This window comes from Limanda limanda, chromosome 6 (genome assembly GCF_963576545.1).
Source record: "Limanda limanda chromosome 6, fLimLim1.1, whole genome shotgun sequence".
Lineage (NCBI taxonomy): Eukaryota > Metazoa > Chordata > Actinopteri > Pleuronectiformes > Pleuronectidae > Limanda > Limanda limanda.
In genome coordinates this window covers 12,569,219-12,713,397 of record NC_083641.1, presented here as the reverse complement: position 1 = coordinate 12,713,397, position 144,179 = coordinate 12,569,219, and the positions used below count along the sequence as shown (strand labels likewise).

The window sequence follows — 144,179 nt, the reverse complement described above, 5'->3', positions numbered from 1 at the left end:
ATATTCACCATTTACTACATGGGCCACTTCAAGTTCACGTCCAGATTACATCTTGCCTAGAGCACCACATGTTTGCTAAACAAAGGTTCACATTTTATATTGGGATATTTGGGCTCCAACTGCTATTTTACAAGTGGGCAACTTTAGGCTCACATGCATTTTGCACAGACGTGTCGCATCATTGCCTGAAGTTGCCGACATTTGTCAGCTTTCTGGGAAGACATCATGAAAACATACAACCCAATGACACTCATATAGAGGAAGGGCTGTCTGTTCAAAGGTTTCTAAAAGTTTTTTTTCAGTATGTAGTAATATTGCTACCACTGGAGGCTGAAAGGTTGAGGCTGTTGACAACACGTGGCTTCTCCTCTTACTGTTCGAGACAAGGCAGTCTTGATTGAAGCCCCATCTGGTCCAGGTGTACTAAAGAGAGGATTATCTTCTCCAGGAGCAGAGCAAAGATCTTGGCAAACAATTACGTATAATCTCCATGCTCTTGCCATCATCACCTGGTTTATTACCAGTTGAGAGGACTTTAACTGCAGATTTTACTCCTGTTTACAAAACATGTCTCCAGTTTCTCCTTTTCTTTAATCTTTATGCTGGTAAGATATAAATCGCAAAACTATGTCCTTGTTATTGACGTGGCATTCAGTCTGGTACAAATTGGAGTTAATTATATCGCTTGGGCAAAAGTTTATTCATTTTTAATTTGAGTAGCATTTCTCCAGAATTCAGTCATGAGATTTAGAATTTTGTTTAGGATTTTTTTTTTTTTTACCCAAATGGAATACTCAGTATCCACCCTCTGCATTCAGCTTTAAAAGCTTTCCCTACTAGTTAAACACTGAACTGAAGTATGCATATACAGTCAGTCAAAACACATCCAGACAGACAAATAGTTGGGCGAGTACCCAGCATGCAACAGACAGAGCTACTTGATATCGTTTCCTCCCTGACTTCATTAAAAGGTCGTCTGTTGTACAAAGTGGGTGTAACGCTTTTTTGTCTTCAGTGTGTCTTTTACTCTGAAGTTACATTCATTGAGAAGAGGACACGATCATCATCCATTACTTTATATTTTAATGGGCAAGAAAACATTAGAAAATAAGAATTTAAATTTGAATCAATTCATGTATAATTCAGATTCAAACTAAGTTTACAAAGACAACATAAAACAGTCATTTGGTTTTGGAATGGGCTGTTCTCATGTCGTATGTTCGTGTTCTGAAGCTCCTTCTGAATTATTCCTTGTCAATTGTGAGTCCTCCTCAAACAGTTCTACAATATAGCATCACTTTTTATTGTTGTGTGCTGGGCGCTGTGTGCAGTGATTTTATAGTCTATGACACACACCTACCTGGTTTATCTGCAGTTAAGACTTTATAGTCAAACATATTTTGTCAAAACACACTGAAATTACTTGATAAATGTTCATGTAGGTGGCTTTTATAAAGGTTTGAATGATTTACATAACTGCTGTTATTCTCTCATACACTGCACGTCGCTATTGTAGAAATATGTTAAGCAACCAATACAATGTTCGAACCCTTTTGTGTTTTAGTAAAAGGAGAATAAAATAATGCAACAACATTCTCTGTGGTTTGATAAATACCAGGTTGTTTCAGAATCTTCTCCTGTTTTACTGTTGATGCTGCATATTCTCATCATGCTCACTGTTTATCAGCTGCAACGTCGGTTTCCATGTCAACAACAGTATGTCGACACACTTCACATCCCAACACAGGCTCCAAAACATCATCAGCCCCAGGTTTTAGAAACATAGTTCATGCCACAAAACTGTGGTTAATACACATGCACTGGTGTGCTTGACAACATGCTGACAGGAAAATTACTTCTTGCCTTCTCAGTGATCTGCGCTACAATGTCGAAACAAAGTAAAGTAAGGCAAAGTGTTTTGGACAAAAGGCGAGAGAAGGTCAAGAGCCCGAGTGTTTGCCTCTCTTCTTCTCAGTGTGTGTCCCGTGTCTTTGCTATATGGAGAACAGATCAGATAATCTCTTCCACTGGCTCCTCTCCTGTTTCTCACATTATCATCCATTATCCCTCCATCTCTCCACTCCTCCTTTCAGTCCCTTTGTCATCTGTGCCCGACTCTGCCTTCCGTCTGCCTGTCTTAGGAAAACTCACCTCACTGTCTGCAGCACAAAAACATCTCTTATGTGCTCTCCTGCTCTGTCTCCTTTATATGCACACCTATTTACTACTTTACTCTCTTACTGTCTCTCTCCCTCTCTCTCTCTCTCACACACACACACACACACTCTCACACAAACACACAAAAGTACATGCATCTCTCCCTCGATGCCTCTCTGTAGGAAACAGTGCACAGGAATGGGTGTGTGGGGTGTGGAAGGAGGTAAAATAGCTTTTCAGAGATGTCAGGGACATCCTGTTACACACATACAGACACACACAATGAGGATGTTGGCTGGACAATGGATAGGTCTCGGGGGTGTTAGTGTGGAAAGGGGCCCTTCCATACCTTACCATCCACTCCCTATACACAGTATTGGCTGTTCCGTAGTTAAAGCATTTATTTCTAACCTGCAGTTCTGTTTGTTGAGTTCTTTCAACATGCTGTCTGTAGTGTTTTGATAACATCGATTCTGCTAGATAAAGTATTTATTTCACTGTAACATGACTTCAGGTCCATCTGACATTGATCAGGGCAACAGAGAAGCAGACTTCTTCTACAGACGGAATATGTGAGCGTGTCTGTGAATCCAGGGCAGGTGTGTGAGTGTGTGAAAGAGTCTTTGTGCGCTCGGCGTGGGGAAGTAAAGCAGAGACAGAGTCAGAAGGATGGGGTGAAAAGTTTAGAGAGTGAGCACAAGAAAAAGAACATGGATGGAAAAGAAAAAGAGAAAATACTGAGATCCATCTATAATGAATAAAGTTCAGTTCTTACAGTATTCTGTCCAACCACATCGGATATGTTGTATGTTGTTCCTTCTTTTGTTTTACTCCACTTGATTGATGCACAATCCCATGTCCCATGATCCTTAGTGCCAGATGAGTAAATGTAAATAAGCGACTTTAAGACAGGCTTATTTTCTCTAGCCAAGTTGGGAAAGACCCTTTTCTGCCTCTGATTGGCTCAACCTGACGTTCTTTTCCGTAACCCGACCAACCCTAACCAATCATCCTTCTTCTCAGCTAAACCAAACCTGACAGAAGGCCGGATAGGGCCAACTGCTCTCATAAACAGACAGACCAATGGGTCTGGAATCCATCAGTATGTTTTTCATTTCCAGGGGATGTCACCAAATGTCGAAGAGCAAAACAACAACTAATGAGTGCAAGAAAACGTGTGAGTGCAGAGCAACAAGAAAGCTAATCGATCTAAAATCGGACAAAACACTCACACAGTCAAAACGAGAACAGACAACACACAGGAGGGAAAAGGGAAGTGGCAGGAATAGATGAGGAAAACAGGGAGGATAATTTAATCAACGCATTTCTATTCTCTCTGGGTCATCGTTTTCAATGATTAATAAATACAACTATACCATAGAATGGAGGAGAGGAATTAATGTAGTCTTGGATAATGACTGTTGGTTTGTTTCAGAACGTTTCAGTGGGGTTTCTCATGCACTTGAGATTGAAAAATTGGCATCTAAGGCTGTCATGGGGGGGAGAGTCCAGGGGATGAGTCGGTGGCAAGTGATGGACTTTCACACACAGGCAGACACGTGAAAGAAGTGTCCTGTATGAGAGAGTGAGAGAGCGATTTCAAGTATTTACTTTGTATCCAAAGTGTATTTCTTGTCTGTAGTCTCAGTCCTCCACACACTGCTTTTTTTCAATGTTCACAGTTTTGGCTCAAGGCTCAGAGATAAGAGTGGAAACTTGGGGCAAGAGTCGTCCAAGAACAAACTTCTTCAAACACGTGATTGTGAGGTTTCGTCACGTTTATTCAAAAACCTCCACTGTGTACAAAGGTGACAGCGTGGAGATGAATGAAAGCCGGGGAGCAAGGGATGGAGAGAACACAGAGAAGAGGAGGGGACGAGCGACAGAGAGAGAGAAGGAGTGGTGCCCGGTGCTATTGTCCTGTCTGTCAGTCGCCGGAGGGAGAGAACAAAGAAAACTTGTGGTCTGTGGCGGATCACATGTCCGTCTCACTCGCCCTGACTCTTTGCTCCGTTATTCACTCACACACTCGGGCCTCAGTACATTCACTGTGGGAGATGTGTGACTCCATTTCATTTGCCCCCCCCACCATCTCACACACATCCTCCCCAACTAACAGTCTTTACTCCCTCCGGATTCGCAAAAGGTGCTGCTGGAGCAGGATGGAGAGTGGAGGGAGGAAGAGGAAGAGGAGACCCCTGACTACCCCTCAGGTGAGGAGGTCGCTGCAAGGCCAGCTCACCCCACACCTGTCTAATGGCGCCAGGGAGGGGGGGATTGAGAGGGACGGGGGTGTGACACACCTGTCCCCAGGGGAAGTCGCCGTCAGAGGAATGAGCAACGAGCTGAAAAGACAATGGTTGGGGGGGGGGGGACGGTAGAGGAACACACTTGTCCCCTGACCTTTGAGGAGATGAGAAAAACTGTCTTTTTTTGGATTGTGGAGATTAACAGGAGTAAGACACCTGGTTGATGGCAGAACTGATGAGTTGTGGGAAACACGTTGAACTGAATAGTAATAGTTCATGTGAAAATGTCTCATGATATCATCTTTTTGTTTGTGCTCTCCCGCCAACCACGGAGCTGCTGCTACAAATTGACACGGCCGGCACCAAGTAATTACAAGATGGCTTTTGTAATTAACTGGCCAGCCAGTCAGACAGCAGGGACAGATTTATATTAGCTCATTGTTATGGGAACAAATCACACACTGGACTACTGCTAATTCTCATGACATAATGAAACATTCTCTGTCAGCCGCTACACAACCTATTGACTTGTTTGAATGGAAATCCCCATTTGTGTGGCTCGACAATCCAACTCTTGCAGGGGTCATAGGGGTCTTCTCTTCTCTGCTCTGTTCCTCTCCTCTCTTCTCACTCTGTGCGACAGGCTTTAAAAAAAATCTCTGTGGTAAGATTTTCCTCTGTAAATTTAGGGGAACATTTCTTTCTTTCAGAGACAGTCCTATAAAAACAGGCTTCTTGGTTCTCTCTCTCTTTTCTCTCTTTCTCTGTCTGTTTGCATTCTCCATGTTTTAAGTTGGCTCTAATAAAGACAATAAAGATAGAGATTAAAAATGCTGACATTTTCAGTTTATTTAGAACCCAGCACACTTTGGAAAGTGACATCTACCAGCCCAAAATGTTGCAGATTCAAGGATAACACCAATGCAACATCCCTTCAGAAACACAGCCATGGTGTGTGTGAGCTGTTTGAGGATTACTACTTTCCTATCTAGTCTTTCTTTGAGCATCAGAGCGGGTCTTTGTCATGTTAATCCAGTAATTCCTGGCACTCTATTAGCATGCCTGGATCAGAGCCTACACACAGGGATACCAACCTCTGAGTTGATTAGTCGGGCCTCTTGTTCAGCTGGTATTACATGTGTTTGATAAGAAAAGCTCCTGCGTTGCAAAAACTGCAGTGTGTGTGTGTGAGTGTGTGTGTGTTTTGTGTGTGTGTGTGTGTGTGTGTGTGTGTGTGTGTGTGTATCCGATCTGTGGCAGACGTAGAACCCGCACATGGTGCATCTGTCGTACTCTTCTCTTCTTCACCAGACCTATTCACACCTCTCAGTTACTGCCTTTGTCCCCTTTTTATTTGAAACACCTGTAGAATTTCCAAAATTTATTAATGAAACTGCATAAAACCAAAGTCATCAAATACCTTTCAAGGTCCATTCCCATTTTCACACTTCAAGGGCCATGGTAAATTATTCAATACAAACACGACACTTACCTTTACGAAGATGGCTAGAACTGCTTTTATTTGGCAAGACATCTGATGTCAGATGGTAGTGATGATGCTGATGCTGCCAGTTGGTTTTAGCCAAAACAATATGCTAAAAAAAATCCTCACTAAGCATGGTTAGCAAAAACAGTAATTAAAGGTTCAGTGTGTAAGATCAGGGTGAAACGGATCTATTGACAGAAATTGAATATAAAATAATCCTAGTGATGTTTTCACTGGTGTGTTTCATCTAATTTGAAGACATTGTTGTTTTCTTTACCCTAGAATGAGCTCTTTACATTTAAGGCCACCATGTTTTTTACATTACCCCAGACTGGACAAACTAAACTTTTACTTCAATGACCACTGAAGGCTGCCACAGGAAGGGGAGGGTGAGGGGTATTCAGCTGCAACATGCAACTTCAACTTTAGATGTCACTAAATTCTACACACTTTAACCTGCCTGTGATGCCTTGTTTCCACATAGCTCTGTGTCTGTTTGAGAGTCAACCTGAAGTGTATTGATTCCTATGGCCCCCTCCGTGTTCTCTGATGTGTTTCCTCCCATCTGATATTTTTCAGTTCGGAGTAAGCCTTGTTGAAAAAATTGACGTTAACCTCTCCTGGATTTCTACGGACTTTGCACTTGGAGGTTTGTCGAATGAAGTCCGCAGAAACAACGCAGCGTCTCACTCTGGCATTTGCGTTCACATGCAGTTCCTCCAGAGAACATATGGAGGATCTGCAGAGGCCAGTGCATGTCTGAAAACAGCTTATGTCTTTGTGGTCAATGTCTTTCATATCCCATTTCCTCTTTTCCTTCTCTTTGAAAACTCATGTTGTTAATGTTGTATTATCTCAGCTTTCCTCCCAACCTCGTTGTTCACCTCTAATTTCAGAAATTCTGTTTGTTGCTTTTTTATATGAGTTGAAAAGAGGAAGGATCTAGTTACAGATACATGAAATCCATTCAAAACAACACATTACCCTGTGTGTAGGATATAAAAGCTGCTTCCGTTTTATCTCGTTTATGAAGGGATGGATTGAATTTCAAAAACCCGATTTATCCCTGTGATCTATTCTTGATGATGTGATAATGAATTGCTCACCCTCACATTTGTCTATTCACACCAGACTATTAGTCAAATACTTTGTCACTGCCATTCATGCAGAACCCAGAGGATACCAAACCTCCTACAACTCTAGATATGGGTAAAACTTGCTGCCAAATTATTTGCATAGTCAACAGGAGTCTATGCAAACAACCACTTTTATAAATATTTATTTTCCTTATTTGAACAGTTAACATTATTGCTCTACTAAAGACTCCTAATAAACTTACTACTAATCCTATAGCTACTATAGTGACCTATGTTTATCCTCTCATGAAACAGCTAAGTAGTGTCGGACCTTTTTTTAATCCAGGATTTAAGCAAATTCACAGAACAATGGTTTGTTGCTCACAAAACTTGTTTTTCTCACAAAATCACTTTTCACGTTTGTCCATCGTAACTTCTTTATGTTGCTCTTTAGCATAAGTTTAGTTTTTGGTTGTTGACAAAAATGTCTTATATAGTTTCAAACTTCATCCCAGTTTGTCACAGAAATATGCAGGGAAAATAAATGTCCTGCTCCATCTCCCCACCCCATCAATACTGAAGATAGAAACTCCCAAAGTGCACAGGGTCAGTCGGTCTCTATCTTATTTATACTGTGCGTGTCTGAGTGTGTGGGCAGGAATTCAGTGCATGAAAAAAATCTAAAATGACTCAACCAAACCAAACTGACTCACTTCAGTTGTGTGTGTGTCTGTGTGTGTGTATGCGTATGTGTGTGTGTGTGTGTGTGTGTGTGTGTGTGCATATACAGGGAGTATTAATGTCCCAATTATTTCTGCTGGGAATTATTAGGCCTGTGGTGAGATTGAAGGAATCCATGGGTCATAGGTTACAACACAATACTCTTCTACAACCACCCCCAACCACACACATACACACACGCACACACACACACACACACACACACACACACACACACACACACACACACACACACACACACACACACACACACACACACACACACACACACAGACACACACACACACACAAACACACACCTATGCAAACATTCCTTAACCTAATAACTGAAGGGTTTGTCTCTACAAAACACTCACCACTACTCTCAGGATCGAAGAGTGGCTACTGTACACAAGCTGGCCTATGGTGATGCTGCATAAGGTTTGCACACAGGGAACATACCTACAGTACTCACATAAGTTCACACACAATGTAATAACCCACACCATTGAGTGCAGTGTTGTGATGAAGCTGTTATTACGGCAGTTGTAGCTCATAATAAAGCAGGTTCTACTCCTCAGTTTGAAATATGAAGGTGTGCATGTATGTGTGTGTGTGTGTGTGTGTGTGCACCTACAAGTGTGCATAAGCCAAAAGAGAAGTGAAGTCATGGTTGTCATGACTGATGTCACGGTTGTATTGGGAGCGGTGCTGAGTTCCCTTCCTGCCGATGTTAGAAAGCATCTCAAAGTGTTTTGTCCTCTAATCTCAGGGCTATTAGGAACCATTCAAGGCCACAAAGGTACCAAAAAAAAAACCTTGGCCTCCATGGAGACGAGTTAAAAATAAAATCCGTGTTGACTAAGGAGCAGCAGCGTCGCTCTTACGCAGGTAGTCCTCAAGCCCTGTGTGTGGAGTTGTAAATTACATCTCTTCCACTTTAAACAGAGCGTCTGTTCACACATAACTCATGTCTGTCAAACGTTAGACGCTGACGCTTGATTCCACCAGGTGTTGACGAGGCACGGCCTGTTTTGTAGACATGACACAATGGTTTGTCTGCCTGGCGTCCTCGAGGTTAAGAAGCAGTGGAGGAGTGTGTGAAAACTGTTGAAAAGACGGTTATATTGTGGATTTTATTATTGCTGTAATATCTAAAAATGAAATCGTCTAAGAATAAAGCTGTGCAGATGCAGTAAATTTGCCTAGTTTTAATGTCTTTTTGACGTTTTGAAGTATATCTATTGTGCAATGGAGAATTTTTGTTTCCGCTTTATCGACTGTCAATGACGTTGCTGCAGAGAGTCAGACTGGGGCTCGATGGGCTCTCTCAAAACAGGATCGTTACCAGGCTCTGGCTGCACATTACACTTTCAGTTTGCCAGTCGAATTCAAGGCGTCCTGAGTTTGAAACTCTATATTACGTTGCCATGCCAAATATTGAGCGTCTTTCCTCTCCGTGCAGCATTTGGATGAGTTTCCAGAGTTAAGTCATGATGATGTGACTGTGGAGTGAGAGCGTTTGAGGGGAGAAGTGTGAACATGTCCAGTCACACACCAGCGGTAAGATTCAAAGACGGAGGGTTAGAAAATAACAGCTCGGTTTGTTTGGCAAACGGAAACAGCCGTTGCTAGGATGAACACAGAGGCGGGTATTCCTCGCTCATACAGAGGGAACAGCGAGACATAATAAACTGTGTCATAAACACTGCCAGTATATATATATATATATGTGGTTGTGATTTTCATGGTTAACACATCAGACAGAAAAATGTGTCTGACTGAAAAATGATGGGTTACCAAGAATATGGAAGGACGGAAGGACTCATTAAAGCAACTGGCTGTCTGGTAATTACACCTTCTGAAGATATTTGTAGTATCAAATATTCCCTGTGGGCTTGAGTAGTGACTATTTAAAGATGGTAGATTATTATATGAATAAACAACTTTTATACGAATGTGGAACTGCAATACAGAATCTGTCATACTGTTTGTCTCGAGCTGGTCATTTTCTAAAAATACTTTCAGACATCCAATTAACTCAAGATATTCTTCTGACATTTTCCAGAGGGGCTGTGAGTTAGAGCGTAAATGTTCAAGTCAGTTGCTGTGGACGTTTTCCAGAGTTTTTCCTGCCAGTTCCCTTGTAAAACTGAAATATAGTACATGAGAGAATACAGCGGGATTATGTGAACGTTTCAGGATGCAGATGCCCAAGAAGATTTCAACTTGGAAACACAGGATTCAAGAGTTTTTGACAATAAGGGCCGATGCTGGTGTTGATGTGCCGTAAACAAAATGTTGTTCGAGCCACAAAAGACATTATGTCCTGCCTATTGATTACTCGTGAATGTGAAAGTTTGGAGAAAGTCTGGACCATATTGTGCTGACAATTTCCAGAGTTCATGTCTGAAAATGGCTTAAGAAGGAAACAAAAGTAAAAAGTCTCCTTGAATTCAATCAAACAGCCCAAAATGACACACCCATACGTATCACTCTTCTAAATGTGTCAGATGTTTAATCATCAGGATCCATGAATTGTTTGCAAGAAGAAAAAGAATCTTGCAACATTAGAGAAAGTAATGAATACAATTCTTGGATCTGCCCCTATAGATCTGTACCAAACAATTTCCTTCTCTTTTTCAATTAATGAAATCAAGATATGTGTTTGTTCTAATATGACAGCATTGGTGCTGCCCCCTTTCAAAGACATCACTACGTGGTATCCAGGGTTTTCAGATATTGGCTCAGCCTGATTTGAACATGTTAAAAAACAAAAAAAAGTTGTTGTAAAGTAGAACAAGAGACAAAGAAACAGACGTGAAAAAGATGCTCTCTCGTCTGGCGTCACAAGGACGACTTCAACTTCTGTTTATTGTGGTGCAGTGGATCAGCGGAGGCAGCCTTTATCCCTGTCTGTGATTGGCTGAGCTCAGAGGCTCACCTGGCCAAGGTGTGAAAGATGAGAGGCTTTTAATGGATTACATTTCACTCACACACATTAATATGTCAGTTATTACCAACAGCATTAGAGATGAACCAAGGCTATAAAACCGAATATTTACACTCCACACAGTACACACACACACACACACACACACACACGAGCATGCACGCACACACACACACACACACACACACACACACACACACACACACACACGCACACACATTTTCCTGCACAGCCTGAGGGAAGGAGGGGGAGGAGGGGACAGGAGCCTCTCATACTTCACCTGCAGCTTTATACCCCCCCCCCCCCCCCCCAAACACACACACTTCTCCTCAATGCATCCCTCTCTTGTTCCTCCTCCTCTCCCTCGTTGTATCTCTCTTTTGGCTCTGAGCAGTTGTCGCTCTGCACGTCACATAAGAAAGGAGGTGAAGGGTTAGTAATATAATACCTGAAAGTTAATACAGGTGTAGGTCATGGTAGTTTATCATGTGTCTGTCATCCACAGGCTGGTGGAGGAAAAGAAAGCCTCTTGCAATAAATCTCATTTCGATTTTGCTTGAAACGTTTCAAATTGTATGCATGTTACATTCCATGTTACCTGGTATATAATAATGTATTACCATAAAATGTTTATTTCTACATTTTAAGATCAAAATGATTCTGGTTTATAACAACATATTGCAGCTTTGGACATTGATTGTGTTGTGCAGAGTAAGTTCAAAGATCTGGGCGACATTGCAACACCTTAGGATGACCAACTAAACCAAGTTTATTTAAAGATAAAATTGAAAGCAATGCACCCATTGTTATAATTCCTCTGTGCCTTATGGCGATTGAAGGATGATGGTTCCCTTCTCCTGCGTTATGCTAAGCTAAGATAACTGGGTCCGTCTGTAGCTTTAGCTGTATATTTAAAATGCAAGCACTAGAGAAATGTCTCGGGATCCCCCAGGAAGAGCTGGGAAACCTGGCTAGGGAGAGGGACATCTGGGAGACCCCAGTTTGCTGGCCACCTGAGCCCAGAAGCAAATGGATGGATGGTAAAGCGGTATCGATCTTATCTTTTAAGTCTTAGGGGTAAAAAAATGTGATGGATTTATACAACAGTTTAAGTTTTTATTTGACTTGTATTTTCTCTGTTTAAAAACTGTATGGCGGTCTAACTGCTGGTGGTCTTTTCCCTGTCTGACTTCTGTCTCAGTGATGTGGCTACGTCATTGCCAGATCTGTGCTATAATACACTGGAAGTAGATTTTAATGTCATGACATCATAAGCTGACATGTTACACAAGTGGAGGCTGATACTGTTGCAGTGCCCTGGGTGACTTTTCAATGGATCATAGCTTATTCAGATTTATTGCTACCGATGCTTTGCGGTATCCCAATAAGGCCTTATGTTAAATCTGACATCTGGACTCTGGGCTGAGAGAGACTGAAGGCTGCAAACAAAAGGAGACAAAAAGAAACAGACAGAGGGACTTCAACGGGCAGCTACTTGTTTGATCACCTAAAGGAACGGTGCTTCAAAAATGAAGCAAAAGAATGTGTGTATGGGATAAAAGCAGAGGGAGGAAGAATAAAAGAAAGTGAAGGAGAAAAAGAAAGAAATTGATAGAGGTAGGGAAAGATGAGAGGAGCGGAGAGTCATCTGTGGTTCCCATGGTTCAGAGAATGAGCTGCTTGTGCTCGCATGGTTGAATGTGTGTGTGTGTGTGTGTGTGTGTGTGTGTGAGTGTGAGTGTGAGTGTGAGTGTGTGTGTGTGTGTGTGTGTGTGTGTGTGAGTGTGAGTGTGTGTGTGTGTGTGTGTGTGTGTGTGTGTGTGTGTGTGTGTGTGTGTGTGTGTGTGTGTGTGTGTGTGTCATTAGAGTCCCCCACAGCGCTGAGACCAAAGGGGTCTCACCGTGACACCTATTATCCCCCCGAAACATGACACACCACCAGGGAGAGGGACAGAAGGAGGGACGGGGGGGCAGCCCGCATTTCACTTGTTTCTCCCTCCGTTTGTTTGTCCGTGTGTGCGCCTGCACATGTGTGAGTGTGTGAGTGTGAATGTTATTGCATTGAGTAGCATATGTTGTGTGAGTTAATGTGCACACACACACACACACACACACACTTTAGTGTATAGAGTGTACCTTGTCCCTGTGCAGGAACTCCCTGAGTGCATTTTCCTGTGGTAAAAGGTTAAATGTAGCAGATCGCTGCTCTGTGCCAGGTGTTTACCTTGGCCACACTTCTAAGTCCCTGATACATTGAGCAGAATCCGTGGGTAAATAGTGTAAAAGTCTGGGGGGATGTGATTTGTATGAGGAGTGAGAATAGTTTAAAGAAAGGAAGCAGGTTCCTAAATCTTTTTTTTATGAGCTACTCTCACATGATTGTCCAAAAGTCAATAAACCTTTGTGCTAAAGTCCTTATTTGTGCATTCGTTTAAAAAATCCAGGATAGAAAAGTAGATTTACATCCACAGCGGAGCATAAGTGCCAAAGATTTCAAGTATAAACTCTATGCACTGAAGACTCATATTTTTTAACTGTGCAATCCCCATATCTGTCTGTGCAGTTCAATGGCCCATGTACAATCCATTTCGCTGTATATGATCTCACACAACAATATACATGTTTTTTATGTCATAATATTGTGGCCTTTTCTTATTAAATACAACTTTATTCTTGTATTATTATAACTTTATTCTTGTTATTAAATCTGTATATAGCCCGTATCTATAACTATTTAACGATATTTTATATAATTCTCAGATTAGGTTAAGTCTTCCTCAAATTATAATCAAATAATAAGCCCTTATCTAAAAGCATTAAGTGCAATTTGCTCTGGAGTTTCATCTAAATGTCTGAATGAGAATGGTAAATAAGTGAGACAGGGAGAGCAGGTTGTTTTGTGCCTGAAAACAGTCGGCGTAGTTTATGGCCGAGTTGGTATAGAAGTTATCAAGAGGTGGGAGTGGACGGTGCACAGGGTGTCAGGCTGCTGGAGGGCCGGATAAAGGAAATGTGTGTGTGTGTGTGTGTGAGTGAGTGTTTGGGCGAGGCGGGTGTATGGTTGATATAAGTGGGAGCTGTTTGCTGGGGGGTCGACTTGAGACATTTTAAACCCTGGCTCCTCTCTTTCTATAGGCCTTATCAGGTTTCCTAAAGGCTGCCAGCGATGAAGAACTACAGAGCCAAAAGGAGATGGAGGGCACAAGTCGCGGCCGGGGTGTAGAGTGGTCGCAGGGTTGGGACTGAAGGCGGGGGGGGGAGTGGGTGTGGTGGGGGACGGGGAAAAGAAAGAATAAGAGAGTTCGAGGGGGTGGAAGCAGAGATGGTGGAGGAAAATAAGTTTGGAGAAAGAGGGATAAGTATGGATGATAAGGTTAAAGAAGGGCAAATGAAGAAGTCAAGAAATGAAGTGGGAAAACAGAAGCATAGAAGAAGGAATGGAGAGGAAAGAGGGAGATATAAAAACTCCGAGGCACATGTCTGAAAGTCAAAGTAGCCCCCGTCTTTCTTTCTGTGGGAGCCGTCAAAATAATGGATTGTCACGCTAAATGGCCGGATACAAGAGGGCAAAGGGGTTGCCTGGGCGGGTGAGTCAAGAGGGAGGGGGGGTAATTGTAGAAGGCGAGGGGGAGGAGGAAGGCAGTTTGGATAGACGAGGGGGAGGCGGACAGACTGACGAGTCGGGTACGCTTCCAAGTCAATTCATTCCCTATTAAGGAGCGGCGCCAAAAACAACATGAAAGGCCGATTATCATTCTGATTGTGAGATCAGGTTTTCAACAGTTTTGGTTTTCCAGCTGCCTGGTCCCTTTTTGTTTTTTTTTTGAGAGATGACTTTTAGAAACACAGCGGTCGCCCACAGAAACCTCACACTGACCTGCCCAGGGACTGGTATAAAATAGGTTTGTTCGTGACGTATTTTTGATATTTGACAAAGCATTTTCATCGGTTTTGGCTCCTTTACCTGGGTCACACATCCTCATTATTCAACTGGACTTAGAGCTTTTATAAATAGCATAAGTGGGGACACAAGGTATTTGAAAAACACCAGGACGACCTTTGGTTTCTGTCAAAATTCTGGACAGTTGCTTTGTTCACATGAACATAATTTGGCCGACCTTTTTAATATTTCTGAACGTATGAAAATGTGTCTTGGCTGTTGCAGTGTTTTGAGCAGATTTTTCCTGGCCCAGTAGCATGCAGGTCATTTTTGGGATTTACAAAGCTTCTGGTAAAGCTTTAGAGTGTAAAACAAGGACAAGCCACACACACACACACAAATTATAAAACAAGGACAAGCCACAAACACACACACACACACACACACACACACACACACACACACACACACACACACACACACATACACACACGCACACAAACACATATACATGCTCTCCACATCATTGGGAAAACAAATCTGTATTAAATCAACAGATTCTGCCTCCTTCATATCTTTAACTGTCTGTTTAGTTTGCATTTCTATTATATTTTTTCACAGTGTGTTCTGTTTCTGGTTCTTTTGGAACTTCTGTTTGCCAGTCAGAATTAGATCCTGCCCAGAGGCGTTGCACCAGGATAAGCAAAGCAGACAAATGTTTGGGGGCCCAGAGCTGAGAGGGGACCCCCAAAAAGGGCGGAGTACGTTGGTCCACAAAAGTTAGTTTTGGTTTCACATTGCAGTTTTGAGAGCACAACAAAGAATTTGTATGACATTTGTTCTTCCTGTCCTCATTACACCTATACTTGGCATCGATTGGTTTGTAGATCGCCGTGTGTCTTACTATTAATTATGTGTATGCACGGTATGCACAAATCATTTGAAGATTGGAATGATGTGGCTTGGTATTGTGTGTTTCTTGGGTGTTGGTTTGGTTCAATGTAAGCCCCCCCCCACCCCAGGTCCCATTTGCCTGGAGCACCCCAAAATCCTTTGAAACACTCCTGCCCACAATAACACAAGAAATGGTAGTTAGAAATTGCACCGTTCAAATACTACTCTTCTAGTGGATAGTTTTGAATGTAGGTCAACCTATCAAAACAAAAAAATCATTGTAAGCAGCTATTATTTTGTAAAAGGAGTTTTTTTTGGTCAATCATGCATGGTTTTTGTGAATAAAGTCAGTTTATGTTCACACAAACTGTTTTGCTGGAAGCTGTATGTGGATCATCAGAAGAAAAGAAGAAATCTCACCCCTTTCTCTTCTCTGCCTCCATCTCCCTGGAAAGGCTCTGAATCAATATGGCTCTTCGATGTATATTTGATGTATCTCTAGACATTGCTCGTGTTATTCCTTCTGACAATACAGGATCAATAACTGACAACATATTCATGGCCTCAAGGAGAGACAGGCGCTCCCAGGTTGGGTGTGTGCATGTTTATCGGTTCATCCAGAGAGAGAGAGAGAGCAAGAAGAAAAGAAATTCAGTATTTAAAATACAGTAAAGATACACTATATGAGAACCATTGTGTAAAACACGCATAAAATATAGATATTAAAGTTGCTGTAACTATACTGTTACTTATCCAGCTGTGTATAAATACAAAACAGAGATATTTTTGAATTATTTTGTCCAAGGTGAGCGAATGGAGTCGTTCATAATCACCCAACATCTGATTTAGTGGAAAGGTATGCAGTTCATATTTTTCATTTCCCCAACCTCCTCTCACACGTGAAAAGAATGAAAACAAAAGAGGAAACCTGTGGAAAGGAGGGAAAAATACAGTAGAAATAACACGGTAAAATGAAGTAATGGAAAAGTGTACATGCTTAAATGTATTTCCAAATTGGTTATGAGCTTAAAAAAACATGATGTCCGACCAACTGGCTGCAGTTTAACAAGAGCTGCTTCTTGTGGAAGACGTCATAACGTCGGACGTCATAACATCGACAGACCATCGCTGAAGTTAGAAATGTTGACTTTTCGGATAATTCATTTAATTATCTCTTCTTTCTGTCCAAAGTCAATGCACAAATGGTGATATCAGTCTGGTGAGGCTTGTGCTGCAGAGCCACGGCACACCCAATATGAACAGGTCCATTGTCTTAGAACAATAACCTTTTGATGGAGCTGTTTTTGTTGCAGCGATGGACATTATAAAGCGATTTCTAAACGTTAGAGCATGTAAACCCTTTCAAGTAATAACACAAATATGAGCAGAATATGTCTCCTCTCTCCCTCTATGGATCCCAGTTCTAATGTCATGTGACACTGCTTTTCCTTCATTTGTCTCACAATATGCATTCACAAAATACCAAAGCCCACAGCTACAACCAACATGTCATACATTACCATCAGTGAAATCTCATCTTGCATCTAAGCGCATTAACTATCTTCAGATGTTGAATATTTAGCAATCTATTATTTTTTGGAGATGTGTTTATGTTCACAGGTGTGGGGGGAGGTTTCTTACACGAGCAACCCGCATGTCAAATTCAGAGACAGAAATTGTCAATATTTCCCATTGTCTCGTTAAAATTCTCAGTTTCCATTCCGCTCTCCCTCCCCATCCTCAGGTCTTCTGACTCCCCCTGCTCCGCTTGCATGTAACATGGATTTACACCCAGTCTCTTGTGAGTGTGTGTGCTCAGCGTTTGTGTTTTCCTCCAGCCCTCAAACATGTGAACGTCTTCATGCATCTGTGCTGTTCTCTGGTTTGTGCAAAAATGACGGTGAGCCTGGCCTTGTCCCTTTGGATGACGTACTTTAACAATGACTCTTCTGCTTCCAGAGGCTTGTCTCACTGGAAATGTCGGGAGACTCGGCCAAGCATGCGCTGCGTCCCCCCCCCGGTGCTCTGTTCGGCTCCGCTCTGAGAAAGATGAGATGTTGCAATACCTTGAGAATGGATTGATGGCGCCTGAGGGCCTCTCTGTGATTTGAAATGCAACCAAACATGGTGTCTGTGCAAGATTTCAAACAAAGATACTCTTCTTTTTCCCTTGGCATTTATTCAAGCAAGCGTTGACTTTTCTCCAGAGCAGACCGCAGTCCTCGTCAAGCAAAGATTATCGCTAACAAAATCTATGTTTGGATGACACCCTGAAAAGAACAATCCAGGGAAGGAGCGTTAATCTAATGAGAGCTTTTCCTTCACTTCCCATAGTCCGGGTGTTGCACATGGTTTCTTTTGAGAATTGTCTTGCATTGCACAGATGTATAACGCTAGCAGTTAGTGAGAATGTAATGATTTAAACAAAGTAGAAGACAAGTTGCATGGATGAAAAGTGGAGAGACAACTTTTTAGACCCACACTGAGAGAGTGAGTAAAAAAGTATCAGGCTTGTGGTGCTGCAGGAAAGATGTGTTAAAAAAGGTTTGTCCTTGCAGCCATGTCGAAATCAGCTCCATGTAAACATATCTGTCTGTCCGACCAGACATTCCATCATCTTTTTATATTCACTAACGCGGCTTTCAGACAAGCAATGTCTGAGTGAGAGCCTCAGGACTTTCTGCAGTCTGCCCCCCCGGCAGGAGATCCTCCACAGGATTCACCATGAGAGGGTGGGCATGTTGATGACTCTACTAACACGCAACAGGCGCAAAAATGAAAAGACCAAAAGAAAACATATATCTCAGAGCAGATCCGTACACGTAGAATGTAGATGTTAAGGGAGATTTTGGTGATTAGGGCCAACGCCGGTGTTGTTGTGTTGTAAACAAACACATGTCGGCAGAATTTATGTGTTACATCCTGCGACTGAACCCCTCGCCTGAACGCTTCTGAGATTTCTGTGTCTGAGCAGAGAATCTCCTGCTGCGTTATTCATGTGTGAAAGGCAAAGTCTGGACCCAATTCTGACACATTGTGGTGTGTATTATTTTGGAGCCCACACCTGTTGGACAAGTCTTAAAGTGTGTGTCTACGTGTGAGCGTGTGTTGCGTGTGTCACACATTTGCATGGGCAAGTCTTAAAGTGTGTGTGTGTGTGTGTCACACATTTGCACATGAACACATTCAGACAGTGAATGCAAGCAGTGGCAAACAAAGGTACGTGTGCAAATGCATTAGTGCAGTCATGCAAACACAGGCTTGTGCACTGCAAACAAGTGCAGATTCCCCTGTCAGTCCGTTGGGCAAGCACTCTCCCTCCGTCTCTCCCTGGACCCATGGACACATTGACACACACACACACACACACACACACACACACACACACACACACACGTAGGGAGGGAGGGTCTGTGCCAGTCTCGTCCTCTCTGGTCTATTTCTGAGGCGACGAGAAAATGATCAAAGCTATGTGACCAGACTCCAGGAATGACCTTCTAAGTGTCTCAGGTGTCTCTTATTACAAACACGCAAACACACACATATATTTATACACACACTTTTATTTACACAGTTACAGATGTACACACACAGCACAGGCTGATATAAAGGTTGTTGCTCTGATAAACAACATTTCTCTGAACTGTTTTCAAGTGTCTCTGCATTAAAGCCACATCAGCCTCCTCAATTCCAAGATAAATTTAAGTGGAGGTTGCTGTTGGGGCCGATTGGTGTCAAGTATCTTAGCTTCTACAGCAGTTCAGCCAATTTTGCTTAACGTCTTTTTCGGTTGCAAATTGTGTCCCCTTCATCTCCAGCTCTTCATACACACAGTAACACACTAAAGCACGTAAAATGTTCCCCTCCCTTCACCTCCTTCTACATAAAATAAGAGGATGGATGTCACACAGCTGGGATATGTCCACAAACACATGCAGTCACCAACATTATATATTATATACAGTAAAAATTATAATATTTACTGTATCAATTAAAATGTGTGATAGGAGTTTTTCTCAAATATAAAACTGCCAGTCTGACCAACTGTCCCCAAAACAACTAAACCTATGTTATAACTTGTATACATAGATTATACAAAATGTTTTCAATAATCTTCAAACCAAGAGAAATCCCCGGTATTATAAAAAAATAATGGGACATTTTAAATTGAAACAAATCCAATGGACCCATGGGTTTGTCCATCTCTGCGACAACTTGACTGAAGAGAAAAACATTTAGCCACTCAGTTTTCCTTTGTTTCTATTGGTCTCTCGTAATGGATCACAGTTATTTGTTGTTGTTTGCTGCGTAACCTGATTTATACATTAGCTCATCTTTGAACATGATTGGCTCCTGATTCACATCAGGTAGACAGCAACTCTCATGATTCCGAGCTGCTTCACGATGCCACCACGGGTCTTTTGCTTTTGTTTTGATCTGAGAGACCCCTAGTGGCCGAAGGAAAAACCAACAAATACCCAGTTTAAACCAGATATATATTTTCCATTATTGAACAGTGAAAATCTCTAATATATCAATAGTCACATTAACATTGCACATGAAGAGAAAAGCTAACAAGCTAACTGTAATTCATCTGCAGTTATCTTCTGCAGTGGGATAGAAAAAGACACAGTAGCCAGTGTAAAACGTTAACGTCCACTCTTGCTCATCGCACAGTGGAAAACTTAGCAAGGGGTGAAGAGTTGTAGCAAACATCATGTCTTAAGGCTCCATTATGCTACTCCGTAGGCTACTCCGTTACGGACTGACGAACGGACAAATCGGACGGACACTTTTTCATTCATAGTTGTCCGTGAAAACAATTCACCCCCAGAACAGTAGATGGCGCAACGGAAGACAAGCTTGGAGAAGCCTACCTCATGAGTAATCAGAAGAAGTCCACGCTGTTTATTTACTTACTGCCCACTTCCCTCACACACAGTGTAGGCTACGATGGCAACTAAATAAAATAATGTGACAACCAGCAGGTCAAAATGCTGATGTAATCGTTTCTTAGCGCAGTGGTTCCGTGGTCTTGTTTCCCAACTGTGTTGCTAATCCCACAGCTTGAAGCTGCTTGAGGCTACATGTAGCTTGAAGCTACACGGAGCTAACTAGCTCCCCTCCCAGCTTCCATACACAGTCAGCAGGGACTCCCGACACTAACTACTACTATCCAGTGTTTGCTTCTAACCTGACGGTATTATAGAAACAGTGTCATGATAGAAGTGGAATTAAAGTCGTGACAGCGGGTTAGCATGGTTTCTAGCCCGCTAGCTCAGTTTTGAAAGCTCGTTATAACCGTATGTGACCATGCACACATGCCGTCAGTGCTCTATCGAGCCATGGTCGGCCAGACAACTCTGCTGGCTTAACACACACGTCACATTAATCGTAGAATCGTAGGCTAGTTGTGTTTGTGTTTATTGTGATAGAGAAAGAAGCAGGAAGTTTGAGGTCCGGAAATGTGAAATCCGGAAATGATGTCATACGGAAATTATGTTGTTAGCGGACCAATCACAGGCAAGGGCTGTCCGTAGGCTATCCGAAATATCCACGGATAGTTAGAAAAATCAGAGGTGCACGAAAAGCTCTCCGAGGCAGTCCACAACGGATAGGGCGTTTTTTCTAAAACTGAGAAGTATAAAGGAGCCTTTAGTGTGATGTCACTGTTGGTCTCCCACAACACCCATTACAAATACCTCCGATAGTCTTTGATGTTCAGCCCCGAAACACGACGCTGCCAGCCGTCTGCAGCCAAGTGGGCTCCTCAGCCGCCAATCCCTCACACTGGTCTCTGTTCCTCCCGTCGCACCCCCCCAACCCCCCCCCCCCCCCCCCCACCCTCACACGATCCTCCCACGGGACAGTGGGCCGGCGGTATGATCACCTGTCTGAGCGTCTCAGGCGACAGATCGATGTCGGCCTTGTGGTTTTCCCGCACAGACGTATACACAGCGTAGATATCCAGATGCAGCAGTGAATACAAAACATTGTGTGTTCTTCTCTCAGTGTATAATGTGTGCGTGTGCAAAAGTAAAGGTCACATCTTAAGCAGTTCTATAAATATTTAAAACGAGATGTGGCTCTAGTCAATGTTCCGCTCATGCACACACACACACACACACACACACACACACACACACACACACACACACACACACACACACACACACACACACACACACACAGCTTTAGATATGGAGTCACAGCTGAGTGGAAGAGGCCTTGGCCAATGAGCTGTTTTTGGTGTATCACCATTTCAGAGAGGTGTTAATAGTTCCATTGGGCTGCCGGCCAACACTCATCTCGGTCTCCATGTATCTCTCTCCCGATTTGTTTCAAGCTGTTCCAAGTGTCTGCTGATGACTTCTGGCTGAAACTAACCAGGACCACACATCTACGCCGAAAGTGTTTTCATCTTCTAACCAGGAGAAATATTGATGCCCGTGATGCAAACTCCTACAGCCCACACTCGATTCCAAAAGCTTCACCATCACTTATTGAGAAAAAAACACAGAAATGTCTCTCTCTCTTCGCTAGTTATTCCCTCCCTTATCTTTTTGGTTTATCTCCCTTTCCCCCCTCTGGTGTGCTGCTGCTCCTCTCCCAATCTCAGGCGTCAGGTCATGGGGTCAGGAAGCAGAGAGGTGATAAATGCTTCCAGGTCAACTCTCCTGTCTCTGGGGATCAGGTGGAGGGTTTTCTGCAGTGACAGCAACAACATGATAACTCAGCTGCAGCACCACAGCTGAACTTCCCTGACCTGGTGGGTCCCCCTCCCCGGCTCCGCTCCGTGAGTTTCAGTTTTTGTTTCTACAAAAGACTTCTACCAGAATCCAAACAAAGGGGGCCTCTCTGCCAGGGCCCCGGCTCGGCCCTGTCCCCTCGCCCTTTGTTTTTTTTGCTTCTTTTTTCTCTTCCTTGTGTTTCATGTTGGTCCCAGCTCTGTCTCTCTGTGTGTTGGTGTGTGTACTCCTCTTCCGCCGCCTCACCTGCACAACTACAATTGATCAGCTAATCAGGGACGATGGTTACATTGACAGCAATGGGCCAGTATTCGCCTGATTAAGGCACAATAGTAAGTGAAAAAGACACTGCCATGTAGTTTCTCATTGCATAAACAGATTATATGTCTAATGTCTTATTCAGAATTGGGTAAATTGTCAGATTATTGCTGTCCATGTAAACTCAGTCAGTATCTTATGCCTCTGCAGTGCAACGGTATAGCGGAGGAAGTTAAAAAATATCATCTGTGAAAAAATATCTTTAGTCTGTCTTCAATCCAGGTTTCACCATTGTTTTTGGTTTGGATTGATTCCAATGACATTTCGTTTTTTGTTCAATGTTATTACAGAAAATTGACAAAATACCGTAGAATTTTAGCAATTTTGAATGAGGAATAATCATTTTGATTACACACACACACACACACACACACACACACACACACACACACACACACACACACACACAGAGAGAGACAAGCACACAGACACGTGTTTGTCCGATTCAGAGACAGTGAATTGCCTGCTGTTATTTTAAAAACGTTAACAGCCCAATCTCCCTCATGCTGATCAGCTCCCCTCTCCCGCTGTGAATCAATGCCTTGTCCTCCGGCTCCACGCACTAAATCTAATCTAGTTGACTTTCATAACTAGCATAATCAGATTATAAATCCCTTGGTCTGGGCGCCACACAGAACAGTGTGGCAGAGGTCACTCAACGCTCGCTGAGAAATGCCGCAGGACTGTGCTCTGGCTGAAAGAGTCCTGAGTTTAGCAGGAGAATGTAAAACTGGAAAAGGAAACAGTCTGCGTTAGACTCTTCATAATTATTACATCTCCTCTATTTGGCTCCTGACTTGTTTGTCAAGATTTTAATTTGTACATTCAATCTGGAAACAAATAGTAAGCTGGAGGCAGAATTCTACAACTCAACAACAAGGGTTTCTATTCAATTCTGTAGAATGTTTATGACGTCCGCAGAGGAGGGGATGTTTTCACCCCCGTTTGTTGGTTTGTTAGATTGTAAGCAACTTCATGCATCAACTACCTAATGGATTACCATGACACTTGGTTGAAGGATTTGATATGGATCAGGGAAGAACCCATTCAATTTGGCTGCGTATCCAGATCAGGGTGCAGATCCAGGAATCTTTTTTTCATTGATTTCCCAGGAAATAATTCATGTGTGCAATTTAGTACAACTTCGCAGATTTAATGGGGACTGTTGGGCCTTGGCCTTTGAGTGCGATTTTCTGTGACTCTTTGTGTAAATTGTTAAATCTAGTGCAGCAGTTCGTATAAAACTTCCCACAATAAAATGTAAATAAAAATGTTGTCTCATCACCTGGATTTTTTCAGGGAAATGTTTCAATGTGGTATTTTTACACATGTATAAACTGGAACATGCAATGAACAGATCTATAAAATAATCTTATTTGAGCCATATAAAGTATGAGATTTGATTAGACTATCGGCAGTATTGATTAAAAAAAACAAGGAGATCCTCATAGCAATGGTGTAAAAGTGTTTTATTTCAAAGGTTTGATGGAAAAAAATGATTTCTTTGTGTTGCATGCGGCCCAAACAGCTTCAGTACTTTTCAACTGGTTCATGCGGAGCAACTGAAAAAATTGCGTTTTATTGTTTTTCTATGGAGTCCGTTGCTTTCTTTGATAGACATCCAAATACCTTGAGTATACCATGGCCAATATACACCCCACTACACTGCTCTCTGCTCTGATGTGTGTATATTCAGTGGTAACTTTTAGCGTCAAGATTTCCTAATAGTAGCTCTATCTCATGCTGAACTTACACACCTCATATCTTTTTTCCAGCACCACAAATTGTCCAGTGTTTATGTTTGACCTGAGTCTGACATGTGGTGTGTTTCTCTTAGAGCCACCAGAGGAAAGTCCTCCCCGGTTTGTTTGGGTTAGGCGGCAGAGGAATGAGGGGAGGGAGGACAGAGAGATGGAGGGGTGGTGGGAGGTGAGGGGAGGGGGGGATGACAGGGGCAAGGGGGGTGTGAGTAATCTGGGACAATGCACTGTGAATTTTAAAGAGGGGAGCAGAAAAAGGCGAGGGAGAAGGGGAGTGGAGGCTCGGAAGAGAGAAAGGCGAAAGGGAGGGTACGGGATGGGAGAAAGGTGGCAGAGGGAGAGGAAGGGAGGGCCGCGTAAGGGGGGGGCGAGGGAGCCAAAAGGGTAAGATAATTAGATGGAGGAGAGGGGCGGAATAAAAGGGGGATGGAGGAAGGAGTGACAGAAGGAAAGTGCAGGAGACGGGGTGAGTCTGTGCAATGAGGGAATAAAAGGGTGAAGGAGGTAAAGGAGAGAAAGATGGGGAGGAAAGAGGTTGGGTGGGGTGGGAGCTCGAGGAGGTGGAGGAGGCCAGGGACCTTGGGGGGGGGGGGTTCGCATTCCTGGAGTGCAACCAGCCTGGTGCTGCTCGGCTGCCCAGTGTAAACACAGGGCAGAGAGGTGGACTGACGGCCCGTCACTGGGACTCTGGAGACAGAGAGAAAGCAAGTGAGCAAGAGAGGCGGGAGGTTCTGTTGAAAGAGTAAAACACGTGAAGAAGAGCACAAGATATAGGGAGAAAGAAGAAGAGCTGGAGAGAAAGACACATTGCCGTAACATGTTTAATGGACAGCCCGTAGAATCATGAGAGCAAACAGCCTTACATCCCCTCTCCTCCCCATCTTACTTTTCATCTGCAGATCTCACCTCTCGTCTCTTGCTCTTATTTCTCTTCTCTTTTCAGGTTTTCTCGGTCTCCTCCTGGCAGGCGACCACACAGATCAGAGAGCAGTGTGTATCTGTGCACTCACATTGCTTTGAGTTATTCACTAAATGCACAACCATTGTTTCATTCCCCTGGAAAGGGAGCAACAGGCCCGGATCTAGACTACTCAGATTCAGGGGAAAGTTAGAAATTTGGGGTTGACACCTTTTCACACAGAGGACATAGTGATGAGCGTTTTTTCAAAGTTTTGAAGAACGCGTCACAATATTAAAGATCAATATTCTTATCTTGAAACAATTTCAGATCATTCAAATTAAGATTTTTTTTTTAACCCAGCCCTTTGTCCAACAAGCAAAACAGAAATATGGAAGATATGCTGGGGAGAATGAAATAAACATGACTGGCAGATTCAGATAGCACAGAATTAAGTTGACCAATTGGGTGGGCATTACCCACTTCTAGATCCGGGAGTGTTCGAAAATGAAGCCAGCTCATGGATAACTGCGATCATACTCATGGATACTTCACTTTAAAATAATAAGTGTACACTGCTCAACTCCAACTGCTATGCCAATCAACCATTGCAGGAGATTTGTCTTCACTCTGTAGTGCTAGAGCGACATCTAGGGGCAGTTTGACTGCACTGCGACTGCAACATGTGCATATCAATCTGTGGGGTGATTTTGTGAAATGGACTTTGTACTTTGTATTTTGTAAAATGAGGGATTGAATAAAACAACAGCAAAATAAGAGTTTAATAAGATCTAAAAAAAACCATAATTTATAGTGATAACAAACAAGAGGAGGAATAGAAAGCATGTTGACATATGCAAGGAACAAGCTGATGTAGTGGAAGACATCAGTGGAGAGTGGAGTTTACATTTTTTGTTCCATGATTTAGTATAGCAAAGAGGTAAGACAAGACATACACATTGCTACTTCCTATTCTTTTTGTGACCGGAAGTAATGAATCTATGTTTTATTTTATGCTACTGAATATTCTTTTTTTTCTGCTGATGTTTTTTTATTTTACCTTTAAAAAACGTTCAAACTAAACTAGAATGTTGAATTTAAGCTGTATCTATTAACCTGCACCAAGGACATTATATTACATTAGATATGTTTGCACTGATAAAGAGCGGATCCAGGATTTTTCTTTCACTTTTTCTTCCATTGGGAGATAGTTTTTCTTTTGTCCTCTCAAATCTCATGTAAAATGTCTAATCCAGTAGCAATTAAAGTTTAAGGAATCTCCTTAATTTGTAGTAAAAGTTTGCATAATTCTTCCAACTACATAATAAACATCAAATTACAGTTTTATTTTATTTTGCATTTCAAAGTATATACAGTTTTATCAATATAATGCCAAACAAAACAAAACAAAGTTACAACAGCCTCCAGAGAAAAGTGTTTCGTACAGATTTGAGAAATGAGAGCAACCATTTGAGACCAGTCAGTACTTTGTAGGAAGGAGGAATAACAAAAATGGTATCTGTACTTTTTTCTTCAATATTAAATTAAATTAATCACATGAAAACAATCGGCTGAGAAAAATAGTTGAGTTTTGAAATATACCGTTATTTAAATAATGAGGGCTACGGTAATTTAATTTATATTCAACATTGCACATTAAATAGGAATTCTCCAATACTTGAATGTCCTGCGCTTTGAGTGGTCATCAAGACTAGAAAAAAAGCTATAATACTAACCATTTAGCATTTACTGCACCATTGAAAACTTTAAACTGAAAATGCAGAAAATAAATTAATGTGCAACGAGTTTTCAAATTTAATACATTTGTTCCCCAGGTTTTGCTACAAATCATTTCTGAAGGACAAAGCAAATTAAAGAGTAAAATACAAATGAGGTTATTGATAGCTTAGCAGGAGTAACATTTCTACTGACAACATTAAATAAAAAATCCTATTTAAAAGGGGGAAAGGAAAGGGATTTTAAAGTGCTGTAGAAACAATTCTATACCCTGAAAATAATAAAATAAATAAAAAGATGTCAGTGTAACATTCAAACAGACCTTATACAAACTCTCTACTGCTTTAAGTTTAACTGCTTACATTGCTGGGAAGTGTATCCTTCAACGACTCACCACATACACATCATAAAAGTCTTTTTTGGGAACATAGCTATTATAAGTTGAATAACACACTGTGAAATGACACTACTTATGAATAGTTCCCTGGTCCAGTTCCCTTCAGCCACAGCCTAGTAGCCACTGGTCATTTCTGGCTGGTGCGTAGACAATCAGTCACAAATGTGAATGAAAATTTCAGTGACACAGAGTCCCAGCATTAGATTCTGAGATGACGTCTTTGCTCCGTAAACTTCTTCATCCTTCAATCGAAGACCCAAACAAACTCAAAATGGTCATTTCTCTAATACTTGCAGGTTTTTTGACTCCCTGGAGAAAATCAAAAAGAAGGAAGATACAAGAGAGTCAGTGTTCAGTGGTGACAAGATGGTAGTGATAAAAATGTGACACATGTACAGTCCAAGTAGTATTATTGAAGTACTTGAAGTATAATATACATCCACTTACTCCTCATTTTCTTTTTTTTCCCGATCTTGTCATAGAAACCAGAAAAGAAACGGTTATGAGTTGTTGCATATAATTATACAGCTGCAGTGGAAAACATAGAAGTGTCCCTCACCTGTTTGTCTTTTCTTGTGTCGACACCACAGTGCAGCTCCTACCGACAGTGAGAGTAACACTGCACAGACAGCAACTACTATTATGATAGGATTGTGAGAGTTAGGCTCAACCTCTGGTTTACCTTTGGATGAGAACAAACATAAGTTAGATGGGACAGTTTGAAGAATTATACTTCACTGATTTTCAGAAGAAAAATTGTTAGTTCTTTTCCCTCTATTTTTTTCTTTCCATCTTTATATACAGTTTATGGGAGCCCATAAACTGTTTATAAAGATGGCCGACGCATCTCCACGTCCCCCTCTATCTAGACATAAAGCCCAATTATCCCAGAGACGAGCGCTGCCATCTTGCCCATTTGGAGCCAGAGACTGTACAGTAGCAATCAGAGATGTAACCACAGCATCGAGGTCCTGTCGCTACACATGCTCTACCAATCATGAGTTAAACTCAGTTGTCAATCCTGATGTTTTAGATCATTCTCATAGCATCCAATAATTAATTGAAGCTAAACTTAATGGAAAATGGAAATCTGGACATGCATCTATGTTTTAACAACTAACTAAAATTAACATCTTTATAAAAAAATAGTTTGACATGTACTTCGACTTTTTGTTTGGTCCATGTCCTATCCACTAACATGGAGAATGTGTAGTTTATGACCGAAATTGTGATCAGTTACCAGGTTGTGAACAAGAAGCTTTGGCCTCACTGTTAGGGAGCTGTCATGTTGTCCATCTTTACATACAGACAAGTGAATCCGCAGCCCTAAACCAGTTTGTCACTACTGAAGATGTAAACAACAAATATTACTGAATCCATTAAAGGGGTAAATGACCCTCAAAATTTGTTCCGTTAAACCCTAGTAAGCTTTTACAGCAGCAGGTCTGGACAAGGCCGGAATCTTTAAATGTCCATTACTAAAATGTAAGTGTTATGCTGCAGCATTTTTAGTTGTGCTTGGGATTACATTTGTCCAATACTTTAGAAGTTTTACGAGTGTATATAGGCAACTGGAGCTTTCACCTACGTCTTCAGCAGAACTGAAGAAAGCTTGAATGAGGTGAAAACGTCTTAAAGAAACACAAGTGTCTTCAAGAAACGAGTCAGATGAAAAGAAATCAGGGAAACAATGCCAAGCGTGGCCATGATGTTATGACTGTACATTTATGATAGAGATCTTAGTTGAGTGTGTAAGCTATGTAGATGATTCTGATAAACCAAATATTGAACAAAATATCTGTGATGATTCCCAGCCATCCAGGTCATGGTATTTTCAGTCCTTGTATAAGTGTACAAAGGAAACTAAACTTGCTTGTGTTTCTTTAAGTCTAGTTTGTGTTTCTTGAAGCTATTTTCACCTCTCGTCCAAAAGGCCTGAGCTCTGCTGAAGCAGAAGGTGAAACGTCATCAAGAGGACAGTGGCAGAAAGTATAAAACAGACTCTGGTGAAGAAACCATCAGGGCTCATCCTGTCGGTACTCACGATCACACACTGGGAACCAGTCAGAGGTAACGTTGCCCACAGAGCAGCTGAGATTCCTGATCTCTCTGTGGGAGCAGTTGAAGTACACAGTGCTGGTGCTGCTGACCAACATCGTGCTTGGACTGGGCACCTGAGTGTTGTTTACAACGTTCAACAGCTGACTGTGGTTATTTCTAGACCCATGTATTTTCCACGTCACGTTGTTGCCTGGGTACCCGCCGTAGAAAGCACATGTCACCGAACAACCGGCAGCATCACAGGACTGTGTCACATTGGGTTTGCTGTAGGAGGCTAGAGGAAACGGACGCAAAGAGAAAGTGATCACTGATGGTCGTCTCTTTCCATTTCTGAAACTACTGCCACTATGCACCTTGCACGCTCTCAATGATCATCAGCAACAACAATATTGAGACAGTGATGGAAAGGTACAGGGACATTATTCATTTGTAAGAATTTTACTTTATGAATTTAAAGTGTAATGACAATGTGGCTTACATATACATTAACTTCGTAAGATAGATATGGATAATACACAGACGGGTGGAAGGGGATCTGATGTCATCCGTGTACAGTAAACTAAAAATACAACCTGTAAATAAAAGCAAACACTGGAAGAACAAAATTAAATCAAGATTTAACACGTGGTGTAAATAATGTCCTGTTGACTCAGCAGACTTTGTCATGTGTCATCATTGTCACTGTTGTAAACGCAGCAGTGCAAACTTCTGTGATTGGAAGCTTTACAACTACACCTCACTTCTGATGTCAGAAACTAGTGAGAAAGCGTCTAATCTAAGTGCTTTTTCATCATTGTGTTGTAAGGTGTCAGAGATCAAAAGCCATAAGAGCCTAAACTATATAATTAAATGTTAAATGTAACACACTCATACCTGTGACATTGAGTTGGATGGAACTAGCCTTGATGACCTGATCATTATTGTACTGAATGAGGCATGTATACATCCCAGTGTGCGAGATGTTCAACCTGTACATGTGCACATGTGTCCTTTTGCGATCCAGTCTTGTGTTCTGCCATTTGTGCAAATCCATGTCTCTTTCTCCATAGTAGCCGTTCACGAACTCTTCATGACGTTGAACATAGAATAAACTAATTGTCCTTTTATCATCAACGGGGCATTGAAAGGTCACATTTCCACCAACCTCCCCACTGAGTTGAATGGTTTTATCACTCTCTGAAAAAAAAAAAGATCGGCACAAAAAAACGGTCAGAGCATACTGGGAAACAGAATGAAATAGAGAAATGAATAGTGCTGGTGCACGAAGAGAGAGAATTTTAGACTACTGAGAATCACAGAGAAATTGTTTTTCACGAGAGGTCTACTTCAAGGTATGAACATCCACAGCTCGGGCTGTGAAGGTCAAGGGGGTTTCCTTAACACTTTTTGAGAGCTCCTGTTTATGAGCTCTTGTGTCAGACTAATCTCAGTTCCTCTTTAGTCTTGCTGCCCTTTTCTTTCTGTGTAGAATGCATCACTATCAACCTCCCTTTTTCATGTTCCATGTTACGCATGGAAAGATGTTTTCCTTTTCATTTCCTCACCTTTGACGTCAGTGTTTAGACAATCCACCAACACCGGAGAACAGTGTTTTTTCTCAAGCTAGATAGATAACAGGAATTGTAGACAACTTGTTTTATCTCAGCTTTCTTTTAGACTGAAATAAGTTTGAAGAGGGCAGTGAGACTGTGACAGCTAAAAACTGGAAACATGAGGAAACAGCTAGCCTGGTGAGCAGCAGCACCTCATAATACTCACAATTATGATACATTTGTCAATTATTTATCCATGTGCTTCCAGGCATATTACATATCTGTAATCTATTTATCAACGACTGATCTAGTGCATTTTCTAAATCAGGTGCCATAAAGGGGCCAAAATTTACACAGAGGGGACAATTATATGTCGCATAATTTTTGATTCAGTAAAGTGCACAATTGAGTCGTTCCTTGTTTACTGCTAGCTTCATAGCTTCGAGGAAGACACACATCAGTGAATATATTTTGAAAATTGTTCCTTTTTCTAACACATTGTGGACTTCAAAAAGCTGACACAAATTCAGAACAAATTGTTATAAGTTATAATCATGACACTATGAGAATTGTTCTAGAAAGCAGTCCTGATATATGTGGGGGTAAGAGCTCATTTTCTTTTTGTAATTATCTTTTTCTTATTTTCATGATTAGAGAGCCATGTTAGATCACCTATATGTTTTTTGTATGTTTTTGTGTGTGGCTGTGGTCACCCTGGTGCCGTTTTTCTACTCAAGTTGACAAATATCTACTTTTTTTTTTTTTTTTTTTATTCTTTGGAAGCCATTTTTATGTTATGCTAAAAAAAGATATTGAAAGGACAGAGCTACTTCAGGGGCCCGCCCACCCATGGATCAGACCATGATTTCTATGGTTTCCTTGTAAAACAGAAATATAGACATGTTGCTGCTACTCTGATTCATATGATATGATAAGTGCTCACCTGTGAGAGAAAAGGTCACAGTCAAAGCCAGAGCCAGCAGCAGGAGGGAAGGCCCTCGGTTTCTTGGAAGACAAAGGAAACGTAAACACGGTTACCCTGGTAACACTGGGACATGACAGAAACACATTGAGGTACAGACGATAAACTGCATGTGACAGCACAAGCTACATGTTTTGGCTCTGTGCCCAGAGATAATAGTTCTCCAGTGATTCATTCCTGAATCTGACCAGACCTCTGTCACCAGCTCAAGATCATTCTTTTTAAAGGTGGCGCTTCTTCAGGGACATAAACTTACATGAACATAGTTTCACTTACAATCAGTTCAGACTCGTAAATACTGAATGGATCTAAATAAAAAATTGGGGGGGGGGGGGGGGGGGGGCTGTGTTTATAGACCCTATCATGAATGATAGATTACTTTATTGCCATGCCCATATCACTGATTTTTCTTGTAATGGAAATATAAAAGAATTTTTGAACACAAGGGTTGGACACAAGGTCGTGTGGTTGAGACCACATATTTCTTTGATGCTTATTTAGCTGGTTCTCACAGGGTGAAAACATTGCCAGATCCTGACATAGTGAGTCACACCATTGCAATGACTTCTACTGACAATTCTAATAAGACATATGACGTAATGAAAAACCGCATGGTTACTTACGAAAGAGAACATTTGGTGCTACTGGGTGCCTGTTGAAAAGACAAAGAAGTTAATGGTTTCATTTAAGTCAAAATCCTATAAATCGACCAAAAAGAAACTATATCTTTAACCATAGTCTCATTTCTCTCCCAACCATCACCACAGCTACTTATTCTTTTTTTATATTTACATACCATGGGAATTGTAAATGAAAGTGTTTGTGTAATCTTTAACAAGCACTGGCTCTCCACAGTACGTCCTGGGTGTTATAGGTTCCATGTCCTGACAGAACACTCCCAAAACGTACAAAACATTTATGGAAAGTCCCTCTGCCAGTTTCTGGTAACATGCACAGATACTGGGAAATCCACTGTCTTAGAGTGTACCTTCCAGACTTCTATGATTTTGCACCAGGGGCTGAAAATGTCAGTTAGTTTCTGCAAGTATTTGTATTTATGTTAGTCTGTAAAAACCACATGTACCACAAGGAGAGACATCATAGGGTTGATTTGCTTGTTTTAAATTGACTATTATATCTAAAACGGTTCATGGTTTTTTGCTCACTGCTGAACGTGACCAACAAGGAAATCCCACAGGGAATTCCCAGGGGCCATCATTAACATCATTAGCACAATGTATCATATCTTCTAAAGTAATATACTCTGAACTCAACTATTATGATACATATATACAAATGCCCCTTATTGTCATTATTTTCATTTTAACAACCAGTCTGACACTCCCGGGTTTATGTCTCTCCTTCACCCCCCTCTCCTTTCTCTTTATTTCTGGAAATGTTTGCTCTCGTTTATCATTAAGTCAACAGTTGCAGCAGTGATCATGAGACAGTCAATGAGATAAGGAGAGTCCTTTATGATGTAATGTGATTTGTTAAGTGAAATAACTATAGTAAATAATACTACTATCTCAAGGCAACAAGTACATACCTATTATTATGATTTTGTTGCTGTTGAACTGAGCTTTAAAACCAGATACCACAACTACATTTTTAATTCACACTCAACCCACATGAGCTTCAGGTCTTTTTTATGTGGTGGCATTTCATGTGGGTAAAATCTTATGGGTGAAACTGTTTGAACTGAAGAGGAGACAGACGTCGGTTGAGCTGCTGTTGCTACACAGCTCAAGATTTACTCATCACGTGTTGTCTTTCTATTTCCTTTCTCATATTGAGTGATGTCAGAGCCAAAAAATGATTTACCACAATGGTGAGATTACGATTACAGTTAGATATATCTGAGATATCTTGAAATATATGTTTCCTTACATCTAACCACATGTTCTCTTGTACACCAGAGAGCGCATATTGGCTCAGATTATTTGTACATTTGATAAACCAGATAATCTTTTAGTGATCAAGGGGATTTCCTCATATTTGCAAGGGTATTAGTTTACTAAAACTTGTTTAATTGTTCTGCTTAAGGATATAATCTAGCAATAGGAACAAAGGAACACTTGTGAAGCACTTGAAACCGCACTGTCTAGGAATTTATTCAATTTGTTTACACACACTCACACACACTCACACACAAACACACACACACACACACACACACACACACACACACACACACACACACACACACACACACACACACATACACACTCATGGGCCATTGCTCAATGGAGCAAGAGAGATTCTCTGTCAGATCAGTATGGCTTTGTCAACTAAAGGATAGCCTTAATCATGGAAATACAAGTAACTGTTCAGACAAATAACACAAGAGAAAAGAAAGTCAAACTCTCCTACCATGCGTGCTGCTTTGCCGGCTTCCTGAATGCGAATGAAAATAAAAAGAACACTTCCTCAAGCTTGTACGTGTAGGCTAGGGCGGGGCATCGCACACGCGTCATAGGCACAGTTAGTTTTTTTTTATCAGGGCTTAATAACCTGAGCATTGTCACAGTGTATGTAACTTATTTTGCTGAGATCAAACTTGTTGACCTGTGTACTCCACAGAATTATGTGGTTTTGTTAGTGTGTCTGTCTGTCTCTTTCTGTCTGCGGGCATGTGTGTGTATGTGTGTGAAAGATTTGCATTTGTGTCTTCACTATGGGTGATCTCACACACAATATGAAACCCCTGTGTCAACTCAGACTCATCAGCACATACGCAACTGGAAGTGATCCCATTCATTTACCATGACAGAAACGATACAGTCGCATCCCTATTTCTATTTGTATAGATCCTATATTCTGCTGTATGTTGTTGTTTTGAAATCATGTATTTACATTTGTATGACTCACTAAGACAGTTCAGAGTTAACCATAGTTTAATGACCCCATCACATATATAAGCCACAAGACAGGACACACCCTCTTGCTATGAGTAAAATGTTCATCACTAGTTCAAATTTGGCCTTTAGATATGACAAGTCTTTTACTAAAAGCTTACAACTGTCACAAACAGATGAGCAAATCCGTTTGATCATTTTTAAAAGTTGCTTTAAATAAAGCAGAGCAGGGAAAAGAGGAACTAGTGAATTTCCTTCTCGGAAAATAAACCTTTCAAAGACTGGTTATGCAATCAGTAAAGTGATACATGATATTTCGTTGTAGGTTCTTAAATGGCCTGTGAATGTCATCACTAGGAGCAACCTTAGGTGGTAGATTGCAGAACTGGGAGGTATCATTTAAGACTGCATGAAAATGTGAGATCACACAACATGCAGTTTAACCATCAGCACCATATCAATGACCATGTCGAGACCTGGTATTAACATTCGATCACAAATGGTCAGCGCTAGGTTTCGGTGTGAACGCATCCAAACGCCTCCTGAGATCCTATCACTCAGACTATATTGCGTGAATGCCAATGGAACCCGAGCCACATATGAAGGACCTCCTATGCTCCTATACTCAGCTATCGTCCTCTGTCCCACTGCACTATGAATCAAACCCATTTTTACAGTTTGCATTTTATATATGGGTATAAGAGCTATACAGAATCTCTAGTCTAATGCATTGAGATTTGATTTGTAATTTCATGTTTGCTTTGGCATTAATAAAGTCTTACACCATGAACTGAAGTGTGTCCTTTGGATGATTCACAGTCCATGTGAGGCACTAGTAGCCTAGGGAGATTCTCATTTCAGGCCATGACTCCTCCTTAAGTTTTTTTTTTCCAACTGTCACTGTACTCTCTCTTTTCCACTGAAGTCAAGAAAAGGTGTTGTGACCATGCAGAAGTAGCCTGGATGGTTCAGTATTGCACAACCAGCTGGTTAAAAAGAAAGGGAACAGCCTGGATGGATCAACCTCAGCCTCTGACACGAACAAAGACATGAATAAATCTCTACTGCATGTGACTGTTGTGTGAGGTTATGACGAGCATGAATCAAATACTTTGGCTTTGTGGGGGAAGTGCTTACTACTGGCAGCAACAGAATTGAAGGAAAGTTGTGTAATTAAGGATTTCCAGCGAGTTTCGATGGGTGTCCCTGATAAATTTGAGAAAACTGCCCAGAAAGTAAAGCTTTCTCGTCATGTGACTTTGTCTCATTCATTCATATTGAAATTTAGACTGTCACAGCTCTTTCTATTATACCAGTGTAGCTGATGTGCTTCCGAATTATTAGATTGCAAATGTTACCAGTAATAATATTTATGTGCAATTAAAGTTAAATAGCTTGGTCCCGTTATGTGATGAAGGGAAAGCTTTATTCTTCTAAAGGGGGGATTTACTTCAACCTAAAGGGAGTTGTGTACCTCACCAGAATAGGCTACAGAGAGGTTGTGTGAGTGTGTGTGTGAGAGGCCAGAGTTTTCGACCTAGAAACATTTTTAAGATCCAGAAAAACTACACAAGGAATTAAAACTGAACAGCTTGCATATTTTCCTCAAAACATATTTTTCAGTGTTATGTAAAATTACAGGCTGACCTACACACAGCCATCTGGGCAGTATGTGGGAGGAGAGGCTATGAAACCATATTTCCAGTAACAATGTCTAAAACAGTTCATAAACAAATCAGTTCTCATCATTCGGAGGGATTAGGAAATTCAAGAATCTAATTTTAACGCCTTCCAGCCAGGTGTCTTCTTTAACTTCTTGTCTGAATTGTGCTGCCCTATTGACCCTTGGGTTAGAGGACTATGTGAGGTCCTGTATCCTTCTGCACGTCTGCAGCTGCTGTCTGTCACAATGCTATTCACACTCGAGGACCTGGATTGAGTTGCCAATATAATAAGTTTGAGTGTGTGTTTTGCCCCAGAAATGGGCTTGTAACCAACTGAAAGTTCAAGAGTTATGAGGAGAAATAAAGCAAATGGCAAAGTGGCAGTTTGGAGAAATAGACTCCAGAAAGTATTCAGACCCATTCACTTTTTACAAAGTTTGTTGAGTTGTAGATTTTGTCTAAAGAGGATACAATTGTTATTTTGATCCACCTATCTGGTCTATGCCGAATAAATGTTTTTAAAAATGTTATAAATGGTGGTGCTGCATGAAGCTATGCAGCTGTGAAGAGATCCTAATAGGAACTGGATTAAGGGTCTGAATATATATTTGTCATTACGAGGTGTCAGATTTTTAGATTTTTAGGTCGGGATAAATGTGGACACATTATTTTCACTGTGTGAACGAGAATAAGTCACAGGGCCCCATATGAAGGACAACCTCCTCAGCCTTCGCCCTCTGACCCACTTCAGTTTCACAATGAACCACACACATTATGATGTTTCTCGGTAACCATACATTGACTGTCACATTTCGAGAAATGGAACTCAATATACGCATGAAGTGAATCACTGCTTCAGTGGTTTTTCAAAGCTTTGAAATAGAATAAGCACGATTTTGTAAACAGGGCCTGGTTAGTCAAAACACTACACACAATTAGCACAACCACAAACCCAACTAGCAGAACACCTCAGATATTTGCAAAATTAAACACTCATTTACCGAAACCATATTTTGTTAACGAACATGTGTGTTTCATATGACCTAATTCTGTTTGAACCAGTAACACACTGCGGTTGCTAACCTAAAACACTTTCAGCAATTCTTCTTCTCAGTGATTAGAGTGCTGTAAGTGAAGAACACAGAGAAAGTGCAAATAAACAATAAATTCACCAAACACTACACAAGAACAATGTCTCAGCAAATATCAGACAAACAGACGATTCTGCATCCAGTACAGGTTTCAATGACAGATTTCATTGTATATCTGCTAAGATCTGGCTGAACTCTAAGTCCAGCCTCCCTCAGCGTCCATCCGTGGTTCAGGACGTGGTCAACTGTTGCGCAAATTTCATTTGATAAATTTTGTCCTCTTTTTCTTTGAGCACGTTCTCCTGCTTCCGGTCTCCCTCTTCCTCTTCCTCTACCTCCACTTCGGCCTCTACCTCTGGCATGGCCTCTGCCTCTTCCTCCTTCTCCTCCTCCTCCGTGGATTCCCCCTCTCACCCTCACTCTTCGTCTTCTTCTGACTCCTTCCATTTTGGTTGAAGACAGGTGAACTCACCTGCTGCATTGTTATAGTGCTGATTGGTGTGTCTACAATTAAGCAGTCATGTGTTTGCGCACCCGATGGCTCTGTTGAACCAATGGGCTCATGGGGGGGGGGCATTTGACAGTCAGTGCTTTAGAAATTGCAAGGAAGTGATGTCTTGATATACTTCTGTGACTAATGTAAACAACATGTATACATGTTATTGTTGTGCATTTGATAATAAACACTTGAAACTTGAAGTGTGTTTAGTGTTTTTCAAAGCACTGTATTTGTTTTGCAAAAATTGTGAGTCTGACCTTGTGCTTATAGAGGTGCAAATCTGGGCCCATGTTAATCTGGGCCCATGTTTTGCTCCTTGAGTGTCAGGTTTTGATAATTGTGTAATATTTTGATTTGAGTGTTTACGCAATAGGAAAAGGTGCAGGTTGCTCCTCTGGCCTCTGAAAGGCTCTGCGTTGAGTAAATGGCGTAGATGGCTAAATCTGCCGTGTCACGTGGTACAAGAAAACGGCGTAACTGCCTGGCAACCACGCCAGCATAGTACACACGGCCACTAGCAACAGGCTGCTGCAGATCCTCTCTATGGAGTAAGTCTCCAGAAGCTGCGCTGCAAGAGACACTTGACACGAACACTTGCCGTAAAACGGTAAGAAGCCAAAGTTGACATTGCTACGCTAGCATGCTAAAGGCGAGCCTGCTAGCTTAAATGCCAGTGCTTAACTCACGGAGGCGGTTAGCTAGCATTAGCTTGCTAGCTGCCCTGAGCTGTAGCCGTCGCTAAGGTGAGCTGTGATGCTGCGGCTGCTCCCTAAGTTTGCTAACAGTTGAGTCCCGTCAACGCAAGAGAGGCGGTTCAATCAAAGGAGAGTGATGAGACAGCAGCGGAGAGTTTAGCAACGACACGAGCACTGATAGCACCGTTCTGTTCATTTCAAAGACGTCAGACTCCACTTACTTGAAAGCTATTCGAGTTTGACCAAAGCTCGTCTGTTTCCTCGTTCCTGGCTCGACGCAGTGCGAAGCTGTAAAGCCACGATGGTGCTCTAGGTTATCAGGCTCAAACTGGGATCCGAAATCAGCATTAACTGGCCAAGTTCTAAGATGCTTGAACATTCAAAAGTCCTAAACTGTAGAGACAGCCAAGTGAGATGATCTGTATTTGTTATACACTACAGCTGCTCTAAGCTCCCACACAGTGTTGCATGTTTTTCTTCTGTTTTCCTCCATATATTTATTGTTTATTACTAACTCTATGGTGTTATTTTATTTATGTGAAGCACTTAGACACACACATATGAATATGTAACAGTGTATGTACTACAGCTCTCTCACTGTCGTCACTTCCAGCTCAAAGATGCCCCATGGGTCAGGTGATGCCCGCAAGAAATTCATCCTGACCACGACTGGAAACTTCTACGGGATAACGCCGTCGCCGTCCCTGGCCGACAGCTCCGAGCTCAATAACTTCTTGGATGATGGAAATGAATTTGTCCTGTCCGTCAGCAGACACGACAATGATCTTCACCTGTCAAATAAGGTGACGCAAATGTCAAACGCATCATAGCAACGTTAAAATGAAAAATTATTTCCCTCAAGATTTCGAAGGGCTAATTCCCATTAGTCATTGGTTCTATGAAAATAGTTTTTAAAGCCCCACATCTATAATCTATTTCATCAAAAACCACAAAACAAGGTATTGCTCTTTGGTAAATGTGAAAGATAATAAAGACCATAACAAATTCTCTAAATAGCAATTCCATGAATGATAATTTGGTAAAGTTTCTTGTTTTTGTGGTTTATATATAATATTTGAAAGGAACATTATCATCAAAGTGCTGTACAATGTACGACCATATGTTAACTTTATGATTCCATCAATTGTATTTTGTTTATTTTCTTGATCGTCTTATTCTCTTTTGACAGGTTGAAGCGTCTGGCGGCAGCAGAGAGAAGGTGTTGGTGTTCTTCAAGCTGCAGCCCACAGTGATCACTGAAGACAACCTGGACAGGAGCATCCTGGTGTCGTCCATGCTTGAGTCTCCCATCAACACCCTCTACCAGGCGGTCAGACAGGTCTTTGCACCTGTACTGCTAAAGGTGAGCCCATGCTTGTGTACTGAAGAATTCCATATATGCTTTTTGGAAAGATGTAGGATTTGTCTGTCACATTAACCACAGTGAAAACTTCTTATAGATGAGCATAATCTACCAGCAAATATGAAGTTAGAGTGAATCAAAACTTTACTTCATTTGTGATTAGGAAAATAGGCTTGGTAACTCTTTGAATAAAATACAAATTGCTTTCTCTTAAATCGTTTGATTTAGAGTTTAGCAGTGCCTAAAATGTTTTGCAAGTAGGAGCAGAGAATATGTTTCTATTTTTCTTCTCCCAAGGATGAGCGCTGGCGTTCAGCCTTCGACCCGAAGTTGGCAGACCTGCTGAGTGAGCTGGAGCTTGGCCTGGGTTCAGTGGTCCGTCAGTCTGGAGCACAACCCTCTGCTAAAAAGGGCCGTGAGGAGGAGGATGTCCTTGGTATGTGTGAATATATTGTAGTAGACCAGGAATCCAGAGGTCAAGGCCTGCAGAGTGGTCAGAGCTGTGATTGATGGTTTTTCAAATATTCCAAATTTAGAGGGTGATACCATTATTTATTCTATTTGGTTAAATATATTTCTAGTATGTTTATTATTTATGTTACTTTGATGCACTACTCATGGAAAAGTTGTAGTGATAAGCTCAAAATATGCACTTTAACCCTTTGTCTCAAGACTATTTAATGTTTTTATTAGACTATTGTATTGATACCAACACCATTTGTATGCACCTCTCAGTTTGCTGGTATGAATATTGCTAAACATCATTTGTATTCTTTAAAAGTCTTTATTCATCCACCCTGTGCAGGTATCCTGACTCCTAGTGATGAGTTCCAGTACTGGGCCGATCTTTCTGAATCTGCAGAGAAGAACAATGTGATAGAAAGGGCGAGATTTTTCACTGAGCAGTTTAAACCCATACAAAAGGTATGTTGGCTAATAGCTAATGATAATGTATCAGGATATTGTACATACAAAAATTAAACTTGAAGGGGGGGAGTAGTGTATTCACTGTATAGTAAAGTATAGAACAGTTATATACATCCTGGTTGCTAAAGGAATTACAGTTATTGAGAAGTGAACTATAATCTGTACAAAGCAAGGATTCCACAGACAAGTCGTTCATTATGTTTGTATATTTTTGAGTTTTAAGTTAGCGGCTGTAAGTAGTTATTGGTATTAACAAACATTGTTTCATAAACAGTTTTAAAGTTGTTAAGAGAAGCTGATATTAAAACTATGAGGTAGGAAACAAAGGATTTAAGCTCCACTGTGTCTCTGTGTTTCCATTAGGAGTATGGAGGACTTGATGGCTTGTCAATGTCTGACGTTGTGGATCTGGTGGAACAGAGCCGAGACGCTCTGGATGATGTGTGGAGGCAGACTGATTTTGAGCCTTATCCAGAAACACGCATGATTCGGCTCATGGATATTATTGGTGGGGCTCTCTCACACCCACTCGACAAAAACAGGAAATGGGAATTGTTTTTCCGCTGATGTTGTTTTTATGTTTGAGCGTCAGCTAGCAACGGGTTTTGATGAAACACAAAGTTATGAGAACTCAAACCAACCTTGATTTCCCAAGAATTTCTCAGTATAACGTACACTGTGCATGTGGCTGGTTTTACAGGAAATGTGTTATTTTTAGTGTTGACATTTTGCAGTCTCAAAGTAACTGCATTTGTGCAATTTGTGTATATGTCTGTTTGCATACACGATATATGGATTTATAGTAGTAATTTTTCCCTCTTTTTCTGTTTTTGTTTGTTCTCTGTGTATGTTTACAAGGTGGAGCTCTGGGAAGATATGTTCAGAGGAAGCTGAGCGGCCTCAAAATCTTTGAGGAGTCATTTGCATTGGTGAGAGAGAACCTGAGAATGGGTGTTACCATCTGTGAGCAGTGGGTGGCGGCTTGTGATCATCTGACAGGACAGGTACGGAGTCGATCAAAATGGAGAAAACATTATGGACCAAGTTGTTTGAAAACCCGCTGAAATCCCCCCCTCCATTAAGTACAAAGAAGGTAGATGACCGCATAGATTTTGATACATTTTCTCAGGTGTGGAAGAGATATGCACCCCATGCCTGGAAGGGAAACAAGCACTGCCCGCAGACCCTTCACTGTCTTGCAAAGAGATTGGACGAGGTAAAATATGCTTCTAATCTAGGAGCAGAGTATAAGAAGACATTGCTTTAATTAAAATTTTGAATTATATTATTTTCTTAAAATATATTTACGTATTATTTTCATTGTCCTTGCCTTTTACCTACATCTTTGTAAATGAACAGACGTCACATGTAATATTAATAAGAATAGTAAACTTTAATTTAGCACATCTCATGCATGAACCGCAGCTCAAAGTGCTTTACAACACACATTTACATAAACGACATGAAGACATACCATGGATTCAAAATACGATTAAAACCCATTAAGTAAAATGTGAGTTGAAACAAGAGTCTGTCAGTTGAACTAGTGCAGTGCCTGTCGAGCTTGAGTGTTACCATGGTATCAGCCACCATTTTGATAAACTGAATGAAATTATTTTGATCTTAAATGACTTGATAAACTATCTGGCCCTGGCGGTTATTTGTATGCTTGACGATGATCATTCTGATGGACATTTTTATTGTTTAGAGTCGCTGTCAACATTTCTGATGCATAAATAAAACATAGTTATTGGACAAAGACAACATGTGAATACACTCTCCCGGTTTTCGTGGAACAGGTGGTGACTCTGCGTTTGGTTCACGAGAAACTGCTGCGTTTGCTCCCAGGAGGGAAGCAGCAAGCTCTGACTTCAGATCGCGTCTTTGAACCCTTCTCTGGACTCAACCCTCTGCATTACAACCCTTATACTGAGGTTAGTTTTGTGCTATTTCATGTGCATGTGCCCTGTGTGTGCGGTTGTGATTAGCTGAATTACCTATTAACTGTTTGCTTAACCTCTGCTTGGTTATTTGCAATGTCTTCATGGAGGCAAGATATGGTGTGTGTATTTTTTCATTGAGTGACTGCTTCCTGAATTGTCCTTAAGCCTATGTGAGCACCTGTCCTGCACCTCCAAACATAGAAGGCAGTAATTTTTGTTTGCATTTGTTGTTCTACAAAATCTATTTCTTTTTATATCCCAGCAACTACATATTTAATACACTCAGACTATAACTGTTTATAATGTAAAAACCCTTTATGTATGTTTTTCTAGCCTCTTTGGAGAGCAGCCGTGGCTCAGTTTGAGCGCCTAATGGCTCCGTCAGAGCAGGAGGTGGCTGGCAGACTGAAGAGCTACATTGCTGATGTACAGGATAACCCACAACAGGTAATTAAACACTTCTCCGACTCAGGTTATAAAATACTGTGAGTAGGTATGTTAACTTGCTGTGGGTGTATTTGTGTTTGCTGTTGTAGCTGCTGCAGGTGTTTCAAAAGCACAAGGAACTGATCAGACGTCCAACCATCAGCAAAGAGCTGCAGTCAGAGAGAGAGACCCTTCTAGCCAGACTACTGGATTACAACAAGGGTACAAAGCTCTGTCATGCAATTCATTCTCTGTGTTTGTTATTACATGCAAATTAAAGGTTCTCTTCTGATTTGGCCCACTATTAAACATAACACGTTTATACACTGTGAGTTGTGATGGAGGCAATTAAGGTATGACTCATGACTGAGTCAAATCTGAATCCCTTTTCCAGAAAATTAGATTTTTTAGGTCTTCATTTCCTCCCACTATCCAGAAATTAAGCTAAAATGTCCCAGATATGAAAGCCGCCATCTTGCACACTTGGAGCCAGAGTCTGTGCAGTAGTGATAGAGGGATAGAGCAGGGGTCCTGAGGTCCTGTCAATACACAACCTTGAACAATCACAAGTCAGTCTCGACTGTCAATCATGTTGTTTCAATTTGTTTTTACAGCATAAAATGTACCAGAAAACAGAATACTTGAACAAACTTCCTAAAGTAACAGAAACCATTTTGGAGAAATCTTTATTTGACGTGTACTTTGACTTTTTATTTTGGCCCATCTCTCATTAATTGACATAGGTGAGGTGGTATTTACGACTTGTACTGTAGTCACCAGGTGACATTTGAGATGCTTTGGCTTCAGTTTCAAACAAAAAGTGTCCTTATAATGGGAAAAATTTCAACAGAGAAAACAACAAACAGAGAGATCTCAAAAAGTACAAACTGAATAAACCAAGAGCACACAGGGGAAACACCAGGAACTTACTAGAGACGGATATAAAGGATGACAGGCACAGAAGACGAGGCCTTTAACGACAACAAACCGACAAGGACAAGGGGAAACACAGAGATTTATATACACCAGGGAAGACAGGGGGAAATTAACACAGGGGGAACACATGAGAATTGGTGCAGGCAATCACAAAGACAGAAAGTGAAGAAAGAAAACAAACTAGGAGCAGAAACTACAAAATAAAGGAAACAGAATACAGGGAGTGGGAAACCATGAGACACAGAAACAACTCATAAACAAACATAAACACAGGGATAAACATGAAACACAAGGAGATAATAATTAAACTGAAAACACTCTTGATAAAGAGGTGGAAAACAAACAGTCAGATGACAAAACCATGACACCGTATTTATAAACAGTCTATTTTCCAGACAAAATATGTTTTCCAGATATCAAGATACCCATTGGCTTTATTTGTTACATTGTGATTTAAATGTCTAAATATAATGTCGTAGTGATAGAATATATGTATTGTCATGAAAAGGCTCTCTACGGAATTATACAGAAATATAACATAAATAGTCTGCACCCCTACCTGCTCAGTCATAGTAAGTGAGTAAGTGTCAATTCTATGCAGTCCATGGATTTGTATAGGGGTTATATTCAGTTTTGCCACATTGTTGCTCCTCATCCTCAAACCCTCACTGCTTTATTGATTTCCTTTAGGCCTGAAGACTGACTTTGAGAGTCGTTGTCATGGAGGCCCTGGAGAAAAGTCAGGACCGCTCATTGGCAGGAATCTTCCAGAGGTCGTCAACAAAATCGTGTGGGTTCGACAGCTCATACACAAGGTAACTTAGTGTTTACATGAGTGGCTGAACCTGCTTACATGGGCATGTGGTTTATATCTGGCTGATCAGCAATAGCATAAACTTTATGATATATCATTGATTTGCCATCAATAAAAAACAAGGTTTCTGCTTATGTCACATGTATTTCTGTGCTTGTATTCTACCATCAGGTTGAGGACTCTGTCCGTATCGCAGAGGCTCTACTCTCAGACCTGTCTGCATTCAAAGGGTTCCTGCATTTCTGTGATGACCTACTGGAAATTCTGAGAGTGTATGAGCAGGAGCAGTTTGAGGACTGGTCGAGAGATATACTGTCTGGACTGCTTGACTCAAAATCAGGGATCAGGTTGGAAACAATGGATATTGTTTGAGGATGGTTTATCCTCTGCTGGATGCTATATTTAGTTTTTCACCACTTTGACCATCTCCCTTCTTGCAGTCTCCAGGCCAGTAACCGTGTGATGGACCTGGACCATGTGGACGGCACACTGAAGGTCCAGTACTCAGACAGACTGGTCAGTCTGATCAGAGAGGTCAGGCAGCTCTCCGCCCTGGGTTTTCCCATCCCAGCCAAGATACAACAGGCTGCTAATACTGCAGATAAATTCTACAGACAGGCCGTTGTCCTAAAACAGGTCAGAGGGCAGGTCACAGCACAAAACCCTAACACATTTTCTTTCATTTATCTATTTCTGATATAGGCTGTAAAGCTAATGCTGTATTAAAATGTTGGTTGCAGGTTGCCCATTTCTATAACACCATTGACCAGCAGATGATTCCCTCTCAGAGACCTATGATGCTTAGTCTCGCACTGGCCTTTGAACAGGTCATCAAGGTATGACTTCAGGCTTTAAACAATTGCTTTTACTATCGCTGCCTTGCATGTTACATACCGTAATATGCTATTATAGTTCTTCTACACTTACACTTGTGCCTGATGTTGATTTATTTCTTTGCAATGGAGATAAGCTTTCTGCTTTTCTTTGTCAGAATCCTCGCTCTCAGTCGACGGAATCGGGGGGTAAACTACAGATCACCTGGGACAACCCTAAAGAGTTGGAAGCTTACATTGCCAAGCTGCAGTCTGCTGTAGAGAAACTCTCCACTGAGAACAGGAGGCTACGCAAATGGCACATGGACTTCATTGACAAGGTTGTAGCTTGCCTTTCTATGTTTCTCTCAGTTATTTATGACTGAATACAAAGAAGAACCACATTTTGTAAGAACATCTCGTTGGGAGCACAATCTGGGATTAGTAAATAACATATCTGTGCATTTCTCAGGTGGTGACACTGATGAATGTGGACCTGCTGAGACATCCGCAGCGGTGGAAGGACGGACTTCAGGACCTGCGCACAGGCTTTGCCACTCTGGAGGCTCAGGTATCAATTACAGTCAAAAGCCTGTGTGTGTTTACCCCTGCACTTCTAATAATAGTTTTACATACAGTTTATTCTATATTCTATTCTATATGAACATTTGGAGAAATCAAGAAAAGTCATGTTGATTACTGTGATTATTATTGTAAATAACCATGTTACAAAAATATTCTAATGCTTAGATGTGTGCAACGTCTACACTAAATTAGATTTCTCTTCCTTGGAAAGCTAATGCATGTGTGTGTATGTACAGGGCTTCAGGTCTGATGACATGCAGGCATGGCGTCAGCACTGGAACCATCAGTTGTACAAGGCTCTTGAGCACCAATATCAGATGGGACTGGAAGCTCTGAACAAAAACCTGCCTGAAATACACATAGACCTAACTTTCAAGTCAGTACACACACACAAACACTCGCTGTCTCTCTCTTCTTCATTACACTTTTTGCGTGGGCTCCATTTCTCTTCCTCAAACATTTTGAGTATTTTCCCAGGAACTTGAACTGCTTACACAGACCTTTGCCTTTTTTCCCCTCTCCCTCATATTTGACCTTTGTCGGGCTATCTTTCTCTTTCTTTTTCTCACCTACAAAGACAATTCTGATAAGAAAATCAAATTTAACTTCCTTTATTTCTCCTGTCCTTCTTGCGAATAGACAAGGCCGTTTGCAGTTCCGTCCTCCTTTCGAGGAAGTGCGAGCACGCTATTTCAGGGAGATGAAGAGGTTCATCTCGATCCCAAACCAGTTCAAGGGGGTCAGTGCCCAAGGGGAGGAGCCTATCTTCAGCGTCATGATTGATAGAAACGCCTCCGGGTTCCTCACCATCTTCAGCAAGGCCGAGGACCTCTTTGGCCGCTTGCAGGCTATACAACACAAATTTAAGGTGCCTAAACAGATTTTTCTTACATCAATACTGATTTATGTCTGTGATCACTAATAACCTTTCTGTAAAAAGTCTGTAAAATGTTAAAAGAACTAGTTTTCCTTAGTAAGGTAATGATCATTATTTAGAAGGAAAGCTTCCTCTAGAAAGGCTGTTTTTACTTGACACTAGAGTTGAGCTTTGTAGTCATTTCTGACAGTTGTAGACCATGAAGTCCTGAATAATTTGCACTGGTGGCTCAGTATTTTGTTTTACAAACCGTTATAGGTCAACTGTAAGGTTGTGTCGCAGCACTGATACATGTTTATGTTATTTCACATGTATACTGGCCTATTGACCTTTTGTCACAGATTGATCAGTTACGCATTGCAATGAGTCACTGCTGTGATGTTTTCTTTGAAAGAGCGTAGCTTTAATTAGTCTCATTTCTCTATTTTCACTACCAGCAGACTGCCCTTCATATTACCCCGATTTCTGCAGCCATGCATGTCTAAAATACCGGAGGAAGCCCTAGGCCACCACCCGACTTCTCTTTTTTCCTCTGCTTTCTTTAGTTCTCTTTTCATATAGTCATCTACTCTGTGTCATCATGAGAAGTTCACCTTTGACAGCTATACATTTTAAAAAAGAAATATGAACTGCACCCAGCATTTCAATGACTTTTGGGGTTTTTGTGTGTGTGTGTATTTTTTATTTTGTATTTTGTAGGAGTGGGTGTTTCTGGGCCAGGTGGATTTAGAGAAGTTGGTGGAGAAGCATTTGATCTCTGTACATGACTGGGAGAGAAACTTCAAGGCCCTAAAAGCCAGAGGAAAGGAGTCAGAACGTCTGCCCAGGTGCGCATCACACATACCAAACCTGTTAAATATGACTAACTTATACCCACTCAGTAGAAAAGCAAAGACATCCAACAGACTTTCTTTCAGGGACATGGTAAAATGTGAAACTTTTAACCAGGATGACAAATGATTAATAAACCCTTTAACATTTTGCTATCAACACAATCTGGCACTGTTGGCACAGATTTCTATGTAACAACATTCAATAGTCTTTGTAATAATTAATGGTGCTGAGGACCAGTCTTCAAACTTGACATTGTTTTCAAAGCCCACAGCTTTTAAAGGCTCAGATCTTGTCTTTAGTTCCCTGTGATGAGTCAGATTCTGTTGAAGTCTCAGAGCTCTGGGTTCCTAATTTTAAAGGTCATAAATTGAATAGGCCTCTTGTTATTTGACGCCACAACAACTTAGTCACAGTCACCAACCCTCACCCACTCTTCCTCTGTCAGTCAGGAGAAAGTCGACTGTATTACAGTCAACTGTGAGCCAGTAAAAGCCGCCATTGATGACCTTATCCAGAGGCTGTTTGACCTGCTGCTCTTATCACTCAGGAAGTCCATAAAAGGTAAACACATGAATCGTCTATTTTATTTAAGTTTCATTGATATTATTGTTTGTAGGCTGATATGTATACTTTGACGGAACTTCAAACATTTCACTCCTTTAAAATTTGTATGTGAATATATATATGAATTCAGTCTGTTTCCATTTTACTTTCCATTCCTTTGGCCTAATGCCATCCCTTTTACTCTTGTATACGTCATATTCCTCCTGTCACCCAGGCCACACTCAGGCAATAGAGAGTTTTGTGTCAGAGTCAATGGAGACCTTGTCCATTCGACCAGAGAACATGGAGGAGATCGGTGCGGCCGCTGGCAAATATAGTCAAATACTAGCCAGCAAAACTGAGGTAGGTCAAACATACACCTCATAAGGTTCACTATTGAATGACAGTATTAGTGATTCATATCTGTCCCTTATTCAGTCAGCATTGTGTTTTCAGTTCACAGATAAACTATCTAACATTTAGTTGAATTGTTTTCTATATTCATCTCATGTCGGATGGGCCAAATGTTGGACCTGACAATCAAAACAAATAACACACTGTGTTGTTTGTTTATAGATCTTAGCTCAGTTCCAGTGTGTTGAGGAGAAGAACCGCTTGCTGCGAGCCGTGGCAGGAGCAGGCCTGGACTCACTGTCCTCCCTCAGAGCCAAGTGGGACAAACTAGAGCTTATCATGGAGAGTCACCAGCTCATGATCAAAGAACAGGTAACATAGACTCACAAACTCTCACATCTTGAATCACGATTTAAAAACCTCACATCACAAGGTTTCTCGAACAGTAACTTTCTGCTACTAATAATTTACCTGAATGCTTTTCTCTTTTCTTTCTTTCTCTGGCTTTGCTCTTATGTTCTTTTGCCTTGTTCCTCTTGTAGGTGGAGGTAATGCGAAGTAATGCTGCTGGTCGCATTGACACCTACCGGGCAGATCTGCAGCGGTTTAAGGCCCGCTGGGACCAGCTGAAGCCTAAAGACGAGGCGCTTGAGAGTGGTGACCATGCTGCTCTACTCGCGTGCCTCCAGACCATCAGGGACAAGCAGCAAGAGTTCCAGGAGCTGGAGCTTGTCCGCAGTAAACTGCTGTAAGTTATTTTTAATAAACTGAATTCATGCCTTAAAAAGAACCAGCATTTAAAAAAATATATTAATGTTATTTTGGTTAAACAATTCTGTTTTCTATTCATGCAGCGTTATTATCAACACATTTCAATCTACAAACACAACCCCGAAACAACGAGAAATACTTCATTATTCATGACTTTGATAGTTCAATAAAAGCTTACATGTAAAGTCTCAGGATTAACCTTAACCACACAATCAAAGAAAGAAAAGTGTTTCTCTTAATTCAATAATAATCCTTCCTCTCCTTTCCTTAGTGAGGACTGTGGCTATTTTGACTTAGAGGCTCCAGACTTCTCTCTGGCGGAGGAGACGAAGATAGATATGGATGAGTGCGGCCAGATGTGGGGTCTGTATGAGGAGTGGCAGCAAGGCTTCACAGAGAAGGCCCAGGAGGACTGGATCACATTCAGGTAGAGGGTCAAGAGCTCACCATTAACTTTTAGTTGTTTTTGCAGTTTGGTCACTACTGTGTTTTCAGTTAAGTGGTGATATATATGTTTCTGTTATTTTATAGGAGTAAGACATACGTGTTTGAGGAGTTTCTGTTCACGTGGCAAGAAAGACTTAGGAAGCAGGAGCAGCCAACTGCCATGTCGGTCAAACTACAAGCAGAAGTGGACAAATACAAGGTAGACAGTAGAGTTACAGGAATCATTAATCATGGTTTACTTTATACTTTTGTTATGTCTATCCTGCATACTCAATAGAAAGACTCTGGTCAGGGTCCGGATCAAAATAATAATCTATTTGAACCAAAAAGATTTTTTAATTTTCAACTTGATCTTTTCAAGTGACACAGGGCTGTCATGATCATGTTACCCCTCACACTCATCTAATAGTTGGAATCAACAAGAGTTAAAAGCTTCAACACTAAAAGTGAAACATTTATTTTAGTTTGGGGAAACCCCTTTGCTGAATTCGGAGTATAACTTAAAGTGGTAAACACCACTATGACACATAACAAGCTTAAAGTAATATGCAATTTCAACTTCAAACCTAGATAAACATTTAGGAGAATATGACAATTAAACAATTGGCAATACTGACAAGATTGTTAAAAAGACAAAAAGGTTTTGTAAAACCTAAAAGGTTTGTCCACCCTGGATCATAAGATGCACTCATAATTTCATGGTACCGAAAATATAAACCAAAACTATAAAAAAAAGTATTGTAACCAGTGTAGGTGCATGAAAGTGGTCAGAGCATTGAATTTGAAGTAAGACTTAAATATCATCATAAATATGACGGAATACTACTCATGATAAAATGATATTGGATCTCATTCTAAAGCTTTGTTTTTCATAACTGTTTCTGTTGCTATGTCTAGAACATGGTCCCAGTACTGAAGTACGTTCGTGGGGAGCACCTGTCCCAGGACCATTGGTTGGATATGTTTCGTCTGCTGGGTCTCCCACGAGGGACGACGTTAGAGAGACTCACCTTTAATGATCTGCTTAGTGTGACAAATACCATAATAGAAAAGGCCATGGAGCTCAAGGTTAGTGCAAATACACATATGTAAGTGCATGTACATACTGGGTGGACACACAACTCCTCAATTGGTTCATAATGTTTTATATATATAGAAAGATTATCATCCCATACCTAAAAACATGATATTTCTTTAGTTTTTGGATGATAGTTGATATATATACGTATAAAACACTTTTTTTTTTTTTTTTTTTTTTTTTTTTTTTTAACCATAAATATTGCACTAAGTGACAATGGACATCAGAGGGCAGCAGCAAGTCAGAAACTATGAATACAGCATATTTTCATTTGAAAGGCTTGTATTTGTAAATTACATTTGTTTGTATAGATTTACAAGCATATTCACATACAATGAGTGTTCATGAAATACAAATTAGGAAAGTACTTCTGAGCTGATCATATTTGAAAGTAAAACACACCTTCTCTCCTTTTCCCTCAGCCAATATACAAATCTTTAACAGCATTGGAACACAGTGATTTTTTGGACTGACGACCAATAATTTAGAAAGAAATAAGAAGTTTTATTGGTCAGCAGTCAGCACACTATTTGGTTTTGACTTGGATCTGATCTGAAAATGTGGGTAGCCATGACACCATAGTTTGTGCAGAGGAAAAAGTTCTTGCCATCCACCCTAGAAAAATGGATCATATGCGATCTTGCACTGGTTTTATTAAATGTATATACAAGTCGTGAGTGGACAAAAATGATCAAGCTGCACTTGCTTTAAGGACCTGAACAGCCGGGCCCAGGCTGAGGTGACGATCAGAGAAGCCCTGAGGGAACTGGACTTGTGGGGAGCTGCAGCCACCTTCAATCTCACTGAGTACACAGACAGCAGCGGCCGCACTCTCACCCTCATCAAGGACTGGAAGGACATAGTCAACCAGGTAGACAAATATGTACTCGCATATATAAACACCTAACACACACATTTAGTTTGTGTTGACAAAGTGACTCAGGTTTTATCTTTTCATTATCTTATCTTTTATTCAGTAAAGTAAAATACAATAAACTCTAAGTGGTTATAGTCCCATCAGCCACACTTTGATAATGACCAACTTGTTCAAAGCAGATAATGGCATCCACCCACAGGAGAGAGGTTTGATGGTTTTGAGGAGAGTTTTGAATTTCTTTGTTTGAAGTCATTCTGTTGTAGATTTACTTTGGTATTTATGGTCATTGTCCTTCTGTAACGTCTACTGATCCTGAGCTGGCAAACATCCACCCTGATGTTATCCTGTAAGATCATCTCTGTTTGGAGACACTGTCTCTTACTGGACTGATGAATATCCAAACTCTTAGAGATGACTTTGTAACCCTTTCTAGTTTTATGTAAATCCACCGTTCGTGATTATATAAGTCTGAGATGTATTTTTAGTGACGCATGGTTAATATCGTGAATATCTATGATGAAGATCAGACCATTTTCAAACATAGTTTTGTGCATGAAAGCAGGTAATTCCAAACGGTGCACCTTTTCCTTGCCACTGTACTTTGTGAGAAATGTAAATCAGGGTTTAGAGCTGATCATGGTGCAGAAATTACTTTTCACAAAGTTATTACTGATTCACTGCTGGAAGCTGACTCTGCTCAGTCTTCAGGTAATTCTTTTGGATGAAGGAATGAGAAAACATGACATGATTTTATTACTGTTTTCACACTGGCTGCCTTTGGGTTGTTGAATTAATTTGGTAATGTGACATTTGAAAATGTGTAAGGCAAAACTGTGACTGTTCTATGAATATATGTATTTAAGTGTTCTACCCCTCACTAAACATGTATGAATGTGTAAAGGTTTCTTATGTCTGAAAATAAATGGCAAAATGTAAAATGAAGGTAGCATAACAGATAAAACAGTTACAGCTATGAGCCTTATTACTGAAGGAGGTTTTGTCGATGTGTTGAAATGTTATATATGTATTGATACATTTGTGTGTGTGTATATATATTCAGCTGTTGTCAGTGTTTGGTCTCCACATCCTCTTGCCTCATTACTTTTGTTAATCATCGTTCCAGGCAGGTCATTTAACTTCTATTGACCGCTCTGTAGGTTTACTCAGGAGGAATGGAAACGTTGTGAGGAAAATGCAGACATAACTGCAGGCACATTAAATGAAATCTTTTTTTTATCACTGCTCTATCCTCATCCAGGTGGGAGATAACCGCTGCCTGCTGCAGTCTCTGAAAGACTCTCCCTACTATCGCAGCTTTCAAGACAAGGTCAGGTCAAAGGCTTGGATCTATGAATACACATTTTGGATCTTTAAGTTTTTCACTTCTGTTTATGGAAAAAGTCAATTTCCTTTTGACTTTTATGAAAGATGCAACTAATTTAACTTAATATTTTGTTTGTGGTTAACCCATATGCAAAGATTTCTTAGATTAATGAAGCAGCACGAACCATTGTCACTATAATTTGTTCTTATATATCCAGGTCAGTCTGTGGGAGGTTCGTCTGTCAGACTTAGATGAGTATCTGCTGAGTCTGAACGCCATCCAGAGACGTTGGGTTTATCTTGAGCCTATTTTTGGAAGAGGGGCATTACCCCGGGAGGAGGCCCGCTTTAAACGGGTTGATGAGGACTTCAGGTACTTAGTGTGTGTGTGTGTGTTAGTGAGAGAAATACTATCACATCGACGCAGCTCTTGCTCTTTACTGTAAATTGGTTTTACAGATCAAATATAGATTTGCTGAATTGTCCAATCCATCAGATTTTAATATGAACATCCTCAACAGCAGTGTCAAATTCTATATATATTATATATAATAGTATTTTTTGTCATGCTGCAAATAACATAACAGCAAATGTTATTTCACTGGCAATTATATTTTCTTACTTATCAACCAATACTTTATTGGCCATATGTAACACTAAGATTGGGAGAATAAATACATTTCATTTCTCATTTATTTTATTATTTATCTCAACAAAACATTTTCTTACTATGTCTAACAGATCTATAATGTCAGACATTCAGAGAGACAACAGAGTCGTTTCTCTGAGCTCGAGGGCCGGCATAAGAAACTCCCTGGTCACCATACTGGATCAGCTGCAGCGCTGCCAAAAGTCCCTCAATGAGTTCCTGGAGGTATGCACGTGCATTTTTCTGTGCATGCATAACATCGCAGGGCATCGCAGCTTCTTTTATTCATGTGTGTTTGTGTGGTTATTGCAGGAGAAGCGTTCTGCCTTCCCACGCTTCTATTTCATAGGAGATGATGATCTGTTAGAGATTCTGGGACAGGCAACCAACCCGACAGTCATCCAGTCACACCTCAAGAAACTATTTGCTGGTGAGAAACCTTTTACATAAAAGAGCAACTTATATTCTCTTGGACAGGGAACGTAATCTGTGTATGTATTATCTGTGTAGGCATCCACAGTGTTGTATTTGATGAGCAGAGCCAGCATATTGTCGCCATGTGTTCTTTGGAGGGAGAAATAGTGCCGCTCAGGAACCTCATTCAAATCTCCAGCCTTGTGGAGGTAAATCAAATATATATTTCATGTTCTGTATTCCATGTGGGTTTTGTTTGGACACTTTATATTCATGTTTGTTATATCAGTGTTATTAATGCAGAATATCTTCCCAGGTGTGGCTAAGGGACCTGTCTGTGGAAATGAAGGAAACTCTGAAGCAACTGCTGTATGAATGTGTGTCTGCAGGGAAGAAAGGGGGGGTGGACCCCTCACGCTACCCTTCACAGGTACACATGCTATTTATGTTCAAGTTGAGATCCAGGACCATATGTCAGTATTTTCTCAGTTATAAGACCGTGTGACTCAGGGTGTGAAATAACTTTTTCTGTAAGAACATTTTGTTAAATACCATGCAGTGTCTGAACTTAAGTGCTTTTGTTGTAGATTCTTTGTCTGGCCGAGCAAATCCAGTTCACTGAAGATGTGGAACGAGCTCTTAAAGAGCAGAATCTGCAGCAGCTGGAGCTGGAGCTCCGTACAAAGTTGGAACACTACACCACAGTGGACACAAGCTCTGAGGACCAAGCTAACACAGGTAGGTCTGTGAGAGTGTGTCTGCATTGGTAAATGCGTTTGTCCTTTCAGACTCTCACACAAACACTCTACACTAACTTAATCATCTCTTTCTGGTCACATTGAACGAATGTAATCCACTGACCCCTTACCTTATTTATTTGAATGTGACCTTTTAATAGTGTTAGTATAAACTGCAATTGTACTGACTTTAAAGATGATTGCTGTTGCTGTTATCGATCCAGCAGTGGTATACACACTCATTATGTGTATGGAGTGTCAAACTGTACCGTACCAACTCGTCTTCATGTTTTCACGAACTTATTACAACCAGGACGAGTGGGGATGCAATTCCCCTTTAAACCAAAATAACCAAAGAACCATTCCCCGTAAAACAACTTTGCCATCTCCCTAAAGTATGTTGCCTAATCTGCAGTTTATTTTTTAAAAGTTGAAACAAAGAGGCATAGAATAGAATAGAAGGACAGCGCTCTTTTTGCTCATGCTCTCTCTCTCTCACAAACACACTGACCATCTGATGCAGTCAGACTGACCATCTTCAGCACCGGAAGAAATCATCCCTGTGACTGGTGGTCGGTGGCTATCCATAAATAATTTACCATCTTCAGCATGCGAGCAAGATTTAGAATAAACCACCTTGTAAAAATGTAAGAATTGCCCGCTGTATACGACCATACCACCTTTAAAATGTGCCTTAAATTTAGTCTGAACACCCTGAGTATGGTAAGTGTTTGCTAAAATATTAAAATGTAAAAAAGCAACTACATAAGCTTCTCCTCATCCCTGAATTTGCTTAGCCATGTTACCTTTATCCTGTCAAATTGTGATCATAATCTGGGACATCATGAAACATTGAGATCACGACAAATTTTGTCCTGCTTTCTTAGTCTTTTCTTATTTCTACAGCCGATTTTTCAACCCTGTCCTTTTCCCCCGGTTTCTGTTCACATTCTTCACGACAATAACCTCTCTTTGAAAGTCCTTATAAACAGCTACTACTTGACACTTCGTTCCACTATCTGACTCCCTCTTGTGTTGTTCATGATTGCACACTGATCATAATCTTGGGTTGTTTCTCAGCACTGAGAGATTAATGTCAAATGCCTGCTCTTGTCTGAATCTCTTGATAGCCAGTCAAACACGAGAGCCTGCAGAGGGCCAGTAACCTTTAATGCTACTAACACAGTAGCTGGCAGGCTAATTAAATGACCTAGGGCTGAATATACAACTATATAAAGCCTTTATGTGTAATATATAAATGACTTTCAACTTTTCATAAAGATTTATTCATGCATGTGATGAAAAAATCGTCCATAACCCCGTTAGAGGCATCATTTCATGGGCCATTGCTGCCAAATTCCAAATTTCTATGCCATGCTGTGTATGCATATATATATATATATATTATATATATATGTATATATATACATTCATGAAATTTTGCACACTAATTATTCTGGGGGCAAATTTCTGTTTTTCATTACTTTAGCAAGTCAGTCAGATTTGTAGAATAGACCACTAGAAATTTCACCAAAGCAATTTTATAAGGACTGTTATAAATGCACACGTGGAGCTTGTTTCCATGATATCATCTAATCAAATTACCGGCTCCCTTAACACAAGCAGGTAGCCTGAAGAGGCTGTAGACGACTAGTACTGATTAAAGCAGCTAAAGTAATAACAGGAAGGATAATCTCATTACCCAGTCTACATAATTGAGCCATAAAAACACTCAGGCAGTGGGAGCTATCCCTCTGTTCCGGCAGAGAGATAAGACAGGATGAAGAACATTTGACATTTTGTGAGCCTCTGGGTAAAGACTAATGTCAGTGATGCCTTCCTTCATCCAAAAAATAAAAAGCATGTAAAGTACATAGGAGATGGTATTTGACCACACAATGATTAAGCTATCAAGTACCAGCTTTAGAGATAGAGATGGACAGAGATTTTTGATTTTAAGAGCAAAACATAAAATGTCTATATATTTTTTTCTGCTCCTGTTTTTTTGTGGTTGTAGCCAAAGTTGGGTAGTATAAAGAAATTCTGTTGATTTTTATATATATATATATATATATATATATGGACTATTAGACAAATCATTTTTTTTTACGTGTATCCATATGAGTCTGTGTAGTTCCATGTTCTCTGCCTTCCTGCTACAGATTGAGGTTAGGTTGATTGGAGACTCTAGATTTAAGTCATTGTACAGTGGGTGTGCATGTGAGTGTGCATGTGAGTGTGTATGTGAGTGTGAATGTGAATGTGAATGGTAGTCTCTGTATGTTTTTGGCCTATGCGATACACTGGAACTGGAAAGCTCCTACGACCCTTAAATCATGAGCAATTTAGTAAATGGATGGGTGGATAGTTATTTAAACTTAATCTATCATTCTTAATATAATTATTATAATCATTTCATTTTTGCTCAGCTGTGAAACCTATCCTCTGCCCCAACTACAGATAAACCAAATTATAATGGATGCTGGACAAGTTAGTATAATGATACTTTCATAAATTGCCTCAAGTGTCTTTTTTCCCCTGCAATTTGTGCAGCAATAAACCGTTAAGCAAGTGTTTGTTGATGATATTGATTTTCCAGGATATTATTGTGGTTGCTGCATTCATGTCAGTCAAACAGTACCTGTTGTTTAAAAATATCACCTGGCATGTTGGGTATGTTTACACAGTAAGCAGCTCCATTTATTCTTCTCACTGATCAATACAATACTGCATTTTTTTACCGGACAAAATTTGCTGCTGTTTTGTGGGAACACAGAAGCTATTGTTATTCTCTCTGCTTACAGGGAAGGTCTACCATCTAATTCGCAGCCTGGCAGGGTTATCTGTCTAATTATCTAATGACCTGGGGTTAATATCATGTGCAGAACACTAAATAAAGTTGTGCTAAGTGTGCTAGTGTAAAGAAGAATACGACTTTTTAACATTCAATGTAACTGATCAAGAATAGGGAGAAAGAGAAACTAATGTTACATGTAGTTTATCATTTAAACCAACAGGACTATTAACGGGCAGATACAGCACTGAGTATAATATATGACGATACAAAAGGATATTAAATAAGATATAATAACATTTGTTGAATTCTGTGAAATCCTCTTTTAGGATTTTATGAAGCTTGTTTCATGTGGGTATGTTACAGCCACAATCACACATTTGACAAGCAATATATATATATAAAACACTATATCCGAGGATGAGAATAGCTAAGATATTTTAATTTACAAACCATTACAAAAACAACTTAACCAAAACTAGGATCTCTGGAGGTTGGCCAAAACGAAAATAATATGTATGAGGTGTGCAACAGCTGCATAGGTAAAGAGACGTAGGACCAGAGCAAACACCTTCACTAACCAAAATAAAAAAAGTAGGAAACAAAACCTGCAAAAAGGTGGATTGCCATACGAGGAGACAGAGATCTCCCTTTTTCCCGCCTCCCTTTTGTAGGTTCCACTCATATTGGATCAAAAGCACCTGAAAGGGGGAAGAACCGGATTGGCACGTAAATAAGTGTGATTTTCCTTCTATCCTGATACTCATTCATATCTCCCTGTGCAGAGTCCAGTGTCCTGCAGCTGAAGCTCAAGGCCTTAATCCTGGACATCGTCCATAACATCAGCGTCGTGAAGCAACTTAAACTGGCTCAAGTTAGCAGTCCTGACGCCTGGGCCTGGAAGAAGCAGCTGCGCTTCTACATGAAACCAGACAAATGCTGCCACATACAAATGGTGGATGCACAGTTCAGCTATACATATGAATACCAGGTATGTCTTTCTCTGTAACTGAGCATGAGACAAATATGCATAATGTTTCTAAGGCTGCACCTCAACTTTATTTTCCTAGAAGGATATTTCTGATTAATTTATAATATTATCAAAAAATATAAGGTTATATTAAAACCAAGAGGTAATATGCTTACTTAGCATGCTTTTATTAATGAAAAAAATGTGTTTCTACAAATTAGATTAGATTAGTTATTTTCATAACTGGATCAAATTATTATCTGTAGTTTGAATATATCCACCTACCTGACCAGTCAAGGGGAATAAAGAGCCGTTTATTAACAATATGCTTATGCATGTCTGTCCTGAAAAACTATAATAAATAGAAATATATACATCATAGTGTCACCAGGAGTCCATACATATTTGTAAATCATTTATTTTAAACATTACCCCGGTACAGTGAAGGAAACTTCAAACTTGAAAATTCAGGTCTACTTGAATTTTCTTATTTCATACATATTGGGGGCGCTGTGAATGCACAGATGAGGAGCACTGACTCTATCTTGCTTGGGTCCCTGCTCTGCAGTTTCCTTTAAAAAAGTCCTGCATGTGTCCATATCAGTCATTTTCATTTCCTTTTGCTTGTCCTTCATTTGTTTTTGCAATCCTCACTTTTTAAGCAATCATCTTTCTGTTTGACTTGGCTTCTTTCTCCGTCTCTTATGCCCCATGATCCACCCATCTCTCACTCTTCATATCTTCTGTCTGTCCATCTCACTGCGTTTTGTCATATTTTCTCTCTCTCCCTCTCCTGCTCACTCTCTCTCTCTTGTTATCGCTCACTTTCTTCTCCATCCCAGGGGAATGCAGCTAAGCTGGTGCACACTCCCCTGACTGATAAGTGCTACCTGACTCTGACCCAGGCCATGAAGATGGGGCTCGGGGGAAACCCCTACGGACCTGCTGGCACAGGGAAAACCGAGTCGGTCAAAGCCCTTGGGGGGCTGTTTGGACGCCAAGTGCTGGTGTTCAACTGTGATGAGGTATTGAGATGCTCTCTGAGATTATATGAAGCGTTTCACTTTGAACACTCAATTTAAGGCGACACACTCTTTTCTCTGCCAAAAACTTTATCACAGCTAATTATTCTGGAAGCAAAACACATATGCAGATCTAGTTATTCACATTTGAATGAATATATTGTGGTATATAGAAGACAGACACACGGTCTTTGAACACGTGAGAACACACACAAGCACACATGCACATGCACAACAAGATTGGTAAATGAAAACGCATCGAGAACGCATCTTTTCTGGTTTGCATCCGTCTGTCTTTCAGGGCATTGATGTGAAGTCAATGGGACGAATCTTTGTGGGCTTGGTGAAGTGCGGAGCATGGGGCTGCTTTGACGAGTTTAACCGCTTGGAGGAAGCAGTGCTGTCTGCAGTTTCCATGCAAATTCAGGCCATCCAGGACTCTCTCAAACATCAGAAGTACACGTGTGACCTGCTGGGGAAAGAGGTCAGGAACACGAGACGCACAGAAACACTTTTCAAAAGCCAATTACTCCTTATTTCTCAAGGCCACCTTATGTCCAATTACATCTACATTATATAATATTATGTTATATAGGTTTATAATGGCTATTTTAAACTCATACTTAAACACATAATTGCATCATCATCCATCATGAAAAAATTGGCTGGGTCAATAATCATCAGCAATGATTCAACCTGTATCCATGTATTTTCTTCCTCTCTCCGTCCTCCAGGTGGATTTGGACCCAAACTCTGGAGTGTTCATCACACTGAACCCGGCGGGAAAAGGCTACGGAGGCCGACAGAAGCTTCCAGACAACTTAAAGCAGCTGTTCAGACCCGTGGCCATGAGCAGGCCAGACAACGAGCTCATTGCAGAGGTCATTCTGTATTCTGAGGGCTTCAAGAGTGGAGAAATACTGGGACGCAAATTGGTTGCAATTTTCAACCTGGCCAGGTAGAAATGTCTGTGGTTAAGTAGGTTTTTGATTTGGTTTAAGGTTGGAAATATTAGGTGTAGCAGATTTATTACATTGTCTGTGAACTTATCACCTTGATACTAATCACATGTATTTCACTGTGTCTGTGTGGTTCACTAAGTGGTGCTTTGTGTTTTAAACAGTATCATACTGTGTGTTGAATTTATTTGAAGTAATCTTAAGTGCCACTTCCGTCTATTACATTCTATTGATTTTGTAGTTAATTTATCCCCCTCCCCCTTAATTCTGCTACAACAGGAGGTATTTGAGAGTGTCTGTATTTGTCTGTCCAGGGAGCTGTTGACTCCCCAGCAGCACTATGACTGGGGTCTGCGTGCTCTGAAGACAGTGCTGAAGGCCTGTGGCAGTCTCCTGCAGCAACAAAGGAGGAGTCAAGACAAGGACAAGAGTAAGACCCCCCCCCCACCTCCGGCTATTTGTTTATTGAATTTCGGGTGCAATTTTCAGTGAGGTATTTTTACTTTACTTTTCCATTAGTTGTGTGTGACAGGGCAGTTAAGACAAAGTAGGTGCATCAAGGTTGAGGTCACAAGCTCGAGTCACATTCATAGCTGCTGATGTTTATTTTTACTGATATCAAAACTTTTTTCTTTACAGAATTATTTTATTTATTTATTTTTACATATTATTCATTGTTATTTATAATATGGTTATGGTTTAACTGTAAAATATGAAGCCTCAAATACATTTCATTGTCTTTTGAAATCGACCCTCAAAATTCCATATGAGTCGGTCTCTAGTACACAACACATTTTTGCTATAGGGAAACAAAACTACACAACACAAAACTTATTGTACATCCAAGAATGGGGAGTGTATTTTACATTTGTTGATAATGCAGAGCATGAGGTCATACTGGCACTATCACATTCTGAGGTCTACAGTCAATCACATACCATCACGGGCTGAAAACAGACAGGCTTTCATTCTAGGCCAGGGGTCTGCAATCCGTGGCTCTGTAGTGACTTTGTTCTGCATGAATATTTATATTTTTCTTGAACGATGAACTGAACAAATCATCATCGTATCAGGACATCATGTGAAATACCAGAAGTTGGAGAAAATGTGTGTGCTTGTGCTCCTAGTCAGCGCACACACACACAAAGGCCCCCATCAAAATGACAACACACCTTGTACTGCTGCATCGAGTTTGATCTTCTTTTTTTATATTCCATCATAAGTCCAATATGTTATAGGATTACAGTGCAAAATTGATGGGGCACTGTTATGTACTGTCTCGTAACAAATTTCAGTGACCCTGCTTCACAGGATTTATCTGTTTAAAATTAGGCAGGACTGGTTTTATTCTTTTAGAGATTGTGCTGGGAGTATTTTTGAGACAAGATCTAGAAACCAATGTATTCTGTGGCAAAACATATTGAAGCTATCATTCTAGATAATTTATACAATATATACAAAGTATAACTATCCATATGATTGTTGTAAGGTGTGTGTAAGAGGGTAGAGAATGTTGCCCTGATTGTTAGTATGTGACATTAGGTAATGAATGAAAATAAGGATTTAAAAGATCTTAGGGATCTTAAGGATTTTTCAGTGTTACTTAACACATTAAGTGTTCTAGACTGATGGTGTAAAGCGATTACAGTTTGCACTCCCAGTTTGATACAACTCGCAGACTCAAGATGAGATTTTATTCATGCTTCACAGGTGGAAAAGATTGTAGAGTAAAATCCATCAAGTAGCGCAATTAAGCAGAAACGACTAAATGACCATTTTACCTGCAGCAATCTATCTGAGACAGCCTAACTGTGGGTTGTCATTCTGTGTTATTTTTACTGTCTCAGAGGATTTGAAAACAACTATGTGTGTCATAATTCATGGCAAAAAACCACAAACAAGTCCAGTGGAGATGTTTGAAGTCTAAATGTTCTAACCCACAGTTGTGAGTGGAGCCAATATCAAACTTCTGTCTTATAATTGCACAGCAAATGATGATGATGATGATCAGAAAAGCAGGAGCACTCAATTAACACACACCTGATTTATATGTATGTGCTAGGAGCTGTTGAATTAATTGCAATATAATAATTGAAAAATAATTATCAGAAAGGTCAGTTGTACTGAAGTAGTATTTCACAGATAATTTATAAAATCATTGTTAATTGCTCAGTGATAAACAAATCGTATGTTTTTTTAAATCAATAACTCATTTACATATTAATTATTTAACACTTACTTTAATATAGTTACATAACTTGTAAAGTCCCTATAGGGCATTATAGTTTAAAAGTTGTAGTGTTTCCAGTTTATGTTTTAATGTCTCTGAGACAGCCAGTGACTGAAGGTAATATGTTTTCAGCTCAGGGTTTCCCCCAGAAAACTTGCTAAGCCTGGTGGTAGGGCTGCTAGAGAAGCCTTCTCGCGGTCACCTCAGCTACGGCGCCCGCGCGGGGGGGGGGGTGAGTCGGATTTTTGAGCTGGACACCATTGTTTCTTATACTCTAAACATGTCGCACTTTGTTTAATATGCAGACCTAACTTTTTTATTTTGATAGGGGGTTAAATAGAAACTATGATATCTTTTTGAGTTGCACTGCTGACTTAACTTATAAGTCCTCTTTTTTATTTATTTTTATCACGTTGGAGTTGCTAGTTTAAACCTACAGTTTTGCACTTTAATATTTGAGCCTTTGTTTACATTTTGTTTTGTGCTGCATTATACGATGACATACAGTTTGTTGTTATCAAAATAAAATTAACTGAATTGAAATGGTCAATTTGATTTTTTTGGAGGAAAATTAATCGTTTAGATTAATCGACTAATCGATAAAATAGTCGTCAGATTAATCGATAGAAAAATAGTCGTTAATGGCAGCCCTACTTAAAGGGACTCTTACCTTGTTGCATTTTTACACTTTTTTTGGATAAGGTTAAATTGGTATTAATAAGGTAATGACACTCTAAAATGCAAGACAGACCCACCAGGAGTAAAAACAAACAATTATTTCACTCTCATAATATTTAGTGAAAACTTCAAGCAATAAAATTCTTTGGACCGAAGGACCTTATTGGCCGACAGACCTGTCTGTTTGCTGCATGGACATGCAGGTTTTCCGTCTGCTTCTTGTGGCGCATTCGGGCCCGCGTCATCAAGGCATGTGAATGTAAATGTATATAACTTACCAAATCCATTGCTTTGGTAAACAAAAACTCACGTGCGTGCGCGGAGGCAGTAGTAGTAAGTCTGCTTGTAAATAAAGTTTCTTCAAAAAAACACCACGGATGGGAACGAGGGGGTGGGGCATTGGAGGAAGGCGGGATGATTTGAATGTGCTGTAATTCTCAAATGCAACAACGGTAAGAGTCCCTTTAATATTAAAAAAAATCCAAGTTTGCTGTGAACATAGCAGTCAGGCCTCTTATTTCAGAAACAATGAACCGTAAAGTTCGGTTACCAATAAAAGGTAAGCCTACTACTTCTTTGCTTTCAGCCAGCTACTCAAACAGACAAGCAACAAAATAACAACAAACAAAATACACAGGCAAGTGTCGGCCTACTTTGAAATAAATTAAACACAGAACTTTGTAGGGCTATTTGAGTCCTCCACATATTTGTGGAAAATGTATGAAATAAGAAGTACCCTATTTTTAAATAAATAAAACCATATAGCTGCAGCCTAATAGTGTAACGGACTAGGTTTATGTTTATGTTTGGTTTTGACTTATGTTCAGTAAAACACTGTGTTGAAGGAGCGTTCTGATGTCTGAGGGTCAGTGAAGGGGTCTGGGTGGAACATGTGACTGTTTGGACCAATAGGATGGGGTTGCTTGGGGATCGGGGCTCAATGAGGAAGTGAAGTGTTGTTGATGTGCGCGAGTGACGGATTTATTTATTTTTTTTAAATAAAAAAAACAAGCGACGCTTAGCCCGGCGGCCCGCCAGGCCTATACAACACTGGGGGAAACCCTGCAGCTTGTCCATCCGTTCTTCCCATTCTTGCGAACATGCTTTCTCAGGAACACCTCCAGGGAATCCTTTCAGATTCAGCACAAATGTACACTTAGACTCACCGATTTAAAGAATTCGATTTGTATGGTCAAAAGTCAAGGTCATGGTGGCCTCACAAAACATGTTTTTGGCCTCTTTCAGATGGTATCTCAACTCTGCCTCCAGGGAATTTCTAAAAATTTCGACCAGTTGTCACTTGGACTGAAAGGTTAACTGATACGATTTAATTCGTCAATATAACCGTGGGGCAGTAATTCTAGTTTTGCACATTAAGTCAATAATGTGAAAAATTCACATTTTGTCATTTGGTTGAAGCGTCTTTAAAGGTCCAGGGTGTAAGATTCAGGTGATAGTGTGTAATCATCGAAATTTTATGAATGTTTTGTTATAGTAGCAAACTGGACTAACTAAACATCTTTTGAGTTTTTATGACGTTTGGAAGCGGAGGGTGAGGTGAGGGGTATTCAGCTGCATCATGCAACTTCACCACTAGATGTCACTAAATCCTACACACTGAACCTTTAAAACTTTTCTCCTGGGAAGACTGTGAGCTCTTGACCTGGAAGACAGAAAGTTATAGCACTAATGAAACAGGTTGTGCGAGCATGCAATGAGTGAAAATTCTACTGGTTTGTTGATGCTCATCCTGCAGCCAACTGGGTCACACTGCAGAGCGTTTTGTTTGTCTGTGTCTCCCTGTGTGGATACTTCTTTAATGCAGTTTGATCAACACTATACATGAGTGTACTCGAACATCAAGAGGCTCTTTTGAACAGCACTTCTCTCTTTCTCCCCTGCTCTCGTCCTTGCCCTCTAAATCCTCTAATTCCGACACATCAATTGACATTTAGCCCAAATGCTCCCTCCTGAAAACTTTTCCTCCCCTGGGCTTTTCACTCGTCTGTGCTTTTGTCCTTCTCCATTCTCCTGTTCCCAGACACTCAGAGTTCTGTTGTTTACCGCTTCTGTACGTTTCCCCCCCCCACCTCCTTTCCCCTCCTCCTGACCTCTTGTCAGCTCTCTCTCTGATACCTGGCTGTCGATGCTGCTCTCGCAGCTCTCCCTCTCCGCCCTCCGTTTCTCACCCTCCCATCTTCCCTTCATGTCTCTGCTTTTCAATATTTTCACTTCTTTCTTCTCTTTCTCATTTTACTCTGCCTCTTCTTGAACCCATCCCGCTCTCCTTTAAATCCTCCTGTTCTACCACCAGCCCTTGATCTTGCAAACGGACACCGCATGGAACCCCTGTCTATCAATGAGTCCCCAAGGTGCTGTGTTTGTCTCTTTGTGTGTAGTCTGGCCAAGTACTCCTCTCTCTGCACCATGGTCGTGCCTGAGGGAAAGGCGATCATCTTTGGAAAAAAGAAAAAAAGTATTGACAAACCTGTAAATCATGAAAAGCATTGGTAATTCTCACTTTTACAACAGGGAAAGGTTGCATTTCATAACCCGTTTTTTTTGTCTTCTCTATCAAGCCTGTGTTTATGCTTCTCTGCCCATAGTCTGTTTTTACAGAGGCAAATCACTCTGATGCTTAATCAATCTCTTTCCTCTCGTTCAGTTCAGGAGAGCAGTCTGGTGGTGCAGGCCTTGAGACTGAACACCATGTCCAAGCTGACATTTGCTGATAGCTCTCGGTTCGACGCTCTGGTCAAAGACGTCTTCTCCGGGGTTAATTTCACAGACGTGGAGGACCATATACTCATGAATGCACTCGAGCACGTCTACAAGGAGGCACGACTTGAGCTCATCCCCAGCCAGGTTTGTGTGGGTGCAATTAGTAGCTGGATATACACGTTATTGTCATGATGCATGGTGTTAATCCATTAAAACAATCTTTGACATGAATTGATTTTGATGGCAATCTGTGTAGCTGAAGAAGGCACTGGAGCTGAATGAGCAGCTGAGACAGCGCATGGGTGTAGTTATTGTCGGGCCAAGCGGAGCAGGGAAGTCGACCCTCTGGAGGATGCTCAGGGCTGCTCTCAGCAAGACGGGCAAAGTGGTGAGTAAGAGATGAGCTGCCTACCTGAATTTTCATTTCATCGATTCAGCCTGTATTCAAAATGCTTTTTTATATAGATATGAAGGAGCATAAAAATAATTAATATGAAAGTTTATTGATCATTTAAAAAAAACGTACCTAATCAGGATTCCCACAGGGTCTTAAATAGCCTCAAATTCAATAATCTGAATGAAATTCAGGCCCTAAAAAATAAATCATGTTATATATAAGGTCTTGAATACGTTAAGGTTTAAATTATGTTAACGTTCATTGACCACTAGTCTCCGCTTGTAGTTTGCAACATAAAGTGGTGTTTCTCCTCTAGGCTACTTCACCTTATCTTTTATAGGGATTTGTAAGTTATTCTGACACTGATATTCCTCATATCTGTTGTACTTAAATTTTAGTCATTATAGTCTTAAATGGTCTAAAGAGTACCTTGTAGAAACCTGCAGAAACCCTGCTAATGTTGTTTGCCTTCTGTCTGACTTTCTGTAGGTGAAACAATACACAATGAATCCAAAGGCCATGCCCAGACAGCAGCTGCTTGGACACATAGACATGGACACCAGAGAATGGGCTGATGGTGTCCTCACACACAGTGCCAGGAGTGTGGTCAGGGAACCACTGGGTAAGAAGGAGACACCTTTCAAATTCGAAAACCAGCATGAGATTTATCCCACAGTATTTGTTACTTTAACTCGAAAAGTTCTTGGCCTGCTCCCAGTACTCTCTACAGGGCCTGAATATAGTGAGCCCGAAGGAAGCTACTTTTGTACTTGATGTATTTGGATTGAGGTTTGTATCTACAGCATATGAAGGTATATGTATTTGTTGTTTTTTCTAGAGGTGAGCTCATGGATTGTGTGTGACGGCGACATTGACCCAGAGTGGATTGAGAGTCTGAACTCTGTGCTCGATGATAACCGACTCTTGACCATGCCAAGCGGAGAACGCATCCAGTTTGGCCCCAATGTGAACTTCTTGTTTGAGACTCACGATCTCAGCTGCGCCTCACCAGCCACCATCTCTCGTATGGGGATGATCTTTCTCAGGTCTGTGAGCCTTGTCACACATCTAATTGTTTATTTGTATATCGGTGATTTTTTTAACCTTGTCTTATTACGACTCATATCTTCAGCGATGAAGACATTGATGTGGGGGCCTTGGTCAAGTCGTGGTTGAGGGGTCAGCCAGAGGAGTGTTGCAGCAACCTGGAAAACTGGCTGGGAGACTATTTCCAGCGAGCCCTGGACTGGGTCGTCAAACAGGTAGTGTGTTGAGGGTGGTGCTATTCTACATCTACTGTGTTTCCTCTCACTTTCACCAAAGTTATTCCCAAAACCTTAGTTATATTTGTAATTCAGACTCGCATAACCCCTTCTCTCCTTTCATCAGAATGACTTTGTTGTGGAGTCCAGTCTGGTGGGTACAGTGTTCAATGGTCTGTCCCATCTCAACGCTGTGACCGAGAGAGGTCAGTTTATTGTTGGCCTTCTAAGAGGTTTGGGAGGAAACCTCAACTTCAAAACTCGACAGGAGTTTGCCAAGGAGGTAAGGACCTCTGTCGTTTTTATTTTGCTCATTTTTAGCATGGGAAAAGGGCGACAGAAAGGACTGTTGAGGTACCACTCCAGGTCCTGATGTGTGCTCTTATGTCTTTTATGTCTTCTGCAGTTGCTGAGCTGGGCCAGGGAAAGTCCACCAGACGCCAGAAAACCACTAGATACCTACTATGATACTGACAGCGGCCATCTAGCAGCCTATATATTCCAGCGTCCTGAGGGTCTCACGCTGGAGCAGCTTTCTCATACTCACACCCTACCTGTTATAGAGACCGTGGACATGCAGAGAGGTCTGCACTGTTTCTCCCCGTGGCTCACCGCTCAGCACAGGCAGCCCTTCATGGTGGTGGGGCCAGAGGGCTGTGGAAAGGGGTAATTTCCGATTTGCAGAATATAAATACACACCTGGCGCTGTGGCTTAGTTGGTAAAGCGCCTGTCTAGTAAACAGGAGATCCTGGGTTCAATTCCCAGCAGTGCCTCTTTTGGGGTGGCTGTGGCTGAGGGGTAGAGTGGTCGTCTTCCAACCTGAAGGTCGGCAGTTCGATCCCCAGTCTGACCCATCTACATGCCGAGGTGTCCTTGGGCAGGATGCTGAACCCCGAATGGCCCCCCCTAGAATAACAAAGTGCTGCAAATAGATACACTGTATGATTGTGTGTGTGAATGGGTGAATGTAAAACTGTACTGTAAAGCGCTTTGAGTTGTCATCAAGACTAGAAAAGTGCTTTATAAATACAAAACCATTTACCATTTACAAAGGGCACAAAAATATTTGCATAATCATAAACATATATGTTTATATAAACATGTATGATCATGATTGCATGTGTCATATAAACACACTTGCAAATTATACATATATATATATATGTAGATGTCTTGTATACAGGTATACTAGAAATCCCACGCAAAGCTACAATATACATAAAAGCATAAACTCATACTGTAGGGATTGATGAACAACAACAAAAACTGCTTTTATTTCATGGCCCTTTCTGAGCACCTTACAACATATTATAAATAAAGCGGCATCTGTCTCCTATAATAGGACAACAACTAAGTGCAAGTCAGTATGTATTTCATGACGTTCTTTCTCTGCCTTTCTGTGTGTCTAGCATGCTGCTGCGCTACGCCTTCTCTCGGCTGCGCTCCACCCAAGTCGCCGTGGTTCACTGCAGTGCACAGACCTCATCCCGCCATGTCCTCCAGAAGCTCAGTCAGACCTGCCTGTTGCTGAGCTCTAACACTGGCCGGGTGTTCAGACCCAAGGACTGTGAGAATCTGGTCCTTTACCTGAAAAACATAAACCTGCCCAAACCGGACAAGTGGGGGACAAGCAACCTCACTGCCTTCCTGCAACAGGTAGAGCTGATACACTGACACCAGCACAAATAGGCAAATAATGAATCTATGAAGGGAAGCTGAGACTTTGACGCTGGTTCCTTTCACATCAGTGTGGGTCCAGAGGAAACCCCCATCAACATGGGGGAAATCATATAAACTCCACACACAAAGAATTTGTGGTTTCAAATTATTGATGAGTTTGTGTTTTCATAATTTAATCAGACACTTAACCTCACTCGATGTCAATCCTCCAGGTGTTGACATATAAGGGATTTTATGATGAAAATCTGGAGTGGGTGAGTCTCGAGAACATCCAGGTGGTGGCCTCCATGTCAACAGGGGGTGCTGTCGGGAGCCATTCGCTCACCACCCGCTTCTCCTCTATAGTACGCATCTGCACCATTGAGTAAGTAGGAACTCCAACTCTAAATAATTCTCATACATACCTTAATTCTCATGTCCAACATCAGTCCTCCTCTCTGAATCTGTTTTGTTTCTCTATGTTGCTGTTGCTAACCTCAACCCTGACTCACCATCTTGTTTCCTCTTACATCTCCCTTCCGTCTCTGCTTCTTCGCCTCTGCCATCAGCTATCCAGACCGGGAGCAGCTGCAGACTATCTACTCAGCGTACCTGCAGCCAGTTCTTCAGCACAGTCTTGGCGGCCAGGCAGCCTGGGCCAGCACAGGGAAGACACACCAGCTGGCTGGCTCTCTGGTGCAGCTCTATGAACAGGTAATGAATTGGACAGAGTCTTCATTCATGGTCATGTTGTGGCAACAGATTCTTGCTTGAGATATTGAAAGCATCAACAAGTCACTGGAGACTCAGAAGTTGAATTTTTAAAAAATATGAGGGACACATACTGACAGACGATTGTAAATAGGAAGGAGTTATTAAACCCATTTACAGTGTCTTGTATGCTGTAAAACATGGCTTTTAATTCAATAGAGTGGTTTGCATTCTTCATACGAACACAAGTATAATACAGGTACATAGATTTCAGTATATTTAACAAACTTCATGGGTTGACTAAATTATTGGACACATTTATCACTCTTAACTCTCCGATGGGTGTAACCACTACTTTTGGTGAGGAGTCCGAGGTCAGATGGTTTTGATGCTACGAACTCCCTCCTGGTTTTAGCAAATAAATCAACAAACTCAAACAAATCATCGCTTTTGGTTGGAACATACATGGCTTGCAAACAGGGCCATTCCCCCACTAGACAAACTTAATCTTAAGTCTTAATTCTTAAGGCAGATCCAACTTCAAAGCTATTAGTTTGCTTACCACAAAACTTGCCTGCCTCTCTGTAATAATTTTGTCTGTGAAATTTGTTTTTATTACATCCAAATCCAAGTGCATTTGTCCTTGTAACTCATCCAGTTTATCATGTTTGAAGCTGTGATGATGCTCCAGATCAGGCTTTTGAATCACTTTGCGCTCGTCTCTGCAAATTAGGTACACTGGCTTATCCTGTATGTCAACAAAAAATTATTGTTTGTCCGTTTCACTGCATTTACTTTCCTGACAGTGATTTTTTGGTGTTGTTGTTTCATGTGTGCCTTTCACTCTGACTGGGATCAGACAGGCATAGAGTCAAAAGGATACGAGCTGTTAAACCTGATAGTCTTCTATTTAATCATTTTTTTATTTTATCACAGAAAAAAATCAGTTGCTGTGATAGTATTCATGAATTGCCTGGCAGGGCAGATTAAATTGTCTTTTATACGGCCCGGAGGCTTCATGTTCCCCTCTCCTGGTTTAAAGATTGGGTGACAGAGCAAAATGTCTGTGTTGCTACATTCTAGCTTTTCAACAGTATCAGAATATAGGTGTCAGCCAATTATAAAAGTATATCAATGTAACCTATTACAAAAAACTAGAATGGTGTCGTACAGCAGAGTTGTTTTGTTCTACATGCAGGCACAGACCTTCAGTGACTGAAACACCATGATGCCAGTTCTAAATTACAATTATGGCGGGACCCAAATAGTTACTTTTTCATTTATTTATCTGTCCTATTTGATGCTCAGGGCAGGTATCAACCAGAGTTTGGCAAAAGTTTATCTTATCATTGAATCATTGAATTAGTTTGGATCGTGTTTGCTATCATCCACATGTGTTTCTCTCCTCTCAGGTGAAAGCCAAGTTTACAGTGGATGACCACAGTCACTACCTGTTCACCCCCTGTATTCTCACTGAATGGGTCCTCAGCCTGCTGAGATATGACCTCACTGCAGGTAACTAAACACATGTGCAGGAATGCAAACATATCAATGTCTATGTTTTTGAGCACTTTTTAAAAATGGGTTTAAATGCTGATTTATGCTGAGTGTACGTACACAAAGTGATGCGTCCCACTCAAACAATATAACTGCCACTGTCCATATACCTCAGTGCATCCTTCACATTGGCATGGCATGGCACTAGAGGGCAGCGCAAAGATAAGATTTTCTGATAAACGCCTGTAGTTTCTTACCCACTAGCAAAGTCCCTCCTTAAAGGTTTTCACCATGATTGAATGTTCTTCCTCATGGCTTATGATCGTCTCACTTGAACAGTTGGCTCCACTTTTTTGTGTGTGTCGTCCTTATCCCAAAACTTACAGAACACAAATATGAAAGAAATGCACGCACAGTATGGACAGAAGTCTTATGTTTGTTTTCGTTTCTGTGCCTTAAGATGGATGCAATAACCAGGCACATCCCACGCTTCTCCAAGTCAAAATTTTCTGGCTTTATTGAGGACCAGTTGCATTAAAAATATGTTTAAAAATATGTTTACTTTTGTAATATGAGAAGTCTTAAGAATCAGACCCATGGACCGTAAGGTACTCCAGTAAATATTTTCAGAAGCACTGCTCTATGCTCAATGATTTAATGACTCACTGGTTTTCTGCTAATTCTTTAAAGTCCACGTGTACGTTTCAGCTGCGGCTGAGGAGCATGAAGCTTTAATAACTCTGTCAGTTTTGATGCCAGAATCAAAAAGACAGCAGCAGATGGCTTAGTTTCTTGTCAGTATTATTTTAGCTCACAGTTATTGTCTCCAACTCTCACCTTTTTTAACTCCATCTCTCCACTCTTTCCTTACGTCCTATGTCACTAGTCTTTTCTTCTTCCTCATTCTCCCCTATGCTGTCTTTCCATCTCTCCCTCCGTCACTCTCTCTCTGCAGTGTGTTCCTGTGGTGATAGTGAGTCTGATCATTTATCTTAATTGACCAAGTCAGCAGACAAACTTCGCTTTTCCTGTGCTCATAATTTGTTTACTGGCCATTAGTTCTCATTGTTTACCTTCATCTGGTTCCTGTAAAAACCTCTTTCAATTTGGATTCTTTCACTATGTTGATGTTTTAAATGTTGAGTTTGAGTGTGTAATTGCAATCACAATATTTACAATATACATTTCAAAACAACAACCTTAGTGTTTGCAATTCAATCTAATTTACTGACGAATTTAATAAGAGTATTTAAAAAAAAAAAAAGGATTTTCTTTTAATTATCTTTTTTAATTTAACATAGATGACAGTAAGTTTCAATGTATCCCCAGTACTAAGTGTGTTTGTGTATCCACATATCGGTCATCTGTAATGAGGTCTAGTTGCCATTTTTGTTGTGTTGCACTCAAATTACAGTACATTAGGTACATACTATTTTTTTGCCCCCACCACGGAGGTTATTTTTTCATCTCTGTAAGATAAGTAAGATAACACAAAAACTACCGGATGGATTACCGTGAAACATGGTGGAAGAATTTGGTATAATGGGCCATTCAACTTTGGTGCAGATCCAATAATCTGGATCTAGTGAATTTAGATGTGGTTTCATAAAGGACTGCGGGGCGGAGGTATGCACTGTACTAAATAACATTTTGGTTTACTTTGTGTCTTTAAGAGCTCACTAATGTATTGTGATGGCTGATATCATCAGTCTGTTTAAGCTGATCACAGATGTGTGTGACTGATACTTTTTTCATGTTTTCTAACTCTCTGTCTATCTCTGTATGAAGTGTTTTTTTAAATCGAAAAAAAAAATAGATATAAAAATACTTTTCAAGTTTTCTGATTTCAATATCTGCCAATACAGGTGCATTTTTATTCTATGTTATTATTTATGCCTGTGATTTTTGTTTAAGCTGTAGAAATATGAAATGCTCAGCATGACAACTTGGTACTTTTGTGTTTCCTTTTCTTCTGTGGTTTTTAAAATGTTATATGTCAGGAAAACCCCTGAGTGTCAGCTGTGTCTCCACTAGATTATCTTCTTCAGCTCTTTCAATATAATGTGACAGACACTGTTGAAGCCAGGGGCCTCTGAGACCCCAGTTAAGGCTGGTCCCACTGGCGCTCTCTTTTTAGCTCACAGCAATTGGTCTTTGGGGAATTAAGTAAATTTAGTCTCACCCTCGGAGGTGCTTTGGTCAGTCTTTATGCTGAATATTTGGTCAGTAAATCTCTTCCTGTATTTCAATGCCTTATGATAACCTATTGAGTATTTATCCCCCAAAATCTTGTTTGGTTTACAGCTCAGTCTAATGTGACAGACAGCGTGTTGGAGGTGGTGGCGTACGAAGCCAGGAGGCTGTTTAGAGACCGGCTAGTTTCCTCCAAAGACCTTCACACCTTCGATAACATCCTCTCCTCCATCATACGAGGGGACTGGGGCTCTGACGCTCTGGACAACATGACTGGTATGTGATAGATCCACACTCACACTCCTTTTCCCTAATTCAAATCCTGAAAGAATTTGTGCAGGCTCATATGGATCCAACAGTCAAAAGGATGTACAAAATGTTGCTCTGGGGTGCCTGATGCCTGAATGAAAGGAACATCTGATGACATGTTTTGGCTCTGTCCTTTGAATCTGTTTGCTTGTTATAAACTGACACGACATGAATAAATCGTTTCCTTTTTCCAGATAGTTTGACAGCTCAAACCAACTTAAATATTACCTAACGTGTGTTTAGTACATTACTTAATCACTCAGTGAGAATATAGTATCTCCCACTAGAAATAACATTTCCATTTCTTAGTAATAGCAGTGTTGAGATGTTGGCAACTGGCTTCAAATCCTAGCCGGAGCTGTCAAGATTCAAGCGACACTTCCGAGTCTGCTACCTCTGAGTGTGAGATAAATGAGAACAAGTCAAGAATCAAGAAAGTTGTCTAGTGTTGTTAACATGGTACATGTCCCCTTACGAGTGTAGGAGAAATAAGACAAATTCAGAGTTTGTCCTCCTTGCATATAAAGTTACACACTGCTAAAAATAATATGCTATGCACTCTACTAGCACCTGCACAGCATTGGTATCCAATGGGTTAGAAAGCAGCAGTTAAAGTCTGGTGCTTTGTAACCTTAGTGAGAAAAGCCTCTTCCTTACTGTGGCCAGATGTGCAGTTTGCCTGTAAACCACCTGCCTGCTTCTCTGTAATATCTGGTTTGTTAGCTGTGGGATTTGAAATACAGTCAGTTTATCTATTGGTTTAACATTGAGACAAACATTTTATCCGATTTCACATTTATTTGACTGGTGTCAGTTAATTTTTGTGACAGTTCTGCCCTTGCTGTGCTCAGTTTGTGTGCATTTTGTAACATACAGCATTTGTATGTATTACTGACAGTGCATGATATTTCTTGTGTGCAGAGGGTTTCTATGTGACATGGGGAGCCGCTGAAGGGGCTGTAATGGCTCCAGGCCAGCCACTTCCTCCTCATGGGAAACAACTGGGATGTCTGGATTCTGCCGACTTGAAACAAGTTATACAGAAGGTACTCAGTGAGGAACTGTTGTGTGTAGTCAGACTTGGGGGATTGTACGAATATAAATGTAGGAAATTGTTTAGGAGCTCTATAAGTTGAGATAGCTGTGTTTTTTTATATTTCAGGTTTATTCTCCTTAATCCTTCTATTAAATTACATTTTGTATGACATTTTTGACTGTAACCTTATATATACTTGTATACACTTATATATTGAATGTACTGCTTATTATAATGCAGCTTTTTTACATTTTATTATTGCAACGTAGCAATTTAAAGATCTGAATACATGTAAAAACAAAGATGACTGCTGTTATCTTTGTATCTCATTTGAGATTGTGTTTGTATATTTGTTCTGAGTTGCACTTCCTCACGTGTATCTGTTCCTTCCAAATTCACCTGTAGGGAGTCGTGCTGTACAGTCGCGATAACAAGGAGCTGGACCTTCTCCTGTTCAGGGAAGTGTGCGACTTCGTGTCCAGGGTGGATCGGGTCCTGAGCAGGGCCGGCGGCTCTCTGCTGCTGGCAGGCCGGAGCGGAGTTGGTCGGCACACGGCCACGTGCCTGGTGTCGCACATGCACGGATACACACTGTTCACGCCGAAAATCTCCCGCGCTTACTCTCTTAAGCATTTCAGCAATGATCTCAAGACGGTACTGGAGGATTGCCTTTATACGATTTTTATCTGCTCAAATGGCTCACATCATTCCAACCACTCTTTTAGCAGAGGGCACTTAGAGATAATAGCCTTCTACTGGCATGCACTTTCATTGTCTTCCCATTAGCAGTCTATCAAGTGTTTTATTTCAGATTTAAATTGACTGATTGATTGTTGAATGGCACCTGTATTCAGCCATTAAATAGTATGTGCACCTACAGTGTCTAAAGGAAGTCTGATGTCTTCTTGTGTGTCATTTCTATGTTCACTTCTGATATATACGTGTATCAAATTAATAATGTGTGTGTGTACTGTGTTTGTAGGTGATGCAGCTGGCAGGTCTGGAGGGTCAGCAGGTGGTACTGCTGATAGAGGATTATCAATTTGTTCACCCAGCTTTCTTAGAGATGGTCAACAGTTTGCTGTCGTCAGGTGTGTAATTGTGTTATTGAGTGTGTTTTCTTATCTTATTTACATCTTTATGAGAACCTATTTGACTAGTAGTGCCTCCAGGTTACACGTTCGTTTTACTGATAAGAGTAGAATTTTAAATTACATAGCATGTTTTGCACTAGACATGATCTATATTTGAATTTGAGCAATGCAGTAGAGTGAGCCATATCTACAATAATGCTGTACAACCAATCATAGTTTGCCCTTTTAATGCATTCTGGCCCTACAAGCTTTAGGATTTAGTTCCCTCTTTGAGATGCTACTATGTAAAAAAACAAATATAATTTTATTGTTCGGTTCTGTTAAAGGTGAAGTTCCAGGTCTGTACTCCCCAGAGGAGCTGGAGCCTCTCCTGTCCTCCCTCAAAGATTCTGCCTCCCAGGATGGATTCACAGAACCACTCTACAACTACTTTTCCTACAGTCAGTACTGCAGATTCTCTCTCTTTGTTATTCATTGTTCTTCTATATATCTGGAACTCTGGTCGTCTTCTCACTGTAAAACTCGGCTACATGTGTCATCCCTATCCAGGGATTGTTCTCTCTACAGTATTTCTCTCTATCTATACAGTATTTCAGTTTATCTTCTATGATTGTATCTGATTCCGTCCTTCTGCCTCTCTGCTGTGCAGTGGTGTGTGGACTGCAGATATCTTCCAGTGTCACTGGGGTTAAGGCTACTGCTGGAGAATCAAATCAATAGCTCTGTTATTGTCAAAGTAAACCCACTAAAAAGCTCCCTGCTCACCCTTCACTGTTCGATTCTGTCAGGGAGATACCAGCTACCACTGAGAATATCAGAGATACAATAACTCATGCACATAATCACATTGTCCCTCACTGTCTGTTTCCTTCTCATTTGCTGTTTCAGACCTCATTCTGTGCTAAAAACCCATCAATAGTTTTTTGTTTAACACATCTCTTAGGAATCCAGCAGAATCTTCACATTGTTCTGATCATGGACTGCTCTAACACTAACTTCACCATCAACTGTGAGAGCAACCCAGCTTTCTACCGCAAGTGTTCGGTCCAGTGGATGGAAGGATGGACGGAAAGCAGCATGAAGAAGGTTAGAGCAGGATGATGAGTAGAACAAAAATGGATATTAAATGAAAAAAAGAATGACAAAGTTCATGCCAGTGTTGAGCATGGAGATTCACAAATCTGAAAATGTTGAACACTAGCAGTCACTGCAAGAGCCTCGACACACTTGTATGACTTGGGAGTATCCAGGGCCTCAAGATCCAATATTACCCCCATACCCATGAGGCCTTTAAAGTAAATTTGCTTGTCTGTGGTACAAACCTGGCACATTCATTTTAAAAGGCAGATAAGAGAAAAACTGTCCTTTTTTTTAATACATACAATGGTTTCTGTCTAAATTGAACATCTGGTGTGTGTTAACCTGATCAGATTCCTGAGCTGCTGCTGGCAAAGACAGAGGGAGGAGGGGCTGAGAATGAAAGAGACACTACTAAAGGTGAGAGCACATGTATGTGAAGCTAAGCATCATTTGTATTAATGAAAAGACTAATTTACTTTGAATTACCCTTTTGAATTGAATGTTGTTGTCATTCATTAAGATTATTAAGATTTGTATTTATTTATTCCTGTCAATTTCTTGTCACTATGGGATTTTACTTCTCTTCAGGACGGAGTTAGATTTTAGACATTTTATTTAATGTCACATCAGCTTTTAAGTTATCACAGAATAACATTTTGTATTAAGGAGTTATCCAATAGCCTTAAATATCCCCAAAATACAGATTTGTATACTTGAGAAACGATTCCCTTTTTAATATGAAAGACTTGAAAAAGCTTGAAATACAGTTATTTTGAAAGTGTGAATTTCAGTCCATTTATAAAGAAGGTTTTTGTAGGAATTGGCAAACAATTGTATCTGTTTATCATCAGTACCTCATCTCTGATTTTTCACATTTGAAATACAAAAAGAAATCCTATACTGTGGTAACAATGAGATAATCCAGGAGTTTATTAACGATATTGCGATCATATTTTTCAGCTTAATGTAATATGAAAGACTTTATAACTTCAAACAATCTGTGCTCAGAAACTTCTTTGTCTCCCGGCAGGCTCTGACCAGGCAGACCTGTGCCGTTTGTTTCTGATGGTACATGAATCATGTAGAGAACACGGTGCAACACCCAGCCAGTACATGGCCTTTCTGAATGTTTACACTGCTTTATACAGCCGGAAGAAAAGTCAGCTTACAACGAGACAACAGCATCTGCAGGTAAAATATCAGCTCTACTAAAAAATTGAAATTCACAAGGAAGTACAACTACTACTCCTCGATAAGGATTTGCCATACTTAAATGTAGGAAAGGCTGAAATAGCTAAAACTCACATATAGCATAAATGCAATAAATGCATTATCCACTAAGCCTGATTAATTTGCTAGCCTGTTGCTAGCAAGCTGACATATATATTACGCTTTATAAATGCTATCAAAAAAAATAATGATTTTCGAACTATCTTTTGTTTCAGCCCTTTGCAAGCACAACCAATCACGTTCAGTCTTGTGTATGTCATGTCACTGTGTTGACCAGAGTTCAGGATGATGTCTGACTGAATGTTGAGCAGTGATAAACCTATAACTAAACTTTCAACACTATTGAACTTGGTGTTGAATTTGAGTTGTCTTTACTCATATACTGTATATAAGTCAGATTTTTTTTGTCAGACGTGTTATGATGGACTTGTCACTGCAGGCAGGTGTGTCTAAGCTAAATGAAGCTAAAGCTCTAGTGGATGAGTTGAAGAGGCGAGCTGCAGAGCAGAGTGCGCTGCTGAAGACCAAACAACAGGAGGCAGATTCTGCCCTACAGGAAATCACCACCTCCATGCAGGTGTGTATGTATATGTTTGTCACTGAATGTGGGTGTGTGTCTGTGTGTGTCTGTGTGTGTCTGTGTGTGTCTGTGTGTGACTTTGTGTAACTTAGACACTCAGAGACCAGCAGGACAGTTGGGTCCCGGAGGGTTTCACTTCTCCTCTAAGTAATATCTCAGTCCTCCTCATGTTTCACCATGCCACTCTTATTGTCTCTCCTCTCCTCTCCGAAAACTTTTTATGGATTCCCACAGCTTTCAACCCACTGCTGTGAACTCACTCTTTATTTTGTGGATGTTTTTGCATTTTTTTGTTCTTTGAATTTTCATCCAGTTTTCTATTTTCCAATTTGGGGTTATGGATGGATGGTTGAAGAAAATGAAGCAGACGTTTGTTCATTAGTTAATATATCCTTCTGTATTTCTCTCGGTGGGGAATCTGCTTTTTGAGTGAGATGGACAGAAGTAGGGAGAGAGAAGAAAGGAGAGAAAAAAACAAGATAAAGAGAGTCAGTTTCCAGAGTGATAATTAGTAACTCCACTTATCCCTTTGGGGTGTGGTGACTTTGTCTCCTGTAGAGAAGGAGACAGCAGGGAGGATGGGAGGAGATGGAGGATGTTGGGCAAGAGAGAGAGGATAAAGATGCTTGGGGAGGAGGGAAACATTGTGGTTGGGAGTGAGGGAAAATACGATTTGGAGAGGAAACAAGAAAAGTGCTGCCGTATATGGAAGGGGTCAAGGCTTAACTGTGGGAGAATTGGAGGGATGGGGAGACAATCAATGACGAGATTAGCTTGAAAGAAGATTTGATGCGACAAGATGGAGGGGTTTTAGGGGTAGAGAGGTGAGAGAGGAAGTGTGGGAAATAATGTTCACAGAGATTCACGCCTGAAGCTGGTAAATTGAAGTACTGAGAAAGAAGCTTATTTGGATTGGTTCAGGTTGTAATATATCCCGGTCAGGGGACAGGATTTCTCTGTGAATAGCAGGTTGAGTCGAGGAGATCATATAATATATAACAAACTCGAAGGCTGTGTTTTTAATCAAACAAATCAAACATCACATGATCCTTTTCATTTTCCAGAATGCTAGTGACCAGAAGACGGAGATGGAGAAGATAAAGGGAAAGATGGCTCAGGAAGTTTCCAAGATTGAAGAAAGGAAAGCGAAAATTGATGATGAGCTGAAGGAAGTACAGGTGTGTTTATTCAGACCTGACATTAAAATGCACCCTGAATGGGTCTCTGGTAATCTGAACTCACTTCTTCGCTCTATATGCAAGTTGAAGACCAAATTTTGTTGTTTTACCCAGTCTGACTTTACAGATTAGTCCAATGACAATGTCACAGTCAGAAAGATTTTACCCATTAGAAAACATTTTCAATCATTCTGTTTTGGTCACTGAGAAGAGTGATGATATGTTTTATTGATGCGTCTCCGACCACCTCCACATGTGGTATGAGTGATCGGATCTGACTTAATACCAGGTGTGAATGGGGTCAGTATGATGTTATCTGTCAGTTACTAGAGAAACACACCTAAACACGCCCTCTACCTTTTCTCTTCTTGCGATCCCTGCTCTACTTATCCCTCCCTTTGTGTTGCTCCCTCTGCTTACCATTGCCCCCCTCTAGCCTTTGGTAGATGAGTCAAAGCGTGCAGTGGGAAACATTAAGCCTGAAGCTCTGTCTGAGATCCGCTCGCTGCGTATGCCCCCTGACGTCATCAGAGACATCCTGGAGGGGGTGCTGAGACTGATGGGCGTCTTCGACACATCTTGGGTCAGCATGAAGAGGTGAGAAAGGGAAAGGGATGGGAAGGATGAGTAGAAAGAATGGACAGAAGAAGGGTGAAAAAGAAGGATGGCTAGATACTTACGTGTAACTAATTAAACTGACAAGGCTCTTCAACACTTCTCGGGTTACCAACAAGAGGTGAGAGGAAGTGATTAGATGTGATGGCAGAAAGGAGAGGACAGGTTTGACACGGTCGGGAAATTTAGGAGAAATTAATGAGAATCAATGTCTGTTCAAGTTGGAGCCGTGTTAAAGATGTAATATTCAAACTTGTCATCTCTTCTCAACACTTAAATTTCCCCACTACATATTCACATGGCTTTATTTGAAAGCTTGTTTTCCAGTGAAGTTTCAGCTTATTTTACACCATATAGCGTTTAATACCTCACTGTCCACTCTCTTGCTTATTGTTTTTTTTCCTTTACTCATGTTTTCTGTAGTTTTCTGGCTAAGCGGGGTGTGAGGGAGGACATAGCGACATTCGAAGTGAGGAACATCACCCCTGAGATTCGTCAGAGTGTAGAGGAGGTGCTCACCAGGAACAAGGCCTCCTTTGACCCCAAGGTCAGCTACCCATGGTTATAGAAAGATAATTATCTCTATGGTTGCTGGATCTTATTAACCTTGTGATGATGTGTTCTATTGGTCTCATGATTGTTTTGGGGCTGTTGTTTTAACCGACTTCTTTTTGCCTTGTGACGCTGTCATTGCTGTGGTCAGAATGCAAAGCGTGCCAGTGCAGCAGCTGCTCCTCTGGCTGCCTGGGTCAAAGCTAACGTCCAGTACTCCCACGTCCTGGAGAGGATCGAGCCACTGGAGAGAGAGCAGGCCGGATTGCTTGAGTAGGAACCTACACCCCCAAAAACACCATGCAGAGAACACTTATGATTGATATCTTTGGCATAACCTCATACCTGGTCATGAGTTATATACATGTTGTCAAAGTTGCAAACTGAAATTTCCAACTTTGCTCATATTAATTTTGTGATTTATGTAATGACCCCATGCTTCAAGCTACTTGACACACATGTGAGATATTTTCCTGTGTTTGTGTGTGTGTGTCCAGAAACCTGAGGAAAACTGAGAGCAGGAAGAATAAGCTGGAGCACCAGCTCAACTCTGTTGGAGCCAAAGTCAGCGAGTTGAAAGAGAAGTACGTACCTTCCTCCAAATTTCCATCTATTTGTCTGCCTCTGATTCTTTCCATTTCTGTCATTTCAACTGGGATGAAAATCATAGGTTTTTTTTATTGTCATAAATAACCATTATAATATTTTTGTAATAAAACATCATTTCAAAATTACTAAAATAGAAAAAAAAAAAAAAAAACTAAGAGTAAAGAATCCCTCATTCACTGCCATTCATGCAGCATCCCTCCCTCTGTTCTGTCTTCTAGCAATCAGCCATATGAATAAAAGATGTAAATAATCAATACTGTTTTAAGGTCAAGTGTCTTCCACCACGTTTAAATGGCTGGACATTGGCCAGTATGTTTGTTTATCATGTCAAAGTTCAACAAAGGTGTACTTCAAACTGCTCTAACCTTTTATATTCTCGATGCTGCCCTTCCTTCCTCAACCTTTGCTCTTTTCAGCCATGTGTCGTTTAGCTCTACTAGCTAAAGAAAATAAAATTTTACTTGCACCATCCTCCTCCCCCACCTCAATCTATGAAATAAATAGGGTTTTTCATGTATTTACTATCTATTTAACCCTAAGCTTTTGATTTTTTACATATTGTAAAAGAAAAATGAAAGAAAAAAAATCCAATTTAGAAAATTAAGTTTTTTACGATAACACAAACAAACATGCTAGTCACACTTTATGAGAAAATGTAAATAAGAGTCACAAATATGAAGACACAATTGTAAGCAAATATAACATGAAGTAATATAAGCTTAAAAGCAGATGTAATCATAAATTGTATTTTTCTTTGTAGCATTTGTTGTTTTTATACGATCACATCTCAAGAGTTTCTAGTTAGCACTTTCAACTGAAGTTGAAAGCACTCCAAGTTGATCTGCTTTTATGTTTCTCAAACCTTTAATGATCTTGCATACAACACATTTCTCTACTGAATGGTGTCTTTTCCTCTTCTTGCTCTTTCTCCAGGTTTCAGTGTCACACTGCAGAAGCAGCTAAGTTGGAGGCTGAGGTGAACAAAGCCCAGGATACGATCGCTGCTGCCCAGCAGCTCATTTCACAGCTCGACGGAGAACACACACGGTGGAACACTCAGGTACCTTGATGTATGGGTGTGTTGATGTGTGTATTGGTGTGGGAGGTTATACACATTTATTCAGAAAGAGACTCATTTACCACCTAAGAGCAACAAGAAGTTGGCGTCCGTGTGAAGGCGTGTGCGTGTGGGTATGACAGGGGGATGAATCCTGCTGTCTTGGGTCCCTTCTGGCTGTTTTTACTCCTCTCCACAGCATCTGTCTGCACCTTAATTAAAACACTCAATCTCTTCCTGACACACACACCCTCACGCTCACTGCCTCCCTCAAGGCGACCACCACAGAGTTTGCTCTCCGCTCACGTACAGTATCTCCATATACTCACACATACACATACTCACACATACACACACGTGATCACGTACACACTTTGTCCCTATTTCATCTGCACAGTGTGTGGTAGAAGGAGTTTACTATATGTTAATGTCTTTAAGATGTTTAAATGCTTCAGGGAAAGGTTGAAGCACAAGGGGGGGGGGGGGTACACAACACTAGTGTAAGTGTTGCAAAGAACAAGTTTTGAGTCAAAGTTTAGGGAGCGACAGGATGTTTGAAAGAATTAATACCATCAACTGTATATTAAGATGGTCGACATGACTGCTCCCTTAAAGTGAATCCCAGTTTAATATTCTTGAAAGACTTAAGATCGGTCATGTAATTAAGAGCAACTTCATCAGCATCCCAGGGAAAAGTTTGCCTCATAGACTCGAGAGAATCGAGCAAACCCAGATGGAAGCCCCGAGTTCTTATCACACTTATGTTGTTCAAGTCTCCATGTTTCTGATGAAGTGGGATTTAATTAGTTGCTGTGCAGTGTTGACATGGTGCTGAAAAATCTGCAACCTCATAGGTGTGAGTATTTAGTAATGAAGATTGCTGTAAAAGTCTGATGTGCAGTTATCTACCAAACATTAGTATCCTGGAATAGAACTAGACCACTCATCAGATCACATTTATCTCGCATTCTTGTCCAAATCAGTGTAGACATTTATTCCTTATTCTGGGCAGATAGTTTGGAGGAGGAAATGAGGAGTCTGCCCCATGTGGCCAGTGCATGACTGGCCACAAGTGGCAGACTCTTATTTTCTCTTCATGAAATAATTCACTTTTTCCTCCATCTTCCCCCGCTCTCATCCCTGCTTCTCTTAACATTCCAGTCGTAATGGCTATTCCCTCTTGGGTCTTTCTCTTTTCGTACTTTTCTCCCCCAAATCCCTCACCTGGCTGCCCCATCTCCATCCAGTTTGTTTCTTAACAGTGTCTCTCTTTCAATCAGATGTCTGAGATAAAGAATGAGTTGGATACGCTCCCAATGAGAGCCATGCTTGCTGCAGCCTTCATTACCTATCTGTCTGCTGCCCCCGAAGACCGGAGAAGACACTGTCTGGAGACGTGGATGGCTCAATCTGGACTTCAGAGTAAATATACAATTTAGGCAAAAGCACTATCGCCAGCATATGCCAATTCCAACACTCACCACTTCTACCCACACACCTAACCAAGTGAACTGTGTTGATAAATAAGGGACATACACGACACACCTTCAAGATCATGTCTTTTGTAAATATGAGTACTAATTGAATACTTATAAATGTTCAAAGTTTTAAGATAACCACTCCAAGTCTGCTCTTTATTTCTTCTCCATCATGTTGATACTTTGTATTTAATCAAAGTCAAAAAGGATCCTTATGTCCAATCACATGATCAAGAAACCAACAAAAAGTATTAAAAAAAATAAAAATTAATTCTAACCTATAACCAACGCCCTTTCACCAACTATTAACCATTAACCGACAAGAATGAAAGAGTGTCTGACACATTAAAAAATACCAATATACATTTTTACATCTGCAGACAGCAGCATTAACAGGATGGATTCACTCATCATCATCCAAAACATCCATTTTTGTCACAGTTTTCAGCGTCTAGGGCAAACAGACGTCAGCATAACTTTCCGCTTTAGCTGTGCATGTTCCTGCAGTCACTCTAATGAGATGAGAGTAAACTTCCTTCATGTTCAGTAGGCAATCATAAAAATCAACGCTCATTACCGGGCCTTGGGAAATAGCAACATGTCCACATGCTGTGGGGTCTGTCTAATCCACAGTTTGTTCACTTTGAGACTTGGGGTAGAGAATAATTACTCAGATAGCACCACTGTCCAAGGATCTTTTTTTAACAGAGCAACCTAGTAGTTGGTCAAAATTCTTGTTGTCGGTTAACGGTTAAAATGTTGGTCAAAAAGTCAAAAACAACTTCATTGTCAACTCTCTCATATGTACCGGACAGACAGCATTGAAATGCAATTTCCCTCCAACCCCTGTCGGGAACATATATGTAGACAAAATGCAGTATACAACATATTAAGTACTCAACACAACATATTAAGTTCTCCATGCAACATACTAGGTACTCATATACATAAATACCTAGTATACATAATGAACATCCCTAACCTAAATGTAAACCTTAAAAGTATAATCCTGCTATCAGCTCTTATAATGAGATATTCATGTTTGATCCACATAAATTACCTGTAAAAGTATTCAATCTTTCAGCATTAATTGCTGACTCATTAATACCTCTTATCATATAATTTGTCCCAGCAACCATTGAGATGTGCTTGAGATTTGCACGTGAATCCCAAACAGCTGAGTCATCTAAGTTAATTGTCAATTGTGGAATTTAGATCTTTTCAGTGAACATAAATACTCATGGGTATGTTGTGTGTCTTTGTGTCAGAGTTTGACTTGCGGTCATTCCTGTGCTCGGAGAGCGAGCAGTTGATCTGGAAGAGTCAAGGGCTGCCGTCTGATGACCTCTCCATGGAGAATGCACTGGTCATACTACAGGTCAGACATCAGATCACCTTTCAGTCAATCCATGTTAATCTCGCTACTTTTGTTTTAATCCCCTAAATACAAATCTTTTGTTTTTAACACATCATGGAATGAACCATGTTATTAAAGCAATTTATTCTCCTGTTTCTTTCCACTCTCTCCCATCTCTGTCTTAGTTTTATGCTTTACAATTAAAAGACATCCTTGTAACACGAGCATTTACTTCCAACAACCAGCATCTATATAAAACATAATTATGCACTTTCCATTGCCATTTATTTGTTCTCCATTTGTTCTCCATTTGTTCTCCATTTGTTCTCCATTTGTCCTCCATTTGTCCGTAATGTGCGTGTGTGTTTCTTTTGCCTTCACTGCATTCAGATCAATGCTCTCAAGTTACGGGTAAGAAGTGATACATCATTCATCCTATTAGTCCTCACCTAGTTCACTTAGCATTTGTGTGCTTATTTTTTTGATGTGTGTTAGTGTGTGTGTCTCCCTAACAAATAGTCATATACAAAAATGTTTTAAATATAGTTAGTTTTGTTGCTTTTAGATGTCAATAACATTCTTTTTCTGTAGTTTTTGACAACTGACAACCCGGTTTATACAATGAAAATCAAGGGAAATTCCAAGATAATGAAAATCACCTCAATAATAGTAGTTAGTGAACATGTGGAGTTAGTCGCTGAGAGTTGATGTGATGTCCCTTACACGCACACACACACACACACACATACACACAAAAGAAACAAAAAAGACACTACTTAAGCTACTTATATCAGTACACAGTGTTACAAAAGATTATGGATGAGTTGACAAATAAACGTATAGAGAAGGTGAAGATAATCCTTGAGCAAGAGACCGTGAAATAGACGAGCACCGGATGAAAGAAACGGTGGTGGGCTTTGTTTCTTTGCCTGGAGTGATGCTGATGGATGTCGATAAGCATGACAGCAGCACACAAATCTCCTTTTCCTCAGTAGCTGAGCCTCTTCCTAAGTCAAACTATCCCGTATCAACTGAAACAGGGATCTTTGTTGTCATTCTGTACTCAAGAGTGTTGCCTGTCCGTTCCTGATCGACCCGTCATCCCGAGCTACAGAGTGGCTCCGCACACATCTCAAAGAGAACAGACTCGAGGTTATCAACCAACAGGTAAACACATACACACACTCTGACACATTTTCACATTGCACGGATACTGGTGATATGTTTTGTTCATATGAAATCACCCTAATCTCGAACAGAAACTTTATTGACAGCAGGAGCCTCTAAAGCTGTTCATGTTAACATTTCATTGTGTTTGCCTGCTCACTCTCTGCAGGACAGTAACTTCATGACATCTCTGGAGCTGGCGGTCAGATTTGGAAAAACTCTCATCATCCAGGAGATGGATGGAGTTGAACCTGTGCTCTATCCACTGCTGAGGAAGGACCTCATAGCACAGGGTAAGCAAACACTCTCACAGGCACAAACACTCAAGTACCAAGTGGGGTTGGGGGAAATTATATTAGGTGTAATTTAGAGGCTTCACCTTGCACTGGTTGCTCATGAAAAGTTTGACTACTCTCCTGCATGTGTCAGCTGTGTTTCAATTATAAAGGGCGATCTATGCTCTGTGCACCATGAAAAACATTATGATATGTAAAATATTAATGTAAATTGACACTGAGATAATGACTGTTTTACTGAAAATCCACAGCACCCATGTACATGTTCATATTGAGTTTGATTTAGTAGACATGATGGTCTTAATATCAGTTTTTAGGATATTCAAAAATTCAACATTTTCCACCATTTCAACTAGTCTCGTGTTGAGACATAAATATATTTTATTATCAGCTGACGCTACATGACATTAGAGACACAAGTATAAAGAAAGAATAAATGTCCAAGTCTGAAAGCCTCTTTGGTACAAAAAAGTTTCCCTTTAGGACGCAGGTCATCAAGTTTCTTTTTTGCTATTGTTCTAGAACTGGTGAACTTTTAGAATGCAAATTTATTTTATATATTCAATTTAAAGATTTAATTAATTTGAAATACTACTTGAAATTATCTAATGAATAATAATGAATATAATAATATCTATAACATTTAAAAGATATTATCAACCTCATCCTATGTGTATTTTGCTCTTAAAGTTTTGATATAACTGGTGATATTTTAGTGTCTTTGTTTAGTAATTTCTTACCGAACAGAGGTTGGAAATGAACAAAACTCCCAAAAATGAGGGTGATTCATAAGGCGCTGGTTCATCCAGGGTGAGTTGGTTGTTATTTGAAGCGCGGAGAGAGTGGGCGCAGAGAAAGTGTGAGAAAGGGCAAGTTATTCACTTAAAAGTTGTGTCGAACAGGATTGAAAAAAAGGCGAGACAAAGGGATGGCAGCACTGCATTGCAGACATCTAGAAGACAGAGACGAGAGCAGAATGTAAACGAGTGAACACCGAATTTAAAGTGGCCATTGAAGACATAGCTACACCACTGATAGTGTATGTTGTTAACAGAGACTCCCTTTCTTTCTGTCTAACTTCCACACACACACACACACACACACACACACACACACACACACACACACACACACACACACACACACACACACACACACACACACACACACACACACACACACACACACACACACACACACACACACACACACACACACACACACACAGGCCCTAGATATGTGGTGCAGATAGGAGACAAGGTTATCGATTACAACGAGGACTTCCGTCTCTTCCTGGCAACAAGGAACCCCTCTCCCTTCATCCCACCCGATGCTGTTTCCGTGGTTACAGAGGTCAACTTCACTACCACCCGGGCAGGCTTAAGAGGACAGGTAATGCACACCCACACTCGCACATACAAAATCAACTGTAACTGCTCAGCTAGGAAATGTTACCATCTTGAGTCTTCGTTCAGTTTTGTTCACACTTTGTTGCAGAAGTGTTAATAAGACTTCACAGTGTTTAAGGCCAAAGTCGGTCGGGATGTTTTGTTCAAATACAATAATACAATGAAATAAGAAGTTTGAACTAATTAAGTTTTTTTTTTTATCCATGTGGAACATGTGTTTTTATAGTAGAATACTAAAGTGCATATATAGACTCCATGCTGTGTGTCCACTGAGACCATGTCTTTATGCTTGTGTCTAGCTCCTTGCCTTGACCATCCAGCAAGAGAAGCCAGAATTGGAGACAGAGAAAACAAGACTTCTGCAACAAGAGGAAGACAAGAAAATACAACTTGCTCAGCTGGAAGAATCCCTGTTAGAGGTATACATGCAGACACACAGCAAACACTGCTAGAGCAAATAGAAGTAAATACTACAGTTTGGGTACAAAAGCTGGGGCAAGATCATCTACTGATATAATACAGTGCACATATGTGATACCTGTTCATACTGAGTGTGATTCAATAGACATGCTGGTCTTAATATAAGATTAAAGGGTATAACTAAATTTGCATTTTCCAGCGTTTCAACTTGTCTCATGTTGAGACATAAATATATTTTATTATTAGGTGACGCGACATGACATTAGAGACAGAAGTACAAAGAAAGTAAAAATGTCCAAGTCTGAACGCCTGAGCTAAACACAGACAGTTACTGGGAAACTCCAGTTATTTCCCCCCAAAATACAGTAAAGTTTTGTGAGCAATAATATTTGGGCAAGGTCGATGTCACAGAGGCAATAGGAAATAACTGATGACATATATACATTGGACCAAGCTACCCACGTGGAGCGCTTCATGAGTGTACTTTGGGGAAAATTACAGATGACTCAGGAAAGAAAAGTGTGAAGATCTAAGTGGGGGAATAAATAAAGACAATAAAGAAGAAACTGAGTGTGTAACACTGTCGTTGCTGTTTTGTAATACCCTTCTTTGGTACAAAAAAGTTTCCCTTTAGGGCGCAGTTCATCAAGTTCTTCATAATAATCAAGTTTTTTTCTTCCTGGTCTAGAATGGTAGAACTTTTAGAAAAAAACGCTGCAATACCTAAAGAGATTGGGCTCTGAGTTCATGGATGTGAATAGAATTCCATCATTTGACAACCAAGAACTGTCTCCCCCCGATTAGACCATTTGTAAATGTGGAATGCTCCCACTGCACTAGAGACCTTGTTGTTGCTAACTCCCACTGTTAGCCTAAGGAGAACGTCATAGCCAGAATGAGATAATATGTACAGAGCATGCAGGAGGAGTCACAGTTGCATCAAGGATTTGATTTGTCACTGACAATTAAGTCTTTTACTCAGCCCAGTCAGAAGCATCACTACTTGACGCTGAACTCATGAACTGAGCCACTTTAACTGGTGGGACAACCACGCTCAGTTCAGAGTGGAAACATGATGTGCCTGTAATGTTACATTTGTGTTATCATAGCATATGCAGTTATTAGATTGTCAATTAAGCCTCTTTCGTACACCTGGAAAAAACAGTTGGCAAAATTGTCCCCCTGAATTATTTTCCAGAAACCTTAGCGTTGTAGTGAGTAAAGTTTGTGATTGTGAGTACAATCACAAACTTTCTTTCATTGTTTTTCCTTTTCACTTATTAATGCACGTCAAACTTCTGAAGAGAAATTCGTCAGCAGTCATTTTACAATGCCTGTAATGAGTCTGTGGAACCAAAACATCAGTCAGGTTGTGGGCTCCCTCTAAGTCCTAAAACATACAGAGCTTTCTGTATATATATACTTTCACAATGGAACATGGTGCGAAAGCAGGATGTCAGTGCTTCACTACTACTAGACATGTAATTAATCTAGAATTGTAGGAGCATATTCAACTCCACATTTCCATGCTCCACTGCTTTCTCATCTATTTTTTGTGAATTTATTTGAATACATTTTAATCAGTTCTTTTCAGAGGATAGATTCCACAGGGTAAAGCAGGAGACTCGTGGAATTCGATGAGAGATTGAATAGAAGAATAGAAAAGTGTTCAGAATCTGACCATTATAAAACAGCATCTCTTGCCTCTGCAACTGTTACAAGATCACACACTTCAGCCAATTGAGCGATACACAACAACATACCTCTCCAATACTCCTCTTTTCGATTCTCTTACTTATTAATGACACCCTCTCTGCCTCCTGGCTGGATCTTTTTGTTTGTACCTGTCTGTTCATCCGTCTGTCTGTTTCCTATTTCAGACACTAGCTACAGCTCAGGGGAATATTCTGGAGAACAGGGAGCTGATAGACAGTCTGAACCAGACCAAGGCGAGCAGTGCCCTGATCCAGGAGTCACTGCTGGAATCCCACAGGCTGCAGGCATCTCTGGACCAGGTACTGGACCTCAGATAACCACACTTTCACATACACACACGAAAAAACTAGAAAATGTAATTTAAAGCCTTTGCTGCATATCTTTTTTTAAGTGGATTCATTAATTACCTGTTGTGATTAGTCAAACACATCAAGCACATGTAGGAAATGTCGGCCTCTGCACTTGCTTTACCTGGCTTTGTTAGCGTTTGTGCATTAGGCGGTTGTGGGGTATTGTGCTGTCACATGTCATTATGATAATATAGAAATATCTTCAAGACTGCTATGAGGCGTTAAAGGAGCTTTAAGAGCTTTTTTTCTGGGGGAGAGGAGCTTTCTTCACTACACACTTTTACGTACCAAAAAAACCTAAAACACACGAGGACAGAAAAAGCATAAAATGTCTTCTTTAGTGGCTCGTAAGCTTACATGTTTGAGTCGAGGTCTTACACTTTTTTTATACCTGGGTCAGACAGATCCTAACAATCCAAGATATATTGTGAATAACAATTTGACATGAACCAGTGAATCACTGAAGAGTCATAACCAATCATCATCAGCTCTCTTCAGAAGGTTGGAAGCTCTTGGGTATTTCCCTTCGCATCAACTGCTGTGCTCTTCCGAGTCACTGATGACAGAGAACGAGACACGAACAAAGAGAGGGGGGGGGACATTGAGACTGAAGGGTGTGACGGAGGCAGAGCGAAAAAGGTAGAGGGAGGCAAAGATTACAGTTGTCAGAGATACAGTCAAAGTCTGAATATGTGGAATTTTTGGGGACATTTTACGGAGTCTGTGGCGGTAAGATGTCTCCACTTTTGTACCCAAGTGTAATTTCTGGAACCAAGCATCATCTTATTTTGAGTTGTCTACAGATACACAAACTGCACACACTGCGCAAGCAAGGCTCCAATGTAGAGGCAGTATATAACTGCCCTCTAGGGTGCAGTGTTACACCAGAACTGTTGATGTACTTTTCTCTCTGTTCTTTTTATTTATTTATTTTCTCAACCCTGGTTCTGTCTTCCTCTTATGCACCCCCTTGATTTTTTTTCTCACATTTCCTCTCTTATCACACCTTGTGCTGTCTATCCTCATCCCTCTCTCTCTCTCTCTCTCTCTCTCTCTCTCTCCCTTTCTCCTTCAATCTTGATTAAAATAAATTTTCTCTTCTCTTCTGGTCTGCTCATGCATCTTCAAATAAATCCCTCCCCCGGCCATCTACAGTATACATATTTTGTATTTTCTTGAATATTTTGTGGTCTTTTTTCTGTACCTCCTTGGTTCACTTTCATCTCTGTCCTTTTTCTTTTTTTTTTCTCTTTCTCTTTGTTTTTACTTTAGGAGCGGGATGCCTACTTACCTCTTGCGGAGAGTGCCAGCAAGATGTATTTTGTCATCACAGATCTGTCGAAGATCAACAACATGTACCGCTTCAGCCTAGCTTCTTTTCTACGCCTCTTCCAAAGAGCTCTTCAGGCCAAGAAGGTAAGTGGAGGACACACAACTCTTAGTGGTGCAACTGGGTGAAGAACCAACCAATAGATAAATTAAATGCTAATACGCATACTTTGAAGTGGTTTTCCCAATCATATATTTGAGTTTACCAGTTTGGCAAAACTTGATGTCATACACCCATACACAATAGTGTGTATTGAACACAATACTTTACCTGGTCCCATAGTATTTCAAGAGGCATCATGCCAACCCAGGTGCACACATTACCAAGCAGAGCTTTTTGAGAAGACATTCAAGCAAAAAAGTTTTAAAGGGAATAATCAGAAAACCTGCACAGCTTCGTCTTAGGAGACAGAGCGGGGCGTCCACTATACTAGACGGTTAGTGGTTCAATCCCCGTCTACTCCACTCAGCATTCCGAAGTGTTCTTTAGCAAGACACTAGTGCTGCCCAATGTACGTGTGGGTGAATGGATGATTGTTACTTTACACTGTAAAACGCTTTGAGTGGTCAATAAGACAAAAAAAGCCTCATATAAATACCATCCCAATGATGCACTATCATAATTAATTAAACATTGGTTTGTTCAAATTGTACATGTTTACTTTAACATTAGCCAACTAAGGTAGCTAAATACACTTATCCACTCTCTTTTTGTTTATTATAAGACTACAGACAGCAACTGTTGGAGGTCGGCTTGTTTTTATCAGCATGTTTATCTCAATCTGACCTGTGCAGCTGGAGAGCTCCACAGAATGTCCATCACACTGCAGTTCTCCATCTGAGCCCCTAAACGCTGACACGTGTGTGTACTCTGATAACCAGAGTACACACACACACACACACACACACACACACACACACACACACACACACACACACACACACACACACACTCACTCACACACACACACACACACACACACACACACACACACACACACACACACACACACACACACACACACACACACACACACAGGGTTGAGCACTAATTCCCCAAATCCTCTGTGGGTTGTTAGAGCCACTGCTGTCATCCAAGAATGTCACCAGGCAGCTGGTCACCACTGTTATGTACTGTACTGTATGTGTGTGTGCCTGTGTGTGTGAGAGGGTGTAATAAAAGTGCATTTATTGATCGACTCTCTGTCCCTTTGTTGCTTTTGGCTGTTTTTGTATTGAATGAGCAAGTTTAATTTGCCATGAGTTGCAGATGGTGGTTTGAGATCTAAAGGAGAATTTGAATGTTGCATGTCTGACATGACAATATGAACATGTGCACACCAACACATCAGCAGACTTACAGCACGACTAAGCCGTGTCCAATTCTCCTGGATTGTAGCTGTCTGCGCCTTGTGTTTAATTCTCTTCCTTTTGTCATGTCTCATTGTCTATATACATTCTTTGACAGTTACACTGTGATCTGATACCAGCCTCACAGAAATGGTGCCCACGCTAGCAGTTGAGCTGGTGGGCTCCCTCTCAATAAAGGCAAAAGACCTTTATTGACAGGACAGTGCAAGTGTGAAATGTGGAGAGAAAAGAGAGGCTGCAGACATGGTGCAAAGGGCCGGATCTCTGCATACAGAGACTCGAGTCCTCTACAGCCGCTGAAGGTTTGGTTGCAATCCGGAACTTGCTGCGTGTCTTCCCCCAACTGTCAAAGAATGTATATACACGATGTCAAAAAGGTGAAATGGAAAAAGATGTCTTCCCCAATCCTCCTCCCCAGTTCACTCTTGCACTGTCCTCTCAGTAACGGCAAAAGTCCCAATATATTTTAAGACACTATTAGACAAACTTCAACTCTCTGGTCTGATCCTTCTCTGGCAATTTGTGTATCAGAGGTTAAAAAAAAGAGAGGTAACAAGTTTACCATTTTTCATTGGGTCTGATTACCCTGATGTGACGGAAAGTCGGGACGCTTTTGAAAAAAACATTGCTGCAAACTTTTAATTTCAGCATCACTTGCACAACTGGCTCATATTTATCCAGAAGAGAGATTTGGACGGACACATTGACAAGAACTATCCCCCAGTCTAACATCCGCTCGCCCATTTTAATGGCCCTTATCCTTTTTATCTCTCACCTCACTAATTGTTTGTACATGTTTGCGTGTGTCTGTGTGTTTGTGCATATTTTAGGAAGTAGAGAATACTGAAGCCAGGATTGCTGCTTTGGAGTCCAGCTTGAAGAATATGGTGTATGAATATGTCTGCCGGTCGCTTTTCAAGGTAATACACACACTCACATACATACTTGAATAAATGTGGTTTTGAGCATATTTAAGTTTCCTGTCATCACTGCAGTGCTTTGCTCAGCATAGTGAGTGGTGGGATGAGTGGGCAAATAGGCATTTTGCTTATCAGCTTATTTTCATTTTAATTGCCATGTTTATTTCTCCATAAATTATTGCTTGGGAGATCAGTGAAAATATAAAAAAAAGCCCCATCTTTATGAAAAATCGTGATCTACCCTTAGATTGAAACTTTAGAATAGATTTTGCGTAATCCTCCTGAAAACATACACATACATACATCAATACTTCTACATTACTCCAATCCTCTTTCCCTCACTCAACCATCACAATTTGCCATGTCTTCTCTACCAGCCATTTAAAAATAAAAGGTTAAAGTTGACATTCTTTAAGTGGTCAGTTGGTTGTTTTATAGAAACAAGGTTGGTTGTTTGCAACTGATGCATTTCCACTAACTTAGTGTATACTCAAGCAAAGAAGTAGCATAGTAGTATTCTTATTGATCTTTGAGACCAAATGCACAATTAGATGAGCACACATTTACAGACTTATCCAGTTCAACCTCTGCCATTAACACACTGATTAAGTGTCAAATATTGACTAACACAGCAGTTGTTGCATCGATCAGGCAGTAAATAGTAAATGTAATTCCTCTGTCTTTGTGTGTCTGTTCTGATGGCTGTGGGGGGGCTGTGAACTGCTGACCACCTCTCACACATACCTACATACATAGAGACGCTGCAGCCCAGTTATTAGCAGACAGGAAACACTAGACCACATTATCAGTGCTCTTGTCGACACCCCCATCTGTGTTACCAAAGAGGTAACTCCAGGGAGAGAAGGAGAGAGGTGGAGGAGGCGTCCAATGAAAAGATAAAGGTGGATAATTAGTGAGGGAGGACAAAAAGACGAGCACAGGGAAAAGGAAAAAAGAGAAGAGAGTAATTAAGGAGGGAAAGAGTGTCAAGATCAGGATGTACCATGTACACCTTTTTGCAAATATCTGTGTTGTTATGGCAGTGGGAGGCACCCGGACGACTATTCTGTTGTTGTGTTAAACTCCACCACAAACACAACTGATTCAGCTTAATAAGGTATTGATTGATCATAGCTGGATACATCAAAGCTGTAATAAAGAAGCAGGGCTGCTCAACTAAATATTGATCGTTGAACCTCTCATGAACAAAGATATTTTGTATTTGTTCCATCTCAAGGCCTGAAATATTTTTTCAAAAGATAGTGTAATTTGACCTATAATGGGATGTTTTATATTTGGAACAGCTTTCATTTTCTTCAAATAAATGTACTGAACGAAAGATGTGGGGATCATGCTTAGTCGTACTGCCTGGATCTAACATTAATAGCTTGTGAATATCAGTTATAGCTATGTTATAATTAATAGCAGTTTTGTAATTGACAGGGTAGTGTATTGAATTACAAATATATGCCATTAATTTCCCCCGCCATGGATGGTTTATTTTGTCCCTGTCCATTGGTCTGTTTGTCAACAGGATTATGCAAAAACTACTAATTCAATTTCAACAAAATTCTGTGGAAAAATTAGACTAAGAAATAATCCATCACATTTAGGATCAGGACAAAGGGGCCGATCCAGAATTTAGGGAATTTATATCTATCAGTATGCGAAATTTGGTGCAGCTTGATTAGTTTCAAATTGTCCATAAAGTTTTCACCCTCCACGCCGTCAGACCTCAGAGTTTCAGCTTTCACTTCTCTCTCAAATGTGAGAATTTCTCTGTCGGTCTTTGGTGTGTGTACCTGACACTTGGGCTCAGTTATGTGTGAGAGTGGACTGTGTGCATGTGCAGATGAACCCGTGCACGTGCAGGTGAACCTGTGCTACCGACACAGACCTAATTAATTCTGTGGGAAACACTGCAGTGTGTATAATATATGAAACTTTGTACCTTAAACAAACTTTGGAAAAACTAATTAATTGTCTGCATTCCGTTACGATGTTGTAACAAAATAAGTGAATCAGATGCAACAGCAGTGGGCTTTGTCACTTCACTAAACTCTGCGTAGCACCCTAGTGAATCTTCCTACTTTGTCCATAGAGAAATTGCAACAACAACAACAACAACATTAAAGCTTTTCTTTTCAGCACATTGCTGCACACTGAAGGGTTGTTCACTCAGGAGATTATATTTTTAGAGGATTAAAGTAGTAAACAGTCAAAGATGTAGAGGTAGAAATAAGATTGTGCATTTTTATATTGATGTCTACAAACCCTTATTTCTATATGGACTCAATGTTAGTGTGGTGACAGGTAGAATCATTGAGGGCGTTGACTTTGTGTTTGAGCATATCAATGCATCTCCTTTGCACATGCAGTAGTTTGAGATGTTGTGATGTGCTTAAGTGTGACATATAACAGGTTGTACTGTCTACTGAGGTTCCTGTCAGAGTGTCAGGATGGCAGCAGTACACACACACACACACACACACACACACACACACACACACACACACACACACACACACACACACACACACACACACACACACACACAGACTCTCTCTAACTCATATACATTAACACTCAACACAACCACACATGTTGATGCACACAGACGCAGTTGTCTTGTGATTTGATCAAATTAATTTTCAACAGAGCCTGTATCTGGTAGCAGTGATAGCAGCTACTGTGAATATATGAATACAGTCATTTGATTCATAGCCACTTTACAAAACACAACATCGGCAGGTTTTACTAAGGCTTTACTAGCTGCCACAAAACCCATGTGGACTCATAGTACTATAGACAGTTAACAAGCTTGCATATACGTATATGTTTGTTTTTTTTATCAATTTTTCTACTTTTCTTTTAAAAAAATGTCGCCATATATTCGGTTTTTTTTATTAAGATTAAAGAAAGCTTTGTGATTATATAAGGGTTTAATCTTGTGATGGGGAAAAAAATGAATGATAAAAGTCTTTTGTGCGTCATCATTGTGTTTGCATTTTTGTTTGTGTGTCTGTGGGTGTGTATAAATGTGTATATACTTGCTTTGGTTTCCCTGTTTCTCTTGCTGCCATATTTACTGGGCGGTAAAGTTTCGTGCTCAATGTCTTGCTGTTTGCTTTCATAGGTGAGGGTGGGATAAGCTTTTTTATTAGCAGCTTTTTTCTGTTATCTCTCTTAAACTTGACCAGCAGATAAGAGAGAAAGAGAGACAGTGTCGGGATGATACAACAGCCAGTGTAGTTCTAGAAGTCCTCTGGGCTTTTTGTCTGGTTGTAGCAAACCCTTAAGATAAATTGGCTGAGCTGCTTATCATGCACTGGGAATATGAGGGCCTCATGTGAATAGGATGCTAAAGTTTTTTTTTTTTTTCTACCATGACTTTCACTGTTAGAAGTTAGGCTTTGTACATGGGGAAAATGCTATGTTCTCATATGTGACATCCCTCTGTCTCCTTCTCTCTGCCCCAGGCTGACCAGTTGATGTTTGCTATGCACTTTGTGAAAGGCATGCACCCCGAACTCTTCCAGGAGAACGTGAGTATTTGCTGTATCTGTATACAGGCAACCATTGATGCTGATTTCAAGGCATTTCTTTTCTCTGAGACATGTATTATCTAATTTGTTGAAATCCTCACCAGTTCCCAACAGCCATCAATAAATATAGTAATCTAAAAAGAAATAAGAATTCTACACTGTGGCCCTCACAGGACTGTAATAAATACGACCAATCATTTCATTAAGTGCAAATATCATTTATTGATCAGAGCCGGTGGGAGAGGATGGGATTCATCAGTTTAATTTTTTGTAGTGTAGCCTGTTCCTGCTAGCTTTTCCAATATTACCAACCCCAGCTTTAAATATAAAAATAGATGCTTTGGATCTGCATTTTGAAAAATTTGAAACTTATCACAACTTCTACTTCAGCTTATAATCATTATTCCTTTGTTTTAGGAGTGGGATATCTTCACTGGATCCATCGTAGGAGAAATGTTCAAGAAGGAGGTTAGCATGCAGCTTCAAAATGAGAAAATCAGTCAACATGTTATTATTTCTGAATTTGACTTCTCTCGGCAGGAGTTGCCCTCCTGGATTGATCTGGAGAGACATGGAGCCGTCGCTATTTTTAAAGTAAGCATCCATCCATCCATTATCCTTTCAAAGCAAAAGTTAACTGCAGTTTATATAGAACACCAATAATTTATTCTTTATTGAATTGCATGATTACATGTTTTAATTTGACAGTCACCTGTTGAAACGTTTGCCATCCTTCTTTCACAGGCTACGTTCCCAGCCCTCTACCAGTCTGTGTGTTTGAGTGACTCAGACCTCTGGATGTCCTTCTCGCAGAGCTCACAGTGTGAACAAGAAATCCCATCTTCCGTTGCCAAGAAGATTACTCCCTTCCAGCAGGTCAGCTTTCAATCAAAACCACTCATTTCATTTCATCAGCCAAATTGAAAAAAAAAAAGAAATGTATCATTATCTATAGACCATTTCAGAAGTCCACACACATTTTGTGTTACCTCGGCCAAGAAAGTTCTGCCTTCAGCTCAGTTAGTTTCCCTGTCAATTTGCAGATTTGAATAACATTTGTCTCAAGAACATAGGTCAGGAAAAAAATGTGTAGTTAGCTTTAGTTAGTGCCACCATATGGTTTGGGTTGGACATTTATAAAGCCCATCACATTTCTGTTCATACTTTTTAACTGTGAAAAAAAGAAATTTCAATTTTTTCCCTCCTGGATTTGTTGGTTGAGGATGAAACGTTGAGTACAGTTCAAACCCATTTCTGCTTAAACATATTACCTGCAGAAAAGTTTTTGATTAAAATTAAACCTACAAATATAATCTATTATATTTTTCTTAGTTAATGATTTATTTTATGTATTGTGCTCTAACATATAATAATTGAAAATCTACAACCTCTGTTAATTAAATATTTGGTGTGTTTCCAAAGTAGGCAGTTTTTTGGGGCTTTTATGATACGTAACGTTTCTGTTTGATATTTGCTGTAACTTTGTCCCTTCCTTTCATTGCTCTCCCATCTCCTCAGCTGTTATTGGTTCAGGCAGTCAGACCAGACCGCCTGCAGAGTGCCATGGCAGCATTTGCCTCTCAGGCTCTGGGTAAGTGGTTCATTTGAGACTTTTAATCTTTCTTCATCATTATTACTCATTAATGTTGCCTAAGTCTGTTGGAGTTAAGTTCGGAACGATTTTTACGGTTGTAACCAGAATACAACAAAATATAACAATTATTGTTCACAATATCCTACTGAAAAATACGATAACACAAAGCACATTCACAACATAGTGATGCAGCCCACTCAGCACCTACCTGCTCTGCACATGGGTCTCACCTTATTGATATTTTACAAGGTTTCTCATCTTTCTTGTTCTTGCTTGGTCACAAAAATAAGTTTTATTTTAATATTTTCATCAATATATGAATGATCACACAGGGGGGGCAACCTCACAGAGGTGCTACATATGCACAGGGATCGGCAGTATTCCCTACAACTTATACTGAGCCGACAATTATTCCAGATAATATCATATCATATGATAAGTGACATCACACAGATACAGTTATGATGTTGCTTGTGAGCGGTTAGTTCATTGTGCTTAATGAGCCCATTCATTCGGTTCAGATAATGCTAATGTTGTGTTGACTTCTGCCAGCAGTATCTGGGACACTGCTAATTGGTGTCAGGTGAAACTAAGATGCAGGTTTTCGTCTTTTTTTATAAATCTAGTATTTAGTTATATGTAATCTGTTCTGCCTGTTAGCTGTGTGGGATTGTTTTACTTATAATACCACTTACATTAAGCTTTCCATCGATAGATCATCATTTGTTGTGTGGGTGTTTAGTGTTTGCTTGGTTTCTGGTTCTGAGCTGCTTACGATCCAGTTAATCCGTATTCTTAATACAGTAGTCATTTTACAGACAATTAAACAGGCATGTTAAAAAGAAGGAAAACTCTTAATAATTGCAACTACAAATAAATTAATAAACACGACTTGAGTTCTTGAAATTGTTTTACTACATGCACCTTTGTTATGGATCCATTTTTTTTTTGTTTCCGTCGTGAATCTCACGTCGTGAATCACGAACCCTATAATATTTCATCGTAGCAACGACTTGTGCTCCGTACGAAAAGGCTGCCCCGTGTGAGGCTCGAACTCACGACCTTCAGATTATGAGACTGACGCGCTGCCTACTGCGCCAACGAGGCTTCTGAAGCACCACAGAATAACAAAAACAAAACAGAAAGCTGAGCTGTGCATTGTCGGCAACAATGTATGTACACACCACAAAGCTCCGGTAAAGCTTCTATTCACCTTTAAATGCTTTGTGAATTCGCCCTGGGCTAATCCATGCCAAAAGAGGGAGGACTCACATGTCTAAGGTGTGATCATAGCAAGTGTTTGTTTACAGCAGCAGTTTATAGGGCAAATACGTTAAAGGAGGAGCAAACAACAGCAATAGAGGCTTTTCTCACTGGAAACTATTTTAACTCTCTCAAGAATGGTACAGTTTCCTGCATCATTTACAGCTGTTTCAGTGTTAAGCTGTGTATCTGCATGGCTCATTTCAAAGTCATAGTTGTTGTCATGATGTGGGGTCGTAGTTTTCTTTTCAATTATAAAGCATGTCCCCTGTGTGGGGCTTGAACACATAACTTTCAGGTTATCACATTGGAGCTATTGCACCAACTAAAAAAATCTAAACATATAATTAGATCTATACACTGAACGGCCATGTGTGTGCACACCTAAGTTTTTATTCAATTTTATTTCATTTAGGGCTCATCATATAACTACAGCAAAAGTAAAATGCATGCTGTAGTTGGTTCAGTCTATGGTCAATGTGTGTGCATGCATGAATGTGAGGCATGTGAGAGATTTACACAGAATCGCATAAAACAAACAGGAGAGATGTTGGACTGCTTCCCTCGCTCACATCTTTTATTTGCCTTTGAACTCCTCCCAACAGGGATGTGAGCGAGTCACAAGGAAAAGCTTTGATGAGAATGTGAGGACAGAGAAATTGCATTTTCCAAATAGGACATACTGAGAAAGTTTTTCGGCTGATTGACTGAGGTTGCAAGTTTTTGTGAATCATTTATATAACGGCAGTCAACCTTTTGATTTGCTGCACAGAATCACATTTGATGCAGTCCGTATTAATTGTCAGCCTGTAGCATGTGTCACCCCTGACTCTTTTGTCTTCAATACAGTATGGAACATGCCTGTCTTGCATGAGGCGCACAACAATCACATTATGACAGTGATGCGCTGCCTAATGCACCAACAAGGTTAAAACAGGATCTGATGTTGAAAAAGGAGAAAGTTATGTGCCAACAAAAATGCTTTGTCAGATGCTCTGATATGATCCATCACTAAAGGCATGTCAAAAAGAGGTTGTGCAGATTTAGAGAAAGAAAAGATTGACACTGGAGCAGCCAACACTGTGGATGATATGGTGGTGATGTGATTATGCTTCCAGATAGACAGTTCAGCTCTAGATGGACAACTTTTCCATACTTAAACAACAGGACTCTACTTATGTTAGCTTTGTCTCCACTATTCTGTGTTGTTGTGATATTTTAAATAAGAAAACCACCCTGTGTAATTGGCAATATGGGGAATCACAGTATTTTTCAACAGGGGCCCTTAGTTTATAAATGTTGGTGTGTAAATTAAAGGTACTTACAAAACCTTTTGGAATCGGTCCAGTAGATTGCCTTGCAGCCATGTCATCATTGGCCACAACAAAATATTACGGGACAACTACGATAGTTCATGAAACGTTCTGTATTTCCTCAAATAAAAGGCTCAAATTGTTATTCTGGGTCAGGGTTAACTCCTGTGTTGATCCAGCTTCACCGTAATTCATATTATTATAGTTCGCCTGGTAATTTGCAACACTAAATCACTTCAGCCCCTTTTCCACTGGGCAAAAAAAACAAAAACACCCACTAGGTTCAGGCTTTTGTCTTCAATGCGAATGCCCGCGATCGGCATTCACTCCCGGGTCAAATGTCTCTGCAGCAGACACAGGTTTTTGTTATCGGTTCTGGCTCAGATCGGCAGTGATGGACATATGAAATCCAAGAAATCTAAAATCCTTTCGACTGAGTTTGTATGACTGAAATATAAGAAATAACAGTGTCACTGGTCTCCATGCTGATTTCCTCTGGGGTTAGGATTAGTTTTGTGTGTTTTTTTCCCCTTTTCCAATACGTTGCTGGGGTTACGATGAACATGTCTTACTGCGGGAATGTGTACATGTGTACTAGCTGATTTGTGTAAAAGAGGTATCACATTGCGGACTCAGTTCTGTGTCTGCTGCAGTCTGAATAATCCTCAAACCAAACTTATCTAAGAATGTAATATTCTTTGGAGTTTGCTCTATGTTCTGGCACTTTACTTTCAACAACATGTACCACATTTCCCTCGTTTTTATTTCTGGAACTGATTGGCTGCAATTTTAGCTGTAGCATTTTTCTCAGCACTCAAACTGTTTTGCGAATGTTAGAAATTAGGCACTCAATAGAAATTCAGCCAAAAAGAAGTGGATGCAAAAAGAGATGAAAGGGAGGAGATGTAGCCAGAGAGGGAAAGATCCCAGTACTCTGACTGCCTTGCTTTCTACTTATAGCAGAAGCTCTATTGACTGAAACTCAGTGTCAGCTGTTGTGCAGCTGCCCCAGAGTGCTAATAATTATACTGGCTCAGTGAGGACGAGAATCTATCTGTATTTATGAGTGTCAATTATACTGTTTTTCTGTCCTTGAAGGTTTGTGTTTTTGCCATGTTATGTGTGTTGTAATTATCTCTTTTTACCAAAACCTATATGACACTGACAAACTGCTTATTATGTCAATGGCGCCATCAGAGATAAGGGTTCAGGCTTTGTGTGTATGACAATGTGTTTGTCTAGGTTTCTTTGTGCGTCTCATTTGTGTACTTCTGAATTTGTGCGTGTCTAAGAGTCTCTTCTTGTTTGTCTGTGTACAGTTATAATAAAACACACTTTTAATATATCACTCAGCAATATCACTATATTGCACTACTTGAACACAAAGTGAGCCTAGTGATAAAGGTGCAGTGTGTGTGCTTGTGTGTGTACAAGTGCATGAGGTGGTTGAGAGTGTGTCTCTGTCTGAATGAAAGAGAGAGAGAGAGACAGATACAAAAAATAGCAAGAGAGAAGAAGATTTTGTGTTTATGTGTATGTGTTTTTGGCAGTGAATCAGTATGCTAATGAGGCATAGTCTGTAATCCTCTTACAGCTAATCTCACTCAATCCTCCCGGTGCAGGCCTGGGCACTGCTCATGCACACAGGCATGCCTGAGTGAACACACACACACACAGACACACTCAGACAGTGCATGCTCACTGGCTTACTAACTCTACTTCTCGATAACACAAACCCCTGTTCACATAAGCATAGAAATAAGTCTCTCTATCAGTCTCTCCGTTTTTTTTCTTATCAAAAATCTGACTTTTTGCTTAAACAACCAGTCAAATTTTAAATAAAATTCATCCTTTCCATTATACTGATTTTATTAAAACGATAGAACACTGTGTTTCAACCATAGCGAGACTGTACAGTTTTTTTTCTAGGCTCCTCTTTGGCCTGATTGTGTGTCATAAAAGCCAAGGTGAACTTTGCTATTCACAGTCAGACGATGCTGCTCTGCAGCACGAATACTGATTACCTGCCCTGTCCAAGGTAGTTGTGTATGTATTTGTGCACGTGCACGATCTGTACAAGCTCCCCCTTTTTTTGCAATCAGACATCACAAGCCATGTGGTCAGATGACTGTTTTTCTTTGTGTTGCCATGGTAATGCGGCAAAAGGTCGCTCTGAGATGTTGTCTTCCAAGACCTTACGTGCACAAATGTGTGTACTTCAGTGCAGCAGATTGCATTTGGCAGCAGACACCAAAAGAAGGTTCAGTCGGGGGCAGTTGTTTTTAACCAGGAAAGACAGCGCTTTGTGTGTGTGTGTGTGTGTGTGTGTGCGCGCGCGCGTGCGTGCGTGCGTGCGTGCGTGCGTGCGTGCGTGCGTGCGTGCGTGTGTGTGTGTGATTATAAAAGGTATGTCTGCTGATACGTGCACGAATAACATCACAGAGGCATTTCTAACTTGGCTGCTCACACTGTGTGCGCCCGTATCGCTGCTTATGTGTCACTATTAACTCATATCTGATGTGCAATACAATATATTACAGCAGGATTAGAGCCCAATGCTCTGTGAGCAAACGCACACATGCAGACACTCGCACACAAACTTAGACACAGATACAAAGAGCCTGGCTTTACAACACCAGGGGGCTGACAAGGTATTCTTCTGCTTTGTATGTTGAATACTGCTGCATACCTAGCACTCAGTATGCACAGCACATTATCCTCATAATCTCTCTCACTCTGTTTCTCAGTGTCTTCCTCTTACACCCTCTCTCCATCATTGCCTCCTTTATGCTCTCCCTCTTCTTATACATTTCCCCCCCCCCTATCCTCCATTTCCCATCATCCCCTATTAGGCAGTGTCTACCCCTCCCTGTTCTTGCCCTGTCTCTCTCCCTGTCATATTTTCCCATTTGATTTGACTACCATGTTTCTCTATCTTGCACCTTTGCTGCTGCTGCTTGCTGGCGTTTACCCTACTTCTGCTTTTATCCGTTACCTCTCGTTGCAGTATATCCAGTGACTTTGAGTAGCATATCAAATTGAAACAATCCACTTCTCGCCCCCCGACCCCATCCCTTCATTCTCTTCCAATCTACTCTTTCTCTCCTCTGCAGGTATGAAAGAGCTCTCCCCCCCTCCGCTGAACCTGCGGCGTCTCCACATTGAGACCCTGGAATTGGAGCCTGTGTTGATCATCATCTCTCCCGGGGCAGATCCATCCCAGGAGCTTGCAGAACTAGCAGCAGAAACCATTGGCAGAGATAACTATCATGAGGTAATGAATAACGGAGACGATGTCATGGCAGATAAGCAAATACAGTCCGATTTTTTTTCAACATAATACAAAGATCAGATCTACAGAATAGGCTATTGTGCAGTGGTACATGCAGCGTGTTGAATGTTAGATGGAGATTGAGTTCTTGATAATTGTCCGCAAGTGGAGTTCATCAGTTGTAAAATCTAAAGACAGCAAGAAGTTGGTGCATACCATTGCTTTAGGTGACATTGTGAAGTGATTTAAAGGGGGATTAAGGGGGTGATGCCATCCCCTTTAAACCAAAATGTCCGAAAATCCACCCGTCTTATTAACTTGACAATACTGCCATCCCCTCACACTCATAGCCATTACCCCATCCCCTATGAGATAACTATGTGTGCAGGTTAACATCCTGTTGATAATACTGCTAACCAAATCACGGGATCCACTGTTTGACCGCCGGTAACCATTAAAACATCAATAAAGATTGTGTCATTTTCAGCAGGTAGGAAGGATTCAGCAGGAACTAGGTAGATACTTCTTTCACCCTGCGGCATCAGTTCTCTACTGCTGTGGTCTCATCCTCTACACCTCCCCACTCTGACCGATCAGATCAAAAAGTTAATTTTGGGAGATACCCTCCCAAGTAATATTCACTGCAAGTTCGGTAGTTGGTGACCACCCCCCACCCCTGTTAAAAAGGAACGAACACATCAATCACATACTGAGTTCTTACATTTCAGTTTGAGTTGTAGTTCTTTGGGTTTTTCCTTCCGTTTTAAATTACACTAATTAGACGTCCTGCCAAAGACATTATCACCAAACTGCATTTTTAAATAGATTTTATTTAAAAATATGTAATTTATGGTAGTTTTTAAGAAAAATGTAACAATTGCCTCACAGATTTAGAGCTCAGATTTTTTAACCATATAGCCACTGTGTGCTTTAGTCTGGTCAGTTACCTGTCGTTTTTTTACTGGACTTTATATAACATTATAAATCACATCAGTTACATATGAATATAAATCACATTTGTTAAGAGTTACTGGCTTCTATGTGGGGGCCCCTATTGGGAAAAATCACATTGAAAATCTCACAGTGCAGGATCCTCTCACTGAGGAGAGCAAAAACTTAAAATATTGAATCAGATTATCCGCCCCTAACTTCTGACAAATTACAATGTCGAATCGAGTTTTATACGTTTCCACCTCCCGGCCTCACACAAATCCATAATCACAACTCTCTCCATCTGTCTAGATCTCTATGGGGCAGGGACAGGCCGACGTGGCCGTAGCTTCACTCAGGGAATGTTCCAGAAATGGAGACTGGCTTTGCCTGAAAAACCTTCACCTTGTCACAGCATGGCTGCCGCTCCTGGAAAAAGTAGGTGCTTTGTTTGTTTAGTGATGCTTTTTGTAAATTTGTTTACATTTATTTATGTGTGTGTGAGTGAGAGTTTTGTTTTTACAATGTATTTTGTGCTTTTTGATTGGTATGATTCACGCAAACTGTGGGGTGTTTGTAGCCAAGGGTGGAGAAAGGGAAATTACAAGATGGACAGGAAATGGGTAATATTTTGTAGAAATAAAGGATGCACTGATCCAGAAAATTTGATATAATAATCGCAAAACATATACAGTTCAATGTAGTCATTATAAGGACGAGAAGGTCGGAAGTTGGATCCCAGTCTTCCCCATCCGCATGCTGAGGTGTCCTTTGGCAAGAGGCTGAACCCTGAATGGCCCCTCATAGATGTTGAATGCACTAATTGGAATAAATAGAAATTTGGATAAAAGTTTCAGTTTAATGACACATAATGTAATGTAATGACAGGACATTTAAGCAACTGTTAGGATTGTGAACTATATCCTATAAAATGTATGTATGAAAATAAGTTCAAAAATGTATTCCAGTAAAACCAGTGTAATTTCACCTAGTCGAATGTTATACTCGTCTATATTTTATTTTAACCTGAATCTAAGAAAATGTGTCCTTTCATTACCATATAATTAGCATAATCTTTATCTAAATAGGCGTGAGCGAGTGTCCTCTTCCATTGAGCCGGCAGTGTAGCACCACCATGCTAGTGCAGCAGCACATAAGGGTTGAACTAAATACTTGCTCTATAATGGGCCTTTCACATTTTCATCTTAACTAAAGGCCACAGTAGGTTCTGCTTCATGCTGTAGGGGATGGTGAGGAGTATTTAGTTGGTTGCAAACTGCAACTCACTACTAGATGAAACCAGTATCCTAATCCTACGCACTGAATCTTTAAGTGTGAAGGTCAGTGAAAGGGGGACCCTGGAGGATGTTCTGTACTAAAAAGTATAAAAAGGTAATCCGTGGACTTTTATTTTAAACAAAAACAAAAGTTATTTTAACATTCAGTGTTACTCACCAGAACACATGGTTTGTGTCCTCAAGCTCTAACAAGCAGGTCAAAAGGATTTCTTTCCCCATAAAAGAGAACTATTAAACCAAGAAGGTATTTTAAAACCTACATCGTTTGTATCTGTTTATTAACTGTCCTCCTTCATGGCAATAAATGGAGCCCTGCTGCATATCTACACATGTTATCATCCCTTCTTGATGAGAGGAACAATGTGAAGCCATGTGCAGGACTGTTCAGGTGCACGTTTGTGTTCATGAGACAACCTAAACAGAGATCTGCTCTAACAATTCCATTTTCATAAGTCCAAAATGCCACAGGGTACCTTTGAAGTTTGCAAGCAATTTTCAGTTTCACTCTGCTTGTCAGTGTTTATCTATAATACTGAGGAGTACAGCACTGTTTAACACGCACACACACACACAAACACATTTAGCTGGCTGCTTAAATTTCCATTTCTAAAATTGCCTTTGCCTGTACGTACACATTTTGTATTCCCCCTGTCAGCTCACGTAAGTCACTGTGCTTTTGTTTGTGTAGCTGTTGTTGTGGCCAGGTGTGTGTGTCTTTTCTCTCTTTGGACAAATATGTGTGTGTGTAATGTGTTTGTATCATTCTTGCATGATATGTTATGAGTGTATAACTGTGTGTGTCCCTCAATAAGCTTGTTCTGTATGGTTTTTTTTATTGTGTGTGTTTGTGTCACATTGAGCAGGTTTATTTTTGTGTCCAGGTGCTTATTCTAGGGTTCAGTTTAGTGTTGTGTAACTGTAGCAGGTCATATATCACTAGGAGGCACAGCTGTTGGCAGTGATTGGCCCGTGTGTGTGTGTGTGTGTGTGTGTGTGTGTGTGTGTGTGTGTGTGTGTGTGTGTGTGTGTGTGTGTGTGTGTGTGTGTGTGTGTGTGTGTGTGTGTGTGTGTGTGTGTGTGTGTGTGTGTGTGTGTGTGTGTGTGTGTGTGTGTGTGTCTCTTGTGAGAGTTGCAAAGTGTACGCGTTTTTAGTGTTTGTGCGTGTGCATGTCCTGGGGTTAGCCAGAGATTCCTCCTGTCCAGAGTCTCTGTGCTCCCAGCGTCACTTCAACCGGAGCTTTGTGCAGCTGTCGTCTTCTACTTTTGTCCCTCCTCACCTCAACTTAACTCTTTCTTCTTTCCACCTATTTAATTTTGTGTTTTCTTCCTGTTTTTATCCTCCACTTGTTTCCACCACTACATGGCATTGGCTATCTTCTCCGAACTTTTTTCTCGGCACTCTTTTTGTACCCCTTTATGTTTTTGAACTAAAACTCCTGCTCTGTCTGTCTGTCTCTGTTTCTTTCTCTCGCCCAGCAAGCGATGAGGTTGAGGTCCCAGCAGTCGAGCTTGAAATGAAAAAGTGATGCAACAAGGGGATTGAGGGAGACAGGAAGCAGAGGAAAAAATGAATTAGGAAACAGTAGATGTGAAAGGAGGGAAGTAGTAAAAAAGATGAACTGAGCCTCAGCAGGCAGGCGGATATTCTACCAAATAGAGGGCTTTGTTTTACTGTTTCCATAGCTCTGTCAATTTACTCTAACTCCTAATGTAGTTTAAAAATTTCCCATCCTCCTTTTGCAATCTGTCTCCCCAGTCACTCCCTCCATCCCTAAACCAGTTGGTCAGTTAGAGAGAGGAGAAGGGGGGAGGGAAGTAAAACGGGGCAGAAAGTGTTCATAATTGAAGTTGGCAGTGCAGATGTCCTCTCATCCCTGTCTGCTCATATTCAACCACTTATGATGTTTCCTGTCGCTCATTTTTCACATCTCTGCCACCATCCATCCTCTTATGGATCTATCTTTTCAATTCAGTGCTCAATCTAACTTTCAGTCGCATGCCAAATTCAAAATGATGAATATAGCACAGAGTTATCTAGCACAATAACTAAAGGAAATACTTTTTATAGCAGCTTTTAGAATATAAACTGTATTGATATAATTGTTCAAATTGAGACGGTAGCATCAGGAGTGAATACACAATATGTTTATCTACAGTATATGAGTGCAAATGGCTGTGTTCCCAATCTGCATCTAAATAGTAATGCCTGTATTCTGACAAAGATAGTTTTTGATGTATTTAATCCCTGCTCTTTCTTCTTCTCTCTGACTTCTGCCTTCTCTATCTTCCTATTTTTCCTTTTCTTTTTTTCTTTGGTAGTGGCTCTGCCTTGCATGTTCCAACAATACCATTGTTGGTTCCAGTGGAATTCTGGTTGATGACACATTAGAGACAGAGAGATTAGAGAAAAGCGAGACAGGATTTTTCTTAGAATCCCCCGTGTTCTCTGATTTTCCTGGATTGTGTTCGCTACCATGAAAGAAAGAGTGTGTGCATGTGTGTGAGAGTGTTTGTGTGAGTGTGTGCACGTGCTTGTGTGTGTGAATTCCCAATAAGATGACACAAGACCCTAAGTTGCCCGTATTCTATTTTTATCCACGTCTTTGAGAAAGATAGAAAGAGAGGGGGATGAATGTAAAAAGAGAAGGTGGGTAGGGAGCTGGAAATTGAGACAAAGAGATGGAGACACTGAGCAGAAAGAGATAAAAAGAGAGAGGGAGAGGAACAAATTTATAAAAGTGAGGTATAAATGGTATGTTATTGTGGACAATTTATCAATATGCAGGGAATCTAATACAAAAATCAAAAGGAGAAGAGGAAATTTATTAGGTTCATCTTCCTTTTAGTGTACAGTATTTACGTTATACTTCCTATACACTGATGCAAACTCACTTCGATAATTGAACTATATATGTATATATAATAAAAAAGATTACCTGAACTGTTGTGAATTGGCTGTAAGTTACTTACATTTGAGTCAGTGCATTGTTAGAAAGGTTATTAATGTAAAGAGTGCATTCAGTGCAGTGTGAAGCATTTACTCTACTTTTGGAATGAAAATTGGTCTGTGCGAACTAGAGTGAACTTTGTGGTTAGAACTTGTACCTCAGAGGAAGACGGCCCTGTGTCTGAATCTAAATCAGCTTTGTGGATATACTCCGACTCCAGCCTCTTTCAACCCTAAAATAGATCAAACTGCGTAATACAGTGGCTGACGATATGTCTCAGCAAAGGATGAAGTCTTTTCCAATCGCTCCAACTCATTAGTGACTTTTATGATTTGAAATACAGTATATTTGTATGTGTGTGTTTATATCTATAGGGGCGGGGGGGTTTGAGTGAAGACCATAGCCTGATAGAGCACAAGTGGTCTCATTTCATATTACTCTCATGTTCCTCCTCTGATCTCTTAGCTAATGAGTCTAATGTGCGCACCGTCTTTCTCTTACAGGAGCTTAATGTGCTGCGTCCCAAAGCGGGTTTCCGTCTCTGGCTGACGGCAGAAGTTCACCCCAGATTCCCTCCTATACTGCTGCAGTCCAGCCTCAAGATCACTTATGAGGTACTCAAACACACACATTCACACACAGTACTCCTATAGCATTGCTGACAGTGAAGTTTAGTGTAAGTTAACACTGACTTTCACATGGTGTTGAAACTTTTCCTTTAGTTTTCCCGTATACTGTCTGCTTGTTTCTACATAGCGTAGCCATATGTCTTTTTCACACTCTATGGAATAATGACTGTACATGCAGTATAGTCACATATGGGCCTTAGGAGAAACAGAAGCCTGCAGCTTGTGTGGTGTGTGCTTTAGTGCGCAGTGTGTTTCTGATGGGAGCTATGCTCACGGGGTTAACTACTTCAGCAGCCAAGCATGCTGCACAAACAGCCTATCCCTAAATGTCTCTGTCTCTCTCTGATACAAACACACACACACAAACAATCTCATGGGCGAAAACTTACTGACATTCCTTATAAGTATGCACACACATCCTGAATGCATCCCCCAGTGGGAACCAAGACCCTTTGATATATCATTCCTTGACTGCAAGAAAAGAGAATGTTAATCGCTAATCTGTCAAAGCTAAAATCAATAGTCCTTTGCAATAGTAGTGTTAATAGTAATAAATGTGAGCTTAAAGCACATGACATTGCATACTAATACTACTACATACAAACACGATGTCAGATCCTACACTAGAACTAGAATCAAGTTACTTCATGTGAGATAAAAAAGTATAGAAAGAGGCAGGGCCGGGTCTAGGCAGGGGCAAGAGGGGGCCTGGCCCCCTCAAATAAATGTTGTGCCCCCTCAAACTAAATCCCAATTTATAATAATAATAATATAATAAAGCACAATGCCCCCTCAAGATTTGTGGCTGCCCCCTCATACATGCCTGTCTAGACCCGGCCCTGGAAAGAGGTATCTGAGGTGAAACTGTTCTGCGGCTGCTGAAATAAGTTAAATTTAGACGGTCTGGGATGTGGGATATTAAAAAAGGTTTGCGCCTTGCAAATACATTTACTACACTAGACTTGATAACATATGTAGTGAATCTGGCAAAATTAGTACATATTCATTATGGACTGTGTGTTATCAAAACCTCCAGATGGAGCTACCAAATGTTAAGCAAGCTAAAAATGTGTGAACTGATCTCAACGTTTACTCATTGTTTGTAACATAAAAAGAGCATATTGTTGACAGATGGGTCAAATGAACAGAGAAATATCTCTCTATATATATAATGTTTTTTCATTTGCACAGTTTGATAAATCCTTTTCAGAGGAACAACATCTTGTCTTAGGCATTAGGAAAAGGCTGAATTTGTTTACAGATTTATACACTCTATCACTGTCACTGAAGGATTTAGTTCATATAAAAGAGCACAGACATCATTCTCTGTAATGGGCTGTGGTTCTGTTCATCACTGTGGTATAATCCCTGCCGGCGCGTCCATAGAGGCGAACTAGGCGAAACGCTGAACTGAACAAATCAGTTGAACGCCTCTCACGTTTATTGAGTCATCATCATATGGGCCATCATGTGAAACCCGGGGAGCGTGAGAAAATGTGTGTGTGTGCTCCACATGCACACACACACACAGACCCCGGGCAGCCCCCCCACTCACTCGCTTAGAGGGACACAGTGAGATCAGAGGAGCGTTCACGTGAAGTACCCGGTCAGTGAGTTTGTTGAAGAACAGTGGAAACACAGAGCTTCTCCACATCTGCACAGTTTGATGAATATCATTTTTTTGTCTCAGACAGTAGCAAAAAGGCTGAATTTTTTAGAAGGTTGGACTTTGTTCCTGTTTCCTCCTCCACTCTGACCTGCTCTCCCTTTAACTAATACACTCATCACTAGTTATCAGGACCTGATCAGTACATGAAGCAACTTAGAGTTTGTTTGATACGCACGAGAGTTTATGAGGCTGCATTTAAACCTCATGAAAAATTTGTCGTCAGTATTTTACGGCTCGGTACAACGCATACAGTCAGGACTCAGTGTCAAAGTGACGGAGGATCTGGATTCTTGAAACCCTTGATTAATAACTAAATACATGGTCATAAGTTTGTCACCTACATCATAACCATCCCAATAAAAAACTGAACAAGTAGGAGAGATTTTGTTATTTAAAATTAGATTATTTGAAAAATAGTTATGTGCTGCCTTGACTCATGATATGGATCCGCAAAATGCCTGCATATTGTATCATGCATACTTTAATACTGTTGGCACTTTGAGCTTACTTGGCACTTTGAGCTTACTAGCGTTGCCCTAGATTGCACTGATCTAATGCACTAGCACTTTATGTATATGGCATATTGGCGTTTGTGTGTTGTTGCTGGTATGTGATGCAAAAAGAGGGCCAGTATACATTTTTTCTGCCTAGGGCGACAGACATTCACACGACGGTCCTGGGTATAATTGTTATTGAGTGTCCATCCCTGACCAAACAATGCTTTTACACTGTGTTAATAGGATTTCCTTGTAGCTCTCTGACATTAATGTTTGATCCAAGTGACCTACAGTAAACATCAACTTGTCTTTTGCATTCAGTGAAGGACTTCTCTCCCTTTATATGATTGCTCTTCCTTCCTCTTTGCTAATCCAGTTTCTCCACCTTGTCAGACCAGTCTCATATTTTGTTACTGTAAAATCAGAATTTGGAAATAAGAGAAATGCTTTTTCATGTGATCCAATATTTGCTGGTCCTTTGACTAAGAAACACAGAACACAAAGCAGACTGAACAGAATCAACATGACACAAACCCTGAACGGCTTTCACACCTTCTCTTATGTCTTGCCAGGCACACATATCTGATTAAGGGGATCACTTGGTGATGTTTGGATTATAAATTCTCCCAATTCAGTCTCACAGTCTCCCAATAATGGAAGCTCACATGAAACAGTTGCACACCTTAACAGCTGGCCTGCAGTGTAACTGCTGTTTGTGGAGTCAAACTGATTCAGCATGGTGTAGACAACTTTATCTGTTTTGATGTTATTCATCCTCCCTGGAAAACAGATTAAAGAGGGATGGGAGAAATATTTTTTACTATCTCATTTTTAAATGTCCCTCACAACCTAAAAGTTGGGATGCTGGTTGTGTCATAGCTTTGGTGTCCTTGTAGTCACCTGGACTCCCCCCACTTACCCTCCCTCAACTTTTTCTCTCCCTGTCTGTATATCTAATCCCCTTTCTTTTCCCATCTCCAGGCTCCTCCTGGGTTGAAGAAGAATCTGCTGAGGACGTATGAGTCGTGGACTCCTGAGCAGATCAGTAAAGGTTGTCCAATTTTTTCTCTTCTCTTCTCTTCTCTTCTCTTTTCCAGTTCATCTCACATCTCTCAATGTATCTTCTTTGTCAGCCAGTTTTGAGATTTCTTAAAAGCAGAAACAGCTAAGCATCCCCTAAGTTTCAAGAACTCTAACAGAAAACAGCGTGTTGATGAATAATTAAAAATAAGTAACTTTTCTTACTGATTGTAAAACAAAGACACTCTGATAATTGATTAATTATTGTCATTAATCGGGTTGTGATATGCTGTCGATTGTTTGTGTTTAGGAGGCGTCCTGGCCAGAGCTCAGTCTCTGTTCTGTCTGGCCTGGTTCCATGCTGTCTGCCAAGAGAGACGCAACTACATACCACAGGTAAAATACAAATACACACCAATATGAACCAAACTGGTCATAGCTCTGCAGATCCATATCAGGACAATAAATCCAACTATGCTGTAGGTTTACAATGCTGTTTAAAGGAACAAAAGAACAGTTGAAGCAGAACGAAAATGCACAAAAATGTGAACAACTTACTTTTGTACATATGCATTATATCAAAAAGAATGACAATGTGCTTAAATATCATCCTGAAGCTTCTTGGTATTTTACATGTAAGCTGTATTTAGTCAAATGTACATTACAGGACCTTGCTGGTTCCACCCAGGTAATTAATTGTGCAAGTTGATGTTGATGTTCCTTGTATAAATCTATACATATACATTTGAGTGTAGTGGCCCTTCCTGGATCTGACAAAATTCTAAAATGATATTCAGTTTTGTGTATTTTCACTGCACAGTAAAAGTCACAGTCTGTTTGTATGGACATCTACTGAAAGGGTAAAGGAAAAAGTACCTCAAAGATCAATGATCTTTGTCCTAACTGACCAGCATAGTCCAGTCATAGACCAGTGTCCTCATTATGTTGTGCCACTGAAAGAATTCTTGGTATATGTGAGTGTGTGTGTGTGTGTATGGCTATGTTTGTGTCTGTGCAACTGTAAATGTAAGCTCTTGCAGTCATTTTACCTGTTCGTCAACACGACTAAGAACATATGCAAAAAAAGACTTTGGAGCAGTCCCCTCTCCTCATCCTTTCCCTTTACAAACCCTTTGGTGAAACCTTTTTTAGAAGGGACTATCAAAAAATTGAGTTATCTCCATGTTAAAACCATTATCACAAATCTTGCTGTATGGGAGCAAGATTTTCACCCTGCTTTGGACTGTGGCTGTCCAGAACAACAGTAAACACAGCATGACATGCTGTACAGACAAGTTTTAATAAGGAGACACAATGTATCTCCTTATTTTAGTAAGCCAGTGTGGTGCTGCCTTCATATTGTGCAGTGAGTAACAGAAGCATGGAAGGGTTTGTTTGAATGTTTTCTAAACAAAGTGCACTTTACATAACTGCCTTATGATGTCCAGTGTATTATATAGTTAGGGAGCACTCACTTCTACCAAATACAAACAGACACATTGTCTTTAGGCAAACATTGAGATCTGATATCCAGTCGTAGCTTGTCCCCACCAAAATCTTGAAAACCACATAATCACATTTTGCTTTCTCACAATGTGTTCTTACAACAGAACATTTCGGAAGTGTAGACTGTATATGAGACGTACAGTTCCGGAGAGTGAAGCCAAATCATCGTGAGTGCTTCCTGTTGAACCCTTGCCTCCTCTATGTTAGTGGATGGGACATGGACTAAACTAAAAAAGTGAAAGTACACGTAAAATCAAATTTTCTCGAAGATTGTTTATGTTTTCTTATAACACAAATGTTGTGGTAAGTCTGTGGGACTTTGATGTTTCGACTTCATTGTACATTTGTACAACAAGAGGAAGTGGAAATGTGTTGTCTATCTATACACAGTCTAGGAAGTAATGGTATTAAGTAAATAAAGCTTCTTGAATCTTTGAGGTTTGTTTATCAGTGCTGTTTTGCTTGTCATTGAGCATCATTAGACAGAGATATGGACACATTTTTACACAGGCGATAGAAGATGTGCTTGCACCTGTAATTACTTGCTTCTTGCTGCAGTTTGCTGTGTCATGTTTCCTCTTGTCAACTTTAACAGCTCCTTTAACAAGCATGCCAGTGTGTGGCAGAGTGTTATGCTGCACTGGGACTCATTTGTCCGAGTGTATGTGTGTGTGTACAGCAGTGATGCCACAGAGCAGTCAAATTGTTTAATCGAGTAATAAGAAATGTTTGCAGTTACAGCCAGTGGCGGTTCGTCATACAGGGCGCTGGGGCGCCGCCCACCCTACAATTTTGAGATGAAAAAAAAAAAAAAAAAAAAAAAAATGACATGTCAAAAAACATTATATATCAAATAATTTAATAAGAAATGTACTGTTTTAAAGCGTTAAATGTGTGCCGGAGACCGTAAACCCCTGTCAAAACCACTTAATATATTATATTTGGTAATATATTTGCCATTCATTATCACTGAGAGAGAAGCCACTCCTCCCTGTGGGCGCCGGGCAAGTGGAAGTCTATGGAAGCCAACAAAAGGGGCAGGAACATTTGAGCAAGGACAGCTTCTCAATGGCGGATGACAGTTCGAGCCATGGGCGCACTTCACTTGCGCCTACAGCCAATGAAAGGGTTTCTTATACATCATGCTGACAGGACTGTCCAATCAGAGACCTTATCACTGATCTACAGGAGCTGCATAGTTAGCAGATACTTTTAATCTGCACGGAGGTGCAGCTCCGGTCCCGGAGCACTGAGTGAGACAGGTAGAGGACAGACAGTGGACAGATAGAAGCATTGTTGTTTACTGTGTCGTGTGTGTAGTTTTATCGATCAGTAATAATCAGCTGAAATTTTTAACCACATGTTAACGTGCATGGGGACGTGCTCCTCCGGACCGTCCCCCCGGGGACCGGAGCACCTCCCGGAGCACCTCCCCGGGGAGGTCCGGGACCGGGCCGGGACCGTCCCCGGGGACGTCCCGGCGACCGGAGCACCTCCCGGAGCACATCCCCGGGGAGGTCCGGGACCGGGCCGGGACCGTCCCCGGGGACGTCCCGGCGACCGGAGCACCTCCCGGAGCACCGGAGCACCTCCCCGGAGCGGACCGGAGGTCCCCGGAGCACCCCGGAGTTTTTTTTTTCTCATTGCGGTGGGCTATTTAAACCGCGCCGCCCAAGTGCGCCCCCCCCCAAAAAAATGTCACCAGCCGCCACTGGTTACAGCGGGAAGTTTTTTGGAGGGGGGTGCTTACCAACAAACAATCAGAGCCCTCCCAGTAACAGAGAACCCAAGGGAGAAGCATATAACATGTATGTCTAATTAAATGCACTCTAGTTTCTTCTCTCGCTGTCTCTCCTATGTCCCCAGGCTCTGTCCCAATGCTCTCTCTTAATCATTGCCCCCTTTGCAGAGAAAAAATAAATAAATTGGTTGCCCAACAGGACAATGTAGACCCACATAACATACAGCATTTGTGTGTCTTGTAAATCGCACATGGGTCTGTGGTCCTGTTCTTCCTTCTATATATTCCCTCTGCTTCCTTCTCTGTCTCCTACTTTTCGTTTTACCAGTATCCCTCCCGACCACCATTGCCCTGTTTCTCTCTTTCTCTTTCTTTCTCTTAATCACTGAATGTCTGGTAAGTGTTGTCATTTGCGATTGTAATGTGGTGTCTGTTCCAAAAACATGATAGTCTCATTACTGAAACAGTCACAGCTCCTTTCATCCCCCATTACTCAGTCCTTTCCTCGCTTCATCCACTGTCCTCCATCCAATTTCTAATTTAGTCTCTCCGTGTTGTCATACTTTTTGTATGCCTATGTTAAAAAACCTTAATTTAAAGGTTCAGACCTGGTATTACTGTTACATTCATGTAGCACAGGCACAAACACAAGGATGCGTTTGAGTTTCGCTGTAGACTAGATGCATTAAAGATAAAGACAGTGAATGGTAATTAGTTGGTAATATGCAGTAGTCTTCACTCTTCCGCAAGTAGAGTTTTCCCCTTCAGCAATTTATTGCAGCATTATTTTTGGACTGTATTAAAAAATATTGGTTGCACTAGGTGTCTGAAAGGTGTAATACAGTTTCTTGTAACTGTTACATTTGAGAAAATCAAGTAAATATGTGTGAATGTACTATTGCTGATGGATATTTACCCTGAACATGAGAGCCACTGCATTTCATCAGTTTGTATGAAAATTTCTAAATTTCTGAGTGGGAGGCCCTGGACATTCTCTGGATGTCTAAGTGAGACCATGTGATAATATAAGAGGATTATGCCCAGAGATCTCACAGTGAGCAAGTAGGCGCATTGACGTTCCTGAAATGTGAGGAATGCAACACTGAATAAAACAATACAAATGTCAATGTGCTCTGAACAAAAACACGTGACTTCATAAGCGTGTCCGACCCAACCTCGGGCTGCATAGCTCATATGTGAAAGACACAGTTCGGAGAAAGTCCGGACCCAATGGTCTGGATGTTTCCCGGAGTGCAGGTCTCACAACAACTAAAGAAAAAAAAATTCAAACGTGATTTAAGGCTCATGTAAGGCTCACTTATACCGTTGTTATAAGGTTGACAAGAAATGTAGGTGGAGGACAGAGAAAGAAATGTGTGACTCTGAATGGCATCTGTTACTCTGTGGTTTTCAAACTAAAAATAACACTCATGCAAGCAGTGACATGAATGTATAGTAATTGTATTTATTTCCCCTCCTCTCTGCTTTTGCCAGGGTTGGACTAAGTTCTATGAGTTTTCCATGTCGGACCTCCGCGCTGGATTTGAGATCATTGACAGCCTTTTTGAAGGTAAGAGAGCTGGTAACAATGCATTTGATAGACCTGCTCAATTGTTCATCTCAATACAACTCACGTGGTAATAAAAAGTGGAATCTGTGGAGTTGTCAATCATTTACCTCTTATATGAACACCACCCGTGATAGAGCATGACCTGAAAAAGTCAGCATTTGCATTTCAATGCCTGTTGTATATATGTGCCCACGTACCCTCTGTTCTGTCTCCTTTCCTTTCTGAGGATGCATGTGTGAATGTCAGCACAGTTGTTCTGTCATACAAATGATTATAGCTTTCTACATGTACCTGTGTTGTCTTGGTACTTCCAAGGTGGTAAATCATTCCAGTGGGAGTTTGTCCACGGCCTGCTGGAGAGTGCCATCTACGGTGGACGCATCGACAACCCGTCTGACCTCCGCATCCTACGTTCTTACCTGGAGCAGTTCTTCTCAGCACGACTCCTCTCACCCTCCCTCTCCGCTGCTCAGAGGAAGAGCAGCGGAGGAACACGCTTCCTTCCACCTCAGATCAGCCTCCCAGCTTCTTGCAGCATATTGGTAGGTTGTCAGGATGACACAGTGGCTTAACACACAGTTAGAAAGCAACAAACCTTATTAAGCATTGCAGGCAGAGATGTTGAAGGGCTCCTATACATGTTAGAGGAATTAATTCTAGATACAGAGCACTACTCTCTTGTTATACTGAATAGTTAAGGTGCAATGTCTTGAATGCATACCCTAATAGTCCCAAGTGCATTGGCAAAAAGGAAAATGGTAATCAATTAAAGCTCTCCATCGACTGGATTTAGTGTTTGTCTTCTGCATTGTATCGAAATTTCATTAGCCTGTCTTGTGTTAGCTTCATTTTAAGTTAGTTTATAAAGTAGCAACTACAAATAAATGTGATTTGTTTCCTGCGATTTTTGCTTTGGTATTGTTGTGCATATAGTTTATATTCTGTGAATGTAGCTTAGTATAGACTTAAAAAAAGATGTGGGCATATATACCAACAACAGTTTATCAGATGCCTGGTCATGGACGTCCCATTATGAGTATGTAAGCATACTGCACAGCCAAAGAGAGATCGTTTTTTTAAATAAGTCTAAATGAAATCTATATTTCGGAAATGTAGTCTTTGGTTGTGCCAAGGGAATGTTTTTACAAAATAAGGATCTAACAACACAACCAATTAAAGACAATACCGAATTACCTGCAGGTCTGCAGCATATCTTGCATGGAAATGTAAAACTGTTGTAGGGTTTGTCTATTGTCTGAGAACCATGACATCATATTAACATCTCCCTTTCACATTTACTCTTTGTATCTATGTTACTAAACTTAAACATCTCTGTGTGTGACCTGCATGTGTCTTCTCAGGACTACCGCAGCATGATAGAGCATCTCCCAGAGGACGACAGGCCTGCATTCTTTGGTTTGCCTGCCAACATAGAGAGATCTTCCCAAAGAATCATCAGCTCCCAGGTGCAACTGCTTAGCACACACACACCTGCACAAATCTTGTTGATTCACTCAGCTCGCACACACACACACAAACACACACATAGTGACAACGGACACATCTGTCAAATCCGACGGGTTAAAAACAACATCATTTGACCTTTCGAACAGTGCAAATAGAGCAGGGAAGTGAGATTTGGTCACAAGAGTCACATTCAGGATGCATTTTGAAACCTGGTGTGATCAGATATTTCAGAACATGTCAGAATAAGGCCTATTAAGTTATACTGACTGACTATGTGTATCAGCAAGTGAGGCTGCCCTCTACACACACTGGTGTTTTCCAATTTATAAAGCTTTAAACAGAGCTCCACTAATTGAGTCAGGTCAAACAAGCAGGTCCTGCCAAAACTGAAGTCTCAGTCTTTTACTCTGGCAGCCATTCTGTGTCAATTTAACGCCTAAATACTTGAATTATAGAAGTGATTATTCGACTAGATTACAGTTGAAACCTGCAGTTACACTGTATGTGGTTATCTTTGTGTATGTGTGTGTCTGTGTGTTGGTGTTTGACTTTATACACATGTGTGCTTGTATCCTTTAAACAAACCCACATAGCCACAGTCACGTTGCCGGCAGTCCCTTCCATTCTGGAGACATGAAAGCAGTTTTTTTTAGGGTCAGGACTTCAATTTAAGGTTAAAGCCTTATACCAGGCAGACATCCGTTTCAATTTACTTCACTACGAACTAAAATTCACCTTCCAGAGACGTGAAGGCGGGTTCAGATGGGTAATCCATCACAGTGGAGAGATCATGTCTGCTTTTATCGTTGTCAAGGTTGTATTATTATGGTCAATATGTGGCGTTGCGTCAATCGATTTTTAAAATGTGTAGACTGCAGCAATAAGATATCTCTCAGTACAGTGCAATGTTCAACAGTCTGCCAAAAATGGAAAAGATGATCTGTTTAGAGAGTGTTTGGTCAAGAGGTTGTGGTTAGATGTGTAGGTTAGAGCGGATTTCTAAACATGGATTTGTTTAAATGGGGCACGTGTAACCTCCAGGATTTATACCCAGATCAGCTACGACAAGAAAAACCAGTAGCCTGTTTTAATGTAGCTGAATAGCATATATTCATACGAGTGTCATATAAAATGAATAAGATAATTAAAAATGTCACTTCTACATATTAGGTTTCAATCAGAACACAGAATTGGGGTTATGCACAAGAAAGTTGAGAGGCAGTGGATTAGAGGCAAGGAAACTAAGTTAAGCAACGTAGGATCAATGCTGTGTGTTCGTGTGCGTGTGTGTGTGTGTGTGTGTCTGTTTGTGTGTGTGTGTGTCCGCCCACTTGCACGTGTGTACGAGTTTGTGTTGATGGCCACTGCAGATTCTGATGAAACTCAACGCAACAGTCTCACACATGTCAAATGTGTGAGATATATGCCATGGTTATGTGTGTGTTTGTGTGTGTGTTTGTTTGTGTGTGTGTGTGCGTGTGTGTAAGAGAGATTGCATCAAAAGAAATGTATCAAAGGTATAAAAACAATATGAACAGGATGAAAAGTAAAAAGCGGCTGACTGCCCTGCTCAGTTATTGCAACCAACCTCTTGTTTGTCTCCAGCATGATTCCCACTCGATGTAACATACAGTATTTACTGAATAACAAGAGAAAAATCACTGCTTTCATAACAGAGCTGCTCATGGAACAAAAAAGCTTTCTGTGTAATTATCATCAGCAACCATACAGAACATTACAGCTTGTGTGTGTAGTCCCTGTGTGGGTGATGATGCATTTTGTCCATTCATATTGTCAGTGTGGTCCACTGATCACAGGAACCCCCGACCTAGTGTCATCCACACAACTCCCACAAGTGTCCGTGTGTGTCTCTCCTCCTATCTCCCCCATATGTCATTGTCTCTTTCTCCCCCAGACTGTCATTTGTCATTCACTTTCATGCTCTTTCTTTCTCCCTCTCTCTCTGTCACCCCCCTTTCCCCCCCTTCATGGCTTTCTCTCTCCCCATAGGCTGTTGTGGGTTGGGCACTAAACTTCAGTGGTATGATCCCTGGTTTTGGTGGATGTCATTTCAAAATAAATGACGAGTTTATTGATGGGTCAGAATGGTCTGAAATATCAAGAGAGGATTCTCTTTCACTTACAGACTCACCAGCTGTGCCTTAATTCAGGGGCGGCATCCTTCAGAGGCTGCAACTGAAGAACGATAGTATCACAGTGGCCTCTAAATGTGGCCAACAAATGTGTTGTTCCACCTCGTGAAACCCAGGCTCCAACAGTAGGATCTCTCTCGGGCCAACCGATCCCAGGATTGATTGCGCGTCTTTGACGAACCGAGGAAATGGCGCTGGCAAGCGACGAGACATCCAATTCTTAAGTATCAGACCTAACCAACCAAACAGCTAATGGTACACGTGTTAAAAAAGGGGCATTCAAACTTTCTTCATGTCAGAACTTCAGCTCTGTTACTTTGTGACAGCACTAAGGGCGGGACAAGTGTAGGATATGTGATCACAGAAATCCTCTGTAGACCACCCCATGTCATTTTGGCTCAGCCCTCGTGTTCTAAGGGGCCGCATAGAAGGAGGCACCCCTATGATGATGATGGAATTGGGATAAGAGATGAATGACATAAGCATGTAGTAGAAACCCAAAAGTGGAAATCAATCATTGGCATTTTGTCATAAGGTAAGTAAATAAGCAATTGCTCAAACCATAAAGTGTATTTTGAATAAATATTTAGTTCATATATTTTGGTATAGCAGCATCAATATCTGTTTTTTTAACAAAAAAAGAAATTCTGCTCAGTGGGAGGGGGCCCACATAGCCTCCTGCAGCGGTTGCCGGTTCAGTTCCCACCTCGCCCTTTGCTGCGAAATCTTCCTCATTCTCTCTCCCTATTTCATGCTTATCTTATATTCATAATGAAAAAATGTTGTCAAATATCTTTAAAACTCTGCTCTGTATTTATTTTCATTGATTATCCTCTTGACTAAGACCATGAGAAATGTTATTCAAATTATAAAACTCTGATCCACAATCCTGGATTACACTGATTTAAAGTGAAAGCCTCACCTCATTTGACTGCACCCAGCGAGATTAAAATGGACTTCCTTGCACAGCGACATTGTCTGGTAACATTTCACTTCCCAGTCGGTTATGACAGTAAATGCAGCCTCTGCCTGGTCGTCGCTGGTTGAGATAAGAATAAATCTTAATATCTTTCAATACATTTGAACCCCAATGTATTTCAAATCACCATCTCAGCTGCTCCCATTTATTCATCAGGATGAAGTTCTAGATTAGCTATCTGTTTTTATCCTTCCCTCCCCCTTTCTTTCTTCCTCTCTCTCCCTCCCTCTCTCTCTCTCTCTCTCTCTCTCTTTCTTCCATAAAAACTTGCATACATTTACTTGCACACACACACACACACGCTTTCCCTCCTGAGCAGAGAAGATAAAGCAGGTGTTAGTAAAGAGTTCTCCTGGACCGAATGAAAGCCATTTATCAGACACTTTGCCTCCCCTGCAACACACACACACACAGAGTCACACAAAACTGCACAAACGCACACACTCACTGTGTCTGGATAAAAGCTAAGCATGTTTGATAAGGTGTGTAAGGTGCTGATAGGAGATGTGTTTGGGTTCTGGACCTTTTTACACTAATATTTCCAGACCTGAAAAGTGTGAGAGAGTGTAGCCACCAGATATGTAGACATTTTTTATCAGGCTTTCAAGAGCTATTAGTGATTTTTTTCAAAAACTTTTTCTTGTGTTTATGTTAAATTTGTAGATTTAGCTAAAATTTGAAAAGTGCGTATTTATTCCATTTAATATTTTTTGACAGAAGACATAAGCTTTCACAGGAGTGTGATGTTGCAAATGTATCTTTTATGATCATCTATTTCTGAATTATATGAAGGAAGTTGTCAACAGTATGGAAATCAAGCTTTATTGTGGGGAAACTTTTTACAATTATGGATGCAACAGACACATTTTTTTTTTGTCTATAACACTTTTGTTTAGTTGGACAATTTGCTTGTGTTTATAACTGATTTTTTCACAGGTGATTTCGCAGCTGCGTGTCCTGAGCCGCCCAGTAGCAACTGGGTCCAAGTTTGACAGGGAGCTCTGGTCGAATGGACTTTCACCTGTCCTTAACTTGTGGAAGAAAATCAACCAGGTCAGTTCTTTATTTTTTTTGTTTATTTTCTTTTAACTCTTTCTCTCTCTAAGATGAGAGATCACAAACTGCTCTTACATTTATGTAAATTCTGCAGACCACTCTCCAAAGCTTTCTCTATTAATTTGAACTTAATTTCATCATGCTCTGTTATAAAGTTCTCCTAGTGTCTCCTCCATGACTCTTGACCTCATGCAATGAAATTGGAATTGGAATCACAAGAACACAGTGTACGATTGCTGGAGATCATATATTAATTTCTCTCTGCTCTTTGCTTTACTGTCCAAATCTCTAATATTTGCTAAATATTTACGTATTCTCAGCCGTTTGGTCATACAACTCACACAACCTGCTGAGTGTTAACGCTTGAATAGGAGGAAAAACACTGTTTGATTTTCCCTCCTCTTTACTTCTTTGTATTCTTTGATAGTTCCACACGAGTCTTTATTTGCATGCAAAATCATGTTTTTACATTGCCCGTGCAGCAGCAACTAATCTAAATTAAAAGCTTTGAAAGCTAATTGGAAATTAGTAGAGTCTAATTGAGCACGGTGTGCGATAGCCACTGGCTTGCTGTGGGCCACGTAGCTCTACCATGTGTGGTTGCCTGGAGACCAGCCCCTTTCAAATCAAAAGGACATCTACCTCCACATTAAATAATTTAGCCACCATATTCCTGTTGCCTTACTCTGCCGCTCTCATATTCACTCTCATGCTGTAATTTACGAACCTTCTAGCTCTCCCTTCCCTCTCTCATGTGTGCCTATTCCTCTCTTTCTCTCTCCCCCTCTCCGACTTATATTCTCAGTCCCTCGCAGGCACAGTTTTATTTCCTATTTACTGAAAGGGGAATGATTGAATGATTAATGGTTGTCGCTGTATCACCAGCTAGCTCTCCCATAGATCACAATCCTTGTCTGGCTGCTTTCAATTAACGGGCCCTTTGTTGTCAGTGAACTCCGTGTTGGACTGTCAGTGGCTATTTTTTGCCACAATGTGGAGCTTGAGCTTCGTGTTTTTGCATGTTCATTATGAGCCTATGGAGGTTAATGTTAATGTCAGTGCACAGCTGTATGATTGTGTACCATAGACTGAATGTAGAGATGGATGACACGTCTCCATATCCTCCTGCTATCAAGAAACAGTGTGATAAAAACAAAAATGACAGAAACCTTCCCTGAGAAACAATTTGTTTTTTACTTTGACTTTTTAGTTTGGTCCATGTCCCATCCCCTAACATGAAAGAGGAGGGTCTATGACCTCTACTGCAGCCAGCCACCAGGTGGCAATCAAAATGCTTTTCTTTTACCTCTGGGGAGCCGTCATGCTGTCCATTTTTACATACAGTCTGTGATACTGTATACACTGTATGTGTGTGTATGACCTGATGTATTTATCTGGATGCATTTGTGTGCGCGTGTGTGTGTGTATAAACTGTGTATAGAGAAATTATTGTATTTATTTTGGTAAATCTGTATTCAGTCTGGATGGAGGCGAGACTCATGAGACAGCAGAAAGTGTTTATTTGGCTGTTTAGTCACATTTTTGAATAGAGACAATAGCAGAGCCGTAGACAAGCTGAATAACACCCCAACAGCTTTTTTTTCACATCTTATTCATCTCTCACTTTCCATTGTCTCCACTCCTCTATCCAACAGACCCACCATTCCTCTCCCCGTCCTTCCTCCTTTGCCTCTTGCTGAGCATTTGTGTGGGAAAACAAAATAGGGCGCTAGTACAGAGTGTGATATCTGCAACATAATACAACAAAATATCGACATTTGTATTCTTCCCTTTTCATAAGCACTTGGTGTACCTACAGTAGATTTCTGTGGTAACTAATGTGAACAAATTGTGGTCTTGGTTTACTCTGGAGACAGAGAGAAACAGTTTCCTGTTTGGTTACATCTTCTTGTTGTGAAAGGACCAAGTACAGTATTTATGTTTCTTGAGTAAAATAAATGGTCTCCCTTAATAAAATGCAGTGTCAGTCTTGTAAGATTATGTATTTTAACATGACAGTTTCATATCTCTCGTTGGCCCTCTCTATCCGTCATTATACAGTATACAGTATCTACTCTGTCTATCCACTGTATGTATCTATTCTATCTATTTAATCTTCTTTCATGGGGCTTATGTGCTCTCTGTGTCTTGTCCTTCTATCAGGGCTCTACACTGATCCATCAGAAGGTGGCTCTGCCTGCAGAGGGTCATGGGTCCCCAGTCTTGTCATTCATCGCTCTGGAGCAGTTCAATGCTATCCGCTTGGTCCAGGTTTGCTAAAAATAAATCTTTTTTAGATTTGTAGGATTGTATAATTTTGAATCATTAAAAGTTACTTATCTGTGGGTTGTGCTCACTTACCATTGGTGGCTGTCATCAAATATAATAGTGTGTACCTTGTTATATAAATGAGATGGATCTATAAAAATGGTAAGAGCGATGGAAAGTGGGCTTTGCTTCATGAAGATGCACGAAATGAGTGTGAATCATAAGAGGCCAGATTATGTAAATCACCTTATTGTGTAATAGATGTTTGTAGGAGCATATAACATAGTGTATGTGACTGTTATCATAGGAATCTCAAATGTACATTGTCATAATGAAAAAGGCCTAAACATTACTGTATTATAGTTTTAATATAGTAACTTATGTACCATTGCATATGAGGGATTTTTCTTCTGGTTCAAGAATCTCTAAAACCTTTTTTTTAAATCAAATAACAAAGATTACTAACAACATCTCATGCCACAATTACAGTACATCAGACATTTAGTCATAGGAACGACAACTCTGCAATCAAATGATTAATGACTCTGCAGCTACACATCCCCTCAAATGTGCCACAGAATATGAAATAATATACAAGTGTTTTCACAGAGTATCCACAAATCCCTGGCTGCACTGAGCAAGGTCATCAGAGGGACACAGCTGCTGACTCCTGAAGTCCAGAAACTGGCCACTGCCTTGCTCAATCAAGAGGTAAGAAGAGAGAGCCGCTGAAAATATATACATGCTGCTTTGTGCTTGTCTTATATACAGTGGGAAACATTTGATATTTTATATCAAATTGTGAAAATAAATTAAAAAAAAGTTCCCTTCATTATATTCAGTTTGATTCCCCAGGTGAGGGGAAACATAGGCTTAAAAGAATTGACTTGTAAAAATCACAATACCGTGTTGACAGTATTTTTGCCATACTTCTAACCATGCTTCTTTTCATGTAACAAATATAAGCAAAACAAAAAAATAAAATGGACATTATATGCAGAATCTCAACTCAACCAAGGCGAAACATTCCTCTGAATCAGGACTGATTTTTGGGTAAGGGTTAGTTGCACCAAATTCACCCATAGATCCTGATCTGCATAAATACATATGATTAGTCTGGATCTGAAGTGTAGATTTATTGGATTATTCCCAGGCTCAGGCTCCACCCATCCACCATGTTTGGTGTCAATCAATGTTAGTAGTTTTTGAGTCCTCATGCTGTCAAATAAATCAACAAACAGACAGAAGAGGGTGATAACATAACCTGATGGACCTATGTAACAGACAAGAGCAGTTCACCAAAATAATATCCACTGTCATGTTTTAAATTAAAGAAAATTATTCATGTGCGAAACTAAAAAAACAGAAATAATTATGTTTTACATAATAACACCACAACCATACAGTCACTCTAATCAACTCTATACCCACCACATTAAATCAGAACCCACGGTCACAGTGAACCCAGTGGACTCACATCAACCAAAGGAGATATAAAAAATGTATGATTTCCATATTTCTGCGTTAAGTGTCCATCTGTTATGAGTTTCCACAAATGAGGACACCTTGTAGTGCAGTTTGGCTGACCTAGGTAACAGCCCAGTATATAAAACAGATGAGCTCTTATTTCCTCTTTCCCCCATTGAATTCATCTGATGAAACACTTCCCATAACCCAACGTAGTGAGCACAGCTTCTCTCCTTAATGATCATGTCTATGATCCATGTTAAAATATTCCCTCTCTCTGTGTTGGGCTTAGTCAAAATACTACTTTCCCATGAGCTTGATAATCAAGCAAATGTTCTTTTTAAGTTCAGTACAACTTTAACTTTTTATAAATTAAGATGATTAATAATGGTACATAAATATTAGTTTGGGCTGAAAGTAAGCGTCTCCCAGATATTTAGTATTTCTGCAAATCACAGTATGTAAAAAAGTATATTAATAATATAGCATATCATTGGCTGAAAACATTATGTAACCTTGGAAAAAGCTGCAGCAGCTCTTATCTTTGATGATGCTTCTGTACATTTTGCCAAACCATCAAATCCTTAACACAAACTAAGTTAACTAGCAGTACAGTTTAAAAATGAATGACTTTTGTGGCCCTGATAGGCAAAGCTTTACATCAGTGTCAAAAAGACGACACAAGAAGCCACTTTCTCCTCACTTAAGAAGAAGAGACCTCACAGTGACAAAGTGAAGCAAAGCAACCACAATTGTATTTGAATAATATTTTGATTAAACAAATTTACCCTGACTTGGTTGTTAAAATTGTGGTTTCGTATTATATTTTGTATGAGTGCTATGCTATGAGACTCTTTATTTCCAACACTCATTAGCATTAGAATAGAGTAAAGCTCTCCTCTTGCCTAATGCTTCTGTGTGTCAGAACTCAACATTGCACATTTTACAATAATACCATTCTGCAGTATCTATCATAGCAGACATATTTTAAAGGCAATAATAAATATATATAAATAATTGAACTTTTTAAATACATAAATATGAATAGGTTTTCTTAGGAGGACATTTTAGTCAAGACTCATGAGACTCTTATATTTTCTTTTTAAACAGGCAGTTCAAGACCAGTATATCTCATGTGTTCCAAGACTGTGGCAAATGTTGAAGACAACAATGTCAAATTACACTATTCCAATCCTGTCCAGATTTCAAATCCTGAAAGGACAAACTAGAGTTCACTTTTCTCACTGAACAAGAATTAAGGGGCTATGAGAGGGATTTCGTGAAAAGAATATTAGTTAACAAGAATCATTTAATTTACAGTCTTTATTTTTGTTTTTCCAATATTAATTACTTTGTTATATTTCAAATTTATTGTATATTTGAAATTAGAAAAGGGGCGTTACTTTTTTTATTGGAGTATTCCCTCCAGTTCAATGTGAAAACTCACATTTAATATTGTTTAAGTCAAATTGCATTATAATCATTCTGGTTTGGTGTGTGTGTATCGGCCTGTGGCTGTGATACACATAATATTTCAAAGTACATTGCACTGAATCGTAATGCAACATTGTGATTTTCCTGGTACTTTGATTGAAGAAAGTTTCTCTATCTGGACCACTGAATTTTAATGGATTACCCCTGCTCTACCATTGAATCCCATACAGTCTGACATTTGTTCTCTAGATGACGCTGTGTATTTAAAATTTGATTACATACAGACATCTGCTGACATATATGACAACAAGTGATGTTGATTTAACAAACCATTACTGATTAGCCTGGTTTCAATCAGAGAAGAGGAACAGAAAGAGCTGTTGATCTGATTTATAATGTACATTTGGAAAAATGAACCTCTCAGAGTTATAACATTGTAAAAGTGTGGCAGGCACTGCTCTGGAGGGATCAGCTCCATTGCCCCTGTCATAAGATATCTTAAGAAAATTCTTCATATTTTGTACAAATGTTCTCTTGACCTCCTAAAGTGATTAGAATTTGGTGTTGAGAGGTCAAACACCTTGGTCACGGTGACCTCATAAAACACATTTTTCTCTACTCTGTCTTTAGGGAATCGCTTCAAATCTTGGACTCAAAGATTAGCTGATTCAATTTCAGTGGTTCAAGATCAAAGATCACGGTGACCTCATATGAGTCTGGTAAAAAAAATGTTTGTAGACTGAAACTGCACTGGTTGGCAGAGGCATACAACTGCAGGGTGGTAATTCTAGAGATTTCTGTCATTATTAACTTGTCTAACCTATCATGAGTAGACATTGGTATTTCAACCAAAGACATTTCAGCAACACAATATAACTCTTCATGTTTATCTCCTCACACACTAAAGTGTTACACACACACACACACACACACACACAGCTGGAGACTGACTGAATGGTTGACTCACAGCTGAGAGAAATATCAATTCCCTATTAGTTTCATTATGACTTAAAGCTTGAATATCACATCAAAATTTTCAATCTTTGGTCTCCCACTGCGCGTGTGTGTGTGTGCCGGTGTTTGTGTGTGTGTGCGTGTGTGTGTGTGAGAAAGGCAACTCTTACTTTCTCCAGAGTTTGTCTCCTCAGGGTAGCGTTCTTTTGCCACCTACACACACAAATTACATTTGTCACTTATGTCTGAGCGAGACCACAGTGTTTGGTCTCCTAGGTTACGACACAGTACTGTGTTTAAATGTATTTATGGAATGCAGGCTCCAGCGTTGTGCTTGTTATCTGTTTGTGTGTTAGAGGGGACAGGAAACAGGGTGGAGAAGGGGATGACATGCATCATTGGTACGGGTCAATTTGAGGTCACATGTTTTTCACATTCCACACTTCACTATCAGGGCATCACTTAATTACCTCCACCAAGGATGATATGTTCTCATCAGCCTTTGATGGTTTGTGAGTTATTAAGATTACACAAACTTCACCGAACCAGTCTGCATGGAAGTTTGTGGGTGAGTGGAACATGACCCAAGGAAGAACTGATTACATTTAAGAGTAAATCTAAAGATTTTATTTTCACTTTTTCTGCAGAATTGCTCACAGACATCATTTAATCTATGAATCATTGAATTCCTGTCACTTCTGGGTATATGGGCAACCTCAGGTGAAACCATGAGGTCTGACTGTTTGCGTGGACAGTAAAATTTGTATGGACAATAGCAGGAGAGCCCGAGCAGGCCTGCTGCATATAACATTGCAGATGGTTCTGCTCACAGCACACGGGAAAAAATAGTACATGAGTACAATTTATGAGTAACACTGCTCGGATAGGGCAAGATAGAGTATTTACCTTGGTTGAAGAATGCACCCTTTTAAGTTTAGTGACTGCGTGTAAAAAAGAATTAACCAAGGCACAAATCAAGCAGCAGTAAAAATGTATAATTTTTTTTAACAGACATTAGCTGCTAAACAGGGTTTTCTTGCTTTCTTGCTGACACTTTTATTTTTTGGGTTTGTATTTCTCCATAATGGCTCTCAATATATTTTATAATGTTTGTGCCTGTTTGTGTTTCAGTGTCCTTCAACATGGCAGAACAAATGGGAGGGACCAGAGGAGCCAATGCTGTACCTCAGAGCTGTGGTAACACGGGCTGTCGCCATTCAGGTACATTCAGGGACTGACATTCACACAGGCCTGCTTTTATCAAGCATCTCCACCCCAAAAAAGACATATTGTGAAATATCTGTTCAGTTACAGCAACTTCATTTCTGCACTTTAAGTGGTTTTGTTACAAAACCCAGACGCCCTTGTGAAGAAGCTTTAAGAAAAGTTTTCTCATCAGTATTAGTATCCTGATTGAGGGATCCATTTAAATCCTCGATGCATTTATATCCTACTGAGAGCCTTGTCCACTACTAGTGATTAATATTACAGCGTTTTATAGTATACAATTCTCTTAATAGGACCTTTCACCTCAGAGGTCTTCAAACATCCTGTATTTGCCTCAGATTTTGCAGTACAGAATGACAATGATTACTTCAAAGTTATGGCTCAGATTGAAATAGTTTAAGAGGGATTTAGGCAATTTGGTTACTAAAGCTTTGACCAAAAAATTCTAATGTTTATAAAAGCACTTCATAAATAAGATCATGAGGCTCTGGGAAGTACCAGCCTTTGGCTAGTGCCAGGAAACAAAGGTTCTGGCTGAAATGACTTTCTGTCTCCTCTCCACTGTGTCTGACTGCATGCCTTACTCAATACGCTCTGGCAGACCACAACACACACACACACATTCAGAAATTATTTATTTATTAGTGAATTTGAGGCATTTCATTATTTGTGTGGGCGAGCCACGCTCTCTCTGCCCTCCTGCCTACACATCTGTTTGTGCGTATTTCTCCCGTCTGTCTTCACTCGCTCCTCTCTCTGTCTGCGGGCCTACCTGTCTACCTGCTCTCCATCTGTCCTCATGCGTGTCTCTCTGGAGGCTGCACTGTCCTTAACTGTCTGCTCGGTACTGAGTGATATCTCTGTTAGCAGTGTGTCTGTGTCCTGTAAGCTAATCAGTCTAATAAAGGCGGAGTCGGCCAGAGCTGCTGCTGTGTGGAGCTGCTGAAGAGAAAAAAGGAAAAGAAAACAGCTAACAGTGCAGCACTGCACCCAGACGTGCAGGACGACCTTGAAAACACTCAAATGCTCTCACACATACAGTAATGCAAGTAAACACTATGCATACCTATACACACATCAGCCAAATAGCTTTCTCTGTGCATGATGGTGTGTGCACACTCGCATCTGCCTTCAACTCTGTGCCTCTGTGTGTGTGGGTTTGGGTTTTTCATTTGTGCGTATTATTTCCTTGGTATAATGTTCAACCCAATTTATGCATAAAGCCAGTGCCGACTGACACTGCACTAAAAACGACTCCATTTAAAGAAGCGATTGGATCAGATGTTTTCTCACTCTGCCCTTATTTGTCAGCAATTTACTTCAGCCGACCTCCAAATCCCTCTAGTTTCTATGGTGATTCAGACAAAACTACACATTCAAATAATAACTGCAAAAAAAGGCCCAGGAAAGAACTAAACCTCAATCTTAGGTAAAGTCTTGCGGCTTAAATATGCCTCCATCTGTCTTAGTGTTGTCAGCTGCAAGTGTCATCAGGGCAGTGATATCAGTTGTTGTGCTCCAGAGAAAAAGAACAAAATACAAAATAATAGCGGATCTCTTTGTGAGTTATTTCACCTGAAGTCGTGAGCTGTTTTTATTGAACGTAACTCGTTTCTGCAGTGACACAGATAGAGGCTGTGCACCTGTTCAAAGCAGATGTTGCTGAATAACGACAAATGGATCAACACTAAGAGACATAGAGGGCTCCTGTCCAGAGCCATTCAGATTCACTCCTCATGTTTGTTTCACTCCTCATGTTTGTGTTCTTTGATCTGCAACAGTGTAGGTTTTGGGTTTTTTGTCTGTCCCATTTTGAACAAGAGACTTAAAAGTGAACTGAAGTGTTGGAAATTAAGCAGTTGTTACACATTTTATTGGCTTTAAGTTTTGCTTGCAGAATAGGTAGCTCTTTTTTTAATCTCTCATTTACAAGTACACACTGACTCAGAAATCAGCACTGACTGACACATATCACATTCTCTACGTAAGTTTAAAGAGTTTTATACAGCACAAACATCAACTGTGTGTATTTTCTGTAACCAAACAGAGTCGACTCTGTTTGTGTCAGATGAGGAAAATTTTGTTTATTGTCATTATATTTAACAGACCCTCTAAATGTTCCACCTGACTCCTGCGTAAAACTGAATTAATTCCCAATTTCTCTGTTATCTCGTGCTAATTTTCTTATGGTACAATACTTTGTGTGTCTGTCTGTGTACGTTTGTCCGCACAGAGTTGGGTGGAGCGTGCAGGTCGACAAGCTCTTCTTTCAGACACCCTGGATCTGTCTGAGCTCTTCCACCCTGATACCTTCCTTAATGCCCTGAGACAGGAAACAGCCAGGTAACACTGAAACTGCAGGCGTTACTCTCCATGTAAAGAGCATGAATGCTGAAGTTAACCATATCTTTTTGGTTTTTAGGTCCATGGGTTGTTCAATGGATAGTTTGGTGTTTGTCTCAACATGGAGGAGTCCCATTGCACAGGCCAAACTGCAAGTGAAGGTACAATTACAACTCAAGCCACAGATCATGTGTCCAGACAGTGGAAGCATACTGCTGCTATGTCACTGCAAAATACAGGACACTTTAAAAGAGACAGACTGGAACTGAAGCCATTTTCAGACAACGTCTGAAGATCTTCAACCTGCATTACTTTTCTTTGCAATCCTGAGATATTTTATTTGTTTTTGTGGTTTTTATTTTCTTTATATTTTTGCGTGTTAGACAGTTAGTCATCCCGCCTATTCACTCAGGGTGAATCCTACGGAGGATCTCCTGCTGTGTTCTCACATCAGCTCCTCCGAAGTTTCTCTGAACCTTTTAACTCGGAAGCTGGCCAGAGAAAGTCTTCATAAACTCCAGGGCTCTAAGTCGGACATTTGCGTCCTCACATATACCCCTCAGTAGGATCTCCGGAGTTCAGTGCATGTCTGAAAGCAGCTTGAGTGATGAATGTAATGTAACTAGAATAGCACTCAGCAGAGTGCATACCTCTGCCAAGGCCTAACAGTCCCCTCATGAAACCACAGTTGGATCCAGATTTTTATTCCACCCACTCATAAATGTCTTTTAAAAATGCCTCACTTTTTTCATCAAGGTCCATGAGTAATGAGTTTTAAACAAGTTAAAGAAAGTGGGGGGGGAGGGGGGGATCCTTGATCTGAATTCAGTGGGTTCCTCCTCGACCCACACTGCAGCATTACACCAAATGTCATGGTTATCTGTCCAGTTGGTTTTTGCATAATCCTGCTAACAAACTGAAAGATAAAGACCTTGACCGAGGTAATATAACATTGTTGGAATAGTATTTGGATCCAGATGAGAAGGCTGACTCTGAAAGAATGGAGAAAAGAGTGAGATAGAAATAAAGAAAAGTTTTCACCACATCCATTAGAGAGTCTGTGCCTCTGACAGCTGTAATCTCTGCTCCCTTGTTGCTTTTTGATCCATTTGACAGACAGAAATTCCTACAACTGAAGAACAGGGAGCTCATACCCACTGCACAAACCCACTCCCGCTCTTCATTTCTCTGCCTTTCGGGCTCTGATTTGAGGGTGATATAATTATATCGTCTGCAATTTCAATACTCCAAGGATTTAGTTTCATTTCTGTCGAGCCAATAAAACTGGGCACGATTCGACGTGAACTTTAAACATACAAATAGAGAGAGAGAGGCGAAGGGTGTGGGTGCTTAGAGAGAGGCTGCAGCTGCAGGGCGTCAAGGGAAACACTCAGACATCTGACAGTCGAAGAGAAAGGGGATAATTGTTGAGAGGCAACTAGCTCTCTTCTATGAACACACACTCACACACACACACAAACACAATGCAGCTTTTTCTGAATTTGCCTTTCGCTCCCTCTTTCGTCTACTCTCCCTCAGATTATGGTGATTTAGTCGTCACTTGTTTTTATCTGACTTGATGCCAGACTTTCCTCTTTGTTTTTTGTCTGGCCCACTGTGGAAAATCCCTGAGTCACTGGACTGATTTCACTGACACACATACGCCTCTTAATGTGGCGACAGCGAAGTCTGTCCGCCTGACGCCCTCTCCTCCTCTCACCTAATTTCTCTCTCTCTCTGTCTCTTCTTGTTTTAAGGTTGGAGGTCTGCAGTTGGAGGGTTGTAGTTTTGATGGTGTCCGTCTTTGTGAGAATCAACACAATTCTCCCAGTGTATCAGCGGTGCCGCCCTGCCACATGGCCTGGGTTCCACAGGTATGTAATTGTGTTTAAAACATCAGCACATCAGTCGGGTGGCAACTAACTACTGATTAAATCACATAATAATTGTGCATACCTCTGCCAAGGCCCAACGGTCCCCATTTAAATCCACTAGATCCAGATCTAATTTGCACCAAGTTACAGGGAGAAAAATGCACGTCACACTTTTTCAGACACTATGCAAACGTATTTATAATTTTTTGTTTTGTCTACAGCTCAAAGATCATCAGTTTATGATGATATGAACTGATGACAAACTGATGACAGTTCTTTTTAAAACAATATCATTGTTGTCAATCAGTTTTGCATTCTTTGCTAGAAAAGGCCTCAAATAATTTATCAATAACCAAAGGGGTAGCCTAGTAGTTTTCTGTAAATTGATAAATCAATTATTTGACTGATCATCTCTGCACTAGTTTGTGTAACAGCGTAATAAAAAAATGATTGGTTATTCAAAACTGAGATTTCTGCACAACTGGATACACTGAAACATTCCTCAGTTGCTGAACCTTACTTGTGGATCTTTGGATATATCAATAATTTATCATTGTAATACTTTAGTTACAGACTAACTGTGAATACATCTATTAATTTGTGTATTTAATGTTCAATCGTAGGCGTCTGCTGCTGACTCGGCTGGGACAGAGGAGACCATGTGGCTGCCTCTGTACAGCAGCTCAGAGCGAGTGAAGGTGGTCACGCACCTCTGCCTGCCCTGCGGACTGAACCCAGACCAGTGGATACAGACTGGGGCTGCGTTCTTTTTAAACCGCTTTCAGATATGAAGTCAGGAAAATTGGGTCCAGATATTTTGCCGGAGGATTGCCTTTCACACACACAGCAGAAGATTGTTCGGGTCAAACGCATTTACAACAACAGGAAAACATCCACAAATGGACTGAGCAGGAGGCCTGTAATGTAAAAACAAGTCTGTGGAAATCACGTTTTTTGATATCAGCGCATCAACACCAAAAACTCTCCGACATCATTGTCTTTCCAAGTCGACACCTTCAGCGTCTTCTCTGTGTTTGGAACCTCCTCTTCACCCTGAGTTATTTATATTCTTTTTGTTTTGTATTCTCTGTTTTGCGTCCATTACGTGGTTGAAATGTCATCATGCTCATTCGCACATTTTCTAGATCTATATATTTTTCAAGGGGGTTGGCAGGAAAAGTTCTGGAAAATATAAGGATATAAAACTGTATATTTGTAACTGTTGTTTTTACTTACAGAGCTTAAGAGTAAAGATGAAATAAATGTCATCTTGTTCAGATTTTCAGTTGTAGTTGTCAATAATAATTTGTATGTCTTTATGTGTGTGCGTCAATCCTCCACCACACACCATCAGTAGTCACAGTTCACTCCACCCGCTCGGCCTCTCCCTCAGTTCTGCTGAAACGGGCTCAGTGTCTGTTCCCAAAGCAAATGTGGGTTCCCTCTCTCTCTCCCAAACACACACACACACACACACACACACACACACACTTACATTCACAAGCACTCCGTTAGTCCCTAACCTCTGTGTGATTGGCTCTGAGTTGTGGTTGAGCGGAGTCAGTGAAGCTGTGATGGATGGCCACGGAGCGGCAGGGGAGGGAGTGAGGTGCGTAGAGTGTGTACGTGTGTGTCTTTGTGTATGACTCCAACCAGGAGCATCAAATTTGATTGATAGGTTATTTAAGTATTTTTTCTTCTTTTTCCTGCGTTTGTGTTTGTGCAGTTTTACAAATGTTTGTGAATGCGTGTGGGTATATGCGTGTGTATTCACTCTTCTGTGTCTGAATGTGTGTGTGTGCGTGTGTTTGAGTGTGTGGCGAGACAGAGAAAAGGGTTGAAAAAAGGGAGGCGCGGGTATTGTGTGTGCATCGCAGTGTGACAAAATGCGAGTGGAATGGAACAGCGGGTTTAAGAATGAGAGAGGATTGGATTTCGGCAGAACACGGCCCTCTGGGTCAGGGAGGGAAAGAGAGACGGAGGAATGAAGGAGGAGAGAAAGAGAGAGGAGCAGAGAAAAGGCTTTATGAGCGGGTTTGAAAAAAGAAAAAAGTGCCGAAACAGGAAAGTGAGGAGAACTCGGGTGATGAGGAGACTGGGAGAGGGAGCAGGGGGTTAAAAGGAAAGAGATGGAGGGAGAGGGTTTGGACAAGTGAGTGAGTCGTGGAAAAACAACAGGAGGGCAGAGTGAAGGAGAGGGAGCAGAATGTCTGTCTAGGTGATATTGGACTGGACCGTCAGTTTGTTCTTTACGTTTCTGCAACCTTGAAGAGGCTCTGCACATGTTTTTTTTAATCTGTAAACTATAATGACATGAATGTACTGTGGTGAAACAAGTCAGTAAATGTTGATACGGACATTTCTTAAAATTAAAGATAACATGTTTGTGAACGTCTTGAGTCCCACCTCTCTCGGGACCTGTCCTCTCGCGGGAATCTGTGAAACTGCTCTCAATATGAAATATCTGTTGACTCGTCACTCGCAGGAGTTTACTCCATGGACTCTCTGTAGACATGGACGACATGACGGCTCCTCAAAAGTGAAGCCAAAGCATGTTGATCGCCACCCGGTGGCCGGCTGCATTACAGGTCAAACATTGGGCCTCCTCTATGTTAGTGGGTGGGACATAAATAAAGCTAAAGAGTCAAAGTACAAAAAGGACAAAAGATGTTTCTGTCAATAAGAAAAACTACGTTTTGGTTTTAATTTGTTATTTGACCAATCACGGATGGACCTAGATACCGCGGCTCTATTCCCTACTCGCTACTGTGCAGACTCTGGCTCCAAATACGCAAGACGCCAACTTTGTATACAGGATACTTTCTTTTCATTTCTTGAAAGTGGGAGGAAGTGCAAACACGTGATCCATCATTATATATACAGTCTATGCGTTCATGCCTTCTCTCGACAGCTGTAGACTCATCATCTGACTCCTCGTGTGGCTCTGCAGTGGTCTGGTGTGGTCGCTCCCTCTGGGAACACAAACTACATTAGACAGCCGCAGCTCTGGGGCCGGAGCCACCAGCTCAGAGTGATCCGGCTCATGACCACCAGGGTCCTCCACCACACTGATGTCGGCTTCAGGGGTTTCTGAAGGGGGGGAAAGACCTGCACCTCCAAAGAGCCCTGTAGCAGAGGTGCTTTGCAATTTTCTGTGTCGCTCTCCTGCAGCCCGTGGAGATCACTGAGCAGCTCTTACTCCATCCACTCCAAGCCCCCCCGACTCCCCTCTCAGGCCTCTTTTTTAATTATAGAGTAGCTTCGAGCTGGGGGGTGCACTTACATTTTTAAGTAAAATGAGAACCAGAGAAAAAGCTGTGCAGACACACACACTTGACTTATTTGTTAAATGTTGGTGTAGTAAGTATAAGTCAAAGCTTCACTCTAAACGCTGCTCAGCTTTTTAAACAGCAGCAATAACAATGTCAATAACCTTTCTTTATTTGACTTTTCTCAATGTTCAATGTAGTTTCCTCTTCACTCTATCCGCAGTCCCTCGTTTGTTTTGTTACTTATTTTTTCTTCCGTCTATTTTTCTGTTTCTTAAGTTTTCTTTACTTCTCATCCTCCAGGCAGAGGTGGGAAAATTAACATCAGCATCACGACGAACACACAATGCTTCGCCGAGCGCTCGTTTCCAAGGCGATGCGTTGACACATTCAGGTTTTTTTATCACCTTCTGTCGTGCCGTGTTTGAAAGAATATGGATTGGATTTCTGGTCTCAAACCCACACAATTATGAGTCACTTTCAGAGCATTGATTCAAATGCATTTACCTATAAACGACAAAACTCTCATCTACCTCATTAAAATCAGCCACAGAACCCACGCTCAAGTAGAACTGCACGACAAGAAGAGTTTAATCTTGAAAATCATTACTTTTCAAAATAAAAAAAACCCTTTTTCTATATTTTTCTCTTCTCAGTGTCAAATTATTTTTCCTTTTCTCTCTATGAACAGTTCCAGACTCTCCATCCATTCTTCCACATGTTCCTCCGTTCATTCCTCTGTGGAGCGCACCGCTCAATGTGTGTGGGGCTTTCCTTTGTTTAAACAACAACACAATACAGTTCTACACCAATGTGAGAAATAGACATAACAAAGTCTATCTGATAATCACATTCAGTCAGAATTTTTTCGTTTGTTTCTCTATCCTGTAGATTTACAATCTGGCCTCATTTCTTCGTTCCACAACATCCAGTCTCTTTACGCAGGAGTCATGTCTAATGCATGTGACCCTCAGATGAGCCCCAGCTACTCTGTTAAAGTTCAGACTTCACACAACACTGCTGCTAATCATCCAGTTACCATGATAACATTGATGATCAGTATTATCATGATCATGTTATTCATACTAAGGACATATCATGCTGTAAAATGACTGCATTTATATACAGTTGTGATGTTCTGGTCTTATCACCCACCCACAAGTCACATTCACCCACTCACACAGCTGCTTGGTTACACGTCCTGCTGGTGGAACAGTGGGCTTGGGTTCAGTGTCTTCCTCAGCATGCCAGGGATCGAACCATCGACCTTCTCGTTAGTGGATGACCCGCAGAACCACTGCATGAATGTGTCACAGTCCTATTGATTAACGAACAACACTGAAAAAAAAATTTGACAATTTGTTTAGATATTTTGTTTTCCAAGCTTTTTTGGATTCAAACTTCATTCAATGATTTGTGCTTTTGCTCAAAGCTATAAAACAGTAAACAAGGAAGAAGTCAAATTTGCTACTTGTTGCAAAATCCTAGATCCACCACTGCACCATGCACCAAGATACAGGTCTGTTTTTAGGTCCAGGACTGGTCGTAACCATTGCTCTCATCATTATAACTGTGGACACTGTGTGATTCCCACACTCTCACTGTGCTGCTAAATTACATGAGAGGCCCCAGTGCATCCCACCTCAGCAGAGGGGTGGGAAGTGAGAGGAAAAGCCAACACCTTCCACAGGACGCTCAAAAGGACGATGATGGAAAAGTGCTGAACATTTTCTGCAGGGAAGACATGAGGACGAGGTGTGGACCAAATGTTTGAGAGGACAAATGGGATCAAACTGTTTTCCTGTAGGTTTGATCGACCCACGTTTGCTCTTCAGATATTAAAGAGTAACAGGAGACTTCTGTTTAAATGCACCTGTCTCGGATAATATCATATATCATATATCAGATACCTAAATCAGTACATGTGATGTTTTCATTTTCTTCTTGTCAGTTCCATGAAGAGACCAAAAGCAGATAAGAATTCATCAGACTGACGTCACCTCTTATTGTGGCCAAAGCCCAATAAATCAAATTCCTCCTCGTCATCGACCTTCACTGTTATTCAAAAACAATTTCATTTTGAACAACAGTTTTATTTCTGGCGAGACACTTCCTGCGTTGTGATGAAAATGGGCGCTGTAATTTATTTTGGGTCAGTCCCTCGTACACCATCCTGCTGCCCCCGGCTCCCAGTAACACATTCACAGCTGGAGATAGATACACAATGGATTAAATAACTGTTTGTATATCAGCACATGGCTACTCTTTTGATTTACTACCTTACTCTATATTCAATGTCCCCTGTAGCTTTTGTCTGACTTAGATCATAATCTTCATCGTCCTTAAATTCTGCTTTTGGTTATTAAACAACACACACACCCACACATTCAGAGATACATGTACCGCCTGTTTTATGGTAAACTGTACTTTACTTCCATTAGTCTGCTCCACTGCTGTCAGAATCTCCCGACAGATAATCAATCGGTCCATGTGTCTTAGGGGACACATCATACCCCCCCACACAACATTACCTTCATAATATCTGTATCTGTGACACCATCATGTTCTAATGGACTTTTCCTTATGACAGCTCTGTCCTCTGGAGAATAAAGGTTTTAATAATGCCATGTGTGAGTGGTCAGCTGCAGGGAAATGTCCTGGAACTGCCGATAATAAAAAGATATGATACCCAATGAACATTAAAATAATTGCACAGCATTTTTACCCACATTGTAAAAAAAACATTACAAAATGAAAGTCCAAATGATCCCCTCTAATTTTGGATTTTGAGGGTCTGGTAAAATGCTCTGAAAATAAACACAGTGTAATAATAGCAGGACTAAAACAAACATCTGTTCTGTATTGAAGCTGTTTCTTCCTCTTTGAAACCCTGCTGGACATTTTCCTCGTTAGAGTAGTTTCAATGAATAGAGTTGTTTATTTTGTTCACGCTTTTTCTAATGAGGCTCTGAATAAAATCTGACCTGTAGACAGAAATAAAAGAGAAGTTTGTGAGAGATGAATAAAGAATCTTGAAAATCTTAGATCTTAAAAATCTAAAAACTGTAACGTGTCAGAAATGTCAGTAGTTCACTGTAAAACAACAAACTGTTGAAACAGTCAAATAAATGGACACTTGTGTCCTCAGGAGAATTGGATCTGGACTTTCGCACATCAACAACCCAACAAGAGATTCTCCGGTCAGACGATTTCACAAAGACATCCCTCAGTTGGACATTTGTAATTACACGTACAGCCCCTGAGGAGAAAGGCTGGAGAAA

At 40.6% G+C, this 144,179-nt stretch overlaps 2 protein-coding genes and 2 non-coding genes across 4 annotated transcripts; 2 read left to right on the top strand and 2 right to left on the bottom strand.

Annotated features, from left to right (window-relative positions):
• Positions 1 to 26,521: 26,521 nt before the first annotated feature.
• LOC133003942 (uncharacterized) lies at positions 26,522 to 34,241 on the bottom strand. The gene is made up of 8 exons (XM_061073774.1): positions 34,223 to 34,241; positions 32,473 to 32,501; positions 31,811 to 31,872; positions 30,209 to 30,511; positions 29,319 to 29,609; positions 27,834 to 27,956; positions 27,722 to 27,746; positions 26,522 to 27,583 (listed from the first exon to the last, which is right to left on the bottom strand). The coding sequence occupies exons 1-8, from the start codon at positions 34,223 to 34,225 to the stop codon at positions 27,550 to 27,552; spliced, it is 870 nt and encodes a 289-aa protein (XP_060929757.1). The 5' UTR covers positions 34,226 to 34,241; the 3' UTR covers positions 26,522 to 27,549.
• Positions 34,242 to 39,276: 5,035 nt separating this feature from the next.
• On the top strand, positions 39,277 to 138,908 carry dync2h1 (dynein cytoplasmic 2 heavy chain 1). The gene is made up of 94 exons (XM_061073760.1): positions 39,277 to 39,459; positions 39,846 to 40,019; positions 40,317 to 40,455; positions 40,825 to 40,943; positions 41,310 to 41,454; positions 41,805 to 41,950; positions 42,076 to 42,162; positions 42,746 to 42,880; positions 43,223 to 43,336; positions 43,426 to 43,537; positions 44,942 to 45,066; positions 45,237 to 45,412; positions 45,506 to 45,701; positions 45,806 to 45,901; positions 46,057 to 46,218; positions 46,350 to 46,448; positions 46,699 to 46,838; positions 47,102 to 47,330; positions 48,039 to 48,166; positions 48,619 to 48,734; positions 48,952 to 49,079; positions 49,293 to 49,442; positions 49,613 to 49,818; positions 50,113 to 50,268; positions 50,373 to 50,487; positions 51,186 to 51,356; positions 52,079 to 52,237; positions 53,502 to 53,570; positions 53,785 to 53,939; positions 54,308 to 54,440; positions 54,528 to 54,645; positions 54,726 to 54,838; positions 54,946 to 55,059; positions 55,217 to 55,367; positions 58,946 to 59,151; positions 59,973 to 60,155; positions 60,454 to 60,636; positions 60,887 to 61,110; positions 61,426 to 61,541; positions 66,685 to 66,884; positions 66,997 to 67,128; positions 67,627 to 67,759; positions 67,976 to 68,183; positions 68,270 to 68,399; positions 68,527 to 68,682; positions 68,806 to 69,065; positions 69,810 to 70,056; positions 70,293 to 70,444; positions 70,629 to 70,773; positions 72,183 to 72,285; positions 74,572 to 74,736; positions 75,691 to 75,815; positions 76,211 to 76,459; positions 76,788 to 76,896; positions 77,226 to 77,339; positions 77,843 to 77,985; positions 78,330 to 78,408; positions 79,010 to 79,170; positions 79,649 to 79,786; positions 80,854 to 80,967; positions 81,404 to 81,564; positions 82,006 to 82,129; positions 82,286 to 82,407; positions 82,632 to 82,718; positions 83,677 to 83,803; positions 85,081 to 85,222; positions 86,547 to 86,656; positions 87,704 to 87,802; positions 87,972 to 88,095; positions 89,327 to 89,490; positions 89,807 to 89,926; positions 91,808 to 91,942; positions 93,266 to 93,409; positions 95,524 to 95,613; positions 99,093 to 99,158; positions 99,576 to 99,752; positions 99,903 to 100,034; positions 100,677 to 100,749; positions 106,442 to 106,602; positions 107,842 to 107,967; positions 112,279 to 112,389; positions 115,552 to 115,621; positions 115,901 to 115,986; positions 120,332 to 120,407; positions 120,723 to 120,949; positions 121,769 to 121,873; positions 125,943 to 126,059; positions 128,226 to 128,333; positions 128,940 to 129,041; positions 133,317 to 133,406; positions 135,646 to 135,755; positions 135,835 to 135,916; positions 137,513 to 137,629; positions 138,253 to 138,908. The coding sequence occupies exons 1-94, from the start codon at positions 39,277 to 39,279 to the stop codon at positions 138,418 to 138,420; spliced, it is 12,987 nt and encodes a 4,328-aa protein (XP_060929743.1). The 3' UTR covers positions 138,421 to 138,908.
• On the top strand, positions 69,101 to 69,173 carry trnat-agu (transfer RNA threonine (anticodon AGU)). Its single transcript has one exon. It is a non-coding gene; the product is annotated as a tRNA-Thr (tRNA).
• On the bottom strand, positions 101,787 to 101,859 carry trnam-cau (transfer RNA methionine (anticodon CAU)). The gene has a single exon. It is a non-coding gene; the product is annotated as a tRNA-Met (tRNA).
• Positions 138,909 to 144,179: the final 5,271 nt, after the last annotated feature.

What these genes read in the sequence shown, in the direction of transcription:
- LOC133003942 (XM_061073774.1), bottom strand. An exon ending in AGCACCAAATGTTCTCTTTC is followed by an intron (nt 31,873 to 32,472) that starts GTAAGTAACCAT and finishes TTGTCTTCCAAG; the next exon opens with AAACCGAGGGCCTTCCCTCC. An exon ending in CATCCAACTCAATGTCACAG is followed by an intron (nt 29,610 to 30,208) that starts GTATGAGTGTGT and finishes CGTTTCCTCTAG; the next exon opens with CCTCCTACAGCAAACCCAAT.
- dync2h1 (XM_061073760.1), top strand. Translation starts at nt 39,277, where the DNA reads ATGCCCCATGGGTCAGGTGATGCCCGCAAGAAATTCATCCTGACCACG. An exon ending in TACTAGCCAGCAAAACTGAG is followed by an intron (nt 49,080 to 49,292) that starts GTAGGTCAAACA and finishes GTTTGTTTATAG; the next exon opens with ATCTTAGCTCAGTTCCAGTG. An exon ending in ATCGCAGCTTTCAAGACAAG is followed by an intron (nt 53,571 to 53,784) that starts GTCAGGTCAAAG and finishes TTATATATCCAG; the next exon opens with GTCAGTCTGTGGGAGGTTCG.